General features: G+C 40.7%; 4 protein-coding genes and 2 long non-coding RNA genes across 20 annotated transcripts; 3 read left to right on the top strand and 3 right to left on the bottom strand.

Annotated features, from left to right (window-relative positions):
• Window positions 1-4512: 4512 nt before the first annotated feature.
• Window positions 4513-16263, bottom strand: LOC147360717 (uncharacterized). 2 transcript variants are annotated; one of them, XR_015139386.1, is made up of 3 exons: window positions 16058-16263; window positions 15679-15723; window positions 4513-4914 (listed from the first exon to the last, which is right to left on the bottom strand). It is a non-coding gene; the product is annotated as an uncharacterized LOC147360717 (long non-coding RNA). The 2 variants fall into 2 exon arrangements; XR_015139385.1 differs by lacking the exons at window positions 15679-15723; window positions 16058-16263 and adding an exon at window positions 5452-5625.
• LRRN4 (leucine rich repeat neuronal 4) lies at window positions 15712-33464 on the top strand. 4 transcript variants are annotated; one of them, XM_086333416.1, is made up of 5 exons: window positions 15712-15794; window positions 16889-17555; window positions 18624-18828; window positions 29415-29552; window positions 30900-33464. In XM_086333416.1, the coding sequence occupies exons 2-5, from the start codon at window positions 16898-16900 to the stop codon at window positions 32131-32133; spliced, it is 2235 nt and encodes a 744-aa protein (XP_086189542.1). In that variant the 5' UTR covers window positions 15712-15794; window positions 16889-16897; the 3' UTR covers window positions 32134-33464. The 4 variants fall into 4 exon arrangements, with proteins under 4 accessions (XP_086189542.1, XP_086189544.1, XP_086189541.1 ...); XM_086333418.1 differs by having other exon boundaries at window positions 29415-29503; XM_086333415.1 differs by lacking the exon at window positions 15712-15794 and having other exon boundaries at window positions 16552-17555.
• Window positions 33465-36058: 2594 nt separating this feature from the next.
• Window positions 36059-58184, bottom strand: CRLS1 (cardiolipin synthase 1). 5 transcript variants are annotated; one of them, XM_086333443.1, is made up of 8 exons: window positions 57706-58184; window positions 55577-55679; window positions 54984-55121; window positions 50374-50503; window positions 40999-41084; window positions 39939-40007; window positions 38273-38364; window positions 36059-36370 (listed from the first exon to the last, which is right to left on the bottom strand). In XM_086333443.1, exons 3-8 carry the CDS (start codon window positions 55092-55094, stop codon window positions 36283-36285), a joined length of 576 nt encoding a protein of 191 aa, XP_086189569.1. In that variant the 5' UTR covers window positions 55095-55121; window positions 55577-55679; window positions 57706-58184; the 3' UTR covers window positions 36059-36282. The 5 variants fall into 5 exon arrangements, 4 of the variants coding, with proteins under 4 accessions (XP_086189569.1, XP_086189567.1, XP_086189568.1 ...); XM_086333441.1 differs by lacking the exon at window positions 55577-55679; XM_086333442.1 differs by lacking the exon at window positions 55577-55679 and having other exon boundaries at window positions 57570-58184.
• Window positions 58185-77416: 19232 nt separating this feature from the next.
• Window positions 77417-124406, bottom strand: MCM8 (minichromosome maintenance 8 homologous recombination repair factor). 4 transcript variants are annotated; one of them, XM_086333411.1, is made up of 19 exons: window positions 124057-124391; window positions 121062-121208; window positions 120699-120782; window positions 118721-118803; window positions 118059-118208; window positions 116672-116775; window positions 115700-115898; window positions 110701-110786; window positions 104398-104549; window positions 103951-104146; window positions 99145-99175; window positions 98470-98610; window positions 95506-95647; window positions 89984-90179; window positions 88058-88277; window positions 87527-87736; window positions 82419-82495; window positions 79271-79460; window positions 77417-78571 (listed from the first exon to the last, which is right to left on the bottom strand). In XM_086333411.1, exons 2-19 carry the CDS (start codon window positions 121204-121206, stop codon window positions 78479-78481), a joined length of 2499 nt encoding a protein of 832 aa, XP_086189537.1. In that variant the 5' UTR covers window positions 121207-121208; window positions 124057-124391; the 3' UTR covers window positions 77417-78478. The 4 variants fall into 4 exon arrangements, with proteins under 4 accessions (XP_086189537.1, XP_086189538.1, XP_086189540.1 ...); XM_086333412.1 differs by having other exon boundaries at window positions 121062-121266; window positions 124057-124377; XM_086333414.1 differs by lacking the exon at window positions 118721-118803 and having other exon boundaries at window positions 124057-124406.
• Window positions 90007-91507, top strand: LOC147360721 (uncharacterized). Its single transcript, XR_015139388.1, has 2 exons — window positions 90007-90478; window positions 91194-91507. It is a non-coding gene; the product is annotated as an uncharacterized LOC147360721 (long non-coding RNA).
• An 82-nt stretch (window positions 124407-124488) lies between the features above and the next one.
• TRMT6 (tRNA methyltransferase 6 non-catalytic subunit) lies at window positions 124489-138018 on the top strand. Of its 4 annotated transcripts, none has more exons than XM_086333439.1 (11): window positions 124489-124782; window positions 127540-127667; window positions 129508-129617; window positions 130170-130261; window positions 130389-130593; window positions 130739-130863; window positions 131638-131996; window positions 132379-132464; window positions 133098-133200; window positions 133292-133378; window positions 134682-138018. In XM_086333439.1, exons 6-11 carry the CDS (start codon window positions 130743-130745, stop codon window positions 134871-134873), a joined length of 948 nt encoding a protein of 315 aa, XP_086189565.1. In that variant the 5' UTR covers window positions 124489-124782; window positions 127540-127667; window positions 129508-129617; window positions 130170-130261; window positions 130389-130593; window positions 130739-130742; the 3' UTR covers window positions 134874-138018. The 4 variants fall into 4 exon arrangements, with proteins under 4 accessions (XP_086189565.1, XP_086189562.1, XP_086189564.1 ...); XM_086333436.1 differs by having other exon boundaries at window positions 130389-130472; XM_086333438.1 differs by lacking the exon at window positions 127540-127667.
• The last annotated feature ends 6161 nt before the right edge of the window (window positions 138019-144179 follow it).

The following is a 144179-nucleotide window of genomic DNA, read 5'->3' on the forward strand; positions in this document are numbered from 1 at the left end:
CCAGTAGACATCAGGAGAACAAATGGGCAAACACTCTGCAAGAAGCTGTTGAATAATCAACTGTTTATAACCCAGCTGAGTCCACTCTAGGATGTTGTTGTTGTTATTTAGTCACCAAGTCATCTCTGACTTTGCGACTCCATGGACTGTAGCCCACCAGGCTCCTCTGTTCATGGGATTTCACAGGCAAAAATACTGGAGGGGATTGTCATTTCCTTCTCCAGGGGATCTTCCTGATCCAAGGATCAAACCTGTGTCTCCTACATTAGCAGGCAGATTATTTACCACTGAGTCACTGGGAAACAATACTCCAGGATAAAGGGCTGTAAATGCAAGTACGTTCAGGGGCAGACAATGTGCATGGTCACAGCCAGACATGTGAAACCACAGGGCTTCATGAAGCTCACCCATGCACATATCTTTAAAATACGTGAATATGTGTCCCATGTATCTGAGAACGTGATGCAGCCACTGGGCCGAGAGTTTTCAAGCCTTGCTAGGGTTCAGTCAATAATAATTCAACCAATGTAGTTAAATTACACACACACACAATTTTTACATATTTCAGTTAGAATTGTTAAGCTACAAGTGACAGAAAACCCAAAATAATAGTGACTCATAAACAAGCAAGAAGTTTTTTCTCTTCCACCTAAAACTCTCAAGGCAAGCCCAGACCAAAAAGGCATTATGTATGTACATGTCAGAGACCCACATCCTTTTAACCTTTTCCTCTGCCATCTCATGGTGTGACTTTGGTGTCATCTCTTTGGTGGCTGCTTTAGCTTCAGGCATTATGTCATACAGCTTCAATTAGCTACAAGGGAGATTGAAATATTTGGTCTTTATTCAAAGTAACCATGAACTCAATTCAAAATCAGCATTCTGGGACTTCCCTAATGGTCCAGTGGCCAAGAGTTTGCATTGCCAATACAGGGAGCCAGGGCATGATCCCTGGTCAGGAAACTAGATCCCACCTGCCACAACTGAGAGTTCACATGTGCAACTATAGAGTTCACATGTGCAACTAACAAGGCCTCGCATACCATAACTAAGACCCAGTGCAACCAAATAAAGAAAGAAATGTTTTTAAAATAGGGTTGTAAAACTAACTTTGCTAGTTGGGGGGATGGAAACCCAGTTGATTAATAAATATAAAGAATACTGGAGGGAGAGAAGGCATAGATAATAATCAGTGGACACAGACAACGAGTTTGGTTTGGGTGATCTAATATCTCAATCACTCCTGGTACGATGTAATTCTATGAAGTACGTGCGGATCTTTGCAATGGTGCATCGTCAAAACTCCCCTTTGGAAATTCTTAGCAAAGCCTCATTCACCTTATTTGGGATATCCTGACTGGATGAATCTTCATTGTTTTCATGGGAATTCAGCTTTTGGAAATATCTAAAACTAAATAAGGTGAGTTATGAGATTTTGATAAAATATTTTTGTGAATGCTCTAGTAAATAAAAGTAATTCTATTGATTGTTTTCTGTGCATATCATAGTCCTTCTAAAAGCAATTCCACAACAAGAAATACAAATGTTTTCAACTATGAAAGCATCATTTACAAAAGGACACCACCTACCAAGTAACCTCACTCCAGACAAACTCTTGCCAGATTTTTTTTTTTAATTACACTCAGGAGTTGGTGATCCAAACATCCTCTTAAATAAAACAGGCAGGTATTTTTCATTTTCTCCATACTCCTAAAAAAAGAAATGATCTCAGAGTTCTAATCTTGGGTTCTTCCTCAGGCTTAATTTATGAAATTAATCCTAATTCCCCCAAGCAATAAAACAGAAACAGCAAATGCCTCCCATCGAAAGGAATGTGGTGAACAAGAATTGGTCATCAACTTCCTAGAATTTAGTGTATCTCCCCTAGTTTACATAAGTACTTGACATAATTAATAATCACCAGTAAAATGGTTTTGTTATTAATATATTACTCAGGATTGATCATCAGATACTTAGGGCTTCCCAGATAGTGCAGTGGTAAGGAATCTGCCTGCCAAATGCAAGAGACACAAGTTCAATCCCTGGGTCAGGAAGAGCCCTGAGAGTAGGAAATGGCATAGTATTCTTGTCTGGAAGATTCTATCCTGTCTCAAGGCCGGCTGCCCCATTCTGACTACAGAAAAATCTGAGCAGCCAGCTAGTTCCCCTCTTGTTCGCCCTCCCTCAATTTTGTTTTCATGTAAAAGACAAATAAATGACTTGACTCCCCCCCTCCCCCCAAAAAAAAGAAGAGGCTGGTGGGCCACAGTCCGTGGGGTCACAAAGAGTATTATCTATATTCCTTTTGGCAATAATAGAAAGGCAGCACTGTTAAAATCTGCTTTTCAAACAAATACCTAATGTTCCCACTTTCTGAAATCACTGTGCTGTACAGCTTCTTTTTTCTCAATCCTCAGCACCTACCCTTAGCTCATGATTTGTAATGTAATGACCTATACATTACTGGGCACAGTGAAGTCATCAGAGGGGAGCAGTCTCATCTTTTCACTCCAGATCCTTCCTCACCACGTTCTTCTTCCCTCCTGTCCTGGTGAGAACAGTGCTCAGTCTCGAGCCTTTGAGTATTGTCCCCTTGTGACCTGCGAAGGACTTGATTCCTAAAGTTTGCTCTTCTCTCTTTCACATCATTCACCTCTCCCTATCTCATGGTGCACTCTCACCCAGCCTGCAAACATGTTCTGATCTGTGGGGATTTAAAACATAGCTGCAAATTCTCTGACTGTCCTTCCACCAAAGGGCAGGAACTATGTCCCAACCCTTAATCCGGTTGGGCTTCTGGCTAGATTGATCAACAGAGTACAGCCAAAGTGATAGTCTTTGACTCCTAAACATTAGTCATAAAAGTCCAGGTAGCTTCTATCTTGTCATGGGACACTCCCTCTTGGAGCTCTGAGGCCATTATACTAGAGAGGCCACAAGCAGGCACTCCAGATGACAGGCAAGTGAAGCCCATATCCACCAGATGCCAGACCTGTGAGTGAAGCCATCTTGAACCCTCAAAACCAACCTCTTCAACAGCTGAATACTAACAATGACTCCAGTTAATACAAACTGGAGCAAAAGAATCATCCAGCCAATCTCTGACCAAATTCCTGGCCCACAGTAATCATGGAATAGAATATAAGGATTATTGCTTAAAGCCACTATTTATAGGGTTCTTGCTAGGCAGCCATTGAAAACTACAACAATATTTCCAACTTTAAAAAGTTTTGAATTCCACCTTACCCCATTTTTCTGCTCCTTCTCACAGCAAAATTTCTTCCAAGCATTAAGAAGGCTAAAACCTTCTTTCTTGTACCTTAATTTTTTCCTCTCTGGCTTCTGCCCCTTGCTCCCCACCTCAAACTCTGCTCTCACCCAGGTCATGTCCTCCCTTTATTTGGTCTCTCCAAGCCTGATGGGTCATGCCCTCCTCACCAAAACTCTGATAATACAAAACTTTCTTGAGTTTTCTTCCCCTCCCTTGCTGATCCTTCTCAGCCGGCTAGGTTGCCTCCACCTTCACGTGCTGGTAACTGAGTCCCCTCCTTTCCTCTCTGCACACATTCCCTGGGAAGCCTCGACCAGGCTACTGGCTTTAAGCACCATCTCTATGTGGTGACACCTCCAGAGTGTAGCTCTCCCGTTCTGCCCTCCCCTCAGAATTCCATAGTCAGATGTCTGCTTATCTCCTTAACAGCTCTGGAAGTCCAGCAGATATCTCAAACAGTATGGCCCAAACAGAGCCTGTGATTTTCCTACCCTGAATCTGTTGTTCTCTGAGTCTTCTCTTTCCCAGTAAATGGCATCTCAATCCATTCAGTCCTCAAGCCAAAAGCCTGCATGGGTGCTAAATCGCTTCAGTCGTGTCTGACTCTGTGTGACCCTATGGACTGTAGCCCTCCAGGCTCCTCTGTCCAGGGGATTCTCTAGGCAAAAATACTGGAGTGGGTTGCCATGCCCTTCTCCAGGGGATCTTCCCAACCCAGGGATAGAACCCACATCTCTTACATTTGCAGACAGGTCCTTTACCACTAGCACCACCTGCGGGTCATCCTTAATACCTTCTTTTCTCTCCCTCTTGTATCAGTTTCCTACAGGTACTATAACAAATTGCCACAACCTCAGTGATTTAAGAAGGCAATAGCAACCCAATCCAGTACTCTTGCCTGGAGAATCCCATGGATGCAGGAGCCTGGAAGGCTGTAGTCCATGGGGTCGCTGAGGGTTGGACACGACTGAAGTGACTTAGCAGCACTGATTTGAAACAACACATGTAATATTCAGCTATAAAAAGGAATGAATTTTTTTAAAAAAGGAATGAAATTTTGATATATGTTACAACATGATGGACCTTGAAGACGTTATGCTTTAGTGAAATAAGCCAGAATAGAAGGACAAATATTGTATGATTCCACTTACCGGAAGTATCTAGAATAGACAAATACAGAGACAAAAAGTAGAATAGAGGTTACCAGGAGTAGGGGAGAGGGGGGGAATGAGGAGTTATTATTTAATGGGTTCAGAGTTTTTATTGAGATGATGAAGGTTTTTAAGCCAAAGATAGTGGTGATGTTATACAACACTGTGAATGTATTTAATGCTACTGGTTTGTAAACTTAATGAATAGTTAAATTGATAAATTTTAAATTATGTAAAATTTGCCACAATAAAAAAAATAACATACATGTATTCTCTCAGAATTCTTGAGGTGAGAATACTGAAGTCAGATTCACTGAGCCAAAATCAAAGTGTCAGCTGGACCATGCTCCTCCAGAGCAATTAGAAGAGGATCCATTCCCTTGCCTTTTCCAGCCTCTAAAGCTGCATTCCTCAAGCCAGCAGTGGAGCATCCTTCTTCAGTCTCCACTTTGCCTTCTTCTTCACAGCAAAATCTCTCTCTGCCTCCATCTTCTGAATAGATAAATAAAAACACCTGTGATTACATTCAGTGCCCATCCACATAACCCAGAATAATCTCATCTTCAAGATTCATTACCTTAACCACACTTGCAAAGTTCCTTTTGCTATGTAAAGTAACATCTATAGGTTCCAGGGATTAAGACTGGATATCTTTGAGGGCAATTATTCAGCCTACCATTCCTCATTTTCAATCCACTAACAAATTCTGTGGATTCTACTTCATACATATCAAATATCTACCCTTGCCTCCACTTTTATTATCAACATTCTCAAGCCAGTATCATCACCCTACTAATGTAACTCCTTAGCTTTGTTCCAGGAAGGGGGACCCCTTCTAGGGCTCAAGACTAGACTTTTATCCAAGGAGACATACATGCTGACAAAGCTAGAGACTTTATTGGAAAGGGGAGCCCAGGCGGAAAGCAGCAGAGTAATGGAACCCAAGAGAACTGCTCTGCCACCTGGCTCAGTCTCAGGTTTTATGGTGATAGGGTTAGTTTCCAGGTTGTCTCTGACCAATCATCTTACTTGGCCCATAGTCTGACTCGGGGTCCTTCCTAGTAGTGTGCACATCTCTCAGCAAAGATGGATTCTGGCAACAAGGATTCTGGGAGATTGGTCATCTTCTCCCTCCTTTTGGCCCCTCCTGAATTCTACTGGTTAGTCTTCCAGTGGCAGCACCAAGCTCCTTATTGGGACCTCCTGTTCTGAGACAATTCAAGCAAGCAGTTATCATTGTAACCCTAACCCTGGCCATAGACAGCATTTTGGTCAACAGTTCCCTAGCAACTTTGCCCTTGCCTACAACAAAGCAAAGACAGTGACCTTTCAACACACCAAGCAGGCCATGTGCAATTTATTTGCAACATACTGTCCCTGCCTTCCTCTCCCTCCCCTACATTCCTACCGACACAAAGATCTACTTTCTGTGACTCAGACCCAGCAGGCCCTTTCCTGAAGGCTTTTCCCTGGAACATTATTCCTGTGGCTCTTGGCATGACAGCTCCCTCTCATCCTTGGGTCTCAGTTCAAATGAAGCAACCCCTCTTGATGTCCATCTCCACTCCCCTCCATGATTCCTTTACATTGTAAAGGAATGTAACAGTCACTAGCCTGTTTATTTCCTTTACAGCTCTTATTGCAATCTGTAATTACCTTATCTATGAATTTGCATGTCTTCTATACTCCCCAATAGGATGAAAGTTTCCAAAAGAAGAGACTATATTTGTTCCAGCATTTTGTTTTTTGTTTTTTTTTCAAAGTGTGATAGGACATAGCCAGGAAGATGAGAAATTGAAGCCATCATCTAGGGGTTATATAGTTCTCCATTAAACCCATTAACATGCAGGATCCTCATTTGCTTCACAATGGTGCTTTTACCAGATTCTCCAGCACCTAACAGTGACTCCACACCATCATAAATGTGTCGGTCTACTGCTTGGGTTGACTCTTGTTTATAAAACCTCCTCTGCTTGCCCTCCAAGCACAGGTGATTCGTGGGAAACCGCCAGCTGGCTCGGAGAGGTCAGCTACGAGGCGCACAGGCAGGTGCGCACGCTCTTTGCAGCGGTCTCTGGCCCCGCGAGCACCCAGGGACGGGCTGTGGCGGCCAGGACTGGCGCACAGCCGTGAGGGGCACTGGCGCTGAGGTCCCGCGGCTCCAAATTGGCAGCAACGGGGTCTGTTCCAGCATTTTGAATAGTGGTTAGTGTAGAGCAGAAGCTCAGTGTGTTGAATGAATTAATGAACAAATACAATTGACATTGTAATCAAGGTCTGTATCAACCAAAATAGATAAAAACATGCTTCAGTAGTAACTAGCAACCTAAAACTACAAAGTTTATTTCTCACACTATATATGTCCAACCTCAAGAGATCTCTGGTCTTCCTAGGGGCCAGGCTAATGGAGCAGCCACCTCCCAAACAGTATCAACTGCAAGAGAGGAAGAGAGAACTCCTTCAAAGTTCTCACTATAGCAGTTAACGACAGAGGATGAGATGGTTGGATGGTATCACCAGCTCAACGGACATGGGTTTGGGTGGACTCCAGGAGTTGGTGATGGACAGGGAGGCCTGGCATGCTGCGGTTCATGGGGTCGCCAAGAGTTGGCCACAACTAAGAGACTGAACTGAATTGATAACAGTTAAATGCATTGCCTAGAAGTGACACACATTGCTTCCTGTTACAACCCACCGACTGGAACAAAACACGGAAACATGGTCCCACTCAACCACAAAGGGCCAGGAGTAAAATCTTACCAAGTGGCCAGAGGGAGAGAATCTGAAATATGTGGCTAATAACATTAACGGCTACCACAGTGCCTTTTACAAAATGGGCCAAGAAACCTTCCAATCTCTCTCCCTACAAGCCTCCTCCCTGGCTCTTGCAATCCTCCTGCCATACTAGGTTGCCCCCCCTCAAAACACCAAGCCTTGTCAAAACTCCATTTCTTTGTACATACTGGGCCCTCTGCCTGGGATGTTCTTCAGAGTCAACCGCTATAGCCCATCATATGACTATACCATGATTTATGTATCTATTCTCCAATTTTGTGTGTGTATATCATAACAAACTGTGGAAAATTCATCAAGAGATGGAAATACCAGACCACCTTACCTGCCTCCTGAGAAGTCTGTATGCAGGTCAAGAAGCAACAGTTAGAACTGAACATGGAACAACAGACTGATTCCAAATCAAGAAAGGAGTACATCAAGGCTGCATATTGTCACCCTGCTTATTTAACTGTTATGCAGAGTACAATCATGCAAAATATCAGGCTGGATGAAGCACAAGCTGGAATCAAGATTGCCGGGAGAAATATCAATAACCTCAGATATGCAGATGACACCATCCTTATGGCAGAAAGCAAAGAAGAACTGAAGAGCCTCTTGATGAAAGTGAGAGAGAGAGTGAAAAAGTTGGCTTAAAACTCAACATTCAGAAAACTAAGATCATGGGATCCGGTCCTATCACTTCATGGCAAATAGAAGGGGAAACAATGGAAACAGTGGTAGACTTTATTTTGGGGGGTTCCAAAATCACTGCAGATGGTGACTGCAGCCATGAAATTAAAAGAAGCTTGCTCCTTGGAAGAAAAGCTATGATCAACCTAAACAGCATATTAAAAAACAGAGACATTACTTTGCCAACAAAGGTCTGTCTAGTCAAAACTATGGTTTACCCAGTAGTTCTGTATGGATGTGAGAGTTGGACTATAAAGAAAGCTGAGCGCTAAAGAATCGATGCTTTTGAACTGTGGTGTTGGAGAAGACTCTTGAGAGTCCCTTGGACTGCAAGGAGATCCAACCAGTCCATCCTAGAGGAAATCAGTCCTGAATATTCATTGGAAGGACTGATGCTGAGGCTGAAACTCCAATACTTTGGCCACCTGATGTGAAGAACTGACTCATTGGAAAAGACTCTGTTGCTGGGAAAGAATGAAGGTGGGAGGAGAAGGGGACAACAGAGGATGAGATGGTTGGATGGCATCACCAATTCAATGGACATGAGTTTGAGCAAGCTCCGGGAGTTGGTAATGGACAGGGAAGGCTGGTGTGCGGCAGTCACAAACAGCTGGACCTGACTGAGCGACTGAAATGAACTGAACATTCTTATTTGTATCATTTGGTCTATTTTCAGTTCAGGGCTTTTGAATAAAGCTGTTATATACATTCTTTTGGTGGATATATACACTCATTTCTCTTTAATATTAACCCAAGATTAACTGCTGAGTCACCAGTAGATGTACACTTGACATTCACAGATCGATAGTGCCAGTTTTCCAAAATAGCTGTACCACCTTACACTCTCATCTGCAGGGTTCTAGCTGCTCCTTATCTTCCCCACAACTTGGTACCATCAATCTTTTTCGTTTTGGCCATCCTGGTGGGTGCCTACTAGTATCTCATTGTAGCTTAAATTTGTGTTTCCACGGTGACTAATGACATTGAGCACACACTCATATACTTATTGGATGACATGCATTACTTCAGTCCACAAAATGGTACTGAACATCCACATTGCATGTGTATGTGGCTATAGCAATGGGAATAAATAACACTCAGGCTCCATGAAATCCTATATCATTGCCTTGTTTGTGCAACTTGAACATTGTTGCTTCAGAAAGAATTTTATTCAACATATTAAAAATCTAAATAAATATACAGGCAAACCCTGACAGTCCTTCTATGGAAAATCCTAAATTAGGAAATATAACTGATCAGAAACAGAAGGAGATGCAGTTAATAAACCCTTATTCATTCAGGAAATATTTCTTAAGCATACATGTGTGCAGGTACTGCCAGACCCTGAAAACAGCAAGGAACAGGCTGGACACCTCCAGAGCTAGCAGAACTTTCAGTTCAGCCCTTTGTGACGGGAAGGTGCACTCACACTATGCAGGACTGTATTCTGTCCTCTGCCCTTTCTAGTCTGGGAACTGCGTGAGGACAGAGTCCCATGTCCTGTTCATCTCTGAGTCACCATTTTATATCCTGAGCACCTCAGGCAAATGCTGCCATCTTCTGAGGACTGTTTTTGTTGTAGTTCAGTCACTAAGTCATGTCTGACTCTTTGCGACCCCATGGACTGCAGTGCACCAGGCTTCCCTGTCCTTCACTATCTCAAACATGTGTTGAATTGCAAAGCCTGAACCAATTAATTTACTTAAAAATATGAGACAGGATCTTCCCTGGTGACCCTGGTAAAGAATCCTCCTGCCAATGCAAGGGACATGGGTTTGATCCCTGATCCCAGAAGATCCCACATGCCATAGAGCAACTAATCCTGTGTACACAACTATCGAGCACGTGCTCTAGAGCTTGGGAGCCACCACTGAGCCCATATGCCCTAGAACTTGTGCTCTGCAACAAGAGAAACCACTGCAATAAGAAGCCTGTGCACTGTAATAAAGAGTAGCCCCTGCGACTAGAGGAAGCCTGTGCAGCAACAAAGACCCAGCACAACCAAAAGTAAATAAATAAATAAAATTCAGCATTGGGAGTAGAAAGAAAATATATGAGACAAGTAGAAGCTTAAGGATGCAGACCTTGTACCCAATCAAAGATTAGCACTGTTATGATGCAAACCCAGTATCCTGTCCCACTTTAAAGAACTTTTTATTTGTGTACTGCCTCTGAAAAGTGAAAAAAGTGAAAATGTTAGTCACTCAGTCATGTCCAACTCTTTGCAATCTCATGGACTGTAGCCTGTCAGGCTCTTCTATCCATGGAATTCTCCAGGCAAGAATACTGGAGTGGGTAACCATTCCCTTCTCCAGGGGATCTTCCTGACCCAGGGATCGAACCCAGGTCTCCCGTATTGCAGGCAGATTCTTTACCACCTGAATTACCAGGGAAGCTCATGCCTCTGAGATGTGGTAAATTCCAGAATGTGTTTTATAAAAACAGCCTAGGGACTTCCCTGGTGGTCCAGTGGTTAAGAATTCACCTTGCAATGCAGAGGACACAGGTTCAATCCCTGATGGGGAACCTAACATCATACATGCCTTGGAGCAACCAAGCCCACACACCACAACTAGAGTCTATGCGCTGCAATGAACATCCCATGTGCTGCAACAAAGACCCTAGTGCAGACAAATAAATTAACTTAAAAAACAAACAGCCTATTTACTACCTTATCCCACTTACTACAGCCGCATACAAAATAAAGTGGCAGATTAGAGTCTCACTTTTTAATTTTTTCTCTTCCACTACAAATTTTAACAGGATCTCAAGTGGTAAATTTTTTTCTCATTCTAAGCATCCTACAAATCCTTATGTTAAAATTTCACTGTCACTGACTGATGTGTCAATAGAAAAATAAACACGAGTCTCAACCCATTACTATTTCATTCTGTCAAGTTCAGATCGGCTGCATGAGCGGAGCCCCCACCTCTGTTCTGCATACCATTCCGTGAGAGCTGCTGCCTGGAGACTTGACAACCTGGTACCATCTCCTCCCACAATCACCCTCCCATTCCTCCAGCTTATCTCTGATGTCAGAGAAGAATGAGCCTCAAACTTGTACATTCCAACTCCAGCCCTTGGGGGAAGAACCCTCGGCACAGACATTTGGCATCTGGAGGCAGGATGGGGCAGCTGGCTGCCCAGTCACCCATCACATAAGCCAGGCCCCCACACTCCACCCAGGCTGGCAGAACCATTCACAGAGCTAGACAGGGTCCCTTTGGAAAGCACCAAATCTGAGTCTCTGGGGCAGCCCCATATAGTCTCGGGGTATTTATCTCTGGGGTACTGGGAATGGTATCAGGACCACAGGGGTCAGCACCCCTAGAAACTCCGCCAGTCACCTGACGAGAGTGTTCCATCAGTCACGCCTATGGAGAAAGGCCCACCATGCTAATGCCAGGGCAGATGAGACCTGGCTGGCTATGCAAACAAGCCCAGAGCCCAAAACAGAACAGTGAGAATTAGGTCAACCCTTCCTTCTCACTGGACTATTGGGACTCAACTATGTGACCCCAGACAAGCCAGTGTTCCTCAAAGGGGCTCAGTTCTCTCCCTCTAAAACGGACAGAGATGGGTGGAACCAGACAAGTCACATCTAAGGCCAAAGATCCATGACTCTGATTTCAATCTAAAACCAGAAAAAACGTGTAGCCAGGTGTGTAATTACTAATGTACTGTTTTTCTTCTGAAGGCTCTGGGTTTACTAACATCTAACCTTGTGATCTTCTTCCAAGAGAACTTTCCCCCAAATATCCCTAGTTGTACTGGGGAAAGGATTGGAAACTTCTTTGGGACTCAGTTCTCTCCTTCCATTCCCAACTCCACCACCTCCACCTGTACCCACCATGCCCACTTCAACCTTCACCTGAGCTCTTCTCAAGGCTGGGATGCTGGCAGACCAGGGATGTAAATCTCAGGCACTTGCATTTTTTTAAATATTATTTATTTGGCTGTGCTGGGTCTTAGTTGCAGCATGTGGGATCTTTTATTTGTAGCATGTGAACTCTTAATTTCAGTGTTTGAGATACAATCCCATGACCAGGGATTGAACCCTGGGCCCCTGCATTGTGAGTGCAGAGTCTTAGCCACTAGACCACTAGGGAAGTCCCAAGCACTTGCATTTAACATTCGCTGTTTAGAGTCCTGCCCTATCCACTCCTGGGCCCCTTGGAGGGAATTCTAACTCATTTCTCATCCTGTGTGCCAGCCTATACCCTGGGCACCTGGGCTCAAAAGAAGAATGATGTGTCCCATACTCAGGGCGTTGACTCTTAAATTAGGGAGGCACCACATCAGTCCATGGGACAGCAGTTAACCCCAGGCCCACCTGGGAGAGAACACCAAGTGAAAGCCTGCCTGGGCAAAACCTTGAAGGTGCTAGGCAGATGCTGTCAATGCCCCCCCATCCCCATAGCCCTCCTTAGAATTCTCAGGACAAAGCAGACGTGCTGAGCAGTTAGAGCCATAGGAAGAACCCTTGAGCCAACAAGCAGCAGAGGCTGAGGGGGTAAACATCCCATCTCCCCGCCACGGGATGAAATAATCCCAAGGCAGCTGGACACAGGCTCCCAGGAGGGCTGAGTGAACTGCTTGTAGTTAACACAGCTGTAGTACCTGCCCTTCCGGGTCTCACTTCCTTACTCCCTCTCCATGCCTCTCAGGATGGTCTCTGGAGTAAACTACCTGCATGCAAGTCCTTACCTAAAGGCCAACTTCTGAGGGAAGCCACGGAGGTCTGGAAGAGTGAGCTGGATTGGAGAGTAAGGTGCTCCTAAGGAGGGCACCCAGACAGAAAGCCCACTTGGGAACACCCCCTGGGCGGGGGAGGGGGGGGGGGGTGGTGCAGCCTGACACACTTGTTGGCTCCAGGACTTTGTCATTGGACTTTAGCATCCTTGTCCAAAGAGGGCAAACACTTGAGTCATCTTTTCCAGAGGTGGTGCTGAGGGAGGAGAAGGGGCAGGAAAAGATGACCAGGGTCTTCCTGAGAGGTGCCCAGTGACTCTGCCCAGCCATCTGCCTCAGTCCTGAGACCACAAGGGCCCAGAAAGTCAGCTCTGTTTCTTTGGAGAATGATCTGCTCAACTATGAAAGGAAATACCCCATCTGTCCTGGCTTCTAGAGTGATATGGATCCAAGTATTTGGAAGAGTTTCTCTTGTGCTTACAAAGGATATTACAGTGTGAAATCCTGAAGCGTGTGGAAGGCAATATAAAGCAGTGGGTAAGCCAGACAGAAACTAATAGTGTGCTCCAAAGCCTAGAAAGCCTCTGAGAGCCTCAGTTTCCTTACCTGTAGCATGGGAAAAATCTTACCCAGTGAGGATTCAAAAAGATAACGCATATGGCATTGGGCTCTGAGTATAGTAAGTGCTCAATTTTAAAAGGCAGAGGGAGGGTCCAGGATGCTGGTAACAAGCAGAGTGCACCCACTGAGGCAAGGCCAACATACCACCCGGGTGAGACCCCTGAACAAATGCTGCCATGAAGGATCTGCCTCCAGACTCCCTGGTTTAAAGGCCCAACTGGACAGCCCACCAAGAGCATCTCTGCTTGAGTTGCTGCTGCTGCTGCTAAGTCACTTCAGTTGTGTCCGACTCTTAGCGATCCCATGGACTACAGCCTACCAGGCTCCTCCATCCATGGGATTTTCCAGGCAAGAGTACTGGAGAGGGTTGCCATTGCCTTCTCTGGTCTGCTTGGGTTGGGTATGACCAAAGCAACAGAGCAGTCAGAGGGCCGAGCTCAGACATCGGGCCCACCTCACTGGCCAGGCCCTTGCTGCCACTGGCGGGCCCCAGCAAGAGCAGGAATGAGAAGGTGGCTCAGAGGGCCTGGGGCTCCGGCAAGTGTCAGACAATGACCTCAGGGGGCTCCTCGAACAGGGCCTGTCCAGGCCTCTTGCCCCACTGGTGTCCAGAGGAGCAGGCCAGCATCACTCTCTGGAGTCCTCTTTATAGGCCTCCATGGACAGCCACTTCCTCCTCAGGGTCTCTGTTCCAATGGGCATGTTTCAGTGGATTCAGCTCCCTCTCATCTGGGCACCCCAGCCTGAACACCCCAAACCTCTGCTGCCCTCAAGTTGCTGGTCACCTTGAGAGCAGACCCAGCTGGTTATTCTCTGAAAGAAGATGAGGTTGTGGTTGACCTGCTGGGTGCTCTCTGGCACGAGAACCAAGCAAAGGCAGAGGTCAGGGCCTTACCTCAGGCTGCCCACTGACCCCCATGCCAGTCCTTTCACTCTTCCCATATTTCCCTGACCCCTCCTCCCTCTTGACCTCAGGTAATCTGTGACACAGCATTTCTACCTCTGGGGCCTGAGCCTCAGGCTCCTTGGATAGTGAATGCAATGCCCCAAACAGTGTTGCACAGAACAGGCATCTCCCTGCCCTCTCGTGTGGCTGATGGAGGTATATTTCTGAGCAGCAAGGCTCCGGGCTAGCATTTAACTGAAAGGATATTTTTGAGGCTTTAGGTAGAGAAGGCCTCAGAAGAGATGCCCAGGAATTTGCAATTATCTAATTAAACATGCCAATCCCCAGAGGTCCTGGAGTTCCTCAGGGCTGTTCAGATAAGGACTGACAGGAGGAAGAAGTTCTGGTCTCAGAAGTCTGTGTACACAATGCTGGGAATGATTAACCCCTGGCTGGGGGTGGGGGGGTGTGCAGATCAAAGACCCTAGATGAACAAACAGTCTTGGAATTCTGGAGAAGAAAGGCACTGACTGCTCTAAACAAATATGCTCGAAGGAACGCACACTTAACATCCCCACAGCTTCAGGAAGACCTGGGCTTGTGGTAACCAGGACTGATTACCCCAGCCATGAGGTGGGAATGATCTTTCTGTACTTCTGCCCTCTTTATTGTTTCCCACCCCTTATGAGAGACAAACATTCGTACTTTCATCAAACTGGGTCCCAGAGAAACGAAGCCATGGAGCTTCCCTGGTGGTTCAGTGGTAAAGAATCTGCCCGCCAATGCAGGAGACACAGGTTTGATCCCTGAGCCAGGAAGATCCCATATGCTGAGGAGCAACTAAGCCCCTGAGCCACAACTATTGAGCCTGTGGTCTAGAGCTCAGGAGTCGCAACTACGGAAGCCTGCGTGCCCTAGAGCCTGTGCTTAGTAACAAGAGAAGCCACCGCAATGAAGAGTAGCACCCACTTACCACAACTAGAGAAAAGCCCAACAACAAAGCCCCAGCACATCCAAAAATAAATTTAAAAAATTATTTTTTAAAAAAGGAAACAAAACCAGTCCTTCTCTATTTGCCCCATGCCTGCCCCTGCTCTCACATTCCTCTGAAGACGCCCCTCCTGCCGCTTTTTGTTTCCTGTGGACTGGGGTGCCTTCCTCTTCTGGAAAGGGGGCTTTCTCCTCATACCAGCTTACCATGCAGCCTCCAGGAAATGGGAACCACCTGGCAGGAGGATCAGATTCCTGGGAGGTGATGGGGCTGCCTCTGCCCCTCTGCAGCCATCAGCCCTCGGCGCTCATGTTGGCCCAGAAGAGCTGACTCCCTCCATCTCAGGCCCCAGAAAGGTGGTTGGCTTGGTGGCTAACTGGCTGGCATGGGGCCAGGTGAAGATGGGGGAGGCCTGAAAGGAGGTGCCATGCCTGGAAAGGGGCAGGGACTGGCCCAGGTCCAGAGTAGGAGGAGGAGACAGGCAGTGAGGGTGTTGGCTGAAGACCACAGTGTCTCAGTAGGGAAGGGGGGTTGTGGGAGCTGGGGTATCCGAGGCTCCCTGGTGGGTGGGGCCAGGGCCAGGGACATCTGGGAAACAGACCTCCTGAAATTCAAAGTTGAGCTGCTGGCCACTGGCTCCTGGAATCTACAAGACAAAATTGAAGACTGCAGACAGGGGCACCCAGGGCTGCCATACTCCGAAAGGACAGCTTCTGGGTGAGTATGACATACTGCTGGACACGTGGACTCCTAGACTCAGTTTCCAGGATTTTTCTCATTGCCTTGACCCGCAACTAGCAAGAGGAGGCCCTTTCCCTGGATCCAGGGTGGCTGCTCAGGGACTTAGCAGTCAACACACACAGCAGAGCAGAAACACACACCTGCAGAAATGCGGGGATGTCAAGCCAGGACCTCAAGGCCAGGACCTAGCTGGAAATAGCTTTGCCACTCCCACACCAGCCCACTGCTGCCTTACCTACCCCAATTTGATCTCCCAGCTGCCTGTGTAATCCTGATTACTCCAGAAACTCCACACTGAGCAGCTCTCGGCCATCCCTTGCTGGCAGGGCTGACTTCAGGAGTTTTTCTTGGGACCAACGTGGGATGAGAGAATGCTTGACTCCAGGTTCCCAAGCCCTACAACTGTCTGGAGGCTCCTTTCTTCCCTGAAGGCAACCCTGAGCCCTCCCATTAAAGAGATCCCAGAACTTCAAGTGTGACCTACAAACCAGATCAGAGGCAAACCAGACTCACCTGTGGCTGGGCAATTCTAAGGATAAAAAGTGGGATAACCAATGTCATTGAAACTAACAAAATCTCCCTCAAGTCCCATGTTTTTACCCCAGTGGAACTTCCTCCCTATGGAAGCCTCCCACTAAAGTGTTATTAATATATGTTTATGCAGCAACTTCTACGCACTTGGGGAGAGTTTACAAAAAAGCCACGTTCCCTTCTCTCCAGAAGCTCATGGGATGAAGACAAGCAAAGGGAGCTTACTGGGTTCAGAGACAGATGAGAGAGGCCTTCAGCAAAAGATTCCCTATGGGTGGTAATCCTTGAGTGAATTAGAGGGAAGGGAAAAGATTGGGGAAGGAAGGGCAGGTGCCCCGGTGTACATGCAGGAAATGATGGGGGAAGCAGGCAGGGGCAAAGTCACTCACTACACATCCCCGACGCAGGGATCAACCCCCGCCCTTCAGAGAACATCCAGGGCTAGGTTCTCCTGGGAAAGGGGCAGCGAGGTGGGGGCATTTGCCCCTTCTTGCGGGGGTTCCGCTGCATTTAATGGGCTGTCCCGCTGTTCTCTCCAGCCACTCGCCATGTGGTGGGCCCTGCTGCTGCTGCTGCCTTGCGCGATAGCGCCGCGACCCAGCCAGGCGGGGCCGCTCCAGAACAGCCTTGTTTTCCGGCTCACTCAGCAGGGCCCCTGGGGGAGCGGGGCCGGTAACTCCACGGTCTCGCCCTGCGAGTGGCTCCCAGTCGCGGGGGTCACGACCCTGACTTTCGTGAACCGTGGCCTAGAGCGCCTGCCCGGCTGCCTGCCGCGCGCGCTGCGCAGCCTCGACGGCAGCCACAACCTGCTGCGCGCCTTGAGCGCTCCGGAGTTGGGCCACCTGCCGCAGTTACAGGTGCTGACACTGCGCCACAACCGCATCACTGCGCTGGGTTGGGGCCCCGGAGCGCCCGCAGGGCTGCACTCCCTCGACCTCAGCTACAACCTGCTGGCCACCCTGCCGCCGTGCACCGGGCCCGCGCTGCCCGGTCTCCGCGCGCTGGCCCTGGCCGGGAACCCGCTGCGGGCGCTGCAGCCCGGGGCCTTCGCCTGTTTTCCCGAGCTGCGCCTGCTCAACCTGTCCTACACCAAGCTGGGCCGCGGTGACCACGAGGACATCGCCGACGCTACCTTCGCGGGGGTGGGCGGCGCGCCCCTGGCCGCCCTCCAGGTGCTGGATCTCAGTGGCACATTCCTCCCCCGCGGTGAGTGCCGGCGCGGAGTGTCTAAGCCTGCGGGGTGGACGATCCCGGGAGGGAGGGCTGTGAACTTCCTCGAGGGGCGCTGTCCGGGGCGTCTTCTTGCAGGAAGGCTCAAAGAGACCCCAGAGATTCCCTGAGCCTAGGGCACCCTGTTTGAAGCGCCTCACTGGTCTGCACTCCTTGAGTCCCAAGAGTTGGGGAGTATTACCTCCGCTCTGCTTGTGAGGAAACCAGGGCACAGAAAGGAGAATGGCTGGCCTGCAGCCTCCCAGCTCCTTAGCGGTGCCTCCACGTCTGAACTGTGGCGTTCTGGGTCCAGAGCCCACAGGTTTAACCCCTGTTCTGCTCCCCAGCAGAATGGAGAATGGGGAGTGGACGCAGTGCTTTGGGGCTGATGAATGGACAAACCTGGTATCAAACATTTTAACATGAAGCACTTGATGTTCAGAGGATGCTTTCATTGATTTCTATTAATACTTAGTTGGCTAAAATTCTTTCTGTGAATGTTAAATCCTTCAAACAAGACACAGAAGAGAGGTGGGAATACCTATTCTCCTGTACTTGGGTATTCTGACTCTGATTTACAAGGTTGGTTTTATTTAAAAACACTTCACATGTGATAATCACCTGCTCCACCACCAGAGAAGGGGCACGTTCTCCATTTACTAGGAGAGCGATGAAATGAGATTTCCGGCCTCCTCCTGCCCCCTCCTCCTCTGAGCCTCCTTCCTTATATTCCTCAAAGATTTCCCCTGCTCCTGGTAGCCATCACATTGAAGGCTGGGGCTTCTGTGTGGGGTTTAACAAGAGGGTGGGACAACAGCGTACTTGGAGGCAGCGTCCTAGAGTCAAGCCCAGCCTTGTTCCTTCCTTGTTGTGTGGCCGTTAGCCAGTCATCGTCCTTTGGGACCTCAGCTGTGCGTCTGAGATTCCTGAAGCTGCCTGCTGTCCCCATGCTCAGCAATGACCTTCACCACTCACCTTGTCACTCTCATTGTTTCCTTAATGCTGTGCCAGCCTCATGCGTTCATGCCTTCCAGGATAGTGGGCAGTGTCCCATCTGTATTTCAGTTCGGTCGGGATGGATCAGAAACCTGCCACGGCTCACGTCGCTCTACCTGAGGAAGATGCCAAGGCTGAGGAGCCTAGAGGGGGACATTTTCAAGATGACCCCTGACCTGCAGCATTTGGATTGTCAACATTCGCCAGCACTTAGCTCTGTCCATACATATATCTTTCAAGACACGCCTCACCTACGAGTCCTTCATTTCCAGAAGTAAGTGTTTCTAAAACACATGACTGAATTTTGCCCATTATACTAAATTTAATAGTCATAACTATTTTATAGAATAAACTAGACCTTCCTTTCCCTCCCATTGCTCTTTCCTCGTTGGGGTCTTGTTCCTCCTTATGCTTTGGATGATATGGTGAGCACATCCCAGAGAGTCCATCCGGCCTAAAACCCAACCAACTCAGCGCTGTCCACAGTAATGTTAAAACTTCAAACTCTCACACGTGTCAAGTTTCCTTCAAGTCCAGGATGAGAAATTTCCAGTGGGAAGAGGGCATCAGGGTCTTTATTTCTCCATCCACCTGCTTCTCCATGTGTTTATGCAAATCAGCAGCCCCTTCCAGGGCTTGAGCAGCTCCTACTTGCACTGGGACCCAGGGGTGGTTCCCTCTGGGCCAGGGGTTATCCCAAGTCTCACCATATCCACCCTCCTTCCCAAGAGCAACTACTATCCTGACTTTTAGCAGGAAGGGCAGCATACCTCTGAAGATGATCCCTGGCCACCTGCTTTCCTGGGAGCCCACAGCTAGGCCCTGGGAGGCAAGCACCATTGTGCTGCCATCACTCTTAATGTTGCCACTTCTCTTTTTTCTTGACTAGCTCCAGAGTACGCACTTTGGGGCTTTTCATGAGGGAAAAGGAGATAGAACACACAGAGCACTTAGCTCAGTGCCTGGCACATGTGTGTGCTCTCTAACATTAGTGAAGATCATGGTGGTTGTGATGGTGGTGAGATTATGTTGACAGTGATGGTGATAATGGTGTCTCATGGTGGTGGTGGTGGTGGTAATGAATGGTGACAGGATGGTCATGGTGATGATGATGATGGTGGTGATGACATGGATGAGAGGGATGTCATGTCTGGCTTAGACTCCTCTTTTGAGTTCCAGACTGATGAAGCATTGTTTGTCAGATGTGAAACCGAACTGCTTGGACTCAATCCTGACTCCACTTACCACTTCCTAGCTATGTGAGTTAGGGCAAGTTAACCTATGCTCTTGAGGCTCAGTTTCCTCATCTGTAAAATGGGAATAATATCCAATCCTCGCCTACTGCATTGCTGTGAGAGGAAATGCTTTGATATGTGTCTAGAACAGTGCCTGGCACAGAACAGGAGGTTTGTGTAATCACTACTGGGCATCTCCACTGGATGCTTCCCAGGTCTTTCAGGATCTAGGACATATCTAGATACATAAGCCTGGAGCTCATGGAAACTCTGGGCTGGAGATTCCTAAATGAGCATCCTCAGCACAGAGGTAGTTGAGAAAGCATGAGGAGATGACAGTGATGATGCTGATGAGGATAGTAGTGAAGACACCACTAACCGTGATGGTGTTGATGGCCACAAGATGGTGATGGTGAAAGCATGGCCTCTGCTTTCAGGGAGCACACAGTTCTGTAGGGAGAAACATCTGTCAATTGTCATGATATATTGGGATCAGTAACAGAGGCACATGCCAAGTACCATGTCATAAGGCAAGTAGGGTCAGTGATCAGCTTCAGCAGCCTGGAAGAAGAACATAATTGTTCCATATCTTCAAAGGTGAGTCTAAACTCCCCAGGTGGAGAGAGGCAACCTAGAGTCCAAGAAAAGCAGGCATCCCTGGATCAGACGTAGGGGCTGCTTCCTCTTATCCCTATACTTCTCAGTTTGCTGCAGTCTGACCACTGACTTCAGCTTCATGATTGAATGGAACCAGTGGCATTTCAGATGCTATGTCCAGTGGACACTTCTCTATCCTCTAAGCCCCTTCTTGAGTCCTTCCTCCCTCATGACACTCCCTCTTCTCATCCTTAGGATGCTGCTCTGGTGCTTCTCCAGATTTTCTGGATAGGCCTTCTTAAGGCCCTTGACTATTTCCTCATCTTCAAACTTTTCTGCATGTCATTACTCACCCTACATGCTTCCTCTAGCACTGTTTCCACTCACTTTTCCAATGCCATAGGATTTGGCAAAATGTGGGGTGTTGGCAATGTTCATTCTCAATAGAGCCAGAATGGAGCCCTGGTCACCAGGTCCAGCCTGGTCTCCATTCCCAACGGTTCTGTGCCAGCCCTTCCCACCCGCCCTGCAGGGCAGTTTGAGGTCAAGTTCTCATCATTCCCTACCCAGCTAACCAAAAGCCTTCTAACCCATGACCTTCAGGAGTGCACAGGTTAGTGCAGGGAATCTTAAACGCTTTTGTGCCGTGGACTTCTGTGGCAGTCTGTGAAGCCTGTGGGACTTTCTCAGAAGAAGGTTCTTATATACATAATATCCAGTTCCATCACTCGTGGCAAATAGATGGGGAAAATGTGGAAACAGTGAGAGATTTTACTTTTTGAGGCTCAAAAATCACTGCAGATGGTGACTGCAGTCATGAAATTAAAAGATGTTCCTTGGAAGAAAACCTGTGACAAGCCTAGACAGTGTATTAAAAACCAGAGGCATTTACTTTGCCAACAAAGGTCCGTATAGTCAAAGTTACGGTTTTTCCAGTAGTCAAGTATGGATGTGAGAGTTGGACTATAAAGAAGGCTGCATGCCAAAGAATTGATGCTTTTCAACTGTGGTGTTGGAGAAGACTCTTGAGAGTCCCTTGGATAGCAAGGAGATCAAACCAGTCAATCCTAGAGGAAATCAATCCTGAATAACCATCTAAAGGGCTGATGCTGAAGCTGATGCTTCAATGCTTTGGCCACCTGATGCAAAGAGCCAACTCATTAGAAAAGACCCTACTGGTGGGAAAGATTGAGGACAGGAGGAGAAGGGGACGACAGAGGATGAGATGGTTGAATGGCATCACTGACTCAGAGAGCTTCCCTGGCTCAGGCAGTAAACAATCTGCCTACAGTGCACGAGACTCGAGTTTGATCCCTGGATTAGGAAGATCCCCTGGAGAAGGAAATGACAACCCACTCCAGTATTGTTGCCTGGATAATCCCATAGACAGAGGAGCCTGATGGGCAATAGTCCATGGGGTCGCAAAGAGTTGGACTTGATTGACTGACTAACACTTTCACTGACTCCATGGACATGAGTTTGAGCAAGCTCTGGGAGATGGTGAAGGACAGGAAAGCCTGGTGTGCTGCAGTCCATGGGGTCCAAAACAGCTGGACACGAGTGAGTGAGCAACAAATGTAGGATTCCAAAGAAACCAATTATAGTTATCAAAATATTTCTAAGTGTGTGTTTCAGGAGTATGTATGTGTGGTGTGCTTCTTTATTTTGTTGTTGTTCAGTCGCTCAGTCATGTCCGACTCTTATAGACCCCATGGTTTCCCTGTCCTTTACTATCTCCCAGAGTTTGCTCAAACTTATGTCCATTGAGTCAGAGATGCTATCCAACCATCTCATCCTCTGTGGCCCCTTTCTCCTGCCTTCAATCTTTCCAAGCATCAGGGTCTTTTCCAATGAATTGACTCTTTGCATCAGGTGGCCAAAGGATTGGAGCTTAAGTTTCAGCAATTCAGGGTTGATTTCCTTCCTTTAGGATTGACTGGTTTTATCTTCTTGCTGTCCAAGGGCCTCTCAAGAGTCTTCTACAGCACCACAGTTCGAAAACATCAATTCTTGGGTGCTCAACCTTCTTTATGGTCCAACTCTCACATCCATACATGACTACTGAAAAAACCATAGCTGTGACTATGCTGACCTTTGTTGGCAAAGTGATGTCTCTGCTTTTTAATATGCTGTCTAGGTTGGTCATAGCTTTTCTTCCAAGGAGCAAGCATCTTTTAATTTCATGGCTGGAGTCACCATCTGCAGTGATTTTGGAGCCCAGTAAAATATAGTCTCTCTCTGTTTCCACACTTTCCCCATCTATTTGCCATCTATTTGAAGTGATAGGACCAGATGCTATGATATTCATTTTTTGAATGTTGAGTTTTAAGTCAGTTTTTCACTCTCCTCTTTCACCTTTATCAAGAGACTCTTCAGTTCCTCTACACTTTCTGCCATCTGAGGTTATTGATATTTCTCCTGGCAATCTTGATGCTGGCTTGAGCTTCATTTAGGCTGGCATTTCTCATGATGTACTCTGCATATAAATTAAATAAGCAAAGTGACAATATACAGCCTTGATGTACTCCTTTCCCAATTTGAACCAGTTCATTGTTCCAGTCGATTCTAACTATTGCTTCTTCATCTGCATACAAATTTCTTAGGAGACAGGTAAGGTGGTCTGGCATTTCCATATCTTTAAGAATTTTCCACAGTTTGTTGTGATCTACAGTCACAGGCTTTAGTGTAGTCAATGAAGAAGTACATCTTTTCCTGGAATTCACTTGGTTTTTCTATGATCCAATAGATGTTGGCAATTTGCTCTCTGATTCCTCTGCCTTTTCTAATACTGCTTGTATATCTTGAAGTTCTGGGTTCACGTACTGTTGAAGCCTAGCTTGAAGAATTTTGAGCTAAACCTCACTAGCATGCAACATGAGTGCAATTGTGAGGTAATTTGCACATTCTTTAGCATTGCCCTTCTTTGGGATTGGAATGAAAACTGACCTTTTCCAGTCCTGCAGCCACTCCTTAAATTTAAAAAATCCAGCAGGAGGTCCAATAACTTCAACAATTTTGATGATCATTAAGTTCAGTTCAGTTACTCAGTCATGACCGACTCTTTGTGACCCCATGGACTGTAGCACGCCAGGCTTCGCTGTCCATCACCAACTCCTGGGGCTTACTCAAACTCATGTCCATCGAGTCAGTGATGCTATCCAACCATCTCATCCTCTGTCGTCCCCTTCTCCTCCCACCTTCAATCTTTCCCAGCATCAAGGTTTATTCCAGTGAGTCAGGTCTTTGCATCAGGTGGTCAAAGTATTGGAGTTTCAGCCTCAGCATCAGTCCTTCCAATGAATATTCAGGACTGATTTCCTTTAGGATGGACTGGTTGGATCTCCTTGCAGTCCAAGGGACTCTCAAGAGTCTCCTCCAACACCAAAGTTCAAAATCATCAAATCTTCGGCACTCAGCTTTCTTTATAGTCCAACTCTCACATCCATACATGACTACTGGGAAAACCATAGCTTTGACTAGATGGACCTTTGTTGGCAAAGTAATGTCTCTGCTTTTTAATATGCTGTCTAGGTTGGTCATAGCTTTTCTTCCAAGGAGCAAGCTTCTTTTCATTTCATGGCTGCAGTCACCATCTGCAGTAATTTTGGAGCCCCCCAAAATAAAGTCTGTCACTTTTTCCATTGTTTCCCCATCTATTTGCCATGACATGATGGGACCAGATGCCATGATCTTAGTTTTATGAATGTTGAGTTTTAAGCCAATTTTTTCACTGTCCTCTTTCACTTTCATCAAGAGGCTCTTCATTTCTTCACTTTCTGCCATAAGGGTGGTGTCATCTGCATATCTGAGGTTACTGATATTTCTCCTGGCAATCTTGATTGCAGCTTGAGCTTCATCCAGCCCAGCATTTTGCATGATGTAATCTACATGTAAGTTAAATAAGCAGGGTGACAGTATACAGCCTTGATGTATTCCTCTCCCGATTTGGAACAAGTCTGTTGTTCCAATGTTCAGTTCTAACTGTTGCTTCTTGACCAGCATACAGATTTCTCAAGAAGTAGGTCAGGTAACCTGGTATTCTCATCTCTTAAAGAATTTTCCACAGTTTGTTGTGATCCATGCAATAACTTTGGTGTAGTCAATATAGCAGAAGTAGATGTTTTTCTGGAACTCTCTTGCTTTTTCTGTGATCCAATGGATGCTGGCAATTTGATCTCTGGTTCCTCTTCCTTTTCTGAATCTAGCTTTGAATATCTGGAATTTCATGGTTCATGTACTGTTGAAGCCTGGCTTGGAGAATTTTCAGCATTACTTTGCTAGTGTGTGAGATGAGGGCAATTGTGAGGTAGTTTGAACATTATTTGGCTTTGCCTTTCTTTGGGATTGGAATAAAAACTGACCTTTTCCAGTGCTATGGCCACTGCTGAGTTTTCCAAATTTGCTGACATATTGAGTGCTACACTTCACCAGCATCATCTTTTAGGATTTGAAATAGCTCAACTGGAGTTCCATAGCCTCCACTAGCTTTGTTTGTAGTGATGCTTCCTAAGGCCCACTTGACTTTACATTCCAGGAGGTCTGGCTCTAGGTGAGTAATCACACCATTGTGGTTATCTGGGTCATGAAGCTCTTTTTTGTACAGTTCTTCTGTGTGTTGTTGCCACCTCTTCTTAATATCTTCTGCTTCTGTTAGGTCCATACCATTTCTGTCCTTTATTGAGCCCATCTTTGCATGAAATATTCCCTTGGTATCTCTAATTTTCTTGAAAAGATCTCTAGTCTTTCCCATTCTATTGGTTTCCTCTATTTCTTCACATTGATCACTAAGGAAGGCTTTCTTATATTTCTTTGCTATTCTTTGAAACTCTGCATTCAAATGAGTATATCTTTCCTTTTCTCCTTTACCTTTAGCTTCTCTTCTCAGCTATTTGTAAGGCCTCCTCAGACAACCTTTTTGCCTTTTTGTATTTCTTTTTCTTGGGAGTAGTCTTGATCACTGCCTCCTGTACAATGTCATGAACCTCTGTCCATAGTTCTTCAGGCACTCTATCAAATCTAATCCCTTGAATCTGTCACTTCCACTGTATAATTGTACGGGATTTGATTTAGGTCATAACTGAATGGTCTAGTGTTTTTCCCTATTTTCTTCAATTTAAGTCTGTATTTGGCAATAAGGAGTTCATGCATTGTGATTAAAGTGAAAGTCGCTTAATTGTGTCCTACTGTTTGTGACCCCATGAACTATACAGTCCATGGAATTCTCCAAGCCAGAATACTGGAGTAGGCAGCCTTTCCCTTCTCCAGGGAATCTTCCCAACCCAGGGATTGAACCAGGATCTCCTGCATTGCAGGCAGATTCTTTACTAACTGAGCTATCAGGAAAGCCCTTTGATGATCATAAATGACAGAAAACTACTGAAAAGTGATTTCAAAATATCTGTTTTGTTGGTGATTCACCTGTGGTTTGTTGCCTTCATTCGTCACTGAAACAAATGGTGAATTTCAGTTAGAGATTTGTGAAAGAGACCTCTATCCAAGTTCATATACCCTGTCTCCAAGGACCTCTGGCTGAGAACCCCTGTAATCCAGTCACCATATTCAGCCAGGAGATCTGTCTAAATTATAATCTGATTGAGTTTTAAGACAAATGAAAACTCTTCCATGGTTGGAGGAGAAGGTTTACCTCTTTGGCTGGCTCATCCCTGGACTCTATTGCACCATCAACCCCACCCCAACCCCGTGCTCCAGCTGGGGAAGGAGCCACTTCCTCTCTGGGAGCTCTCAAGCCTCTGAAGCTCATTAGATGTCATCTCCCCTGTGGAACCCTCTTCCCTTTTTCTCAAGCCCTCCTTGCTCTTGACTCTCCTTACCTCACCCAATGTCTCCCCTGGGACATTATCTGTGATAGATGCTGGCAACATGTGGGTTCCTTGGCACAGCCAGCACTCTCTGGAGAGGGGGTAGCACCCTCCTGGCTTCTCTGCCAACCTGGCATGCCCAGTGTCCTCCACCATCCTCTCTGACAATGCTACATGCGGGAGGGAGAGGCCTTTGGCAATATTTCAGCAAAAATAGAAAACAGGGATTATTTGGAAGATAAGTAGAAACTTCTTCCACATTAAGGCTCTTTCAGTTCAGATGCAGAGAATACCCAGACACGGACACGCCTCAGGACATGAAGCAGGCTCTCCCATCCTTGGCATTTGATGGGAATGCAACTTGTCTTTATCATGTGCAAGTTGCAATGTGTGGCAGAAAGGGCCACCAGAGAAGGAAAAGGCTCCTTTTCCTTATATATAAAAATGAATGAAATATTGGAAATTCCAGTAGTTACTCGGCAGTTTCACTCCCAGGGGCCCAGGTTGAGTCCCTGGTCAGGAAACTAAAACCCCATAAGCTGCTGGTTTGGCCAAAAACAATAAATAAATAATAAGTGAGTGAAATATTACCTACCTCATGATTGACATAATGATATCGATGAGATAATGTTATTATCTGAATACTAAGCAATGTTGTGTATGTTCAGTCACTCAGTTGTGTCCAATTCTTTGTGACCCTGTGGACTGTAGCCCACCAGGCTCCCCCGTCCGTGGGATTCTCCAGGCAAGAATACTGGAGTGGGTTGCCATTTCCTTCTCCAGGGGATCTTCCCAACCCAGGGATCAAACCCAGGTCTCCCACATTGCAGGCAGATGCTTTAACCTCTGAGCCACTTACCCCAAAATACGGCAATCCTTTTCTTCTCCCACTTCAGGCAAAAAAAAAAAAAAAAAATTCCTTTGCAAAATTAAGTGCTAAGTAAACTCCTGTCTAAGATTTCCACTCTAGCTCTGTGAAACCTGCTAAAAGCAAGTATTTGCATATGTGTGTGTGTGTGTGTGTATGTGTGTGTATATATGCACATACATACATTCATTACCACACATATATGGGGCTTCCCAGGTGGCACTAGAAATAAAGAACCCACCTGTCAATGCAAGAGATGTAAAAGATGCGAGTTTAATCCCTGAGTCCAGAAGATACCCTGGAGAAGGGCCTGGCAACCCACTCCAGTGTTCTTGCCTAGAGAATCCAATGGACAGAGGAGACTGGTGGGGAGTCTATAGGTTTGCAAAGAGTCAGACATGACTGAAGTGACTTAGCATGCACTCATGCATATACAGGAGAAGGCAATGGCAACCCACTCCAGTACTCTTGCCTGGAAAATCCCATGGATGGAGGAGCCTGGTAGGCTGCAGTCCATGGATCACTGAGTCGGACATGACTGAGCAACTTCACTTTCACTTTTCACTTACATGCATTGGAGAAGGAAATGGCAACCCACTCCAGTGTTCTTGCCTGGAGAATCCCAGGGATGGCGGAGCCCGGTGGGCTGCCGTTTATGGGATCACACAGAGTCGGACACGACTGAGGCGACTTAGCAGCAGCAGCATGCATACACATATATGTGGGTTCCACTTAAGTTTCAATATAATGGCACTCACGTATGTTCAGTGCTCCACAGGGGACAACTGTCAGGTGCCCACCAGCCAGGAGTGTTAGAGAAGATCTGGGTGGTGAGTCCTTCATTGCCCAGAACATCTGCATCTCCCCCAGAGCAATAGTAGAAAGTTCCCAGGTAGATGAAGAAAAGCCAGTCTTCAGTTGGAAGAGGCCTGTGGATACAGTGCAGTTCCTGTTGCTCACGATTGTCAGATTGTAACTAGAATGTGTACAAGAGGCTGGGAGACTCTAGGAGTTGAGACAGTTGAGGCCAAATACTTTGGGCAGAAAGAGCAGAAAACCAGGAGGGAGCCTGCCATTGCTAGGTGTGGTACATTGTTGGCAAATATGGCCCCAGTAATTCCTCCCGTCATCCTTGTATACACAGCCCTTTGCAAATGTGACTTTGCAGCTCTTCCCACTAAGAAGTAGAGTCTATTCTCCACCTCTTAAAGCTGGGCATAGCCATGCGACATGTTTAGGCCAGAGGGACATTAGCAAATGTGATGTAAGCAAAGACTTGAAAGTAGTTAAGCAAATTGGGGCTCACCCTCTCTTGCTGGTAGAGACTGGCACACGACCATGTGCAGAAGCCTCCTGGGTGATGAAAGACACAGGCAGAGAGGCCCTGGCAAACCAGTGGAGACTCCATATAGGTGAGGCAATCCTAGATCTTTCCGGCCCAGGTGAGCCAGCCCAGACCATACGAACCACTGAGTCAACCCACAGAAACACGGAAAAGAATAAACATTTATTGTTTTAAGTTAAGCTGCTGCTGCTAAGTCGCTTCAGTCGTGTCCGACTCTGTGCAACCCCATAGACGGCAGCCCACCAGGCTCCCCCATCCCTGGGATTGTCCAGGCAAGAACACTGGAGTGGGTTGCCGTTTCCTTCTCCAATGCATGAAAGTGAAAAGTGAAAGTGAAGTCGCTCAGTCTTGACTTTTAGCGACCCCATGGACTGCAGCCTACCAGGCTCCTCCATCCATGGGATTTTCCAGGCAAGAGTACTGGAGTGGGGTGCCATTGCCTTCTCCATAAGTTAAGCTAGTAAGAGCTAACTGACACACTTCAGTGAGGCATCTTCCAAAGGACTGACTGGTGTGGAATGCCATCAGCTACAGTCCACCTGCAGTAGTATACAGAGTGTTCTCATTAAGAACATGTGTACACCTATGGCTGACTCATGTTGATACTTGACAGAAAACAACAAAATACTGTAAAGCAATTATCCTTCAATTAAAAAATAAATTTTAAAAAATTTCTGCCCTTTCTTCACTGGTCTATAATAACAATATCATACTTTTATGTAGAGATCTACATTTCCAAGTACTTTTATAATCACCAGCAGGTGATTTTTTATATATCCAGCAGGGAGAATGTCTCCATTTGTTATAAGAGGTGATACTGACTAGGTTAGGTTGGTATCTCCACAGATTAAAAAAAAAATCCAAGGTCATTAATAGTTTTCTCAAAGCAAACTAGCCCCTAACAGAATGGTTTTCCCATGACACTACTGTGGCTCTCTGGGTTTAGTGTTGACCTAATTGTACAAGCCTGAGTTAATTAATTTTTGTGTGTTTCAGCTGCAACTTGAGTTCCTTCCATCCTTGGAACTTGCATTCCTCCCAGGTCCTGTCCATCAACCTCTTCGGCAACCCTCTCACTTGCAGTTGTGAGTTGTCCTGGCTCCTCATGGATGCAAAGAGGATTGTCCTAAGCAGGTAGCACGTTTAAAAAGCAGATGACTGAGGGGTGAGGATCAAATCTCTGGGGCTGAAGTTCTCAGTTTGTATCCTGCTCAGGTAACAATGCTGGGCAGGTTGGCAGTGCTGGGTGGAACTGTTCCCCATGCAGTCACAGTCAGGGACCCAGGAGATGAAGGCTCTGCTTCTATCCCAGCAAGCCTGAGGAGCAAAGAGCTGGAGGAGCCCACTCAGGAGGCTTTAAAGGGTCAGGCCATCACTTTCACCCACATCCCATTGGTCAGATTAACTTAGCAGGTCATGCCTACTGCATTGGAGGCTGGGAAATGTAGTGTAGCTGTGTGCCCACTAGGAAAAGAAAATGGGCTAAGTAAACAGCTAACTCTTTCTCCTAAAGTGGAGTTATCATTGCTCATTTTACAAATAAGCAAACTGGGGCAAAAAGAGGAAGGTACTTGCTTAGATTCATGCAGCCACTGGGTGGAGGAGGTAGGATCTACTGTCTTCCAAAATTCTGCTCTTGGCACTTCCCTGGCTGTCTGGTCATTAAGACTCTGCTGCTTCCAATGCAGGGGACCCCGGTTCCATCCCTTGTTGGGGAACTAAGATCCCATGTGTGGCCAAAAAAAAAAAAAAGACACAAAAATGTGTTCCACTGAGTGCCCAGAACAGAGCCTGGCTTTATGTGGCTTTCAGTCCAGTGGCAGTGGGCTTATAGAGCTCTCATGGGACAGAAGCCTGAATATCAAGTGGGGCTCAGTCTGCCACCCCTCACCCCTTCATCTTGCCTATAGCACCAGGCTCTTTGCAGTGAGTGAAAATGTTGAGAGTTCAAGCTCTTCACACCACTTACTACTATTGATTTTGGCTGTTACTTAATCTCTTTGTGCCTCTACCTCCTCATCTGTAAAATGGGTATCTCATGAGGTAGTGGAGATTAAATTAGTTTCTACATAAAAGTGTTAGCAATAGTCCCTAGCATGTAGCAAAGTACTCAAAAAATGTTAGCTAGTATGAGTGTTGTTACTAGTACTCACCACCAGGAAGCAGAGAGGTGAGAATAGAATGACAGACCTCACTTAGAGCATCTGGACTGCCCTTCACTATGCTCATCCTGGGTTTAGGCTCTGCATTTGCTAGCCATGCTATCTTGGGCAGTTAGTTCCTCTTTCTGAATTCCCTTTTCCTTCTCTGTCCAATGGGACTTACAAGGGGAGCCTCCTTGAAGGTCACTGAGGTGACCCATGTTGACTGTGTACCATGTGGCAGATGTGTTACACAAGGCTTGGGAGAGGGATTATCTGCTCTAAGGACTCAAAGCCCAGCACAGAAGCAGCCCCTCTAACTGACTGACCTCTCCTCTAGGGCGGCAGACATTGTGTGCAAACCAGCTGCAGGATCCAGTGGCACCTTCTCAGCCCCTCTTTTGCTGTCCCAGCTACCAAGTGTGTGCCATTCGGATCAAAACACCACCCTCCTTGATTCCAACCCACCCTCCTCAGTCATCTCCACCCACACACCATCTGCTCAGGGTTCCTCCACCTTGCGGAGCACAACACCCTCCACCACACCTGCGGGAGGCCAACAGAGCGTCACCAAATTTCCCTCCCTCCCTGTGGATTCCCCTACACGAGCAGCCGGGCTGCGGCACAGCCTTGCCAAGGATGGGGCCACTCCCTCCACTACTGTCTCTCCAACAGGTTCAAGCAACTCTGGCGACCCACCTAAGTCTGTGAGCACAGCCTGGACAGAGCACCAAGAATATGCTACCGGGCTTATCCTGGAGTCTAGTATCTCAGCGGCCTCCATCCCATGGGCCAGCAGACACCCTGGTCTCTCCCCTGCCTCCCAGGACTCAGTGAGCCTGACCCAGCCCGCCTGGGAGACACGAGCCACTCTGCAGGCTCCCCACCCGCCTCCTTCCGAGCGCGGGATTCCTGTCCTGCTGCAGGACGACTACAGGGAGGAGGAGGAGGAGGAGAGCGGAAAAGAGGAGGTAGGGGCGCCAGCCTGGGATGTACCCTGCGATTACCACCCCTGCAGGCACCTCCAGACACCGTGCGCAGAGCTTCAGCGGCGCTGGCGGTGCCGGTGCCCCGGCCTCAGCGGAGAAGACACCCTGCCAGACCCTCCCAAGCTGCAGGCGGTGGCGGAGACCACCGACACGACGGCACTCGTGCGCTGGTGCGCCCCCAACTCAGTGGTGCGCGCCTACCAAATCCGCTACGCACCAGAGGGCTGGCCAGGGAACCAGTCGGTGGTGGGGGACGTATGTGCCACCGCGCGCCAGCACGCCCTGCATGGGCTGTTACCGGCCACCGCCTACCGGGTGTGCGTCCTGGCGGCCAATGGCGCGGGGCTGAGCCAGCGCGGGGCGTGCGCCGCCTTCACCACCGGGCGCAGCCCGGTGCTCATCACAGCGGGGCTGGGCTCCGCTGGCGGCCTGCTGCTAGTCAGTACAGCGCTGCTGGCCACCGGTCTCTGCCGCCGGGGCCGGACGCCACGCACCCCGCCCTGCCACACGCAGCTGCTGGCCTACCGCAACCCCGCCTTCGGCCCTGTGCCCGAAGCCCCGCTCTCACAGGAAGCGGTTCACTGAGCGTCCACCGCCAGTGTGGAGGAGGCGGTCCTGGGGTCTGGAAAGACCCGTCTGCCTATTGCTTCCTCGAGGCTTGCGCTCCTTGGGCACATGTGGCACTGGCCGAGCTGGGATCCTCAGCCCCGGGAACCTCTTGCCTTCCCTTCTTGCTGCTTCTCTGTTCCCAGAAAAGTTACGGGTCACCTTGCCGGGCACCCTGTGTTGGTTTTTCCGCAGCCGGTGTCCCTCAGCACCCGATAGAATAGAATTGTGTCAGCCGCTATTGTCCTGTTGGAAGCGACATCTTCAAGTCATTTCAGTAAAGTTCCCTCAAGGTCAAGCTCTGGCTAAGGTTCTCCAGCTAAGAGATCGACTCCAGCGGATTCTCTCCCCAACTCCCTGTTCCACACACCCTGACCGCCCCCCTCCCCCTGGACCCCTGCCAGTGGATTCTTAACCTGAGAACCAGTTATGGTCCCTGAAGCCTTCTGTTCATTTCAGGGTATGGCAGCAGGTGTACTTCTGGCTTTAAACTGCAGTCTTCACAGAACATCCGTGAAACACAGGCAGGGGGAAGGCTGTCTTTTCAAACTTGGTTAGTGCATTTCACTTAAGACCAGGTGGATAGAGAAACCATGAACTTTTTGAAGGAAGCATGTTCAAGAACTTTTCTGAGAGAAAAAATGAACAAAAGGAAACCCTCAAGGCTCTAGCTAAACGCCAAAGCACTTCTCTGCTCAAATTGCATCAAACTTTCTCTTATTTTACTTCTATACAAACTTAGGAAGGAAAGTGATTTTATTAAATTAAAATGGGGTCATAGTTCTAGATTTTAGTTTTCTACCTTATCATTTATGTAAGTTTCCTGTGGCAGCCGTAACAGACTACCACAAACTTGGTTGCTTCAAACAACTTAAGTTTATTCTCTTACAGGTTAGGCCAGAAGTCCATAGTCAAGGTATCAACAAGGTTGGTTTCTTCTGGAGACTAAGGGAAAACTGTTCCATTCCTCCCCTCCACCCTGGTGGGTGCGGGGAGGGGGGTCAAGTAGCCAGCAATACTTGGGTTCCTGAGCTTGCAGGTTCCTTATCCATGCGTCCTTGTCTTCTGACAGTGTCTAAATCCTGCCCCCCTCCTTTTTTTCCATTATCTTTTCTCCAGTCTTGAGATATAACTGATGTATAACATTAAGGTGTACCATGCAATGATTTGAGACTCCTATGTATTATTGAGAGATAATTATAATGAGGTTAGTGAATACATCTGCCACTTCATAGTTATCTTTGTGTACATGTGCAATAAGAACTTTTAAGATCTTAGCTACTTTCCAATATACAGTATGATTAACTGTAGTCATCATGAACTTTCTTATTCCATTTGACCACCTTCACCCATTCCCCATCCCACCTCCCACCACTAGGAACCAACAATCTAATTCTTGAATTGGTTTTGTTAGATTTTGCATGAGATCATGATGAATTTGTCTTTGTCTTATTTCAGTTAGTATAATGCCCTCAGGATCCATCCATTTTGTTCCAAATTGCAGGACTTCCCTCTTTTTATGGTTGAATAATATTCCATTATATATATATATATTTTCTTTATCCACTCATCCATTGACATTTAGGTTATTTCCATGTCTTGATTACTGTAAATAACACTACAATGAACATGGGGAGTGAAGGTATCTTGAGATAATGATCTTATTTCCTTTGGATATGTACCCAGAAGTCAAATTTCCCTCTTCTTGTAAGAACACTAGGCATTGGCTTAAGGCCCACCCAAATCCAGCACGACCATCCTAATTTTGATTACATATGCAAAGACCCTATACCCCAATAAAGTTACTTTCACAGGTACTCGGGGTTAGAACCTGAAAAATATCTTTCTGAGGCACAGTTCAACCCAAAACAGCATTTACTTCTAAGAAAAAAAAAATTAAATTTGATTCTCATGGTACCTTTTGTTTCTACAACATGCTGCAGCACAGAAACCATGCTGCAGAAATTAAGCATATCCAAGTTTATCGGGATAATGGAATTGTACTACATATTTCTAGATGTTTGAAGTTCTGAAAAAGCTTCCCAAAATTCTAAGGTGGGTCCCTAGTTTTATCACATATGTAGCCAAGAAAAATGGACTGATTTAAAAGATCTACCAGCTCCAAATTTAAAACTGCAAGGCAAAAGCCCAAAATGTGACTAATATAAAAGCCCTCAGGCATGTAATTAAATTATCTCAGTGCCTTTTTAAGTTTAATATCAAGATTAAATCTGTTATGTAGAGGCACCAAAATGAATGTCATGCTTGGAGTCTATATGCATGACTCAAATATACCTAATACAATTCCAGTGTTTTATAAGCCAGCAGAATTTATTTTATAGCAATTCAGTATCCAAAAACCTACAGGTTCGGGGTTGGGAGTATATTAAGAAGAATCAGATTAAGACTTGACTACTAAAGAGACTACGGATCCAACTATAAGTCACTCCAAATAGTACCAACGCTAGAGCACAAGTGAGCATAACAAAAAAACAAAATTCTAATTTCCCCCCTACTTTATTTCAAGTTCTCCCTTTTAAAAACATACTCATGTGCTCATACTTTGCTAGTACTGAGACATGTTCAATGTGCCTCTTGGGTAGTCCAGCAATCTGACTTCCACTTCTCACTGCCACCCAGGCCATTAGGAGACATTAAAGGAGGTTCCAGAAGGGGAGAATGACTAGCTTCACACAGCCCTTCTCTCACCCACTTCCACTGGAGTCCATAGCAGTGTCCGTGGCTGCAGGCTTCTGTACTTTTCAAGCCAGGGGTGACTCAGCAGCTAATCTGGGAACAAGGAAGCCAGGACCAGCAGACAACAAAGGACACACTGATCCAACGATGCCACAACTGAGAGTCATGGATTCTGCTTGTAACTCCTTATAATTTTTAACACAGCTTAACAGGCTACATTTAGATAACCTCAAGGTATGAGGCTATATTACACTTGGGTTAGAACCTAGGACAATGAGCAACAATGGGCCTCCACTCTGAAGGGGAAGCAGCCAGCACTAGCCACACGTCTTCCTCTCCTTGTACCTTCCATTCTCTTAAACATAACAGTGTAGTGAGAAAAGGACTTTGAAGTCAGATGATCCTAAATCAATTATTTTTATAACATAAGTGCAAGTGACACAGCTAAATGGACTTTAGGAATCATAAAACTTCCACAACAGCAGATGACCATAGGATGCTATACAAACAACCCAAGTTGAGGGTCATTTTTTTCCCAGCTCTTTTATTCCTTTAACATCTTAACAAAAAACATCTTAACATTCCTCAAGTTTAAAAAAAAAAAAACTTTGAAAAATATACAGTTTCATATTATTTACATAAGATACAAGTACAGGTCCCAGTATCATATAAACATATGTTAGAAATATAGTAGGAAGGTACGATATAACTCACTGTCTCCTGAATGGCTAGGGTAACAGACATGTTTGCATTTTCCAACTACCTTTGTCGCTTATCATCCTGATGCAAGGCACCTGAGAGGTTGGAAGACTTCTGAATGTGAACTTCAATAGCTTCTATTTTGATCTTATTGATTTCAAAACTGACTACATTTTAAATCTCTTTACAAGTTTACTTTACCCAAAACTAAGCTACCTTTATAGTCATTATCCTAAATAATCAAATATTAATCACACGTACTGTTAATACGTACACAGATCTAAGTCAAACATACAACTGTGCAGCTAAGTTATACATGATTTTATATTTAACCCCAGGACACTCCCTAGTGCTCTGTGAGCAATCCAAATTTATTAAAGTGCCAACTCTTCAGTTTCCATGCTCTCAACTGGCTTTTTGAATGTATTCTTTTAAATGGCTTAAAAAAAAAGACTGACAATAATCAGAATAATTGCTACTTATAAATTAAGAAACCTAAGATAAAAAATCCTAAATTATAGTTTTATTTGTATTTAAAAATATGTTGGAAATTCTGCATATGCCCATGATCAAGCTTATTGTCAATGCACATTACTTAAAATTTTGATGACATGGTTTGTTCTGACAAGTCCTCCTTCAAGCTGAACCAAAATAAGGGAACTCCTGTAGACTCCCACTGGCCCTGCCATTGTTGATGTGTGCTGCTTCCTTGTTGACAATAATGATGACTTTTCATCTGCCTTTTATCACCTGGACAGTTTTCCGGCCATAATGATAATAACTGTAAGCTGATGCAGCTGTGGTAAAAGCTGTAAAACACCTTTTATGGAAGAAAAGAAAATTTAGTTTAAATGGTAACTATAAATATACATAAAGAATATACATAATATATACTAAAGAATACATTTAAAAGAGTTGTTTAAAAGTAAAAAAGGCTGTTAGTATAATTTTTTTTAACAAGAATCTAAATATATCGCTTTTCCTTAAGACTTCATTTGAATCAATAATGTCAAACAATTAATCTAGTTAATGAATCTGAAAGAAATAATAATAGCAATTGTCATTTTTACCCAGACATTTTTGTATGATAGGTAGTTTTATTTTCACAGCCTTACCTTACAGAGGAAACACTGCCCCAGAGAGCTTACTCAGGGCCACAGAACTATGAGTCTGGCCTGGTTCCAACTCTAGAGCCCTCGTGCTCCTCCCACTGTTCCATGCTGCTTAGAGTATTAGTATTAGAAGCTATTTCTTGCAGATTTGGGGAATTCTAATAATCTGAGTCATTTTAAATACAATTCAGCTTTCTTTACTTAAAATTAATAGAAATTAATCAGATTCTCTTTGAAATGACACGTATGATGCTCATGGCTCGCTGACTGTATGCAGCTTTCTGCACACATGAGCTTCTGCTTCTGCCAGGTGAGGTGCAGGCTCATCAAGACCATTTTTGTTTGACCCCAAACCTGTTTATGCCAGTTTAATATCCTAAATTCACACATAAATTTAATGAAATATACATGTAGGACGAGTTGCTATTTCTGGGAATTAAGCTAGAAGCCTTGGAAAGGCAAGGCAATCTGCTAAACACTACTGCTGAAGTAAGTAGACAATATGGGCTTCCTTGGTGGCTCAGTGTAAAGAATCTGCCTACCAATGCAGGAGACACAGGTTTGATCCCTGGGTCAGGAAGATCCCCTGCAAAGGAAATGGCAACCCACTCTAGTACTCTTGCCTGGGAAATCCCATGGACAGAAGGACCCTAGCAGACTACTACAGTCCACGGGGTGGCAAAGGAGTTCAATGCAGCTTAGTGACTGAACAACAAGTAGACAATATAATTGCTAAAATACTGGAGAAAATAATAAAAATCTACAAAGTTTCTATACTCTGCTTCATAAATGTCTTACATTCTTATATCATTTTAAAAGAAAAGAAAATGAAAATCAGAGTTTATATTATGGATGCAGTTTTTTGCAAGAAAGAAAAAATATCCTACTGATAAGCCTATAATCAAAGAAAATGAGTTGGGCGTATACCAGAAGATATAGGACGAATGAGTGTACAATTTATATTTTAGCAAATAAAATGTTCAGCATGTGTATCATTTTTAAAGCTTCTTAGCTTAGCTGACTTTAGTTAACCATTTTCTGGCTCAGACTGCATCAAGCAATGCTTTAATTAAACTTTAGTATCGGTGTGATGTACGTGGACTCAAAGTATGAATCTGACACATTTTCAAGGCTACACATAATCTTAACAAAATAAAATTCAAACTCCTTTCTCCAAGTTTCTTCCCCACTCTGCCCCATTCATTAGGCTGGGTGCACTTCCTTTTACCCACTCTCCTATACATCTGAGTTTGCTCAGGGTCTGTCCTTCACCAGAAAGGTTTCCCCTCAGTCTCTTTTCATCTAGACTTCATGGCTCAAATGCCACTCCTCCCTGAAGTTTTTCCTCTTCTTCCTACTTGGAATGTATTTTTCTCCTCAAAAACCCCAACATAGTATCTCTCATCCCTTATAACTTGCATGAAAGCCCCTATAACTTCTACATCCTATAATTGATAGTAAGCTTCTTAAAAATGGTATCAATCAAAAAATATAGCCCCTATAGCTTTTCCCAGTGTTTAATAAACATGATTAAGGACAAAGTAATTCTAGGATTGTCACAATAAGCCATTAGTTGACGTCCTCAGAAAGTACTTCTAAGTTAAGCTTACCATAGGATCTGAAGGTAAATGCTGTCAGCATAATTGAAAACTGGAGCTGCCAAAGAAGCTGCCACCAAGATTAACTGGACTGCTGTGTTCACCTTTAAAAAAAGAAGTCACAAAAAACAGTGCCAACCCAGTCGTGTTTCAAGCTTACAAGAGAAAGGCATAACCCATCACAGTATAACACAACAGACTCTCAGCATGCCTGATATTGTAACATCTCTGCCAAAAAAGCTGGCATTCACACAAATGGCTGAACTTCACTAACTGGCTCATCTGTCTGCATAGCTACCCTTTGCAAAAGGTGGGGAAGGGCAACTATCAGAAAACACCATTATCTTGAATTTTCATAGCAATTCGTAATACTGTAAAGTTCTTTGCCTTTTTCTTAGTTACCCATTAAAACAGACCTGAGAATATGGAAATAGTGAGGCTACTCTTCACAAGTGAAAAGGTAAAGAGTTAAGTGACTTGCCTACAGTCTAGCAGGTTACAGATCAAAACTGAGAACCCAGATTTCCCGGCACTTCATTTAATGCTCCTCTCACTAACATTAGGTTAGATATGCAAGTTAGAAAGTTGAAATGCATTCATCTCCATGAGAGGCTCTCAGGAGGAAATGAGTAGGTTTCCCTACCCTAAAAGACAGTATGGTGGAGAAAAGACGACAAAACCACTGGAGATTTTCTCTACTCATCTAGATGAGCATTCTGGGAAAGTAGGTGATATGTTGAAGGAAGCACCAATGTTCTCTTATCCATTCTGCAGCTAGATTATAAGGATTCCACTCCGTTTTTAAAAAGAAGTAATAAAAATTGTCTGAAGAACTTCTTGCAAGACCAAGGAGTTGAGGCATTTGTTCCTAGCACCTCTTTAAGCCACTTTCCATATGGTGCTATACTCCAATTACAGTACTTGATACATATATAAGTCACAGAAATAAATAAATAGGTAAATAAACAAATAACCAACCAACCAATCCATACTTGTAGGTAAAAATTAACCCCAGGGAGTCTCTGGTTTAAGAGTAATCATCCTTTTGTCCCAAAGATGATTGGCATTATTAACCTGTTAAACCTCTGTCACAAGGGATGGAGCAAAATAATTAGAGCAAACTTATGTGCCTCAATAGGCATTAACAGTTTCCTCTCTGTGTGCAAAGACTAGCATGCAATTATTGTCCTGAAAAGGGCTCAGGACAACAGATGGATAACTAAGAGCAGGAGTTGTTTATTAGTGAATAAAACTCTCCCCTATCTTTTTCCATGTAACTGCATGGATATTGCACCTGAAAGAGACCTTATTATATGATGTTTCCACTACAGGGAGGGGTGGGTAATGAAAGCAGAAAGAAATCTTCATACTCTCTTTGTGTCTCAATCAATATGCAATTATGCTTCTACTTTCTCCACCTCCCCTAAGTGATGGCCCTAATACTTCATTCAGAGACTTAAATTCTTAGACCACCAGACCACTAACACAAAACACACATGTATACTAGAGCTCCAGAGAGCCTGGAGGACAAAAGAACAGGGTTGGTGACTCCACTCTATCCACTATGGTCAATGCATTAAAATCTATCTTATTTTCAGCCGCTCCAGACTGAGGTTTATAGTCATTATAATAATCCACAAGGGAATAATAACTTAAAAGGATGTTGTGTGTCTCTTACCTTACTGATGAAGGTTGGTTTTAACCTAGCAGTGGCATAACAAGGATTGAAATACTTAGAAAGTGTTCGCTGGCAGAGGACAAAAAAAAAAAGGATAAACTTTATTCAATTTATTAAGTTTAAAATAAATATTTTGCTATTATTAATATATGTAACAGTTACTGAGTGTACACCACATGCCTGGCTATATGCTAGATCTATCATAAAGTCAGGCTGATGACATCTTTTTACTAAACAAATTTCCCTCATCATTATTTTTCCTTTATAGGCTAAAAATCAAAATGAATAAAATGTTGACATTTTCACTGGACTGGGAATCAAAAGATGAGACTGTTATGCTCATGTAGTGATTATTAGCTAAGTTATACTTATCTGCTCAAATATTTGTAGAACCAATGAACAAAAGTGCAAACCAATTATCCTATGCTCATAAAACTATAATTTTTAAAAACCAATTCTAGAGAATCCGTAGTAGAAGCTAAGTTACATAGGAAAGGGTGCTTAGTCATACAAAACACTCTTAAGAAGGGGCTTCCCTGGTGGTCCAGTGGCTGAGACTCTGAGTTCCCAATGCAAGGGGCTGGGGTTCAACCCCTGGTCAGGGAACTAGATCCCACATGCCACAACTAACAGAGCCCACAAGCTGCAATGAAGATTGAAGATCCTGCATACCACACTAAGAGGCAGCACAACCAAATAAATATTAAAAAACAAAAAACCTTCCTAACAGAGTCTTCTGCAACTAGCCCTTCTAGGGACAGGGCTAGTTGGCCTGAGTTTTATGGGCTATCAAAACAATTTTAACTTAAAATAAAAACATGCTTTTAAAAAATGGATTATTCACATGTTCACTGAACAGTTACTATAATGGTGATTCAAAAGCAACATGGCAGTCTGTTTTCTTTAAATTCCTAGTAAATGGATTAAACACATAATTGTCATAAATTATTCCCATAAAATCCCATAAAACTCCCATGAAAATCAGTACACAATAGTGTTTTTTTCCTTTTGCCTTAAGTTACAAACACTACTAAAAAACATTTTTTTGAAACAAACTCACCGGTGTTGGAAGAGTTCGATATCTGACATAAAAAACAGCAGCAATCAACATTACATCTCTTGAAATTATCATATAAGTAAGTGGAACTGAAAATCAAATATAAGATAATTTTGATTGGAATTCTGAAAATTATTTAGACATTACACGTAACATAAAGCCTTACCATAAATTGGTGTCACCTAAGTAAAAATTTTATAATAAACATTTATTGATGCCTGTCTAGGGTCCTTACCATGAACCAGTAATTTTTATATTCTTCTTTTACCTGCCTTCAAAACAAGGCGACAGACAGACTATGTTTTTCAGTTGTAGTTATCAGTGTCAGCTCTACTCAGGCACCACTATTTCCTCTTTACTTCTCTGCTTTATAAGTTTGGGGGAAAGATAACCTCACTATAATTACATGGAATGAGATTGTAAAGAGGTTGGAAAAGATGTCAGGACTCAAGCCATTCTGACTTTCAAGAACTGACTGCTTGCTTCTGTAGTCTAGATTATTTTATGAACAGCAAATTTTGCTACATGTACCACTTGTGGAGAAACAATATCTTCAATTTTGCCTGGCCAGTTCCTAGTCAAGCAATTTCCATTTTTCTTTCTGCTTATTCAGTCAATGAATTCTAACTAAACATGAACTCAATTTGTTGATAGTTTTCTCACTATTCCTAAGATCCTACAGGATGGCCCCAGAGCCAGAAGGACATTTTAAGTGGACACCCAAGGAACTCCTGCTCCCTTGTTCAGTGAGAATGGGAGGGCAGAGGTCTTGTTTCACTGAACATCCTCCCACATCGAAGGAAGTTTTAACCATGACTATAAATCACATTTTATTAGAAATATTTTTTAAAGGAAAAAATCTTGAGGCTAACACTCAGTTCAAATTGTTTCAGTTACTAAAATAAAAGGATCATGCATAGCCCTTCCATAATACCTTCAAACAGCTTTTCTTGAATTACTTTTAAGGCTATCCTTATGGTCTGCTCCAATTTTGACATTCTATTGGTTCAGCAACTTAAGAACAATTTCACTAATTAATTACAGATTTAAAACTTAAATCTCTGCTGGTTGTGGCTGTTATATACATATAAGTGTTGATCTACGGTGTAGTACTTCATGACAAGATGATTCCAAAGGGAAATGCTTATCCACTCAAATCACGGCATTTAGAGCATAAAAAAGACTCCACTGTATGAGCCAAATAACAAAACAATCCAGTCATGATTTTTAGCAGGATTTCTGTGCCTATAAACCCAACTTTTCTATATAGCAATAATCAGCTGCAAAATCAAATAACAATCAGTTTAAAATGCAGCAAACTCATGCAAATTATATATAGTAAATACAACATTAGAGGAAAATAAACATCTGTTATTGCAGTTCATCACCACAGGTGGAAAAGAATATAAATAAGAGGTTTCTACCGAAGAACAGATGAGGTGATTCAATATACTGCAAAGCAGTGGGTTCTAGTTCTCTTAACTACCAAAATTACCATTTATTGAGCATCTGGCACAATTTAAGCATTATATACATATTATGTCATTTAATTTACATATCATCTCCATGAAATGTGAACCATCATTATCCCCATTTTACCAATAGGAAAACAAGCCTCAGGCAGATTATATATCCTGGCCAAGGTCACCAGTTAGTCAGTGGTACTGCAAAATGCATCTCTGGACTCAGTTCACCATCTGTCAATCTGTCTGATAGAGGAAAGGACTGTTTAAAAAATCAAGTGTTCCCCAAACTAACTATTCATCACAGAATCACCTCATAAAAGTTTTGTAAAAGCATAGATGAAAGCTCCCTGGGGGTTCACAGTGCAGCCAGACTAGGACCCGGGCTGCAAGGCCTCTGCCAACTGACAGCCTGTATACTGTACATACAGGCTCTTAACTTGCATTCGAGGGGCAGTTTTTGTCCAGTTCCCTGGTTTTTGAATCTCCTAACTGCTCCTGCCTTCTCTCTCAGTCTTCCCTTGCCTTTTCTTCTGGGGCTAAAGCAGCTTTCCTTTTGTCTATTAGAGTACGACAGTGTGTTGGTGGAGGTGTAAAATGTGTTAGGGAATGCTCCAAGGTTTTCTTCTCTATTTGCTAATTCTCTCTGAAATACAGTTTCTGCAACAAGGAAGGACATCATGGGCAAATTTTATTAGTGTTAAAGGGGAAATAAAATCAAGTCACTTTTACACATAAAGTGATCACTATCACTAGCATACACTGTTGCATTGAAAATTTAACACACAGTCACACTCATTTGTTTATGTATTTTCTATGGCTGTTCTCACACTACAATAGCAGACTTGAGTAGTTGCAACAAAGACCACATGACCCACAAAACTGGAAGTATTTATTTACTATCTGGCCTTGACTGAAAAAGTCTGCCAACATTTGTTCTACATGCTAACCTCTAAATCAGGACCTCCACAACCTCTAAGGAGCAGACAGAGAGCTCCTATCTACAGAACAGACTTACAAATACTGAAAATGCAGGGCCATGTCTGGTCCCTCCCTGTCTGTTCACCCCAGAGGGAACGATACCACTCCATGAATTCCACCAACGCTCAGAGAGCACCCAGTTAACATTGTACAGAGTGAGGAGCCAAGGATCACTAGGCATTTTAACAGTCTCCGTTACAAGAGAGAGACCAAAACAAACAGGAAAAAAGAAAGAGTGTACACACATACACACACACACATAAACAGAAGATATCCTGAAATGATGATATGCACCTATGATATAAGAAAAAGACTTTAAAAATGTCAATAAAGGGATAAATTACAAAGTTGAGGAAATCTCCCAGTAAGAGAATAAAAGAGAGTTTCCAATAAGAAGAGAATCTGGAGAGAAATGTGTAGAACTTAAGGATAAGCTTTCAGACTGAAGGGGCCTTCTCATTACCCAGCACAATGGAAGACAAACTCTAGAACATAAACTATTGTAAACTCTCAGGCCAACAAGGTTAAAAAAAGATTCTCAGGTTCAGCCTCTGTTAATACCTGAGTAGGTAATAATTCTCCTGCTAACACAATTAAAGACCATTTTTTAAAAAACTTGAAAGTGAAAAGCTTATAAGATGCTAAGAAAGTATCACAATGAGAACTTGGGAAAATAAGCCTAGGCACTCAGAGCCACTGTCCGTGACCCTAGAGAAGTAAGCAACAAAGCCGAATAAAACAAAGGGGTTTTGGCAGCCTTATGTGACGGCGGAACCGTAGTCAAAGCCCAGAGTCCTCAGGTTGGGCAGTGACAAACCACTTCCTAGCTTTAAGCTAGGATCTGAACAAATATTCCCACAGGGTTGAGAGAAGAGCTGGCCCTAAGTAAACTAAACCTTAAAAGAATGTTTTATCTGGCCATCTAGGTAGTCCCCAGAGAAGGCAATGGCACCCTACTCCAGTACTTTTGCCTGGAAAATCCCATGGACGGAGGAGCCTGGTGGGCTGCAGTCCATGGGGTTGCTAGAGTCGGACACGACTGAGCAACTTCACTTTCACTTTTCCCTTTCATGCATTGGAGAAGGAAATGGCAACCCACTCCAGTGTTCTTGCCTGGAGAATCCCAAGGACAGGGAAGCCTGGTGGGCCTCCGTCTATGGCGTCGCACAGAGACGGACACGACTGAAGCGACTTAGCAGCAGCAGCAGGTAGTCCCAGACTATCAGCATTCCTAGGCACCTGGCAGAACTGAACACAAAATCTCTTCCAAAGAGTGATGCCATCATCCTATACATCAAAATATTTCTCCAAATTCTTATAAAATATTAATACAGTGTTTAACAGTTTAAAAATACCAAAGACATAGATACCATGAGTAAAAATCAATAGAAACAGACACATGAAAGAGACCCTCAAAAGATATTATAAAACTAAAGCTTACTATGTTCAGAGGGGTATATATAAAAATTAAAGGAATATACATGAAAATTTCAGCAGGAAACTGAAAACTATAGAAGATGATTTGCTAAGTTTGAAGAAGAATAAAATAGAAATTCTATAACAAAAAAATACAATAGAAGATTTAAATGAATTTGGCTCAGCTGACGAGAGAAGCAGTGAAATGAGAGAGTGTGCTTCAGCTTCATTAGTAATCACCTAGAATGGAGTTCAGAAAGATAAAATGAGCAGGTAACATGCAGAAAAGAGGCTAAGACACAAAGGATACAGTGAGATCTAACACAGATATACTGCAGTCCCAAAAGGAGAAAAACAGGCAACAATACCTGAAGATTGTGGCTCAGAATTTTTTATAACTGATTAAAGATATCAATCTATATATTAAAAAGCCCAACAAATCACAAGCAGGATAAATAAAAAAGAAAAATCACACCAAATACTATGAAAAACCAAAGAGAAAGAAGAAATCTTAAAAACAGCCAGAGTAAAAAAATACCTTGGAAAATGAAATGAGTTAACAGTTGATTTCTTATTACCAATAATAGAAATGAGTAGACAATTGCATGGTATTCTTGTGGGGAAAGTAAGATCCCACATGCCATGGAGCAGCTAAGCCCACATGCCACAACTACTGAGCCCATACGCCAGAACTAGAGAGTCCATGTGCTGCAACATAAGACCCTGCATGACGCAACTAACATGACACAGCCAAATAAATAAATATTCAAACTTTACATAGACAAAAGTAGAACAGAACATGCGGCTCAAATAAAACACAAAGTAAAATGGAAGACTGCTACACAAATAGCAGTAATCATAGTAAATGGATTAAATGTTCCAGTTGAGAGAGAAAATATTTTTAGACTGGCTATATTAAAAACCTATTATATGTTATTTATAAGCAATACCTAAAATAGATGTAGACAAGTTGAAAGTGAAAGATTTATTTATCATGCAAACACTGGCCAGAGATAAGCTAGTGTAGCTAAAGTAATATTCAAAAAAAACAGACAAAAGCAAGAATCATTTCTAAAGATACAGAAGGTCACTTCAAAATAAAATGTTCAATTCACCAAGAAGACAACAATTTTACTTTATATGTACTTAACAGCATAACTTCAAGAGACACAAAGCAAAAATCAGAGCTAAAAAGTAATGGAAAACTAGACACAGCAGGAAACTTCACTCTCTCAGTAGTTGACAGAAAAGCAGACTAAATGTAAAAAATAAATCAGTAAAGAAATAAAAGTTTAAAAAAAAAAGAAATAAAAGTAATTTATTAGGACTAAAAATTTGACGAAATGGACACACATAGACCATCACACCCAATAATCACAGAATACAAATTCACTTGAAAAATGCCTAAAAATTTTGTTTATAAAATTTGACTGTATACTGGACTGAACGGCTGAAAAATCACAGAGCACGTTCTCTGAATACAGGTAATTATGCCCAAAATTAGTAACAAAAAAAAACTGTTAGAAAATCCCACAAATTGAGAAATAAATTTTTATTAACTCCACAGGCTAAAGAAAAATCATAATAGAAATAGATTACTCTGAATTCAGATAATGATAAGAACACAAATACCAACATATGAGAAATATTGAAAAGGAAAATGCAAAATGCCTTAAATGCAAACATTAAAAAAGTAAAGCTGAGAGAATTCCCTGGTAGTCCAGTGGTTAGCATTCCATGCTTCCACTTAGGGGGCACAGGTTCGATCCCTAATCAGAGAACAAAGATCCCACCAGCCACAAAAAAAGGAATGAGTTAAACATTCATCTACAGCTGTACTGTTCAATACAATAGCTACCAGCTACATATATAAACCACTTGAAATATGGCTAGTCTGAACTGAGATGCTGTAAGTGCAAACTGCACACTGGCTTTTGAAGATGGCTTTTGAAGACAGAGTATCAAAATAAACAAAAATCTCATTAATGATTTTTATTGATTATACAAAGAAATGACTATTTTTGATCTAGTGGATTTAATAAAATGTTATTAAGGGAGGTAGCACAGGCAGCAATGCATGCTCAGAACATGCTGTCTCCACTGCAGCAGGAGAACAATCTCACACACACACATTTCACCTGTTTCCCTTCACTATGAATATAACTACTAAAAAAATTTAAATTAAATCTATGGTTCCCATTACATCTCTACAAGACAGGACTGATCTAAAGGATTTAGAAAAGAACATCGGAGAAAAGCCAAAGGATGACACAGAAATAAAAGAACAAGATTTAATGAAATAGTAAACATATCAGAGAAGTTTGACAAAGCTCAAAGTTGGTTCTTTGTAAAGAGTCACAAAATTGACAAACCTCTGGCAAGACAAGTCAAAGAAAAAAAGGACGAATAACTAATAATTAGGATGAAAGGGGGGACACTACAGACCCTACAGACATCAAAAAGTTAATGTGGGTAACTTTAACTTACAAATAGCTTATGGTAATTTTTTTTAATGTGGCCAAAATCAATCAAGTTCCTAGAAAAACATTGTAACTCACAAAACAGACAAAAGATGAACCAGCAAAAACTGAACATATATATATTTTTTAAAGTGAATTATTTTAAAACGTTTTCCCAAAGAAAACTCCAGGAATCAATGGCTTCAACAAGTTCTACCAACATTCAAAGGAATAATTGAAATCTCACACAAAACATCTCCAAAGAATGGGGGGTCGGGGAGGAAGTATACTCCCTAAAATTCATTTTATGAGATTAGTATAAAACTTGATATTAAAACCTAACAAGGGCATTTTTAGAAAAGAATTTTAAGCCAATTTTGTGAATCTAGATGTGAACTGACAAAATATTAGTAGTAAACCAAATACAGCAATATCTTCAAAATATATCATGATCAAGTTGGATTTATAACAGGAATGTCATCAGGTTTAATTTAGAAAATCAATAATGTAATTCACCATACATTAAGCTTAAAGGGAAAAAATATAACTACCATAATACATGAAGAAAAAGAAATTTCATAAAATTAAATATCCAACATAAAAAAACTTCTGAACAAACTTCCTGTAGAAGTGAACTTTATCCTTACAAAGGGGTTCTACAAAACTCGACAGGAAATGTCATATTTAATACTGAAATATTGAAATCTTTCCTTCTGAGACGGAAAATAAGACACAGACACCACTCTTAGTCAACACTGCACTGTGTACTATAGTGAGGCAAAATTTTAAAAAGGTAAAAGTACTGATGAAGAACACACTGTCATCAATTACAGACAATACATAATTGAGGATGCAGAAACTCCAAGAGAATATACATTTATATTATTAGAATAAGAGTTCAGCAAGTTTTGCTAGACACAAAAATCAATATTAGAAATGGATCTTATAAACAATAAGCAGCTATGACAAAATGAAATATTAACAGAGCTACATTTACAAAAGAATCAAGAATTATCAGTTACCTAGGAATAAATCTAATAATTATTTATTACTTCTCTAGAAATAACTAGCATTTTGACATTTTAACAAATCTAAATAGAGTATATACAACAGGTTTGTGGACTGGAAGACGATATTATAAAAATGTCAATTCTCCCAAATAAATCTGTAAATTCAATGTATCCCAATAAAATCCCAACAAGTTTTTCTGGGAAACCTGAAAGTTGATTCTAAATCCACATACAAATGCCAAGAGGTAAGAATAACAAGACAGAAGAACTTGTTCTATCGTATATCAAGGCTTTTAGCAAAGTAGTAGTTATTAGGGACAGTCCTGATACAAAGATAGACAAATCAATGGGGAATAAACTAGACAACCCAGAAATAGACTCATGTATATATACACATGGTTTTTTAATAAAAGTGCTGGGATGGATAATTGAGTGTCCAAAGAAGCAGTTAGAAAATTAATCTCTAAGACAGAGAATTTTTTAAAACCATCAACTAAGAATAATGTTTTTTAAAAAAATCTTAAAAGCTTTCTAATACAAAACATAATCACATATAAAGGAAAAGGCATCAGAATGGCATGAGACTTCTCAACAGCAAGATGGAATGTGGAAACCTATAGAACAAGGTCTTCAAAATTCTGAGTGAAAACAATCTGCAACTGAAAATTATGCCCCTTTTGAATCTCAATCAAGTATGGAGGGTAGAATGAAGACATTTTAGACATCTGTAGAATAAAGACACAGTACACCTCTAAAACCTTGCTGCCATGCTGCATCCGAGCACAGGAAACAACTGGAGATTACACTCCACATGGAAGCCATGGGAAAAACAGACCCAACACAGAAGACAGAAAATGCAAGTGCCCAGAATGATAATGAGTGATAATGAAGGCTTGAAAAGCAAGCTACACCAATTATATCAACATTATCCATAATGCTAAAACCTAGAAACAATCTCTATGTTCAACAGGAAAATACCTGGCTAACCTCTGTGTAAAACAATACAACAAAATACAAAGTAACTCTGAAAAAGCTTTAGGGGAAGCATGAAAATACACACACCACACAATAATCTTAATTATGAATGTTAACAGAATGGTCCTTAGGATCTTTTTCCCGACAAATTATCTATATTATGTATAGCATACTCCTGCCCGTTCAATACCCCCAACCATATACACACCATAATCATGACTTTCAGAGAAGCACAAAAACAGTAGTTTAATTCATTTTTAAATTTGGTTATGCGGATTTAAAAGCCTAAAGATAGAGGAGAAAAAGAATCTCTAGATTGAGAAGAATGCCCTAGACTGAAACACCACTACACTTCTTCCTATCAAATGTCAGTAACAGCATGGTACTGAAGGAGCAAGTGGCAGTTTCTTTGTTTTCAATCCTATTTCTAACTCAGAAATAAACAGTTTAATCTGCACCAAAGGATAAAAACTGAGAAACACAGCTGAAGTAGAAAATGGACAACCCAAAAAACAGTACAAAATACAAGAGATCATAAACTTTTGTTACAAACAGTATTCAGACAGTATACAAACTACACGATAATTGAAATTGCATAATAGTGTCTAAGTAATAATAACAAAGTGAAATTTTATAGACATCTCTAGGCCTTCAGAGCTCTCATTTATTAAACTGTACTTAGTAAATAAGACGACTTAGGAAAACTTTAAATTGCTTTTAAAAAGCTACGCACTAAGAAAATATAATAGTTTCAAAAGATTCTAGGATAATGTAAATTAGCACTATGAAATGTGTTCAATTTTAATTTTAAACAATTTTACTAAGAAAACAGATTCTACTAGTGTATACAAAGTTATAAATTTGAAAGTAAAACAAACAGCTTGGCAAGAAAAACCATTCAATAGTTTAAAATTAGGGAAACAAAAAAATAAAATAAAATTAGGGAAACACTTTAAAGTTGAAAAACATATTTTTGGAACAAAAATTATTTGTCTCTCAATCAAGAGAAATCCTAAGCTGACTAATGTCACCCTTCCCTGTACTATTTAAAAGCACACACAACGGCGCTCTTACCTGGAATAAGATCTGCATAGGTCAAGCTAATATATAAGATACTGATAAGTATTTTATCAGCAAGTGGATCAAGAGCACTTCCCAAAGCTGATTTTTGACTGGCCCAGTTTCGAGCAATAAATCCATCCAACTGAAAATAGAAGTTTTTTTTAATAAATGTCATAATGGGTACAGAGTAGATATCTTGAAGATTAAAAAGGTACCAGAATAACTATACTTTCATAAAATGTAGATAAAACCTCTTCTGTTTCTTACTCCCAAACCTCCTGTTTTACTGGTATACATTTAACTTTTAAATTACCAATTGGTCAGAAAATAATTTTACTTTCCTACAGTACTTTTCTTTTTCAAGGCCTTCAGCTATTTCTCAATGTTTCCACAATGCCCCTCTGAGGGATGAACCCAGACACAAATTTAAAGATGTAAAGAACCCAAATAAAACTCAAAGAAAGCATGACGGACAGAGCACAGACTCGGTACCCCCTATTCTCAAATCCTCGGCTATTTCACCACCCCCAAATAGCTGCTTTTACTTGCAAGGGCTCCTCTTTAACGGCAAGATTTCCTAACTTCCATTCCTACCTACCTTTCTATAACAGTATCCAATTCTCTAAGTTTTAGCTGTTATTATTTTTATTTTAACTGTTATCATCAATATTTTTTGTCTAGTGCCGCTGTTAATTCCATGGCTGACTAGATTTGCATGACTTGTACCTGAATAAAATATTCAATCCTTTGCATTTGGCCTACTTAAAATTTGATTTTCACTACTCTTGGAAACAAATTTTATTTTACAGCAGAGGTCATACTTGGTTTCCTGGGAGCCAAGAGGCCTGCAGGCTGGTTTTGTTTGAACTGCCCAGAGGTTTTCAAAGTATAAATTACTTGCCAATATTTAAATATTCAAAGTCTTACCTCAAAAAATCCACATCTCCAAGCTCACTTGAGGAATGGGAAGAAAATTGACTGAAATCAAGTACTGCCTATTTTCATTAAACAACGTAGATATTTTCTGATTTTCCAAGTCCCTACCTGGCTTTTATTCATTTTATTTAACTTCAAGCTTCAACAAATGTTTGAATTTTCTAGTCCTATTTCCAAGGAAAAAGATCAAATTACTTTAGACACAATTTAACATGGTACATTTTAAAGGATAAGTCCTCCATATCTCAAGTATTCCAATAACTTAGAGACAGCTGTCATACAGGATAATGGTTAAGAACTTAGTCTTCACAGCAGAATGTAAGTGGTGGTTCAAGCACTCGCTCTCCTGCTCACTTAACTATGTAACTCTGGGCACAACATTTGGCCTAAGCCAAAACTGAGGCTTAGGCCTTTCCTTTCCTTTCCTTACTTCCTGTAAGAGAGAGATAATGCTACCCACTTCAAAGGATAGGTTGTTTCAGTACATAACATGATTAAAATCTGTTTAGCACTCAGCACTCAGTAAATCCTCAAAAACATCAGTTATCAGCTATTACTACCTCAACTGAAAAAAATCTATTTTCTTAAGTATACTAGAGGTAACACTAACAGAAAGTGCCTAGACCTGGGGGTTAGGGCCTCGGCAGATTCAGGTGCCAGTTCAGTTTCTGTTCTCAATCTCCCATTTTTTCACTGTCATCTTCTCACTCTCATTGCTCCTCTACCCACACTGGATTCCAAGGTCATCAACATCACTTTTTCTTTGTAAATCTCTATAACTCCCTATTCCACTCTCTCTCAATACTACTTAAATACATCTATCATGTACTCTAAGCCGACACCCAAACAGCTGAACACTGAAAAACACCTAAATGAGCTGATGAGTCTCACTTTTACATGCCCACAAATCTCCTGTGGGCACTCGATACAGCCTGGTAAACCTACACCTCCTTACTATGTTTACCTTCTCTTTTCAGCCTGCTCTTACCACAAACTGATTCTGTCCCTCCCAAAGCCTCTCTCTAGCTCATGATCATGTCCGTATTTCCTCGAAAAGTAAAAGCAGATTGCCAGCACTCCCTCATATTCCCACCTCTGAATCCCACCACCCACCACTATCTAGGCACATTTATCTCTATTATCCTGATCCCTGACCCCAGGTCCTCTTACCTTCTGTGAGTTTCCCCCACCTCCCAAGCATCAATCTCTCTCTTCCTACTCAGTCATTTAATTAATTAGTTAATTAACATCAAAAATTTCCCCAATATATATTTCTTTATAAACTACCCTTCCTTGACTTTATTCCCCTGTGAAGTAAAACTTCCTCAAAGTGACATCTATTGCCATCACTACCTCACATATGCTCACCAACTCACTCCGACTGTCCCATCCTCTAGAGATGGTACTCATAAAGGTCACAAATCTATCCTCAACACAACTGAAGCACCTTCTTAATATCCAGGACAACTTACTGCTCGATTTGCTTCCTTTCTAACTAGTTTTTCCTTTTCAGTGTCCTTTACCAGCTCCTTCTCCATTTCTCTACTTACTGCTCTTTTCTCTGACCCATTCTCTTCTTTTACCACAGCTTAGATGATTTTATCCAGACTTGACCATCTACATAATAACTCTTAAATCTGTCTCTAACCATGACTTCCTCCAACTTCAAACTACTGTATTCAAATACCCAATTGTTACCTCCACCTGAACAGGCATAACAACTCTTTTCCCACAAACTTTGTCCTACTCTGAATGTTAACCATCATAGAAAATGTAAACCTCCATGCATCTGCTTGTTGAAAAGAAAAAAGTAACTGCCTAGCACTCATATTTAATTCCTTTCTTTCATCCCACATATCCAATCCATTAACCTATCAATTCTATCTTCAAACCATACTCTCAACCCACTACCCTAGATTATTGTATGCCCTCTAACCAGCTTCTCTGTTTCTACTCTTGCATTCCTATAATTCCCTTCCCATACATAACAGAAATCAGGCTTTGTCATTCCCCTGCTTAAACCCTCCATGAGTCTAACCATCTGCCCAGTGGCCATTCTAGAGGCATCAAAACCTCCATGGAGTATAAGTGTAAAACCATGCCAGTTAACTTAGATTTCTACACACATTGTCTTCTATATTTAGAAAAATGTAAATGAGGCCTCTTCCACTTAATGAACATTTCAATCTCATGTGGCAACTAAAGAAAACGTACAAACCAAAAAAAAAAAAAGCAAATTCAGGAACCGAAAAAGATCTTGTCTATTACAAAAAAAAAAAAAAAAAAAATCCATTGTCAGTATAATGGTCTTTGACAGACCTGGAGACCATTTTAATAAGTAGAGGCCTTCACACTTCAGAGGTAAAAGTAGGGACAAACCAAGAGTTTGTGTGAATGGGGAGAAATTGTGACAAACAGGAGCTAAATTCTGGAAAAAGAGAGGAGGTAGCCATTTTGAGAGACTGTATTTGATGCACATTTGGAAATGTCATATAACAATGCAAACACCCTCCTTTGTTTATCCTGCAAAACCTTCAGCTAATTCCATACTGCTCAACAGGTGGAATTTTGTTTCTATGAATCTCAAAGGGAATAGCTGATGTTACAAAGGAAGATGTTATACAAACTGCATTAACAGAAAATAAGTTTCTCTTTATTCTCACTAAATACTGAGCATAACTTTTCAAACATACATCAGTTTAAAGAGGCACCAAATTACTATTGCTTGTCTGGGTGCTTACTTGGATCTCAGACCAGCCTTGTACAAGAATATATAATATATATATACAACATCTGTTTCTACATGCTTTTGTCCTGATTTAAAATTTTTCCTCTACCATTTCCCCACTTCCTTCAATTTTGTTTTTGCAGAACACATAGTTTTATAAGCTATTTCAATTTTTTACGCAACAGGTGGCTGATAAATACAAATAACGTCATACATGACAATGACTGGCCAGTCCACAAGAGCTTATATATAACACATAGAGCAGCTTTCTGTTATTAAAATTATTTTCCAAGCTCTAACTTGAAATAACCTGAATTAATCTTTCCCTCCCTCTAAGCTGACACAGTGGTGTCAAAGTATTCTCTTCTCCTCTGTCCATCTACCGGGAGAGTAGAAGGAAGGAAGGATGCCTAATGCCCACCTAGGGCAGGGTCTTCTGGAAGATAGTCGGAGGGGTATGGAACAGGAATCAAGGACCAAACCTGTGGGGTGCCTATGGCCTCCTGCCAGCATAAACCTGAGCAGAGATCTGGCCTCTACAAGCTCCCGGTCACAACAGCTGGCCCACTACTTCCCTCTCCATCAGTAAAACCAACTGTTGTTGCAGATTAGATACTTCTCTCTACTACATAAGCAGAAAAAAACAGTCTCAGCTTCTCTCCTTTATTTATATCCCTAAAGCAAGTAGTTGGCCCTTTGAGAATTTCTAAGGCTTCTTTCTTTCTTGAAGAAGTTCTCCAATGCCTCCCTACAACCTCTACTTCCTTCCTTAGATAATACGGAGAATAACAGAGTCCCACACAGATGCTAATGACAAGCCTTTATAAAAGTACTAGGTGAAATGCATCTTTGAGGATTTTCTTCCAAGGAAAAGCAAACTGAGGCTGCATTATTTCAGTGTAGTGGAGACTGGGATTTAGAAGGGGAGCAGAACAAGAGGAGTACCTTTACAACTTACCAAGTCAGTTAGCCCAGCTAAAGCAAAAACTCCTAATGCAATATTAAAATCTTCTTCAATAATCAAATAGCCCAAAACTGGGGCCAAGCCAATCCTCGTCATTGACAACATATTTGGGATTGTCCAGGGGTTTTCATACTGAAACATAAAGACAACAAAATTTAAATACTATAAATTCATACTTTAAATAACTATATACACTGGAAAATACACTCCAGCATGTCATGTACCCAAACACAGACTAAAGTACTGACTATATAGATTTTCTTACTAGAGAGGAATAAAAATATCATATAAGTCAAGATTGTAATGCACGACTTCACAATTAGAATTCAACACTAAAAACATACTGCTTTTAAAAATGAAACTTCAACACTGCAAATCAACTATATTCAATAAAATTGTTTTAAAAAGAATTACTTTCCCTTTATACAAAATAAAAAATTTTTAGAAGTGAAACTTCAGGAAAATCTTATACTTCAAGGAGATAAACAGTCTAGAAAGTGTCAGAAAAAAGCCAAATTATCGACCATGGGCATTCTGGCTAAAAAACATTTATTGCAAATAACCTCTCCTCACTCTTCTATACATACCCATCAAAAGAATGCTAAATGCCATACACAGCGTTTGGAGATACAAATGAAGAAGGGTTAAAACCATCTAACTCCATAACGTCATCACTAAACTGGAGAATTGCTGGAAGAAAATGGAACAAGGAATAGTGTCTGAAATCCTTGGGAAATCTGTTCAAAATAGCCACAGCAATGTTAAGATCCCCAACCAGAAGCTGAGGGCTTTCACAGCTTCCCTATGGGAGCTTTATGATTCCTTGAAACTTCATTGGGAGGCAAGGTGTCTGAAGTTGGCACCAACAAAAGGGCACCACGGCAGCTGCTCTGAAGAACATTCCTTCCTTGCCAAAACAAAATCTGTTTCACGAAAGGGTCCTTCAACTTTAAAGAACTAAGACACATGGCACAAAACTGGGTACAGAAATAATACAGAGAAAATGTCATTTTCTAAAGGTTAGTTTCGCCACTGAGTCAAGACTGCCAGTTCTATCTCATGGGACTATCTCCTCACAAGATAACCATATTTAACCTCATTTTCAACCAGTAAGCAATTTGTCTGAATCTTAATCTTTTAGAAAAGTAACAGCATCCACCTCTAAAGGCCTCTTTTAAAATACCTTGAACCATTCTGTAAGAAAAGGCAATCCTCTAAAGATACTAAGCTTGTGTTTATAAACAGAACCAGGCAAGAAATGTTCACCTCAGCCTGGAAGGATAATGGGGTTTGGGGAATCAGGGAGCAGAATACTGTCACTAAAGCTACAGAAAAATTCAAATTTTCTGGGAAACAATCAGCACTACAGACCTCTATTGGAGGACCTTTTATTGAAGGTAAACCACAATATTAATTAAATGGACTCATTCTTGGAACATTCCAAATTCAAGTTCAAAGGTCCAAGTGTTCAGAGTCCAGAAAAAAAAGATAAGTCTGTTGACCATACTGCAGTACAGATAAATCAAACACTGATCCAATATAACCGCAACTCACTGAGGAGGGAAGGGGAGGGTACAGTTCGTGACTGAGAAAAGGGAAACACAAAGCAAAAGGTCAGAATACAGATGGCCAAAATTCATAACAGAGATGCCCATGGGACAAAATTAAAGACAGGGGCAAACAACCACATCATTTCATTTGGTGAATTAATAAACCAGACTGAATGGTCCTGGACCAATGAAAAGGATTCTTTTTAGCTCCACACAAAATATTTCAGTTAAAATACCTCATTAATTTCTAATTATTAAATTTGTAAACGTTTCTAAACTAAAATTAAGAGAGCTAATCTCAGATTACCCAACCAGATAACCTGTGGCATACTCGACCAACTACTGCCGTTCTGGGAAGGACTTCAGCCAGGATATGGCAACCTCAAAGCATCCAGCATTCAAACCCCAACATGCTTTAGCTATTAATGGAGCTGAGACCCCTGCCAGGATGTGGCCAACCCAACCCATGCTGTACAACTGATGAAAGCGGCACAGGGGCCCACTGAAGACATAACAATTGAAGATGTAATAATTGCATGAGTCTTGCTACATGACATCAAAAGCTCTCCCACACTCATGCTCTGATGTCTTCTCTTTGGTCAGTATTTCAACAGGTGAGCAGACAAATATTTTCCTCCTTTACCTCAGAAAGTCTTAATCTTTTTCTATAATTAGAGGTTAAAAGATCTTTTAATTACGATCTAAATTAGTTACCCTTCATCCTATACAATGTTTAAAGTTACCAAAGGTCAAACGGTAGTTAACCAAACCTGCACAAGCAAACAGAAAGGCCTGTATATATTTCTGAAGACGCTCACAGACTTGCCTTAAACATAGGGGATTCGCTTCATAAAATTTAAAACGGGCTTTTAAAAAGATAAGTGAAGGCTATTTTTACCAATGCAACATCCAGAGGCGCGTCCAGCTACAGGTGAGGATAGAGGGGGAGGAGAGGATTCTAACTTCACCACCGAGACGCAAAGAGGATCAGGCTGGTACCGCTGATATTCGTCCCGACCGAATGACCTACCCGTAACTTCTCTTGAGGGAACGGTTTAAAAGTTCTGAAATGGAAGCATCGGACCTGACCAGCCAGGGCACGTTATTCGTGTCCGGGACCGAGCCCGCCGGAGCCGTCGCCTCTCCGTCTCCTCCTTGGTACGTACCAGGTTGGAGGCGCTCGTCGGGCCCCACTGGCCACGTCGGGCCTCAACAGCAGCGTCCTCTCCGGTCGCGGGCCCGGGGGTTGCCTTCTCCGCGCCCGAGCAGTGGGCTCGCGGGCTAGCCCCAGGCAGCCGCAAGCCGAGCGCAGCCGGGCGCAGCCACCAGCGCTCAGCCAGGAAACCCAGGCAGCCGGGCGCGGGCGGCAGCAGAGCCCCGCGGGCGCGCCCCTTTCCCGGCCGCGCTCCTGGTGCCCACGCGGCGACGCGCAGGGCCCCCCAAGAGGCGCGCGCCATCCGCGAAGCCAGCATGACCCTGCTGGCGCTCGAGGGGGACGCAGTCGGCGAGAGCTCAGCAATCCAGGGCACTGGCGAACCGCTTCCTCATCGACTCCCCGCAATATTGGAGAAGATCGACGGCCTCCATACTGGTTCTCAAACCCCAACACGCTATCTTATACAGGTGGCCTTAGATCGCCAAGGACGGAAGCCTTCGCGACGCTTTTGCGACAGCGTCGCCGCTGGGCTTACCAGCGCCCCTGGCGGCGGCTGCACTCGCGCGCCGTTAGGCCCGGCGGGCTGCAAAGGAGGTGTTTTGTGCAGCCGCTGTCTGCCCGCCCACCGGCTTCGGGGTCGGTGGGGAGGCGAGGGGAGGAGCGCGCAAGCCGGACGACGGCGCGGCAGCTGTGGCCGGGATAGGGCAGAAGTCGTCTCTGGTCCTGCCCCGAAACCAAAGGTGTCCGCGGCTCTGGAAGGAGGCGTTGGGAGTGGGGCGCTTCATGAGAAGTATAAATATTACTGAAATACCTAGTACGGAAAAAGTATTTAATACTAGCTCTCTGTTCTTTTCCCTCTTTTGAACTTTCCATATGCCAAAGATATGGGTATTAGAAACTGTCAATAATAGCAATCGTTTCCTGAAAAAAAGTATTGTAGCCAAGCTAGAGTGCATCATCCTGTTTAATTCAACAACTTTAAGATGGCATTACTAGTTAATATAGAAATTATACATTATACTGATTATTGATATATTATTATATTATTGGTATTTATTAATATTGCAGTGTTACGGGACTGTCTTGTTGAGTTCTATGTCAAAGTGAATTTGAATGGTGGTTGTGGCCTCTGAACCATTCCCTTCCGCTCTGTGATGACAGACCCACATTGGAGTTCATCTTAAACTTAGTTCAGAGTGGCTTAGGAATTTTAGGGGTTTCACTCATGGCTCAGTCGGTAAAGAATCTGCCTGCAGTGCAGGAGACCTGGGTTCGATTCCTGGGTGGGGAAGATCCCCTGGAGAAGGAAATGGCAACCCACTCCAGTATCCTGGGAAAATCCCATGGACAGAGGAGCCTGGTGGGCTGCAGTCCACGGGGTCCCAAAGAGTTGGGCACGACTGAGCGACTAACACTTCTAGGAATTTGAACGTCATTGTAGATCTGAGTATTTATCAAAAGAAATCTTTAGCTTCTTACACAGGTATTGAAATGCTGATACTGAGAGAAAAAATGAAAATGTATCTACTAGAAATGTAGAAAGGATCATTAAAAAACAATGGAATTAGAATTAAATACCATATATAGACTTTCTGGATAATCCTGTCAAGGGGGAGTGAGCAGTATTTCAGTCTCCTACCCGTTCCAATGGGTGAATTGCCTTTACGTTTTACGCCTTGTCCTTGTTTAGGAGACTTTCTACTTGTCTGGAGATTTTTTTCTTCTCTGTGCTCCATGAAGTTCAGTCCGACTGCTTCTGCCTCTAGTAGTTGCCATGAGAACATGATCTGTGTGTGTGTGTGTGTGTGTGTGTGTGTGTTGAGTCTTAATTATGGCATGTGTGATCTTCTTTGGTTTTGTGGAATCTTTCACTGCCACCCAGCGACTCCAGTTGTGTCCTGTGACAGACTCCAGAAGGCGAGGACTTAGTTGCTTAGAGCATGTGGGATCTTAGTTCCCCTACCAGGGTTCTAACCCATCCATAGCCCCTGCATTGCAAGGCAGATTCTTAACCACTGGACCATTGAGGAAGTCCCAAACATGATTTTACTTGCTTTTCTTTTTATATATATTTTTTCCCTTTCTTGCTCTGATAGGTTTTATTTCTACTCCTTTTGATGTTTATCTCATCTCACTTTTCTGAATTCTAGTTTAATGTTTAATTATTCAACCTCTTGGAGAAGGAAATGGCAACCCACTCCAGTACTCTTGCCTGGAAAAGCCCATGGATGGAGGAGCGTGGTAGGCTACAGTCTATGGGGTCGAAAAACGTCACTATTCAACCTCTATACAGTGAAGTGAAGTCACTCAGTCGTGTCTGACTCTTTGCGACGCTATGGACTGTAGCCTACCAGGCTCCTCCCTCCATGGGATTCTCCAGGCAAGAGTACTGGAGTGGGTTGCCATTTCCTTCTCCAGGGGATCTTCCTGATCCAGGGATCTAACCCCAGTCTCCCATATTCCAGGCAGACACTCTAACCTCTGAGCCACCAGGTAACCTCTGTACAGTACTATCAGTCTATCTGATCTTATCTAATCCTTTTCTTATCTAATCTTGTTTGTTGTTGTTTAGTCCCTAGTTCAGTTCAGTTCAGTCGCTCAGCCGCTCGGTCGTGTCCGACTCTTTGCGACCCTATGAATCGCAGCACGCCAGGCCTCCCTGTCTATCACCAACTCCCAGAGTTCACTCAGACTCACGTCCATCAGTGATGCCATCCAGCCATCTCATCCTCTGTCATCCCCTTCTCCTCCTGCCCCCAATCCCTCCCAGCATCAGAGTCTTTTCCAATGAGTCAACTCTTCGCATGAGGTGGCCAAAGTACTGGAGTTTCAGCTTTAGCATCATTTTTTCCAAAGAAATCCCAGGGCTGATTTCCTTCAGAATGAACTGGTTGGATCTCCTTGCAGTCCAAGGGACTCTCAAGAGTCTTCTCCAACACCACAGTTCAAAAGCATCAATTCTTCAGCACTCAGCTTTCTTCACAGTCCAACTCTCACATCCATACATGACCACAGGAAAAACCATAGCCTTGACTAGATGGACCTTTGTTGGCAAAGTAATGTCTCTGCTTTTGAATATGCTATCTAGGTTGGTCATAACTTTTCTTCCAAGGAGTAAGCATCTTTTAATTTCATGGTTGCAGTCACCATTTGCAGTGATTTTGGAGCCCCAAAAAATAAAGTCTGACACTGTTTCCACTGTTTCCCCATCTATTTCCCATGAAGTGATGGGACCAGATGGCATGATCTTCGTTTTCTGAATGTTGAGCTTTAAGCCAACTTTTTCACTCTCCTTTACATAGAAAAGTGCTAAATTGCTTAAACTGATATGCTGCCTCCCAGGTTTGAAGTCCTCAAAATTCCTGCCAAATAAAATATAACTCTTAAGTTGTAAATATTTTTTAATTCTGCAGGTGTAAATGAGACACTTCCATATACACATAAAACAAACAACATTTGCTTTTTTTTTTTGGCTGCACTGGGTCTTCATTGCAGTGCAAGGGCTTCTCATCATGGTGGTTTCTCTTGTTGGGGCACAAAGGCTCAGTAGTTGTGGCATACAGGCTTACTTGCTTCACAGCATGTGGAATCTTCCTAGACCAGGGATTGAACCCATGTCCCCTGTACTGGCAGACAGATTACTCTCCACTGCACCACCAGGGGAGTCCAAGAAGCAATATTTGTAACATTGGCACGGATGGCAGACATGCCCAGAGAGATCCATATGACAAGACACAACAGGAAACAATTAGAACAGTCATTGCTCCTTTCTCCACAAGATTGTGAAATGGTCATTGACAGTGGGAAATGGTTACAGAGAAGAACTGACTATGTTGGATCTGTTTTTTAACTTTAACCTTTCCTCCTCATTGCTTGTGTTTACTAAAAGGATACTCTCCGCACAAAATGGTCAACTTGGGGAACCCTGCCCTCTGCCTGAATGTTAAACCAAAATGCCTTATTCAGGACCTTGTTCTAATGTGAATGGCTATAGGAGAGAAGAAATTAATACATACCCTCCCCGAGGCTAGCCATTCCAGGAGATATTTGTAAGATTTGTTGTTGTTGTTTACTTGCTAAGTCATGTCCAACTCTTCAGTGACCCCATAGACTGTAGCCTGTCGGGCTCCTCTATCTGGGATTTTCCAGGCAACAATGCTGGAGTGGGTTTCCTTTTGCAGGGGATCTTCCTGACCCAGGGATGGAATCCGAGTATCCTCCATTGACAGGTGAATTCTTTACCACTGAGCCACCAGGGAGGCCTATTTGTAAAACTGTTGTTGCTGTGTAGTCACTAAGCTGTGTCTGACTCTCTGCAAACCCATGGACTGCATTACGCCAGGCTTCCCTTGTCCTTGACTATCTCTTAGAGTTTGCTCAAAATCATGTCCATTGTGATTTCATCCTCTGTTGCCCCCTTCTCCTTCTACCCTCAGTCTTTCCCAGAATCAGGGTCTTTTCCAATGAGTTGGCTCTTCCCATCAGTGGCCAAGTATTGCAGCTTCAGCATCCGTCCTCCCAGTGAATGTTCAGGGTTGATTTCCTTTAGGATTGACTGGTTTGATCTCTTTGCAGTCCAAGGGACTCTCAAGAATCTTTTCCAGCACCACAATTCAAAAGTATCAATTCTTGGGTGCTCAGCCTTCTTTATGGTCCAAATCTCACATCCATACATGACTAGTGGAAAAACCATAGCTTAGAGTATATGGACCTTTGTAGGCAAAGTGGTGTCTCTGCTTTTTAATATGCTGTCTAGGTTGGTCATAGCTTTCCTTCCAAGAAGCAAGCGTCTTTGAATTTCATGGCTGCAGTCACCATCTGCAATGATTTTGGAGCCCAAGGAAATAAAAATCTGTCTCTGCTTCTACTTTTTCCCCTTCTATTTGCCATGAAGTGATGGAACCAGTTGCCATGATCTTAGTTGTCTGAATGTTGAATTTTAAGCCAGCTTTTTCACTCTGCTATTTCATCCTCATTGAGAGGCTTTTTAGTTCCTCTTCGCTTTCTGCCATTAGAGTGGTATCATCTGGGCATATGTGAAGTTGTTGATATTTCTCCCAGCAATCTTGATTCCAGTGTGAGCTTCATCCAGCCCAGCATTTCACATGATGTATTCTGCATATAAGTTAAATAAGCAAGGTGACAAAGTATAGCCTTAACATACTCCTTTCCCAATTTTGAGCCAGTTTGTTGTTCCATGACTGGTTGTAACTGTTGCTTCTTGACCTGCATACAGGTTTCTCAGGAGACAGGTAAGGTGGTCTGGTATTCCATCTCTTTAAGAATGTTTAACAGTTTGTTGTGATCCACACAGTCAAAGGCTTTAGCACAGTCAACGAATGAAAAGTAGGTATTTTTCTGGAATTCCCTTGCTTTCTCCATGATCCTATGCATGTTGGCAATTTGATCTCTGGTTCCTCTGCCTCTTTGAAACCCAGCTTGTACACCTGTAAGTTCTTGGTCCACATACTGCTGAAGCCTAGGTTGAAGGATCTTGAGCATTACCTTGCTAACATGTGAAATGATTACAGATGTACACTAGTGTGAACATTCTTTGGTATTGCCCTTCTTTGGGATTGGAATGAAAACTGACCTTTTCCGGTCCTGTGGCCACTTCTGAGTTTTCCAAATTTGCTGACATATTGACTGCTACACTTTACCAGCATCATCTTTTAGGATTTGAAATAACTCAGCTAGAATTTCATCACCTCCACTAGCTTTGTTCATAGTAATGCTTCCTAAGGCCCACTTTGGAGAAGGAAATGGCAACCCACTCCAGTACTCTTGCCTGGAAAATCCCATGGACAGAGGAGCCTGGTAGGCTACAGTCCATGAGATCGCAAAGAGTTGGACACGGCTGAGCAACTTCACTTCACTCACTTCATACTTTATCACTGGAGGAGGAAATGGCAACCCACTCCAGTATTCTTGCCTGGAGAATCCCATGGACAGAGGAGCCTGGTGGGCCATAGTCCATGGGGTCGCAGGGAGTCAGACATGACTGAAGTGACTGACCACAAGGCCCACTTGCCTTCACACTCCAGGATCTCTGACTCTAGTTGAGTGACCAAACCATCGTGGTTATCCATGTCATTAAGACCTTTTTTATATAATTCTTCTGTGTCTCCTTCCCATGTGTTCTTAATCTCTTCTGCTTCTCTTAGATCCTTACCGTGCCTGTCCTTGACTGTGCACATCTTTACATGAAATATTCCCTTGGTGTCTCCAATTTTCTTGAAAAGATCTCCAGTCTTTCCCATTCTGTTTTTTGTTTTTTTTTTTTCTATTTCTTTTCATTGTTCATTTAAGAAGGCCTTCTTATGTCTCTGGAACTCTGCATTCAGTTGGCTATATTTTTGCCTTTCTCCTTTGCCTTTGGCCTCTCTTGTCAGCTATTTGTAAGGCCTCCTCAGACTACCACTTTGCCTTTTTGCCTTTCTCTTTGGATAGTTCTGGTCACCACCTCCTGTACAATGTTATGAACCTCTGTGCATAGTTCTTCAGACACTCTGTCTACCAGATCTAATCCCTTGAATTTGTCACCTCCACTCTAGAATCATAAGTGATTTGATTTAGGTCAGACCTGAATGGCCTAGTGGGTTTCCTTACCTTCTTCAATTTAAGTCTGAATTTTGCAAGGAGTTCATATCTGAGCCACAGTCAGCTCTCAATCTTGTTTTTGCTGACTGTATAGAGCTTCTCCATCTTTGGCTGCAAAGAATATAACCAATCTGAATTCAGTGTTAACCATCTAGTGATGTCCCCGTGTAGAGTCATCTCTTATGTTGTTGCAAGAGGGTGTTTGCTGTGACCAGTATGTTCTCTTGGCAAAACTCTGTTAGCCTTTGCCCTGCTTCATTTTGTACTCCAAGGCCAAACTTGCCTGTTACTACAGGCATCTCTTGACTTCCCACTTTTGCATTCCAGTCCCCTATGATGAAAAGGACATCCTTTTTTGGTGTTAGTTCCAGAAGTTCTTGTAGGTCTTCATAGAACCATTCAGGTTCTTTGGCATTAGTGGTTGGGGCAGAGACTTGAATTACTTTGATACTGAATGATTTGCCTTGGAAACTAACTGAGATCATTCTTAGTTTTTGAGATTGTACCCCATTATTGCTTTTCAGATTCTTTTGTTGACTATGAGGGCTACTCCATTTCTTCTAAGGGATTCTTGCCCACAGTAGTAGATATAATGGTCATCTGAATTGTTCACCCATTCCTGTCCATTTTAGTTCATTGATTCCTAAGATGTCAGTGTTCACTCTTGCCGTCTCCCACTTGACCACCTCCAATTTACCTTGATTTATGGACCTAACACTCCAAGTTCCTATGCAGTAATCTTTTTATCACTGGACTTTATTTTCACCATCAGACACATCCACAACTGAATATTGTTTCTGCTTTGGCCCAGCTCTCTGGAGCTATTTTTCCACTCTTCCCCAGTACCATATTGAACATCTACCTACCTGGGGAGTTCATCTTCCTAGATTAACTTTGGTTCCTAAATGCATGTATTCTGGATGTGGGAGAAACTGCACCATAAAGAAGCCACTGGCCTGGAGAAGATAATTTATCCTGTAGGACACTACCCAGACTTGCTAGATATGATCAACTAGCTGGCAGCATAGCAGATTTTCCATTTTTCATCCCAGTGTTTGCTAAGACCAGGTGCTCTTAGATGATGGGGTACATAGTAAAAACAGTACCTATGAACTTCAACCCATTGCCTTACTCTTTCAGTCGTAAAATGACTTCCTTCGTGAGAAATAATATGTGGGATATCCTGGTGGTAAATAAGTTCAGTAACGTCACATATGGCATTGCTGAAAGAAGTAAGGCAGCAAGAAGAGACCTATCCAAAATAAGCTCTCATCTTACTTCCAGATAGAACAAATTGCTACCCTTTTGGGGTCCAGTGTAACTGATCTGTCACCAAGTGGTAAGCTCATCCCCCTGAAGTTTGGTGCTGTGTTGTCTCAGATGAGCAGCTCTGCTGTCAAGTTAGACCCTCAGCAATGGTGAAGTCTAGGTCAGTTTTGTTAAAGGGATACTCATGTTGTTGACCAGATGCCTAACTGCAACCCCTGGTCACATATGGCTAGAGGAAGAGACTAGCTGACATCCGTTTAGCTGTGAAGCTCCGTTGGTGCACATTCATGAGGATACAGGTGTTCTCAAACTCAGGAGTATATTCTGAGAAGCTTTTTCACGAGCCTCTTCCCCAGACTGACTTTCATGCATTGAGCAAGTATTTACTGAGTGCCTGTCAATGCAGATACTGTTATAGGAACAGACAGCTTAAAAGTGAAGATAATAGTTTAAAGTCCCTGTCCCCATGGGACTTACATTCTAGTGAGATAAAGAAATAGACATAAACAAGATGAATAAACTATGTAGTATATTAGATTTTCAACACAGAATGAAGAAAGGATTGAGGGGAGTGCAATTCTAAACAGAATGTCCAGGGAAGATGTCACTAAGAAGGTAATGTTTGAATAATGACCCAAAGGAATTGAGGGGACAACCCATGTGGCCCTCTGGTTGAAAAGCATATCAGATTGAAGAAACAGCATATGCAAAGGCTCCTTGGTAAGAATGTGCCTGGTTTGTACAAGGACCAGCAAGGAGACCAGTGTGACTAAAGCAGAGAGCGTGAGGGAGATGAGAACAGTAGTTGAAATTAGAGTGTGAGTTAAGTGCAGGTGTGACCAGCTTATTTCTTATCTGTCCTGACTGGCTAATCCATATGACGTATGCTTGCAGTTGTACCCACTGGGAAAAAATTGTTTTCTCAGTGTCCTTCAGAGCACTGCATTCTCCTTAGATTCCCTAATATGCCAGCAGATCGCTTTTGGCTAGTGCCAGACTTAATGCAGAGCCATCTGTAAGCCAGGCTCAAATTGTTTCCCTCTCAGTCAGCTAACTCCTGCATAAGGCCCCAGATACAGAAGGAGAGGGCAGTATGACAGGATCAGACACACTGGGAGTGCAAGTCACATTTCTGAAAATACACTGGGCCTTTGGGACCAACTTGGTTCTGTTCTTCCATATCACTTTATGATGGGTGCAGCCACACCCACTCAATGTTATGACTTATGGATCAGAGAATACCTCTTAGCGTCCTGTGGCCAGTAGATGAAGGCTCAGTAGAAAGCCTGGAGCTGTTTCTGTAAAGGAGGTATAGTTATTTGCTGAAGAGTACCTGGCTTTATGCCAATCTAGGAAGCCTGTGTCGTGATTGGTGTATGAGGACCTGCCTGGACCAGCCTCTGTAGAGTAATCTGACACACAAACTTAGGGCAGCAACATCACAAAGATGTCTGCACTGCAGCCTGGACCAACTAGAGAGCGTTCTCTTGCTCTGAGCCTATTTGGGTCCTGGACCCAATTCCAGTGTGTGGGGTGGAATTTTTCCAAACCACCAAGCAAATCTCTGGACATGAGCTGGATGTCCTACAATTTGACTCAGTTCTGACACTATCAACTTGAAGATAGTATCAGATTCTACATGTGAAGGGCTCAGTCCTGTAAAACTGCCCTCCACTTCAAATGCAGATCCCAAACCCAGGTTATCTGTGCTTCTAATTGGCTGTACATCAGAGATTCCCACAAATCCCCTCAGTGGATTTCAGTAATTTGCTAGGGGACCTCACAGAACTTCAGAAACCCATTTACTCACTAGAATAGTTATTTATTGTAAAAGGATGTAACTCAGGGACAGCCAGGTGGATGAGATGCATAGGGCAAGTTACGGTGGAAGGATCTGGAGCTTCCACACTATTGCCCAAAAATCTCCCCATGTTCACCACCCCAGAAGCTCCCCAACCCTCTCCTTTTGGTCTTTAGTGGAGACTTCATTGTTGTTGTTCTTTAGTTGCTAAGTCGAGTATGACTCTTTGTAACCCCATGGACTGTAGCTTGCCAGGCTCCTCTGTCCATGGGATTTTCCAGCAAGAATACTGGAGTGAGATGCCATTTCCTCCTCCAGGATCTTCCCTACCCAGGGATCAAACCCATGTCACCTGTGTCTCCTGCATTGGCAGGTGGATTCTTTACCACTGAGCCACCTGGGAAGCCTATACCCCTGCCTGACTATATCACCTCTCTCTATTCACCAGGGAAACGGGGCACAGTTCCTGAGATGCCAGCCTACTGTTCCCACTTTGCCTGGCAAAGCAATAAAGCTGCTCTTTCTGTGTCTCCATATTTGTCTCCATATTTCTTTTTGGCATTGGTGCACAGAGAGGCAAGATTTTGGCAACACCAGTGTAAGACGGATTTAGGCCTAACTTCATTTGTTACGTGATTCCCATAGCTCCACCCCACCCTCCATCCAACTGTAATCTACAATGATGTTCTGAATTTCCCAGGACTAGTGTTAGCTCATCAGTAATATATCAAATTTTTTGTTTTGATTCTAGACATAAGAGCTATTTACATATTAATTTAAAATTTATGGCTTTATTGCTTTGTGATGAGAGATTATTGGCTAATATTTTTACTTTTTAGAATTTAAGGTTTATTTGCAACTTCTATGCATATTTGAAAAGAAGGTATACTCTGTCTCCAGGGTGCAGATTTTGATATTTATCAGTTGGATTCACCTCAATAATTATGTTACTCATTTCTTCCTTATTCTTTTTCATTAAAAAAAATGAAGTATACTTGACATACAATATTACATGAGTTACAGGTGTACACATAGTGATTCACAATTTTTAAAGGTTATATTCCATTTACAGGTACTACAAAATATTGGTTATATTCCCTATGTTGTACAATACATCCTTGGGGCTTATTTATTTTATGCATGAGAGTTTGTACCTCTTAGTTCCCTAACTCTATCTTCCCCCTCCTCACTGGTAACCATTAGTTTTTTTAATATCTTCCTTTTTTGTTGTGGCCACATTTCATTTTTTATATTCTACATATATGTAACATACACTATTTCACTTTCTCTGATTACTTATTCTTGAAATCCATCCATGTTGTTACAAATGGCAAATTTTCATTCTTTTTATGGCTAAGTAGTATTCCAGTGTGTGTGTATGTATTGGGGTATTTGAATTAGTGTGTACTTGAATTAGTGGGGCATTTATATATATATGTGTGTGTATGTATATATATATATAACTGAGTCTTCCCTGGTGGCTCGGAGGTTAAAGCGTCTGCCTGCAATGCAGGAGACCTGGGTTCAATCCCTGGGTCGGGAAGTTCCTCTGGAGAAGGAAATGGAAACCCACTCCAGTATTCTTGCCTGGAGAATCCCATGGACAGAGGAGCCTGGTGGGCTACAGTCCACAAGGTCGCAAAGAGTTGGGCACAACTGAGCGACCTTACTTTACTTTATATATAAATTCCCACACCCAGGATTGAAATTGCTGGGTTATGTGGTAGTTTTTTGAGACACTTCCATACTGTTTTCCGTGGTGGCTGCACCAATTTACGTTCCCCCTGAACAGAGTACGAGGGTTCTCTTTACTCCACATCCTTGCCAACATTTGTTGTGTTTTTTGATGGTAGCATTTCTGACAGGTGTGAGGTGATATATCACTGTGATTCTACAACTTGCATTTCTCTAATCATTAGCAATGTTGAACATTCTTTCGTGTCCCTGTTGGCCATCTGTGTGTCCTTTTTGGAAAACTGTCTAGTCATGTCTTATTCCCATTTTTAAATTGGATTGTGTTTGTGATGTTGGGTTGTATGTGTTGTTTCTATATGTTGGACACTAATCCCTATCAGTCATATCATTTGCAAATATTTTCTTCCATTCAGTACATTGTCTTTCTGTTTTGTCAATGGTTTCCTTTGCTGCACAGAAGTTTTTAAGTTTAATTAGGTCCCCTTTAGTATTGGGTTGGCCAAAAGGTTTGTTCATTTTTTTCCTGTAAGATGGCTCTAGTAGTGCTTAGTTCTCTTTAACTTCATTCAAAACAATTTTGTTAGACTGTATTGTGACAGCTGTCATATCAGGGTGCAGGTTTTTTTTAAAAAATGGTGGATTTTTGTGTAGACATTTTAATGTTGAAGAGGGAAGAAGAAAGCAACATTTTCAGCATATTATGTTTTATTATTTCAAGAAAGATAAAAATGCAACTGAAATACAAAAAAAGATCTTTGCAGTGTATGGAGAAAGTCTTGTGATTGACTGAACATGTCAAAAGTGGTTTGCAAAATTTCATGCTGGAGATTTGCTGGATTGTGTACCACAGTTAGGTAGACCAGTTGAAGTTGACAGCAATCAAATTGAGACATTAACATTGTTGAGAACAGTCAGCGTTGTACCATGTGAGAGACGGGTGACATACTCAAAATAACCAGATCAAGCAAGGAAAATCATTTGCACCAGCTTAGTTATTAAATTACTTTGATATTTGGATTCCACTGAAGTTAAGCAAAAAAAAAAAAAAACCTTTCTTGACCGTATTTCTGCATGTGATTGTCTACTTGAACATAATGAAAATGTTCCATTTTTAAAACAAATTGTGACAGGTGATGAAAAAGTGGTTCTGTACAATAATGTGGAATGGAAGAGATCAGGGGGCAAATGAAATGAACCACCACCAACCACATCAAAGGTTGGTCTTCATCCCAAGAAAGTGATGTGTATACAGTGCTATTGGGAAGGAGTCTTCTATGAAAAATGGCAGAAGGTAGTGGAACAAAACTGTGAATACACATAAAAGTAAAAATTTAAGTTGAAAAAATGAAGTATGGCTAAGTCCCTTCACTGTTCACCTGAAACTATCACATTGTTTGTTAATTGCCTATCAGTTCAGTTCAGTTGCTCAGTCGTGTCTGACTCTTTGCAACCCCATGAATCGCAGCACCCCAGGCCTCCCTGTCCATCACTAACTCCCGGAGTTCACTCAGATTCACGTCCATCGAGTCGGTGATGCCATGCAGCCATCTCATCCTCTGTCGTCCCCTTTTGCTCCTGCCCCCAATCCCTCCCAGCATCAGAGTGTTTTCCAATGAGTCAGCTCTTTGCATGAGGTGGCCAAAGTACTGAAGTTTCAGCTTTAGCATCCAAAGAAAACCCAGGGCTGATCTCCTTTAGGATGGACTGGTTGGATCTCCTTGCAGTCCAAGGGACTCTCAAGAGTCTTCTCCAACACCATAGTTCAAAAGCATCAATTCTTCAGTGCTCAGCTTTCTTCACAGTCCAACTCTCACATCCATCATGACCACTGGAAAAACCATAGCCTTGACTAGATGGACCTTTGTTGGCAAAGTAATGTCTCTGCTTTTCAATATGCTATCTAGATTGGTCATAACTTTTCTTCCAAGGAGTAAGCGTCTTTTAATTTCATGGCTGCAGTCACCATCTGCAGTGATTTTGGAGCCCAAAAAAATAAAGTCTGCCACTATTTTCACTGTTTCCCCATCTATTTCCCATGAAGTGATTGGACCGGATGCCATGATCTTCATTTTCTGAATGTTGAGCTTGAAGCCAACTTTTTCACTCTCCACTTTCATCAAGAGGCTTTTGAGTTCCTCTTCACTTTCTGCCATAAGGGTGGTGTCATCTGCATATCTGAGGTTATTGATATTTCTCCCAGCAGTCTTGATTCCAGCTTGTGCTTCTTCCAGCCCAGCGTTTCTCATGATGTACTCTGCATAGAAGTTAAATAAACAGGGTGACAATATACAGCCTTGACGTACTCCTTTTCCTATTTGGAACCAGTCTGTTGTTCCATGTCCAGTTCTAACTGTTGCTTCCTGACCTGCATATAGGTTTCTCAAGAGGCAGGTCAGGTGGTCTGGTATTCCCATCTCTTTCCGAATTTTCCACAGTTTATTGTGATCCACACAGTCAAAGGCTTTGGCATAGTCAATAAAGCAGTATACCCCAATAAGAAGTTTAAAATAGCAACAAGAAAAAAAGAAATTTAAGTTAAAAAAAGTGAATATTTTGTTGAATAAAGTTCTTGGTGAAAATGAAAAATGTGTCTTTTATTCTTTTAAAAAACCAAAGGAATTTTTTGGCTAACCTAATCATTTGAGTTTTTATCTCCTTTGCTTTAGGAAACATGTCAGAAAAATAATACTGCTATGATTTATGTCAAAATGAACTGCCTGTGTTTCCTTCTAGGAGGTTTCTGGTCTTATCTTTACATCTTTAATCCTTTTTGAGTTTATTTTTGTATGTGGTGTTATTAGAGTTTGTCTGCTTATTCTTAATATTTGTCCACTTGACTACCATGAACTGAGAGAAGCAAACCAGAATCTCTTACTAATGGGTTTCTTCATTTCCTAGTATCTCTTGTAGCTTCTGCTTCTTATTGCTATTTGGCACATATCCATAATTATTATTATTATGAATTGCTCTGCCTAGACTTATATTTTACTTTAATAAAGCTTTGCCTTTTCATCTCCTTTTATATTAAGATGACACCCTTGCTTTCTTTTTGTATTTTTCTGGTATATCTTTGTCCATACTTTTATTTTCAACTTTGTGTAAGTGACTTTGTTTTAGGTATAACTTGCATCCAAGTACTTGTTATCCCATTTGAAAGATTTTTGTTTCAATAGGTGAGTTTAGCCCATTTGCATTTATTGATTTGACATATTTGGGTTTAGGTTTACTTCTGTCATGAATATGATAGGCTTTTTTCTTAGTCCTAAAACCCACAACATGTTTTCTTGTTTTGCTTTGTATGTTTCTAAAATTTGTGCCTGGGATTTATTTTAAACAGGAATAAGTTGACAGACATGAGACAACTGCCTTTGAAAGAATTTATTACTTGTATTTCCCAAGAGAAAAGGGCAATACCATACCACAAAGGGCCACAGAGTGAATCATCAAGGCCGGTCAGGGAGTGGTAACAAAGGGAAATCCTAGGTGTTTATTGCTGTGGTGGTGGGAAGTGGTTAGGTGAGGACATCCTATATTGAGCAGGAAGTGAAACACAGTTATTAGGACTTGCGGTTGGAGGATTCATAATCAGAGAAAGCCAGATCCCAGGAGAGATGTAAACAGCTTTGGACATTAGTTTGGCCTTGTGAATAATTGATGTCAAATAGACAACAGAGGATCTAAGAAACACAGTAAGAGTTTTTTTCTGATAATTTAGATTTATATAATCTTTTTTTTCTATAATTTCATCTAATTATGAAAAATCAGAGAAGGCAATGGCACCCCACTCCAGTACTCTTGCCTGGAAAATCCTATGGATGGAGGAGCCTGGTAGGCTGCAGTCCATGGGGTCGCTAGGAGTCGGACATGACTAAGCAACTTCACTTTCCCTTTTCACTTTCATGCATTGGAGAAGGAAATGGCAACCCACTCCAGTGTTCTTGCCTGGAGAATCCCAGGAATGGGGGAGCCTGGTGGGCTGCCATCTCTAGGGTCGCACAGAGTCGGACACGACTGAAGTGACTTAGCATAGCATGAAAAATCAGATGAAAAATCATCTAAAATAATTTTATCATTTGACTTTTAAAACAACATCTATTGTTTTCCCCTTTGAACAATGTGTATTAACATGGTATATTTACACTACATCAGTTGATTTCAGTGCTGTCGTGTCCGACTCTTTGCGACCCCATGGACCGCAGCACACCAGGCCTCCCTGTCCATCACCAACTCCCGGAGTTTACCCAAACTCATATCCATTGAGTCAGTGATGCCATCTAATCATCTCATCCTCTGTTGTACCCTTCTCCTCCTGCCTTCAATCTTTCCCAGCATCAGGGTCTTTTCAAATGAGTCAGCTCTTCACATCCAGTGGCCAAAGTATTGGAGTTTCAGCTTCAACATTAGTCCTTCCAATGAACACTCAGGATTGATCTCCTTTAGGATGGACTGGTTGGATCTCCTTGCAGTCCAAGGGACTCTCAAGAGTCTTCTCCAATACCACAGTTCAAAAGCATCAATTCTTTGGTGCTCAGCTTTCTTTATAGTCCAACTCTCACATCCATACATGACCACTGGAAAAACAATAGCCTTCACTAGATGGACATTTGTTGGCAAAGTAATGCCAATGCTTTTTAATATGCTGTCTAGGTTGGTCATAACTTTCCTTCCAAGGAGTAAGTGTCTTTTAATTTCATGGTTGTAGTCATCATCTGCAGTGATTTTGGAGCCCCCCAAACTAAAGTCTGCCACTATTTTCAGTTTCCCCATCTATTTGCCATGAAGTGATGGGACCGGATGCCATGATCTTGATTTTTTGAATGTTGAGCTTTAAGCCAACTTTTTCACTGTCGTCTTTGAGTTTCATCAAGAGGCTCTTTAATTCTTCACTTTCTTCCATAAGGGTGGTGTCCTCTGCACAGCTGAGGTTGATATTTCTCCCAGCAATCTTGATTCCAGCTTGTGTTTCATCCAAGTATATATTATAGAAACATATAGTGTATGTAAGATTTATATAGTCTGAAGAGAACTCTTTCCAGTACTCTTGCCTGGAAGACCCCATGGACAGAGGAGCCTGGTAGGCTGCAGTTCATGGGGTCGCTAAGAGTTGGACACGACTGAGCGACTTCACTTTCACTTTTCACTTTCATGCATTGGAGAAGGAAATGGCAACCCACTCCAGTGTTCTTGCCTGGAGAATCCCAGGGACGGGGGAGCCTGGTGGGCTGCCGTCTGTTGGGTCACACAGAGTTGGACACGACTGAAGTGACTTAGCAGCAGCATAGTGTATGTGTGTACTATGTATGTAATATATTTCCTCTTCCCTCTCATATCTATCACTTTATTTCATTGATGTTATCTGTGCTAACTTTTGTAAAATGTGCTTTTATACTATTAATACCTTTTAACCCTCTATCCTACACATACATATTTACATCACTATCTACCTTCCTTTCTTAAAGTCAGAACTTAATAATTGCTTTTTTTGTTTGTTTTAAATTTCCATTCATTTAATCTATTGTAAGTTGTATTTTAAAGGATTCTCCAAGAATGGTTCACACTTTAAATTCTTAGTTAGGAAGTATCGGTTGGCTTTAGTTAGGAAGTTTTTTGAGGGGCAAATAACATCAGTGGTGGCTGACTTTGTGGCCCCATAGACTGTAGCCCACCAGGCTCCTCTGCCTATGCAATTTTCCAGGCAAGAATACTGCAGTGGGGTGCCATTTCCTACTTCAGGGGATCTTCCCAACCCAGAGATCAAACCCAAGTGTCTTGTGTCTCCTGCATTGGCAGGTGGATTATCATTAGCATTTATACATGAATGATAATTGTCTGGCAACCCAGTACCACTTGAACTCTCAACATATAGGAAAAAGGCTGGTTTTACTGGTGCTGCCTTCTCACCTAGAACCCAGAAAACTCCTCAGCATTCTAGGTAAGGGGCATATAACCTAGGCTTCTTCAGTCAGGCATTTCTGGATGAGATTTGTTTTTTGGGGTTTGGCCATTTAAGGAGGCCCCATGAAGAATCCTTTCTTGCTGTTTTGGTGTGAGTGGGGACATTCTTCCAACTTTCTGCAGAGGCAGTGAGTTCCTTTTGTTCCTGGTACAGAAGTGGCATCCATGGGACATGAAGGCAACAGCACCTTCCTCTCGTGCCTTGTGTGGCAGTGGAGTGGTAGCAGCTTCCTCTTCAGAACAGGCTTCAGTAGCTGTGGAACCCTGGCTCTAGAGCAGTTTCAATAATTGTGGCACTTGGACTTACCTGTCCTGCAGCATGTGGGATCTTCCCAGATCAGGGATTGAACCCACGTCTCTCACATTGGCAGGTGGATTCTTTACCACTGAGTGGTCAGGGAAACCCTTTTTCTATATTCTTAAGTCAAGTTGCTTAAGCACTCTGGTTATATAACACTCTGTGTCCTCATTTATAAATGGTATAATCACCCACTTTATATTCACTGGAAGGACTAAGGCTGAAACTGAATCTCCAATACTCTGGCCACCTGATGTGAAGAACTCACTCACTGGAAAAGACCGTGATGCTGGGAAAGATTGAAGGCAGGAGAAGGAGACAACAGAAGATGAGATGGTTGGATGGCATCACTGACTCAATGGACATGAGTTTGAGCAAGCTCTGGGAGTCGGTGATGGACAGGGAAACCTGGCGTGATGCAGTCCATGGGGTTGCAGAGTCAGGCACAAATGAGCGACTGAACTGAACTGAACCCACTTTATGTGTGTTTACCTCATAGGGGTATGTAGTCAAAATGTTTTACATGCTAGGGCCATAGTGGTGAATAAAACAGTCTTTGTCCTTGTGAAGCTGGATAAAAGATGATTAATTGAGCCAGAATATGGAACTGGAAGTAATGAAAAGTAATCAGGTTTCAGATGTTCTAAAGATAGTGCTAAGAGGATTTGTTGATGGACTGATTAGGGGATAAGAGAAAATTAAGATAACTCCAACATTTTTGGCATTAGAAACCAGCAGGATAGTTACTAAACACTATAAGAAACTTCAGAACACCATGGCAAAAGGGAAGATACAAATAGCTTGTCAAGAGGAAATAAAGGTCACATGCCAAAAATATAAATGGCTTTGGAATTCCAAACAGCAACACTGAAAAGTAAAAGCAGTAGAGCAATATCTAAAATTCTGAGTGAAGATAATTTCCAAACTAAAATTCTATGTCAGTCCAGGAATAAGGGTAGAATGTATCTCATAAACTCTTCCTCAGGAAGCTACTAGAAAATGGATTCCACCAAAATGAGGGAGTAAAATGAGAAAGAGGAGCCAGAAAATGGGAGAGAAAATGAGAAGTCTCAGATGGATGTGTAGTTCAGATTGGAAAGGGCCAGAGAATTCCAGGAGAGGTCTCCAGTTAAAATAGGTTTTTTGGCTTATCTGACTTGTATTGGAGCCTTGGGTTCAAATTAGTGGTCGGTACATAGAAAGCTAAGTAGTTGAAAAACAAAATTATTAATTTTAAGGGGAAAAAAGTATACAAGGAAGGAGATGAATAATATTCAATAGACACAGTGACATTAAGACTATGTTCAGTTCAGTCGTTCAGTTGTGTCAAACTCTTTGCGACCCCATGGACTGCAGCACGCCAGGCCTCCCTGTCCATCACCAACTCCTGGAGCTTGCTCAAACTCATGTCCATCGAGTCGGTGATGCCATCTAACCATCTCATCCTCTGTTGTCCCCTTCTCCTCCTGCTTTCAATCTTTCCCAGCATCAAGGTCTTTTCCAATGAGTCAGTTCTTCGCATCAAGTGGCCAAAGTATTGGAGCTTCAGCTTCAGCATCAGTCCCTCCAATGAATATTCAGGACTGATTTCCAAAATCACCAGTTTAATCTTCTTGTAGTCCAGGGATTCTCAAGAGTCTTCTCCAAAACCACAATTCAAAAGCATCAATTCTTCAGTACTCAGCTTTCTTTATAGTCCAACTCTCACATCCATATATGACTACAGGAAAAACCATAGCTTTGACTAGATGGACCTTTGTTGGCAAAGTAATGTCAATGCTTTTTAATATGCTGTCTAGGTTGGTCACAGCTTTTCTTTCAAGGAGCAAGCACCTTTTAATTTCATGGCTGCAGTCACCATCTGCAGTGATCTTGGAGCCCAAGAAAATAAAGTCTGTCACTGTTTCCATTGTTTCCCCATCTATTTGCCATGAAGTGACAGGACCAGATGCCATGATCTTAGTTTTTTGAATGTTGAGTTTTAAGCCAGCCTTTTCACTAGATTTAACTAAAAATTATGATATATAACTAAACTGGAAAGAAATGGGGAAGTGTATATGTATGTATATATATAGAAGGGTTTAAAAGAACTACACTCTTATATTCTGAGGTAGGTAAAAAGTATAATTTTTGAAACTGAAAATTCAAGAATGAGCATTACTATAGATAGCAAGAATTTACTGTATAGCATAGGGAACTATATTCAGTATGTTATAATACACTATAATGGAAAATAGAAAAAATAATATAATATACACATATATATGCATAACCAAATCATTTTGCTGTACACCTGGAACTAACACAGTATTATAAATCAAGTATACTTTAAGAAAAAAAAAGAATTAGCATTAGGAGCATGTCCTTTAGAAAAATGGAGGTAAATGGGAGAACAATTGAGACTGAACAGAAAATTGGGGCATGTGGAAGAGTGGAACAGAGGCTGCTATAGTCTTGCATAGCTATTTAAATCTTTTTCATTAGCTATGATGTTAAGCTTAATATGTCAATATATGGGTGGACACTAGACTTTAGGTGAGCAGGAAACAGTATATACAGAAGTCTAATTACACATGAAGCTTATATCATGTTATAAATCAAAGTCAGTAAATAAAGCTAAGGGAATTCCCTGGCAGTCCAAATAGTTAGGACTCCATGCTTTCACTGCCAAGGGTCCAGGTTCAATCCCTGGTCAGTGAACTAAGATCCTGTGAGCTGCACGACACAGCTAATAAAAAAGAATAAAGAAAAAAAATTAAAAATTTAAAAAGTCAATATAAAATATTTCCAAAATTTTGGGGAATTGAAAGTTGGCATCAATTTATTTCTATAAGATGCTCAATTTTGTGTGTCAGAACTATTTAAATATTTAAATGTAACCCTGTGACTGTTTACCCAGATGGACATTTGATATGCACAACCATGAAATATTTATAAGAAAAAGATCAAAAACAAAACTATAAATAACTTCTAATTACATCATTTAGATAAAATGTAAAATATTTTTAGTCTTCTGGAGAAGTAAAAAATTAACACATGATTTTATCACTTCTTAAATTAGTTCAACTCTCTTTTCCTATTACATTTGGGATGTCATTTTCAGAGAGCAGTTTTTTTTGCATATTCTTCACAACAAACCCAGGACAGCCTGGCTTGGTAGTCCTTTTACATAGTTTGAAGTTGGTAAACCTTTGGGCCTTTTTTCAAGAGATAACCTTGGTCATTTAGTGATCCAATAAAATTTTCAAAATCAGCAACCTAGTAGAAAATAATAAAAGAGCCTGTTAAATAATATGCAAAAAATATGATTTTTAAAATTAATCTCTCAAACAGTAATATACAGTTGTCAAGTTTTTGGGGCAAATTAAAATCATTTGTACTTCTTACAGAGAAAGCTGCCTACATATGAACCTTGGATTCTATAACACCTAGCTAATCAAAAATAACTCCAGTATGCATAGAATCTTTTATATTTGTTTTAGCTTAGCTTCAAAATAAAAATTAGACTAACTTTTGAAATTGAATGAGCAATTTTCCATATAAACTGTTTTACATGTTTAAAGTGCTATTATACCCATTTTCACCAAGACTTTTAAGTAGTTAGATCAAGTGGAATCATGTCCATTTAACAAATGAGAAAACTGAGGTTCAAAGATGTGTAAAATGACTTGCCCAGAGACTGTCAGAATAACATGGAAACTTGCTATGATGTTTCTCCCATCAAGATGTTGAAAACTCTTTTGAAAAGAAGTTTGAATTTTAGATAAAAACTTTTTTTAAAGCTCTGAGCAACTAGTTTTATATCTTAAATAAAACAAGCGTTTGTTTTAAATACAGCAAAACAGCCTATTCCATGATTTTAGTCTAAATCTTTTGACATTTAAAAGTTCTTCTATACTAATAAAGCCCTCCTGAAATTATTATAAAAAGATTTACTAATTATTTATTTTATCATACCTGAATGTTTAACTCTTTGGCAATCTGTTGAAGTTGATGAAACTGAAATAAATTATTGTAAGTTCTTTCAGCAATTTTGTTGAGAGCAGAAATAAATCTTTTTGCTGCTGACCTGTTGCTCATTCCAGAACCATGCTGGGATCGTTCAAAATCTAGGTTCCCAAATTCATCAGAGTAAGTTCCTAACATGCTTATGGAAGGAAAGAAAAACAGTTACCCAATGTGTTTCAGCTATAGACATTTTTGTCCAAGTTATAAAAAGAAAAATGTGGAAGTAGCCCTGAGGCTCGGGTAACAAAGATTTAAACATGTATTTACTGAGTGGTGATTGTGAATTAACTATGTATGGACTGATTGGGGATAAAAATATTTTGGACATAGCTACCACTTTTTAAGAAACTCCCTATATTTAGAAAGAGAAATACAAATGAATTTTTGCCTAAAAATACAAAGTTGACAGGCTACAATATAAATACTTGGAACATTCTCTTTGATTCATGAAAAAAAGAAATTCTAAACATACTAAATTTAGGTTTTCCTTGGTAAAGATGTCTTCCCAGCTCCTAGGGCAGCTCTGGGAATGAAGTAGAAAGGTTCTGCTGAGTTGCAGTAATGATGGTTAGATAGTAAAGGATACACCTATTTCTCCAGCTCTTGCTGCTTTCTTCTTATTTTCACAATATCATCAAGCAAAGAAATACATAATTCACAGTGAATTTTAGCCAGAAGTCTGAAAGTACCAGTTAGAGATTAGCCATCCTCTCTAGTCCAGCCCTGTTGCTGATTGCCTGCCTTAATTCTCGGCTTATATATAATCTCACAGCCAGGCTCAGAGGCAAAGATGTTATTTAATGAGTTAATTAATCAAATATAAATTGGTCACTAGACAGTAGGCTTCCCATGGCAGAACAAAACAGGTGCAATTCCTGCCCTTAAGGAGCTCATAGGAATGAGTTTAAAGGGTTATTAAAAACACAGCTTCATTTTGTTCCCTAAATAGATAAGAGCCCACATGAAACAGAATAAGCTGTACATACAGGAATGAGTCATCCAAATAAGATTGCAGTAACTAATAAAGCAATTAGATGAATATCTGTATGCCCTAGAAATATAGCATTTTTTAAAATAATTAACTGCTTTATTAGTTGTTGTTGTTGTTTAATCACTAAGTCATGTCCCACTCTTTTGCGACCCCATGGACGGCAGCCCGCCAAGGGAGCCTCATGTACAGGCTCCTCTGTACATGAGATTTCCCAGGAAAGAATACTGGAGTTGGCAGTTCCTTCTCCAGGAGATCTTCCCTTCATTAGCAGGTGGATTCTTTACCACTGAGCCACCAGGGAAGCCCATACCATATAATTTACCTTATTCTTATTTCTCATAGAACAGTTGTCACAAATGCTTTAGGCTACTATGTCAATAATAATAGCTAGTATTTACCTTAACTATATTTATTTACCATGCACTGGTTTGATCTCCTTGCATCAAATCAGTCAATCCTAAAAGAAATCAACCCTGAATATTCATTGGAAGGACTGATGCTGAAGCTGAAGCTCCAATACTTTGGCCACCTAATGAGAAGAGCCAACTCACTGTTAAAGACCCTGATGCTGGGAAAGACTGAAGGCAGGAGGAGAAGGGGACAACAGAGTTGCCACGGCAGCTCCAGTTCAGTTCAGTCGCTCAGTCATGTCTGACTCTCTGTGACCCCATGGACTGTGGCACGCCAGGCTTCCCTGTCCATCCATGGCATCCTTCCCTGTCCATCCATGGCATCCTTCCCTGTCCATCCCTGTCCACCGCAGCTCCAGGTCAGATTTTAAAGCCCAAACTCTGGCAGCAATGCTATACCACTTTTACTCAGAGCTAAAGAGAAACAATTGGTTCTGACTCCAAGCAAGCCCAGAACAGTAGCTCTTAGAGAAAAAAAATTACTTAACAAAATAATTTCGTCTTTAAATTAGTATTTTTGCAGCCTCAGATTCCTAACAGACTTATATTTTAAGTACTGTGAGAGCATATTAAGAAGAACTCATTTCTAAATTATGATAAATCCACACAATGAAACACTACAGTTGTGAAAAATAAACGGACACTCTTTAGGCATTGACACGGAATGATTTCAAGATCATTTTCTTAGTGAAAAAACTGAGGTATAGAATGTGTATGCTACCCTTTGTTTATAAAAGGGGAAAAAGAATATACAGATATGGAGTTATAATGTATATTTTATATCTGAAATCACAAAAATTGATTTGTTGTCACTAGGGAAGAGGAAGAACTAGGTAGCTAGTTAACAGTACATGAAGAAACTTTTACCATTAAATACTGTTTGAACTTTGGAATTTTGAGGTATATGAATATAAACCTATTAAAAATTTTTTTAACTGAAATGCCTATCTAAAATAATCAGAATAAGATGTTTTCTCATATGCCACTTCTTAAAAGTTAATATGTGCATAACAGGAAACCAAAAAGCACAAGAAGGAAAAAACAAAGGCATCCATGACCACAAGCAGTTTACCATTTGATGTGTTCTTCTAGGTTAATTGATTTTTTCAAAAACCACAAGTCTAAGGTAGTCATATATTATCAGTTAAAATACAAATTTTTTTCTTTTCTGTCTAAGAACTATGATCTACCAAATGATATAAAATGCAAAGGTCACAGATTAGCAATATTAGTCAAATCCTAATGCATTTACTGATCCCTGAAGCCAGAAATATCACTTCTTAGAATACACTTACCACACATGAAGTATCTCAGAGATTACTCATTGTGGCACTGTGGGACCTGAGATCCCACATGCCTCAGGGTAACCAAGCCTGGAGAGAGTCTATGGGCTGCAAGATCCCACATGCTGCAACTAAGACCCAAGGCAGCCAAATAAATATTAAAAAATGACCCAATTTTTAAATTACCCATTCAAAAAACATTTTTTTAACATGTAAAGATTATTTACATAGGAATATTTCAAGCCAGGAAAGTATAATTTGTTCTGAGGAAAATAAGTGATCAAATGTGTTAACTAAAAATAATTTTGTTTGGCCTAATTAAATATATAAATTGAGACAGAATGATGACCGTTTTATTTCATTTGATGAATGTTTTATTTCATTTAAAACAGCATTTAAAAATGTATTCTTACCTGTATTTCATAATTTCAACTATGTCCTCAGCATCTTCTTTAGTTGCTTCCTCTCTCAATTCCAACCTTGCTCGTGCCTTTAAAAGAAAACAACCATCTTTAGATAACAAAAGATAAATATATTTAACATTGAGCAGCTAGAGGATATCTAAGCTTATTTCATTAACTTTACACAAAAACTTCTGTATAGAGAGACTACAATATAAACAGTCAGAATTTTAAAATATTATCAATAGCTTGAATATGACAATTATCACTTTTTTTTTTTTTAAGTTGAGGGTTAGGTTTTATTTTTATTTTTTATTTTATTTTTTAACTTTACAATATTGTATTGGTTTTGCCATATATCAAAATGAATCCGCCACAGGTATACATGTGTTCCCCATCCTGAACCCTCCTCCCTCCCCATACCATCCCTCTGGGTCGTCCCAGTGCACCAGCCCCAAGCATCCAGTATCGTGCATCGAACCTGGACCGGCGACTCGTATACATGTTTCAATGCCATTCTCCCAAATCATCCCACAGAGGGATGGTTTGTCAGACACAACTGAGCGACGGAACTGAAATGAACTGAAGGATAATTGGTTTCTGGAATTTTGTTGTTTTCTGTCAAACCTCAACATGAAATTAGCCATAGATATACATATATCCCCTCCCTTTAGAAACTCCCTCCCATCTCTCTCCCCATCCCAACCCTCTAGGTTGATACAGAGCCCATGTTTGAGTTTCCTGAGCCATACAGCAAACTCCCGTTGGCTGTCTATTTTACACATGGTAAGTTTCCATGTTACTCTTTCTATTCATCTCACCCCCTCCACCCCTCTCCTCATGTCCATAAGTATATTTTCTATGTCTGTTTTTCCACTGCTGCCCTGTAAATAAACTCTTTAGTACCATTTTCCTAGATTCCGTATATATGTGTTCAGTCGTTCAGTTGTGTCCAACTCTTTGCAACCCCATGGACCACAGCATGCCAGGCCACCCTGTCCATCACCAACTCCCAGAGTTCACCCAAACTCATGTCTATTGAGTCGGAGATGCCATCAACCATCTCATCCTCTGTCATCCCCTTCTCCTGCCTTCAATCTTTCCCAGCATCAGGGTCTTTTCACATGACTCAGCTCTTCACATCAGGTGGCCAAAGTATTGGAGTTTCAGCTTTAACATCACTCCTTCCAATGAACACTCGGGATTGATCTCCTTTAGAATGGACTGGTTGGATCTCCTTGAATCCAAGGGACTCTCAAGAGTCTTCTCCAACACCACAGTTCAAAAGCATCAATTCTTCAGCGCCCAGCTTTCTTTTTGTCCAACTCACATCCATATATGATTAATGTAAAGACTATAGCCTTGATTAGACAGAACTTTGTTGGCAAAGTAATGTCTCTGCTTTTTAATATGCAGTCTCGGTTGGTCATAACTTTCCAAGGAGTAAGCATCTTTTAATTTCATGGTTGCAGTTACCATCTACAGTGATTTTGGAGCCCCAAAATATAAAGTCAGCCACTGTCTCTCCATCTATTTTGCCATGAAGTGATGGGACTGGATGCCATGATCTTAGTTTTCTGAATGTTGAGCTTTAAGACAACTTTTTCACTTTCCTTGTTCACTTTCATCAAGAGCCTCTTTAGTTCTTCTTCACTTTCTGCCACAAGGGTGGCATCATATACATTGATATTTCTACCAGCAATCTTGAATCCAGCTTGTGCTTCATCCAGCCCAGCATTTGTCATGATGTACTCTGCATATAAGTTAAATAAGCAGGATGACAATATACAGCCTTGACATACTCCTTTTCCTATTTGGAACCAGTCTGTTCCATGTCCAGTTCTAACTGTTGCTTCCTGACCTGCATACAGATTTCACAGAGGCAGGTCAAGTGGTCTGGTATTCCCATCTCTTTCAGAATTTTCCACAGTTTAAACTACAATATTTATCCTTCTCTTTCTGACTTACTTCGCTCTGTATAATAGGTTCTAGGTTCATCCACCTCATTAGAACTGACTCAGATGTGTTCCTTTTTATGGGTGAGTAATATTCCATTGTGTATATGTACCAAAACTTCTTTATCCATTCATCTGTTGATGGACATCTAGGTTGCTTCCATGATCTAGCTATTGTAAATAGTGCTGCAATGAATAATGGGATACATGTGTATTTTTCAATTTTGGTTTCCTTGGGGTATATGAGAGAAGGCGATGGTACCCCACTCCAGTACTCTTGCCTGGAAAATCCCATGGACAGAGGAGCCTGGTAGGCTGAAGTCCATGAGGTCTCAAAGAATTGGACATGACTGAGCGACTTCACTTTCATGCACTGGAGAAGGAAATGGCAACCCACTCCAGTGTTCTTGCCTGGAGAATCCCCAGGACAGGGGAGCCTGGTGGGCTGCCGTCTGTGGGGTCGCACAGGGTCGGACACGACTGAAGCGACTTAGCAGCAGTAGCAGCAGCAGGGTATATGCCTAGGCATGAGACTGCTGGGTCATATGGTGGTTTTATCCCTAGTTCTTTAAGGAATATCCATACCATCTTCCATAGTGGCTATATCAATTTATATTCCTACCAACAGTGCAAGAGAGTTCCTTTTTCTCCACACCTTCTCCAGCATTTATTGTTTGTAGACTTTTTGATGATGGTCATTCTAACCAGTGTGAGGTGATATCACATTGTAATTTTGATTTGCATTTCTCTAATAATGAGCGATGTTAAGCATCTTTTCATGTGTTTGTTAGCCATCTGTATGTCTTCTTTGGAGAAATGTCTGTTTAGGTCTTTTTTCCACTTTTTGATTGGGTTGTTTGTTTTTCTGGTATTAAGTTGTATGAGCTGCTTGTATATTTTGGAAATTAATCCTTTGTCAGTTGTTTCATTTGCCATGATTTTTCTCCCATTCTGGGGTCTGTCTTTTTACCCTGTTTATAGTTTCCTTTGCTGTGCAAAAGCTTTTAAGTTTAATTGGGTCCTACTTTGTTACTTTTGTTTTTATTTCCATTACTTTCAGAGGCGGCTCATGGAGGATCTTGCTTTGATTTGTGTCATCAAGTGTTCTATGTTTTCCTCTAAGAGTTTTATAGTTTCTGGTCTTATATTTAGGTCTTTAATCCATTTTGAGTTTATCTTCGTGTATGGTGTTAGGAAGTGTTTTAATTTCATTCTTTTACATGTAGCTGTCCAGTTTTCCCAGCATCATTTACTGAAGAGGCTGTCTTTGCCCCATTGTATATTCTTGCCTCCAATTTCTGGGCTTTCTATCTTGTTCCATTAGTCTATATTTCTGTTTTTGTGCCAGTACAATCCTGTCTTGACAACTGTAGGTTTGTAGTATAATCTGAAGTCAGGAAGGTTGATTCCTCTTGCTCCATTCTTGTTTCTCAAGACTGCCCTGGCTATTCGGGGTCTTTTGTGTTTCCATATGAATTGGGAAATTTTTTGTTCAAGTTCTGTGAAAAATGCCATTGGTAATTTGATAGGTATGGCACTGAATCTATAGATTGTGTTTGGTAGTATAGTCATTTTCACAATATTGATTCTTCCCACCCAGGAACATGGAATACCTCTCCACCTGTTTATGTCATCTTTGATTTCTTTCATTAGTGTCTTATAATTTTCTGTGTACAGTTCTTTGTCTCCTTAGTAAGTTTATTCCTAGATATTTAATTCTTTTTGTTGCTATGGTGAATGGGATTGATTCCTTAATTGCTTTCTGATTTTTCATTGTTAGTATATAGAAATGCAAGTGATTTCTGTGTACTGATTTAGTATCCTGCAACCTTTGCTAAATTCACTGATTAGCTCTAGTAATTTTCTGATACTATTTTTAGGGTTTTCTATGTAGTGTCATGTCATCTGCAAACAGTGAGAGCTTTATTTCTTCTTTTTTGATCTGGATTCCTTTTCTTTCTTTTTCTTCTCTGATTGCTATAGCCAGAACTTCCACAACTATGTTGAATAACAGTGGTGAAAGTGGACCTCCTATGCCCATTTTTTGAAGAGTTTTAATCATAAATGGGTGCTGAACTTTGTCAAAGGCTTTTTCTGCATCTACTGAGACAATCATATGGTTTATCACATTGATTGATTTGCATACATTGAAGAATCCTTGCAAACCTGCAATAAACCCAACTTGATTGTAGTGTATAAGTTTTGATGTGTTGCTGAATTCTGTTTGCTAAAATTTTGTTGAGGATTTTTACATCTGTTTTCATTAGTGATAGTGGCCTGTATGTTTCTTTTTTTGTGTTGTCTTTGTCTGGTTTTGGTATCAGGGTGATGGCGGCCTTGTAGAATGAGTTTGGAAGTGTTCCTTCCTCTGCAATTTTTTTGAAAGAATTTTAGAAGAATAGGTATTAGCTCTTCTCTAAATGTTTGATAGAATTCTCCTGTGAAGCCATCTCGTCCTTGGCTTTTGTTTTTTGGGAAATGTTTGATCACAGCTTCAATTTTCAGTGCCTGTAATTGGCTTATTCATAATTTCTATTTCTTCCTTGTTCAGTCTTGGAAGACTGAACTTTTCTAAGAATCCGTCCATTTCTTCCAGGTTATCCATTTTATTGCCATAATAGTTGTTCATAATAGTCTCTTATAATCCTTTGTATTTCTGCATTGTCTGTTCTAACCTCTCCTTTTTCATTTCTAATTTTGTTGACTTGACTCTTTGCTTTTTCTTGATGAGGCTCACTAAAGGCTTGTCAATTTTGTATATCTTCACAAAGAACTAGCTTTTAGTTTTATTAATCTTTAGAAAGAAACTATCGTTTCTTTCATTTCTTTTTCATTTATTTCTACTCTGATCTTTATGATTTCTTCTAATTTTGAGGGCTTTTTTGTTCTTCTTTTTCCAATTGTTTTAGGTATGAAGTTAGGTTGTCTATTTTTCTTATTTCTTGAGGGAGGATTGTATTGCTATAAACTTCCCTCTTAGAACTGCTTTTGCTGCATCCCGTAGGTTTTGAGTTCCATGACCTTTAAAATTTTTTTTTACCTACCTATTTCTAATGTTACCCAGTAGGAAGAAAAGCAAATAATTACACAGAAAATTTAAGAGAAATCTTATAACCCTCTACCCCCTTTCTAAGCCAAAAGAGCAAGAACTTAAAATAAATGAACCTCTGTTAGACGAATCAAAGATTCCAGCTGCCTAGTAGTGATTGGTGAGCTACTTAATCGCTGGCTCTGCTTCCGGAGCTCAAGGTAAAAATTCTGAAGAATTTGAGCAGCTTCTGTGGATAGCCTTGGATAGACATACTGCCTAGAGTAGCCAATGTACTTTCTCAATAACTGGTGGGGAATTGGATCTATTGTTTCTCCAGGAACCACCTAAAACATGATAAAAAAGGCCCAAGATTATAAGGATATGTAGCAAATAAAATCTTTCTGCTAAAATAAATTGTTTAGATAAATATAATATTCTAAAACTTAGATAAATATTATATTCTCCAAATAAACCAAACTCTGCAGTTCTAGCTCTTGGTCTAGCTGACTTAGATTATTTCAACTGAACTTTATACAAACTCTAGTATTATAATATAAAAGGTGTTTGCTAAGAAAGTTTACATACTACTGCTCTACAACAAGCAACACACTGAACTCTGACTTTCAAACAAAACTGAACCAAATTATTAAAGAGAAGAAACTTACCTTTAGTCTTTCTGATAGTGGCTTATCAGAAACCACTTCAAGTATAGACGTATTTGAATCCTGACTATTCATACGAGCTACTGTGGCACTGCTAACAGCTCTCTGCTTTCCAGCCCTTATTGCAATCACATGTTCAGACAGTAAATGATCATGATCTTCATTTGGAGTGTCTAACAGGATAAAGACCAGATCAAATCTGGATAGTAGGGCACTCCCCATTCTAAAGGTATGAAAGAAAGAAGAAACAGTGATTAGAATTAAACAGAAAACCTAGAAAGCTGTTTATTCACTTCTTTACTAATCAAGTTCCATGTAGAACTTAAATAATGAAGCTTTAGGTTAAGGAAACAAGCAATAGCTTCTGGATTCAATTTGCCCACCAACTCCAGAGACATACCAGGTCACATGTACACAGGCTTATATGTACCCATATGTTGAGGATGCTTTTTCTCACACCATCAAAACCACTAAATTCTTCTCTATGTTCTATATGACTTCTGATGATTTAGGATTATTGAAATTACAAGCTAGAATGCTTCATGATACATTGAAGATTATCTGGTTGAGAAATTCTTAATCTTTTACATCTTTTGTCTCACCAAAACGCTAAGTCTCTAAAAGCACCTACGCCCATTTAGAAGCAAAAATACCACTTTTTATTAAATATACATCTATATGCCTGTTAGTCATTTTAGTAAAAGTGCTGTGTTCTACTTAATTTTTGAATCTACCAATCACATAACTCCTTTATTTGAGACCAACAAACTGAAATGCAGAATGATTAAAGACTCTGACTAACATTCTAGTGGTACCACTAAAACCAGAATCAAAGTCTCCTGGATCCTTGTTCAAAAGGATGTTTCTGATCTTTCCAATTTAGGACTTTTGTCATTTTACTAAGAAACACTAGTAAGATGGCTTTTTTGGTGCTGGTAGTACAGAAATACCCAGAATCTCAAAGTAAAATTGTGTATTTTACTATGTACCATTTCTACAATTCCCAGGCAGTCCAGTGGTTAAGACTCCACCCTGCCAATGCAGGGGTGAGGGTTTGATCTCTGGTCAGGGACCTAGTAAGATCCAACAAGTAGCAAAAAGATTTTTTAAAAAAAGAAAAAAAGTAGCTATTATTAAATATTATGAAATTAGCATTTTGTTTCCCACTAGAATTTTTAAAGTTCTAAATTTTCATCTGAGGCATCTTTTTGTCTTTTTTTCACTCGTGCATCACTTGAGTCTATTTTCCCCTTCCCAAACATTTTGTTCAACCTGTACACAACAAATTAGAAGAGAAAGCATACTCACATAAAGATATAAACACTGGTTTTGGAAAAAAGTAGGATCACATCACATATACAAATAAGCAGGTAACGTGCTCCTGTCACTTAACAGTAAAGCACAGACATGTTAATTATCAGAGTATATGCAAAGCTACTTTCATTCTTCTAATTGCTGCTTTCCACAGTATAGTCTTACTGTATAGTTCAACCACTTCCCTATCAATGAGCATTTCGTTTCCAGTTTTTGATGGTGATAAACAATGCTGTAAAACCCACCCTGTCAACATATCTTTGTGTATTCTTGTGCCTGTTTCTGTGAATATAACTCCTAAAAGAAATGGCTGGAACAAACAGAAAATACATTTAAAAGTGATAAACATGCCAAGCTGTCCTTCAAAATCTCAACTATGTATGTGAGGCCCCATTTCCCCACTCCATTGAAAATAATGATTAATATTTAAAATGTTTGCCAATCTGGTAGATGTCAATAGCACTTCATCGCTTTAATGGAGTGTTCTAACACATTTTTGTACATTTATTGGAAACTTGCAACCTCTGTAAAATATCCATATGTATGTCCACAGTTATCTTTTTCATACCTATAGGGATTCAATATATTAAAGTATAAATATGTGAAGAGACTTACTTTAAATTCTCAGAAACTGTTTTGGCTTTATTGTAGTGTCCTCCAACTGGATTTGCAGCAGCAATGATGGAAGTTCTTGCAGGGAGGCTACAAACCATGCCAGCCTTAGCAAGACTAATACTTTGCTGTTCCATGGCTTCTAACAAGGCTTGATGTTGATTCCCCATTTTATCAAATTCATCTATTCCACAGATACCTGCAACCACAGTAAAGTAATTCAGACAAAAATTTTTCCTTTGGTCAAGTTTCAAACCTAACAGGAAAGAAATTATTCCACAATAAAGCATATTTCCAAAAGTTTCCAACAGTTAAAATTATGAAGTGTCATACAGTCCAAAATTTGTACTTGATTTACAGCAAATAAAATATTGGTCTTATTTAACTGTTATTTAATTAGCATTTTCCACAGGCAAAGCACTACATGTGAGGGTTACAACAATGAAGATATGAGAGTAACCCTCAAAAAGCTTAAAGAGTTATATCTGAATAGATGAGGTAAGTATATACACATTCAAGATAGTGTATTTTAACAACTATAATAGATATGCATCATCATATGAATTTTCTGGGGGTGGGGTGGGATTAAAAGAGGAAGGGGAATCTGGAAAGGTTTCAAGAAAAAGGTGCTATACGAGCTGGGTCTTTGGGAACAGTGGGCAGCATGATTTGGGAAGGAACACATGGGCTCTAAAGCCAGAAGACTGGAGTGCAGGTCTCAGCAATACCCGGTGTTGACTATAAAACCGTACAGTTAATTGTACACTCAAACTCTTTAAATATGAAGACCCACCACTGAATGAAGGCATTTTATGTGCCAGATGTATTTTACATCTAATCCACAGGTTATCGGAGGCCCTCTAACGTTATCTTGTAATATTTTTCCTCTCTTCCTCTTCATACCATGATAATTTGGTGGTCATGCCCCAAGGGCTTTGCTATGGTTAAACCTTTGTATACCTACTCTATGACTAGTCAGTGCACACCTCTCTGGAACTGATGGTATTATTGGAAATTCTCGAGATTAGTAGTATAGTTCCTCAGAGGTGGGGATAGGGTAGGAACAAAGTCAGGCTACCTCTTTCCCACTTTTCAAAGTATAAAGCAGGAGCTGGCAAACTTTTCCTATAAACGGGCAGATGAAATTTTGATGTTTTGTGGGCCACATACAGTCTTGTCACATACTCTTGGGTTTTTTGTTTGTTCTTTACAGTCCTTTAAAATGGCTTGTGCCCACACGCCACAACTACTGAAACCCACATACCCTGTGCTCTGCAACAAGAGAAACCACCGCAATGAGAAGCCCTCACACCGCAACTAAAATGTAGCCCCTGCTTGCTGCAACTAGAGAAAGCCCTCAGGAAGCAATGAAGACCCAATGCAGCCAAAAAAAAAAAAGTAAAAAAGGATTAAAAAAAAATAGCTTGTGGACTACACTAAAACAGGCTGAAGGGTGGGTTGATCTGTGGACTGAAGTTTGCCAGTCACTGGTTTTAAAGCATAAAGTTTAAATTATGAACATTTTAAGCTCTTTCTAGTCTGTCTACAATTGATATATCTTGTTACTTGTTTTCAAACAATTTTTTGGTCATTTCATCAGATATTGAAGAAGGGAAATATAAAACAGCTCTATTTCTCATTTTTTCCCCTGAAAGTCTTCAGTAAAAATTTTAGTAGGATCCTATTTATCATTTGGTAGGATTATATTTGTTTCTAGAATCTGGTCTCTGTTGACTAATATTCTTTGGCATTTTAACAGTTATATATATATATATAGTTAACGGTGATATTTTTACCATCATAATGCTTGGCTTATCTACATAGATTTGAAAGAGATGGGCATGGAATTTTAACACTCTGCATCTTAAATCCCATTAGCGATCTGCACAGCTAAACACTGTATCACCTTCAACTTCTTTTTTAATGGAAGATCTGACAGTTTAACAAAGTGTGAAAGTGTTAGTTCTTCAGTTGTCTGACTCTTTGCAACCCTGTGGACTGTAGCGCACTATGCTCTTCTGTCCATGGAATTTCCAGGAAAAATACTGGAGTGGGTTGCTATTTCCTTCTCCAGGAGGTTTTCCTGATCCAGGGATCAAACCTAGGTATCCTGTATTGTAGATACATTCTTTACCGTCTGAGTAACCTCTTCCTGTTTCTTATTTTCTTCACCTGCTAACTTAGTAAAAATAGTCACTTCTAATGAGCTATACAATAACCAGAGAAATGCTTTAGAATTTATGAATTCATCAAATACTTACTAAATGCTTTTTATAAGAAGAGGTGGCAAGAATACACAAAAGAATTATACAAAAAAGGTCTTAATAACCTGGATAACCATGATGGTATTATCACTCACCTACAGCCAGACATCCTGGAGTGTGAAGTCAAGCAGGCCTTAGAAAGAATTACTAAAACAAAGCTAGTGGAGTTGATGGAATTCCAGCTGAGCTGTTTCAAAGCCTAAAAGATGATGCTGTTACAGTGCTGCACTCAATATGTCAGCAAATTTGGAAATCTCAGCAGTGGCCACAGGACTGGAAAAGGTCAGTTTTCATTCCAACCCCAAAGAAGGTCAATGCCAAAGAATGTTCAAACTATCATACAATTGCCTTCATTTCACTTGCTAGCAAAGTTATGCTCAAACTCCTTCAAGCTAGGCTTCAGCAGTATGTAAACTGAGAACTTCCAGATGTACAAGCTGGATTTAGAAAAGGCAGAGGAGCCAGAGATCAAACTGTCAATATTCTTGGACCATGGAAACATTCTTGGACCATGGAAAAAGAGAGTTCCACAAAAACATTTATTTCTGCTTCATTGACTTAGCTAAAGCCTTTGATTGTGTGGATTACAACAAAATGTGGAAAATTCTTAAAGAGATGGGAATACCAGACCAACTTACCTGTCTCCTAAGAAACCAGTATGCATGTCAAGAAGCAACAGTTAGAACCAAACACAGAACAATGAACTGGTTCAAAATTGGGAAAGGAGTACAAGACAACTGTACACTATCACCCTGCTTATTTAACTTATGTGTAGAGTATATAATGTGAAATGCCAGGCTGGATGATTCACAAGCTGGAATCAAGATTCCTGGGAGAAATATCAACAACCTCAAGATATGTGGATGAAACCACTCCAATGACAGAAAGTGAAAAGGAACTAAAGAGCCTCCTGATGAGAGTGAAAGAGAGTGAAAAAGCCAGCTTAAAACTCAAGATTCAAAAAACTAAGATCATGGCATCTGGTCCCATCATTTCATGGCAAATAGAAGGGGAAAAAGTCGAAGCAGTGACAGATTTTAGGGCTTCCTTGGTGGCTCAGATAATAAAGAACCTGCTTGCCAATGCAGGAGACCTAAGAGACATGGGTTCAATCCCTGGGTCTGGAAGATCCCTGGAGAAGGAAATGGCAACCCACTCTAGTACTCTTGCATGGAGAATCCCATGGACAGAAGAGCCTGGCAGGCTACAGTCTGTGGGGTCACTAATAGTCAGACCCAAATGAGCAACTAACACACACACACACACACACACACAGTGACAGATTTTATTTCCTGGGGCTCCAAAGTCACTGCAGACTATAACTGCAGCCATGAAAGTAAAAGATGCTTGCTCCTTGGAAGGAAAGCTATGACAAACCTAGACAGTGTATTAAAAAGCAAAGACATCACTTTGCCAACAAAGGCTTGTATAGTCAAAGCTATTGTTTTTCCAGTAGTCATGTACAGATGTGAGAGCTGGAACATAAAGAAAGCTGAATGCCAAAGAATTGCTACTTTCAAACTGTGGTGCTATAGAAGACTCCTGAGGGTCCCTTGGACTGCAAGGAGATCAAACAGTCCTTCATTGGAAGGACTGTTGCTGAAGCTCCAAAACTCTGGCCACCTAATGCAAAGAGCTGATGCTGGGATTGAAGGCAGGAGAAGTGGGCGGCAGAGGATAAGGCGGTTAGATAGCATCACCAATTCAGTGGACATGAATTTAAGCAAACTCCTGGAGACAGTGGAAGACAGAGGAGCCCAGCATGCTGCAGTCCATGGGGTAGCAAATAATTGGACATGACTTATCGATTAAACAACAACACTGTATTCTAGGCATGTGGATATAACACTGCAAAGACAAAATTGTCAGTCCTTGTTGTGAAGGTTACATTCTGTTCAGTGTTGGAGGCAGACAATTAAAAAAGTGCTCTGGCAAGAGACGTAGAGTAGGATAAGGCGAACAGGGTCAGTGGGGGTGGGGATTACAGTGTAAAATGTGTTGTTAAGGGAAGGTCACACTGGGGTCTTTTGAACAAAAAATTGAAAGAGCCCTGCAGACTATCTGGAGTAAGAAGGTTCCGAAGTACAAAGGCTGCAATGTGGGAACATGACATGCCTGGAGTGCTGGTGCTATACTTCGAGGTATAGCAAGGAGGCCTATGTAGCTGGGGAAGAGGAATAAGAGTGAAGAAACGGGCAGATAATGAGGCAAAAGAGGTGATTAAAGGCCAGAATATGAAATGGTGATTAAAGGGCATCTGTGTCAATATCAAACCTGGCTTTCACCAAATAAGATGGGAAGGCACTGAAGGGTTTTGAACAGAAGAACAATGTGATCTAAGTTTTAATGGGATTGCTCTGCCTTGTTACAAACAATAGAGCAAGGGTGGTCACAGGCATGCCAACTAGATCACAGTAATAATCCATGTGAGAGATGATGGTGCAGCAGCAGTGGATAAGTGGTATCCAGAAGGTAGAGCAAACAAAGTCTGCTGACAGCCTGGATGTGAGGTATGAGAAAAAAATCAAGAATGTCTTCATGTTTCCTGATATAAGCAAATAGCAGGATGGAACTGTCATTTACTGAGAGGGGAAGATGAAGATTTTGGCTTTGGACATGCTAGGTTTGAGAAAGTTGCAGAGATACTGCATAGGCAAAGGGATATATATGCCTGGAGTTCAAGGGAGAAGAAACATAAATCTGGAAAACTTCAGCATATAGGTAGGTGAAGAGCCATGAAACTAGATAAAATAACCAAGCAGATAAGTACAGGCTGAGAAGAAAATACTACAAAAACTAAGTACTCTGAGGAGCCAACCAGTTAAGAGGCTGGGGAGATGAAGAACAAGTAAAGACAGACGCAACAGTGAGTAAAGTAAGAAGAAAATCAGAAGAGCACAGTGTCCTAGAAACCAAGGAGATAAAGTATTCCATTGATGCAGTGATCAGCTATGCCAAACATGGCTGACAGTTACTGGATTTAGAAATGTGACATTGCTGGCAAACTGGAAGGAATGATCTCAGCTGGACTAGAATCTGGGTACACACTGCCTGACACATACATAGGTATGTTTTCCCAATAGGGTTAAAACATCACAAAGAGAAACAGGCAGCAGAGCCCAACTGTCGATCTCTTCCTGCTGAGCCTTCCAACTAGATGTCTTATAAATGACTCTTGGAACAGAATGTAAAGAAAGTAATTGAAAAAGAAAAGACTTTAAAAAAGCCCCAGAATTATTATTATCTGCTTTGGCCTCTTACCTTGATCACCAAGTACTAGGGCACCAGCTTCCAAAGCAAAATCTCCAGAGGAACTATCTTTTGAAAGAGTTACAGTCAAACCAGAGGTGGTTGTGGTATTACCACAAACATACACGCCACGTGGAGCAACACTGCATACTGCCTAATGAAATGGAGAGTTTAAAAGAATCAAAGTAAAAGGGAAATAATACAGTAGTGGCTCACAAACATTAGCTATATGCCAGTCATTCTTCTAAAAGCTTTCCCATACAATCTTCACCACCACAGTAAGAGTATTATACAGTATTATACACAGTACTATACACCTGTTACTGATGTAGAACTAAGGTCTGAATAGAGTAACTCACACAGCTATGAAGGTGTGAGGTTAGGATTAAATCAAACCCATGCAGGCTGATTCTAGTCTGTGGTCATGTGAATACACAATTGCAATTTATGCTTCAAGTTAAAATAGCAAATATATAAGTATTAATTTTAGTTTCAGAAACCCCAGTGCTTCTTTAAACACCAGGTAATAAAATGGCTTAATAGTGTTCACCATGAAACAAGGTAACAGTACACAGAAAAGTAGTTAAGTAGTGCAAGAGCTAAAAGCATGGACCTCTGGAGGCAGGTAGATCTGTTTAAACAGGTCTTGGCTCTATCTTGTACCTACTGGTGGTGCTACTCTTGAACCTCTCTTGAAACCTCAGCTTCCTTCGGTTTTATTACACACTGCCTTGAGGGTTAAATGAGATCATATACGCAGACTTAACCTGGTACATGGCATATATGTGCCTCGTGCAAGGCCACTGTACACCTCTGTGCACCTCACAGCCCTAGTAGGCAGTGCTTACCCTCCTATGTCAATAGTGTGCTCTGGACTGATGTAGCACACACCTAAGGGAAGCTTTGGTGCCTAGCTAAATAAATGGAAGCTATCATTATTTTTGTTACTTGTAATTCCTTAGTTGTTAGTTTGAGAATATGTTGGCTTACTAAATGGTCAGAGGAAAATAGTTTAAAAATATAAATGACTCATAACTGTTCAGTTCAGTTCAGTCGCTCAGTCGTGTCTGACTCTGCGACCCCATGAACCACAGCACACCAGGCCTCCCTGTCCATCACCAACTCCCGGAGTTTACCCAAACTCATGTCCATTGAATCGGTGATGCCATCCAACCATCTCATCCTCTGTCGTCCCCTTCTCCTCCTGCCCTCAGTCTTTCCCAGCATCAGGGTCTTTCCCAATGAGTCAGCTCTTCGCATCAGGTGGCCAAAGTATTGGAGTCTCAGCTTCAACACCAGTCCTTCCAATGAACACCCAGGACTGATATCCTTTAGGATGGACTGGCTGGATCTCCTGGCAATCCAAGGGACTCTCAAGAGTCTTCTCCATCATAACTGTTAGTATTAGCCTAATTTTTAAAAACTTTGGCTTACTGGGGCTAGCAGACTTAAATGAAATTCAGATTCCCACACACACTTTTACCCGCATTCCTTACCTAAGTATACTGTTTTCATTTTTACCATCTACTCTGTTTCACCTATAACTGGATACTCTGTGTCTCAGTTATCAGGCTTGCAGCAAGGGTTCAGAATAGAATAAAAACAAGTTGGCCCAACTGGCCAAAACAAAATATGAAAACACAGGATTTAAAAAATATCAGATTAGAAATTAAAATAACTGATTTTTTGAAGTATACTTTTTATTTAAATATAATGTACATAATTATAGTACATATAACTGTACAGTTCAACAAATTTCCATGCAACTGACACCCATATCAAGAAACAACATAACTAGCATTCCCAAAGTCCCTTTCTAGGCACCACCCAGTTAGCTTGTAACACAATAAACTAGTTGTGATTTATATGAAACTTTAAATGAATAGAAAAAAAAAATAACTAATTTAACACTCAGCCATAGGGAATAATGACCCTGATGGACAGGTTATTAATACAATGAGGAGACCAGAGTTTTCAATTCTGGCTGCACTTCAGAATCACCTGTGGTTATAAACGTATAGATGCTAAGATCCTTAACCAAGAGATTCTTAATTCTTAATACTGGGGAAGGCCACAGTATTTTCAAAAAGCTCCAAAGCTGATAGTGATAGGGTTCCTAACCATTCTTACATTGGCTTTGCAGGTGTCACTCCAAGCACAAGCATTCCAAAGGCTGCACCTTCTAGGGCAGCACGGGGAGAACTACTAGGCTCTGATGGGCAGAGCTAGAATCTTGGGGACCAACAACATATTGGTCATGGGAATTTCCCTGTTTTAGACTCAGAGAGAAGCAGTGGAGATGGATGTGATTGACCTCTATCAGACTATTCTTAAAGCCGAATTCAGTGTTTATATAGTTGCATAAAGAAATATTGGGTGAGCCTGCTTTACTTTCTTGAACTATTCTATTCATAGGTAAGGTCACAACAATAAAGACTAGTATAGCAATGCTGCATACAAAAAATGGTTAGAGGGACTTCCCTGGTGGTCCAGTGGCTAAGACTTCATCCTCCCAATGCAGGGCAGGGGGGGCCCCAAGTTAAATTCTTGGTCAAGGAACTGGATCCTGCCTGCTGCATCTAAAGATCCCACATACCCCAGTGAAAACCGAAGACCCTGAATGTCACAACTAAGACCCAGTACAGCCAAATAAATAAATAAATATTTTTGAAAAGAAAGAAATTGTATTTTTTTTTTAAATAAAAAAAAATAGGGGTTAGGGAAATGGTTAATATTTTACAATAGTTGACATCTTAACAGAGCAGTATGCTTGTACAGCCTGTGTGACAGGAGACTGGCTCAATGTGAAAGGATGGTCAGATACAAGTTACTCACACAAACCCCCAACTCACTCACACTATTTGACAAATGATATCCTCTGGAATACAAATACCCCATGTTTTAGGAAAATTCATTTGTGAATTATTCATGCATTTTATAAGCAAAAGGTCAAATCCTAAATGTCTGATTTCTTACCTGTAGCATCTGACTTTTTCCCAAGCCTGGGTCTCCAACAACAAGGACATGGGGATCTCCTCGAACTGGAATTCTGTTTTTGTCATCTGCATATTTCTGGCTTCCTCCAAAGAGTGCTAATGCCAAACCTGCTTTAACAAGCTCAAATGTGAAAGAAGAGAGAGAAAAAACAAGAAAGAAAAACAAAGATGACTAGCAAAAGGGGTGCTCCTCCTATATTTAAAACATTTGTGTGGGGATTTTTTTTTTAAAAAAACATGACTGCATTTTGCTTTTCTCTTTTCCTAAGAAAAGTCTAAAAATACACTTCTTTAATGTAAATGATTAGAAAGCATATAAAATAAGGTATCGTAAAAGTCACCAAGTAAAGACCTACCTTGCCAGGCATTGAATCCATTCCACAAACCTGAGAAGTATTGGTTAGCTTCTGCTTTGCCATCTACTGTGTCCAGAGTCACTTTAAAAAAAGTCCATTCCTACTAACTCTAATTGGTAGGAAGTTCTATCTTATAAGGAACTGTGGTTTCTCTCTCACATCATTCATTTATGGAGAATAATGATTCATATTAAACTATGAATAACTAGCCAACAGAAATTACTATTTTTTGTAAAATCTTAATATTCTATTTTTGCTAAATTTATGTATTTTTGAGTAAAATGAAGTAAAATACTTACTTCATGACCAAAAATGACAGGGCAAAGCGAGCTGAAAAACAGAATACAATTCATAAATTCTAACTCACATTTTCAGGTGATAAAGAAGATCTACTTTACAATCTGCTTAATTTACTTTACTTAGTACCAAACAGCTCAAGAAACTTTATTCTAACAATAAATTTATCAAAATTCTTGATGAATCTATAAAGGGAAGAATACTTTAGAAATTGTGTCTATGTAAGGGAGACAGGGTACTTACAAAGCATTTACATTACTAGCCTTTAAAACGCATCATAGGGACTTCCCTGACAGTTCAGTGGTTAAGATACTGCATCAGGGGTTTGATCCCTGGTTAGGGAACTAAGATTCTGCATGCAGTGTAGCACGGCAAAAAAAAAAAAAAAAAATTATAATCATGTGTTATGATTATGGGTTATTTTGCACCCTAATACTTTAGGGTAAAGAATTATCTTTTATATGAATAGACATCTTTAGACCTGTGTAGCCAAGTCATTGAAAGAAGGAGACTAAAGGGTGAACTGAATACACAATATTTAAAGAAAGAATAAAATTTCATTTTTTCAGTTGAAAGAATCAGAATAAATAAGGTCATATATTAACATATCAAGTATTATATTTAATATAAAGAAGTATCTCACATCTGTCAATTGTATAAACAGGAACAAAAAGGACAGGGTGGGAGACATACAATCAGGAATAAACTCGGAATCATTTTCTCTCTGTTAATATATGTAAACACAAAGTTGGTATCCTGCCATATCCCCTTGGCAAATATTGTTCAGCATGCTCCTGCAGATCACTGCTCACCTCCTACCAAGCAACTGCATCTGTGTGCCAAAAGGCTTTCTACGGCTGCAGAAGCATTAGCAGCAGGCAGGCTGGGCAGAACACAAGTGCTGGCATGTCTAATATTCTCAGGAGCAGCTCCAAATCTAGACCCTTAAATGGAAAAATACTGAGGCTAGGTCTTTAGTCAAGTGTCCCAGAGGCCTCAGAAAAGATTAAGCCTTCATTAAGGCACCAGACACTGATTGCCTCCCTTCTCTGTCTCACTTTCTCATTCCCTTCTCAGTATATCTGGGGATTATCTCCCAGTAAACCACACTTATGCAAATCATTGTTTCTGAAGGAACCTAAACTAAAACAGCCTTCTATTTGTCTTCTCCATTCTCTTCTCAAAGGCTTCCATTTGTTAATCTAGCAAGGGTTGACAAGGAGATCCAACCAGTCCATCTTAAAGGAGATCAGTCGTGAATATTCATTGGAAGGACAGGTGTTGAAGTTGAAACTCCAATACTTTGGCCACCTGATGTGAAGAGCTGACTCATTGGAAAAGATCCTGATGCTGGGAAAGATGGAAGGCAGGAGGAGAAGGGGACAACAGAGGATGAGATGGTTGGATGGCATCACCAACTCAATAGACATGGGTTTGAGTGGACTCTGGGAGTTGGTGATGGACAGAGAGGCCTGGCGTGCTGTGGTTCAAGGAGTAGCAAAGAGTCGGACATGACTGAGCAACTGAACTGAACTGAACTGAAGGGGTGACAACATTTTTCATAAAGGGCCAGAAAATAAATAGTTTCACTTTTACTGTCTAGGTCCTAACTACCCAACTTTCATTAAAGCAACAATCAATAATTTGCAAATTAATGGGTAGGGCTGTGTTCTAATAAAACTTTATTTACCAAAATAGGCAGCTTTCCTAGTTTGCCAATCCCTGCAAGATTAACAAATGGAGAGCCATGAAAAATTCTAGATTTAGAACTAAAAGGTAAAAGCAAACTGTAGGAAGGAAACCCAAGTTTTTCATACTAACATACGTACTTCATTAAGTATGGCAGAAAAAAGGACCACCGCACATGTTCATTGTTATTTTAATTGGTAAGAGGTACCAAAGAGGTGTTTTGGTCCTCAACCAGGGAGTTCCGTGGCCACCTGCTACAGACCACTCACCACTCCACCACTTACCACCAGATCACCGGAGTCTCCCTAGGTCAGGGCACCCTATCTATCAGGATGGGTTTGGATGGCTATCTATTCAAAGGATATCTCTGAGGGTTTAAGAACAAAAAACCCTCAAGGAATCTATACTTTTCCCAACTTGCTAATTAACATATTAAAGGCAGAAAGAAAAAAGTGTCAAATTCTCCTAGAGCCCAAAGGCTAAATGACAAGATCTATTTTTCTAATACAATGCACTTCAAAATCTCAGTTCCTTACCTCTGTTTGGTACATCTACTATCTAGTCTCTCATTTTCTATTTCTTCAAAATTATCCAAAAAACTGCCAAAATAACAGCACATTGTGTTAACCATGTTAAGGATATAATGAAATCTCATTTAATCTTTAGAACAACATTCTGAGGCAGGTGTTATTATTTCTACTTTAGAAGATAAAAATGAAGGAGAAATTAAATGCCCCAGATTACAACCGGAAGTGGCTGAAGCAAGATTCTAACTTAGGTTTCAGATCAGATCAGTCACTCGGTCATGTCCGACTCTTTGTGACCCCATGAATCGCAGCACGCCAGGCCTCCCTGTCCATCACCAACTCCCGGAGTTCACTCAGACTCACGTCCATTGAGTCAGTGATGCCATTCAGCCATCTCATCCTCTGTCGTCCCCTTCTCCTCCTGCCCCCAATCCCTCCCAGCATCAGAGTGTTTTCCAATGAGTCAACTCTTCGCATGAAGTGGCCAAAGTACTAGAGTTTCAGCTTTAGCATCATTCCTTCCAAAGAAATCCCAGGGCTCATCTCCTTCAGAATGGACTGGTTGGATCTCCTTGCAGTCCAAGGGACTCTCAAGAGTCTTCTCCAACACCACAGTTCAAAAGCATCAATTCTTCGGTGCTCAGCCTTCTTTACAGTCCAACTCTCACATCCATACATGACCACAGGAAAAACCATAGCCTTGACTAGACAAACCTTTGTTGGCAAAGTAATGTCTCTGCTTTTGAATATGCTATCTAGGTTGGTCATAACTTTCCTTCCAAGGAGCAAGCGTCTTTTAATTTCATGGCTGCAGTCACCATCTGCAGTGATTTTGGAGCCCAGAAAAACAAAGTCTGACACTGTTTCCACTGTTTCCCATCTATTTCCCATGAAGTGATGGGACCGGATGCCATGATCTTTGTTTTCTGAATGTTGAGCTTTAAGCCAACTTTTTCACTCTCCACTTTCACTTTCATCAAGAGGCTTTTTAGTTCCTTTTCACTTTCTGCCATAAGGGTGGTATCATCTGCATATCTGAGGTTATTGATATTTCTCCCGGCAATCTTGATTCCAGCTTGTGTTTCTTCCAGTCCAGCGTTTCTCATGATGTACTCTGCACAGAAGTTAAATAAACAGGGTGACAATATACAGCCTTGATGAACTCCTTTCCTATTTGGAACCAGTCTGTTGTTCCATGTCCAGTTCTAACTGTTGCTTCCTGACCTGCATACAAATTTCTCAAGAGGCAGATCAGGTGTTCTGGTATTGCCATCTCTTTCAGAATTTTCCACAGTTGCTTGTGATCCACACAGTCAAAGGCTTTGGCATAGTCAATAAAGCAGAAATAGATGTTTTTCTGGAACTCTCTTGCTTTTTTCATGATCCAGGGGATGTTGGCAATTTGATTTCTGGTTCCTCTGCCTTTTCTAAAACCAGCTTGAACATCATGAAGTTCACGGTTCACATATTGCTGAAGCCTGGCTTGGAGAATTTTGAGCATTACTTTACTAGCGTGTGAGATGAGTGCAGTTGTGCGGTAGTTTGAGCATTCTTTGGCATTGCCTTTCTTTGGGGTTGGAATGAAAACTGACCTTTTCCAGTCCTGTGGCCACTGCTGAGTTTTCCAAATTAGGTTTATATCTCCCTAAAAAAGTCTGTAACCACTATAGCAAAAGTACCTCTACACTGTTTCTTCTCTATTGCAGGACAATAACAGAAATAAAAACTATTCTGAAATACTTCTCAATAGTAAGTGACTTCTATATGACTCTCTTTCTTGCTTTCTAAAAGTAAACAAGCAACCCTCTGCTCTACATACAACTAATTGAAATTACTTTGGAATTCACTGCCCCATGACTCTTCTGTTGAGTAACCAGTTAATGTGAGATAGTAAATTTTCCTTATTGTTTCAACTAGAGATGAGCAATCTTATTTGTAAAGGTACAAACAGTAAATATCTGTGACCCATCTCTATCACGTCTACTCAACTCTGTCACTGTAGCTCAAAAGCAGTCAGACGCTATGTAAATGAACGAGTGTGGCTGTGTTCCAAGAAAAGTCTGTTTTTGGACAGCAAAATCTGACTTTCACATAATTTTGTATGTCATGAAATATTCTTCTTCTGATTTTCTTCAGTCATGAAAAAACATAAAAACCAATATTAGCTCACAGGCTATACAAAAATGAGTAAATAGCTGAATTATATCTCTTCCACCCTGCCCTTTTTGTTTGTATGAATAGGATTATATAATTGATGAATGGAAAATACTTCTTTATATTCAACATAATACTTCATATATTCATATATGGCCTTATGTATTCTAATTCTTTGAACTGAATATGAAATTTCAGTTCAAATATGAATAGAAATAAAATATGAATAGAAATAAAATATGAAATTTTATCCCTTCTTTAAATATTATGTATACAGTTCACCCTTTAGTATCCTTTCAGTGACTTGGCTGCACAGGTCTAAAGATGTCTAATGAATTGTAATTTGCAACCATTTTGACTGGTTTTCAGTTACTGGTAGCCAAAAGCACCCCCAACATGCACATGATAAAATAAAACTTGAGATAATCTCATACATACTTGACAATGAGTTTAAACAGGTTTTCTTCAGACTGAATCTCCTGGATGGCATAAAGGTCTTTAAGTGAGAACTCCATCAATGCTCCATGCTTACATCCATCCTCGGAAGCCTTTGTTTTCTGTCCTTTGTTATTGCTAACAGAATTTGCTTCAATGTACAAAAGGAACATGCATTTGTCATTCTTATTTCGAGAACCTGTAAATTTCAAAGTACAAAAATACAGTAATTGGTATTTTCATTTTCCCTACAGAGATTCAAGTAGAATGTAAAAGAAAGGCATGGTGAGTTATAATACTAAATAAACCTTTATTTTAGAGTTAAAGTGTCACCTATATAAGAATCAAAGAGTTCTTTAAATTGCTGGAAATTCAGAAATATCTTTAAAAGGGAAAAGAATACTGACAAACTACTGAGAGACAGTCAGATTGAGGAAAGTCATACCACACCTTCCTCAGCATTGGAGACTTTGACAACTCCGGTAATAGTCACTGTGTCTCCTGGGACACAGCTATCCACGAGATCATGAACAAGCTCACATTCTATTGTTCGTGGAATCCGACCTGCTTCTCGCTGATCATCAGACATCAACTCCTGTATTCTAAAAAGTTAAACAGTTTTCAGTCAGGACTTATACTGACTCTAGGTTATTTCTTCAACATATTAACTAATCAGGGTCCACATGGTGCTAAGCTAGATAAAGGGCAGTTCTTTAGTTTAAAAAAGTTCAACAGTATATCTAAAACTACTTTGGCAATTTCCAATTAAAGATAGCAGAATAGGCACATGCATTAGCCTACCTTCCCATCAAAATGTGCACCAAGATGACAGTCACTCAAAGAGTGAAGGGAAATTTGGGGGTGTGCGGAGGTGCCATCAACAAGTAAGAGATATGAAATTTTAGAAAATAGAAAATGGAAAAGTATTGATGGATAAAATAAGGTGAATTCCAGAATACACACAGGAAAAATTTACACAGGTACAAGAGCAGTGGGAGCCAATGTTCTCAGCCCCAGAGAGCCTTCTAAGTTGGAGCTGGCAGGAATGAAAACTGGGAGTGGATGGCTGAAACAAAACAAGATAATCAACTGAAAGCAAGTCACTGAATAGCTATTCAGAAATTATTTGGAAGGTGGGTAGACAGGAAGGCACAAGAATGAGGGCACCCCACCAGAGCCATCAGGCCTCCCTACGCAGCAAAACCAGAGCACTGTTTCAAGGAAACAGACCATCTACTCTGTGAAGGTAGATAAAGTGTCCAGAGGGGAGTCAGAGCTCCAACATAAGGCTCCTCATTCTGGCACCTGAGGAGCCCAAATCAAATTAAAAAACACATTCATAAAGCAAAAGGTGATAGTCAAAACCGTACCTTCTATCCAGTGATGAGGCTTTTTGAAGAAAAACTCCTACCCAAGAAATAGCAAAGGAAACCTACCTACCTACTTCAAATTTCTCATTCCTCATCAGATATTTGAGGATGAAATGGCAACAATTCAAAAAGGAGAGGAGCATTAAAAACAAAACAAGCTAACAGTTTCTGAGAAAACATTACCTTCACAAAACAAGAATAAGCTGCTATAAAAAAGAAACTATTGGAAAACACAGGTGTGAAATCAGGAAAGTTCAGTTCAGAAGCTCAGTCGTGTCTGACTCTTTGCGACCCCATGAACTGCAGCACGCCAGGCCTCCCTGTCCATCACCAACTCCCGGAGTTTACTCAGACTCATGTCCATCAAGTCGGTGATACCATCCAGCCATCTCATCCTCTGTCATCCCCTTCTCCTCCTGCCCCCAATCCCTCCCAGCATCAGAGTCTTTTCAATGAGTCAACTCTTCGCATGAGGTGGCCAAAGTATTGGAAAGTTAAAGATGTATATAAAAAGCAAACATTTACAGAAGGGATACAAGCAAAAAAACCAAAGAAATCTAGAGAAGAACATAAAGAAAACAAAGGATGGGGGGATTCCCAGGTGGTCCAGTGGTTAAGAATGTGTCTTGCAATTCAGGGAACATGGGTTCGATCCCAGGCCATGGAGCAACTAAGCCCACATGCAAAACTAGAGAACTTACATGCTGCAACTACTGAGCCTCTGTGTTCTACAGCCCAAGAGCCACAACTAGAGGGAAGCCCTAGTGCCTGGAGAAACTTGGGCACCACAACAAACAGCGTATGTGCCACAAATAAGACCCAATGCAGTTAAATAAATAAATATTTTTTTTAAAAAAAGCAAGGGTGAAGGATAAGCAACTAAATGGATAAACCTGAAGGGAAGTACAAAGAGAGAAAACAGAAAGGAGATATTCTAGAGTGGAAAAGAGTGTCAAGCAGAATGAAGACATGATCAGATAGACTCAAACTTTTCCAGAACACCATAGATAAAAAGATTACAAAGAGTTGGAAAAGTGCTAAACAAGATTAAAGTCCAAATATGAAGCATGTTAAAATATGAAATAATTCAGTGAAGCATGAGAAAAGATAATCCATTTTTTAAAAACATTCTCTCTTTAAAAAAAAATTTATTTGGCTGTATCTTAGTTGTGGCACAGGGGCTCAGTAGTGGCAGCCCACGGGCTTAGCTGTCCCATAGCACATGGGATCTTAGTTCTCTGACCAGGGATCAAACCCACGCTCCCTGCATTGGAAGGCAGATTCTTAACCACTGGACCAGCAGGGAAGTGCCAAAGATAATCCATTTTGATTTTGATGCTTGGTCATTTACCTTTAAGGGGGGAAAAAGCCCAACAAAACAACCCAACCCAATTACACAAATTACATTTCCTTCTCTTGGCATCTGATCACCTGAGTTGATTCTTTGTTGAACAATATTTACATTATCATTAAAAATATAAGTGCTGTTTGTTGGTTTTTATCAGATATGACCTATGAATAAAATATAACAGATAATTCTGATTAGGAAACAGAAGGAAACCTGGACAATTTAAAAATAACATTTTAGCTGGAAAAAGTCCAAAGGTGGAAGGGGAAGAAGGGAAAGCAGGTACCATTGAAAGGTTGTTGTTGACCCACAAAAAGACGCCGGGATTCTTGGCCTCCGGAGGAGGAGAATTCAATCCGGGGCCAGAGACGAGGCTTGATCACTCAGAGCTTTTGTGTAATAAAGTTTTATTAAAGTATAAAGAAGATAGAGAAAGCTTCTGACATAGGCATCAGAAGGGGGCAGAAAGAGTACCCCCCTGCTAGTCTTCAGCTGGATGTTATATAGTCATTAGCAGTCTGTTAATAAAAGAATGTCTTAAAACTCAGAATGGCACCAGGTCCCTCATCCATAAGATGTATTTTGGGATAATCTTGGCACCGGACAATTCATCCTGGGCCATAAAACAATTGACTTGAATCTTGTAGAAGGGCAGATTACCATACAAATAGTTTTATTTACATAGATTAGGGGAACAATGAGTATAACATACTGCTTTGTCAAGTAGGTTCTGAGCCATTAGGCGGAACTTGAAGACAGAGTTTGGGGTAAATGCATAGTACATTAACATAGCTTACTGCTGCTGCTAAGTCACTTCAGTCGTGTCCGACTCTGTGTGACCCCATAGACGGCAGCCCACCAGGCTCCCCCATCCCTGGGATTCTCCAGGCAAGATCACTGAAGTGGGTTGCCATTTCCTTCTCCAATGCATGAAAGTGAGAAGTAAAAGTAAAGTTGCTCAGTCATGTCTGACCCTCAGGGACCCCACGGACTGCAGCCTTCTAGGCTCCTCCGTCCACGGGATTCTCCAGGCAGGAGTACGGGAGTGGGGTGCCATTGCCTTCTCTGAACGTAGCTTAAGGACAAACATTTCCGTAAGAAAAATGCATTGGTTAACTCAAGGTTTGAGAATAGTTAACTTCAGGTGAAACCAGGTGTCATTATGGCAACACAGTATTTTAAGAGAAACCTCCTTTTAAATTTGTATAGAGAAGGAAAAAAATATCGCTAGTTTGTTTCCTCCTGCGGTCAAGAGAGATAAAAATGTCGGACACGTGCAGCCTATTTCCTCGTTTGGAGACCCCTGGCCTTCCTGCCTGTTACTCTCTCACCATGTCTCTAATGTCCTCAGCTCACAGAGTGGATGAGTAAAGTGAAAAAAGAGACATGATAATGCTATCTAGAATTATGTATAGGACAAGAAGTTGTAGGAACTGTGACCTTCTATGTTGATTAAGTTTTTTAAAACATTTAATATGCATTATTTTAAAACCTTCTAATCACTTACATGATGAATGTAAGCACAAACCCGACTGCACAATTACCGACTACCTTCACTCTCAAAGCACATTTAAAAACTGCCAAACTGGGACTTCCCTGGTGGTCCAGTGGTTAAGAATTCGCCTGCCAATGTAGGGTACACGGGTTTAATCCCTGGTCCAGGAAGATCCCTCATGCCACAGGACAACTAAGCCCATGGACCACAACTACTGAGCCCACGCTCTAAAGCTCACGAGCCACAACTACTGAGCCCACGTGCCACAACTACTGAAGCCTGAATGCCTAGAGTCCATGCTCTGCAATAAGAGAAGCCACCAAAATGAAAAGCCCACGCACTACAACTAGAGAGTAGCCTCCACTCGTCACAACTAGAGTCAGCCTGAGCACAGCCAAAAGTAAATTAATCAATTAAAATCCTGGTGAACTGCAATGAGAAGCATCAGAATGACACAAACATGCTAAGATCACTTTGCTTTAAAAGAAGTATATTTTAGACTTTTCTTATTAAAAGAACACCTATTTCTATGGCACCTTTGGAAAAACTTAAAAACATAGATAAACAGAAAGAAGAAAATAACAATCACCCTCATCTCACTTCCCAAACAGTATACTCTCAACATGTCTTATTTAACAGTGTTGTTTTTTAAAAAAAGATAAATAAAGTCAGTATTATATATTAATAGTAGAAAACATTCTGTGACCTGCTTTATCACTAAACTTAGTGTAAACATTTCTGGATGTCATTTCGGAACACTCTCCTACATCATCATAATTAGTGGCTATACAGTAATTCACTGTACCATCCTTCTTATAATATTAACTTCAGATGTTTAGGCTATTCTCCATTTTTGGTCATCAACACTGTGAAAACGAACCTTCAGCAAGTAATTTCTGCAAGTGTTGTGACTGTCTTCATCAGATGAACTCCTAGAACTGGGACTGCTTCTGATTCTGATATGCACTATAAAACTGTCACCCTGATGCATCCAAACATTTCAGTGCTAGCTGAAAAACTATAATTTAATTCCTTATGGACATCCAAACTAAGGCTCAGAAAAAAATGAAACTGAATTTACCGTAAATGGCAAGAAGGTACCCTTTCTTCTAGGGCAAAAAATCATTTTATCAATAGACTAAAACAACTATCATGTAAGCTAACATTGCATTAACAAAGTTTTACTATAACTGACTCATTTAAAATGAACTTGAGTAATACCTTTTAAAAACCCACAAAAAGGATTTAAATGGTATGGGGAGGGAGGTGGGAGGGGGGTTCAGGATGGGGAACACCTGTACACCAGTGGCGGATTCATGTTGATGTACACAAAATCAATACAATATTGTAAAGTAATTAGCCTCCAATTAAAATAAATAAATTTATATTTAAAAAAAAAAAGGATTTAAATGTCCTCTTTTTCTCAATCATCTACTCCTAAGTTTGATTTCCTAATATTAGGAGATGATCATTCAAATTCAGTTAAAATACTTACGCCTATTTTTAGCCTGCTATTTTTCCCTAAAAACAAAGAGACTTTAAAATCACTTAAAAGCCATAATAATGTAATTAAATCACTGGATCTTCCATGGATCTATGTGGACCTCATAGCACCTTTGAGGCCCTCACTACCCTTTTCAGTGGTGAAAGTATTACAGACACAGGCTGGAAACCAGGCTTCCCCATTCACAAGGCACAAGATCACACTCAAGAGTTTTAAACATTTCGTCTTCTATAAAATGCTGTGTTTGTAAAGATCTCAGTATAGTGCACAGTTGATTACTGTATATATTGGTCTTGGTTTTTACAGGGCAGAAGGATGTCAAGCTAGGACAGGGCTTGGTAGCAATTTACTTCACTTTTCCCCCATGTTCTTAGAAGTTTCCTGGATAGCACTCTGACTTCAAAACTATCCATTACATTATATTTAGGAATGAGTTACAGGGCTATAGCCAGAAAAAAAATGGGATAAACTGTTAGACTAAAACTATACACACATAAACTATCTGACTTTCAAAAACAAAAAACAAGTTTTTTTAAATACCTATACAGTAAAACGTCTCATGAATAGTGTGAACATAAGATGAAATATCTATTTCTAAGGGAGTCTCTATTTTAAAACTTGAAAACAATATTATTTCTAGAATATCTTCATTATGGAATGAAACACTGTTGTTTAGTTGCTAAGTCATGTCTGACTTTTGTGACCCCACGGACCGTAGTCTGTCATTAGTCTGTCATACAGCTTTGCTTATATGTAAATCCAGTTCAATGAGTCACATAAATGAGATACAAAATAATTTCTCAGTAGCAAAATGACAAAACACTTGCCCATCAAATCCTTTCTGGAATCTGATAGAAAACAAATCTCAAATAAAGATAATTATCACTTCAACACATAACTCTTCACCAAATAAACCTTTTATACTTTATTACTCTCTACACATAAGAATCAAAGTATAATACAGGAATACTGTAAATTTACTTGGCAGTATGAGAGCTCTAAAACCTGCCTTTTATTTAATGGTCTGATTGCTTACTTGATTGACTGCCAGTCCATCGTAACTGTGAGAGGAGAGCTACGAAGAGCCGTAAATGACTTCCCTCGACATGCTGGCACAGGACACTGCAACAAGATTAATTCACACTTAAATTTTGCTAAATTATAATCATATCTCAGGAAAATTCAAGTTAAAATGCTTCATTTAGTACGTTTAAAAGTTGATCCCAGAACAGTATTAAAGTAAGATGAGCTAAAAGCTGCAATGATCTATTTCCTTCTATTACTGATTCTGTTTTTGAGGCACTTTTTCACCTGGTCTCTCTTGATTACTGCTCTTATTCTTTCTGCTGTGGGTATGCAAGGCTCCTTATATGCCTCTCACACCAAGCACTTATTCCTTCCTTTGTATTCAAGTACTGTCCCAATCCTTGAACATTCACTTATATCCAGTCCCACACATCCAGCCCCAATCTTCTCTTTTTCAAAAGCCTTTCTTGGTCTTCTTTAATCCCCAGTTCTCCTATCTAATCTCTTTCTGCCCTATCTGTATAGTATTAAATATAATATTTTTATTGTACCACACAGGCAGTCCTCAACATGTCAGTGTTCAAGTTTTCATGAATCATTTATTTTCATAAATCACTTAAGTACCTCAAGATGCATTTATAAATAAAGAGACTGTGGCAAACTGTGTTTTCCAAATATGGTTGCAATATCTCCCCTCAAACCTTTCCAGAACCTTGCCACTCCCCTATTAAGAGTTGGAGTCTAATTTCCCTCTCCTGGAATGTGGACAGGCTTGTGACTCACTTTGAAACCAACTGAATGTGACCGAAGTGATGCTGTTTGACTTCTGAGGCTGCCTCAAGAGGCAAAGCCATTCCTGCCGTCAGCTGGAACTCTGCCTCTTGAAGCTATCGGCAGTCATGTGAGCAGGAGGAGTGTCCTGAGCAACTATACTGTGTGTGAGAAGCCAAAACCAGCCCACAGAGAAAGATAATATAGAGAAGAGATGCTGGCCAGCGCCCAGCCACTCCAGTCCCTTGCTGTTCCATCCAGCTTCATAAGAGATCAAGACTTAGAAATACCAAGACAACCAGTTCTTCAAAACTCAACCTACAGAAACCATGTGAAATAATAAAATGATTGTTATTTTGAGTCACTATGGTGATTAGTTATGCAGCAATAGTGACTATAACAGAGACCACCTGGAACAATCATCCTTCTGACCATTTTGCTTCACTTAAGTTCAGACACATGAATAACAAGTTAGCATTTCTACCTACTATATTATAGGGCATGGAAATACCTTGGTCAAATAATATTTACAGAAAATATCTGATTTAAATTAGGATTTAAATTCTGGCCTTGCCAGGGAATTCTCTGGTGATCCAGAGGTTAAGACTCTGTACTTTCACTCCAAGGTCTTGGGTTCAATCCCTATTCGGGAAATTAAGATTCTGCAAGCTGTATGGCATGGCCCCAAAAATAAAATTAAAAAAAAAAAAATAAACACCTGACCTCTCTGACCTAAAGGCAGTCCTGAATCTTAAGCCCAAATAGTAGATGCCACACATTTATCAACACTATTGATTATTCAGAACCAACAGCTGAACACATTCTGTTCTTCCTACAAGAGAAGGAAGCCTTAGGAAGTTCAATCTGAGTAAAAATGTAATTAATGCTAAACTTATTAAAGTCTAAGGATGGTAACGGCAACTCTGGAAAAGAAGAATAGGTATGGCAAGTTTCTCTACCTTATTAAAAGTTTTAATAAGGTCAATGTAAGTAGGACCATGTAGATCTGGTATAGGAACAGTAATATAAAACAGATTCATGTGTCTACAGGAGTATAGTGTACGACAGATGACATATTACACATCAGCAGAAATAGAAGGATTAATGTAGAAATGGTGACAATTGGGTTTTCACCTAAAATAATAAAATTAGATCCTTAGCTTAATGCCATTCACAAAGTTAAATTTCAGATGGACGAAAGATCTAAATAGAAAATACAAGACTTAAAAGTACTGGAAGAAGAAAAACATGGCCTGAAAAGATACATGCACTTCAAGGTTCACTGCAGCACTGTTTACAATAGCTAAAACATGGAAGCAACCTAAATGTCCATTGACAGGGGAATGGATAAAAATGTGGTACATACATACAATGGAGTAGTACTCAGCCATTAAAAAGAATGAAATAAGGCCATTTGTAGCAAGATGGATGGACCTAAAGAGTGTCATACTGAGTGAAGTCAGTCAGACAGAAAAGGAGAACTATCATATGATACTCCTTATACATGGAATCTAAAAAGAAATGATACAAATGAATTTACTTACAAAACAGAAAAGAGACTCAGAAAACAAACTTATGGTTGCCAGGTGGAAGGGACAGTTAGGGACTTTGGGAAGGTCATGTACACACTGCTGTATTTAAAATGAATAACCAAGAAAGACCTATTGTATAGCACATGGAACTCTGCTCAATGTTATGTGGCAGCCTGGATGGGAGGAGGGTTTGAGGGAGAATGGAGACGCGTGCGTGCGTGCGTGTGTGTGTGTACATATATATATATATATATATATATATATGGATGTGTGTGTGTGTGTGTGTACATATATATATATATATGGATGAGTCCCTTTGCTGTTCACTTGAAACTATCACAACTGTGAATTGGCTGGATAGGAGGAGGGTTTGGGGGAGAATGGAGACGTGTGTGTGTGTATACACATATATATATGTATATGTGTGTGTGTGTATATATATATATGTATATATATGGATGAGTCCCTTTGCTGTTCACTTGAAACTATCACAACTGTGAATTGGCTATACGCCAATACAAAATGTCTTTGGGGTTAAAAAAAGAATAAAATTAAATTTTAAAAGTATTGGAAGAAAATGTTAAGAGCGATGCTTATAATGCTTGAGTGAGGGGCCCTTCTTAAGCTATGCATTTGTAACAGAGTCATAGGAAAAAGACTGATCAATCTAACCATGTCAAAATGTAAAACTCTAAAACAAAAAATGTACCACAAAGTTAAACTAAAGACTGGGAGAAAATATCTATAATGTAAGAAATCAAAGGGTATGCTCCCAACCCAGGAATCAAACCCAGGTCTCCCACATTGCAGGTGATTCTTTACCAGCTGAGCCACAAGGAAGCCTAAGAATACTGAAATGGGTAGCCTATCCGTTCTCCAGTGGATCTTCCTGACTCAGGAATCAAACCAGGGTCTCCTGCATTGCAGGCGGATTCATTACCAACTGAGCTATGAGGGAACCCTATTCAATATCTAAAATTCATAAAAACTTCTATCCATAGTATAAACAGAAAAATGAACAGAAATTAAAACAAAATTCAATAAAGTAACTGAATGACCAATAAAGATGTGAAAAGATGCTCAAACATAACAGAAATCATAGACATTCATATTAAAAATGAAATACGATTTTATACCCATCAGTCTGGCAAAAATTAAAAAACCCAACAATACTAAGTGTTAATGAAAATATGGGGAAATTATAACAGCCTAATACTACCAGAAGGGGTGTAAGTTGGGACCAACATTCTGGAAAGTACTTTGGCTACAGCCTAAAAAGTTAAAATTAAGCGTATCATATAACTCAGGAATTCCTCTGCTAAGGAGACGTGTATAAGAACGTTCTCAGCGGCATCATTCGTAATTGTGAAAAAGTGGAAACAGCACCATGTCTGCCAGGAGAATGGATAAACAGTGACTATTCCTTTACTCCAGTCAGTAAATGAAAAGATTTAGATATGTATCAAGACAGGTATGAGGAGTGGGAGGGATATATGTATACAAATAGCTGATGCATGATGTTGTACAGCAGAAACACAACCCTATAGAGCAATTGTACTCCAAAAATAATAATAAAAAAACAGGCAGAATTCCAAAATAACCAAGTGAAAAAAAGGTAGCAATTTGCTACCTTCAGAATATCACTTATGTAAACAAAACAAATCCTATACATATATATAATCAAACATGAAAATGTAGATTTGAAGAATACATGCTGATTTCATAATAGTGGCTCCAGGAGTAGAACAAGTTTAATGGAACTGTAGAGGGAAACAAAGAGACTTTATAATACACTTAACATTTTTTGTTAAAAAATTAGCTAAATATTTGCCAACTCATAATGGTGCTATCCCCACTCCAGTGTTCTTGCCTGGAGAATCCCAGGGATGGGGGAGCCTGGTGGGCTGCCATTTCTGGGGTCGCACAGAGTCGGACACGACTGAAGCGAATTAGCAGCAGCAATGGTGCTATACAGATATTAGTTACATTATTTATACATTTTCTGTAGTTTTAAAATCTATAGTTTAACAAAAAAGGAACACATCAGTTTCAAACAGCAAAACAAAGGGAAGAAAACAATAAGTGTACCTATTAAGTCAAAATATAAAAAAATGAACAGAAAGAATACATGTTAACTTCAAGATAGTGGCTGTCTCTGGGAATGGGACAAGCAAGGGGTAAAAAAAGAGACTAAAGTTACACCAGTAATGCTTTATGTATCTTTCAAGATATATCTGGTGCTGGCAAAATGTAAATTCCAAGTGATGGGTAGAGATGTTTCATTTCTTTATTTTCTGTACCCTGAAGTATTTTATAATTTAAAAACCAAAAATAATAAAAATAAGCTCTGTATTTAGAAACACTGGGAAACGGTTTCCGTACACTGATTTGTCTTCTTTATCAAGATAAAGAAGGATGTAGTCAGGACTCCCCTGGTGGTCAATGGTTAAGAATCCGCCTTGCAACGCACAGGATGTGGGTTCGATTCCTAGTTAGGGAACTAAGATCCCACATGCTGCAGGGCAACTAATAAGCCCGTGCTCCACATCTACTGAGCCTGCCGTGATCTGGAGCCTGCACGCCATGCAATTCATGACGCAATAAAGATCTCACATGCCACAACTACTGCAGCTAACTGATACAGCCAAATAAATGAATAAATAATATTTTTAAAAACAATGAAGTACTTAAAGAACATGATATCACCTTTGTGGGAAGATTATATTTTCCATCTGGAAGAGATAAACTCTGAATTTCTCCACATGCAGCACAAAGAAAAGCCATCTTGGTACAAAGAGGCTTTGTATTACTGACTCGAACCACTGTTCCTCTCAGAGCAATGTATTTTCCATAGTAATTTGCTCGGACGTTCTTCAACTGTGTCAGCGGCTCATAATTATACACCCTAAAAACAAAAATAGGAACGTATTTACTATGAACTCACAGTGAGCACAAAGTTGAGGTTGTCTGTATTTTCACAAGTTCCTTTTAGAAGCTATTATGGAATTCCCAAACCATATCACCCCATATATCAGGAATTTTACAACTATTAAGTCATCCTTAAAAATAAAAGAAGTTAAATCTTCCCTTTTACTCTTGTCCCATTGGCTGTTCTCTATGGGAAAAGGAAAAAATAACGCCAAAGGGAAAGTCTCAGATTCAGCAATTTTTGAGTTTCTAACTTCTTTTTCAAGCAGTATTAGGAAATGTCTTTTTTAAATTCTGGGGAAAAACAAAACAAAAATACCTGATGATCACCTTATTCATCTCTTCCAATGTGAATTTAAAATCTTGTAATACAATACAGATAAATTCAAGAAAAAAGTCCATTTGTTCTGTGTTTAATAGAAATCTAATAACTTGAACAAAATTTAATTACACCACTTAGTGTATTACAGGGATTATTAAATGTAATCAGCAGAGTCTAGATAGGCATACATCCAAAGTTAACACAAAAATTTGCAGGCTCATATATCAACCGATTTGGGCAGAAAAGGTTTATTTCTATCATGATCTCTTTAAATTCAGCATGTTCACTTGGGTATGATAACCACTGAGTTAGCAATAAAGTCATACCCTTTTTACTGATTTCTTTGACTTTATAAAATGAGGTTCTCATTCTTAAATAGGCTTCAGTGCCTGATTGTGATAATACTTTAATACCAGCAAATTCTTCACCTTGCGTGAATGTGTGGCACATTAACCACTGTTTCCCCACTTCGAGACAATCCTTCTTGGGCTTGTAACTCAGCTGCATGCCTTTCGAGGTCCTTAGTTAATACCTAGACAAGACAGACATTTACTTAAGAGTTACTTAACAAAATATCCTCTTGAAGCAGAACTCTTTTACAGAGACTATGAAGTTTAGAATATAAACAGTTCAGAGAGATTAACAGAACTCTAACTGCCCTTTAAAATTATGATATTTAATTAAGATCAATTATTTTATAGTGGATTATGTTTTACCTGGGGTTTTGCTGTCCCTGGACTGACAGAAAGTCTGCTACTTTCTGTCTCAACTAAACCTAGTATTAAAAGTCCTTACAGAAGCCCCCAAAGCTATACATTCTAGATGTATTCTGGTGAAAAAATATTTTCTACTTCTTCAAATTCAATGTTAAGATAAAGAAATAAAGATGACTTCTGAAATAACCAATACTTACTTTCTTGGCATTTGACATTAGGTAAAATAAATATTTACCATCTACGTGTGTACAAAGCAGCATGCTGCCATGAAAAAAATAATCATCTCTGAAAAAAATGGCTCATCTCTGAAAAAAATGAGATGTGAATACACAGCTGTAATTGTTACCATAAAGATATACAGACCAAAAAACCATATGAGTTTTGAAAAGGAGTCATGAAAAGGTTTCACAGAGTCATAACTGAGTTAGACCCAAGACATTTGGATATGTGAGGCAAGGGGCATTCTATGCCAAATGGACAGCACGTGTAAGAGGTACAGGACTCAGAGAATCCTAGAGGGACCTCAGTTTAGCTGGATAGTAGTAAATACAGAGTGGGAAGAGAAGTTGAACTACGTTATGGAAGGCTTTCAATGCCACATAAAGGGTTTGGGCGTCATTTGGCAGGAAACAGTCACCATGGTTTCCAAGGACAAACCATGTTTTACCATGTATGGCAACCGTTAAGGAAAGATGAAATAGACTGTAAAGATGGAAAAGAGGTGGATTTAAGAGACACTTTAGAAATAAAAGTGAAAGGATGTGGTAATTTAGATATGAACTAATGAACAAGAGGAGTCTGAAAACAGTCTGAAAACAGTTCCCAGTCTTAGGTCACGAGCAGTGTATAAATCCTGTGATGAATCTTTGTAATGAACCCTCATTCGGATACCCTGACCTCCTCTGCTCTACATCCAGTCCTCAGTAACACTTTAAGACCCATTATAAAGCCCCCCACACCTACGAAGTCTTCCTCTAACCAGACTGCAACCTTTCAGTTCTAGCAAAGGTCTGTTGATAAAAATTAGTCTATGAGAAGGTACTGTTACTGTGAAATCTTCCTTTTAAAGTTTGACAAAAGTCACAAAATAAACATTTACCTGATGTATTGCCAGACCCATGCAAGCCAGGGTTTTCTCAGGTGTATCCCTTAATTCATTTGCTATATTTGGTATCAGTTTAATTATTTCATCATCATTTATCAGTTCTTTAAAATCCACCAAAATACTTCCCTTTCTTTCTATTTCATCCTATAAAATATTAAGATATGAAAATAAGGATTGGTTTTTCAGAGTGAATTATCATGAGCATTCGATCACACACTATGAGAAAGCATATATGTTAATATGGTGATAATAAGTATTCTATGTTTTGTGTCGAGCACAGTTCTAGTATTTAAAATATATGAGTCTGAGTGAACTCGGAGTTGGTAATGGACAGGGAGGCCTGGCGTGCTGTGATTCACGGGGTTGCAAAGAGTCAGACACGACTGAGCGACTGAACTGAACGGAACTGACTTATGCCACTTAACAACCCTTTGAAGTAGGTATTAATACTATTATACTCTAATAATAGATAAGAAAACTAAGGCACAAAGAAAGTAAGTAATTCACCAATGTCCACACTGCTGGTAAGTGGGAAGCTGGTAGCTGGGCCAAGGCAGTCCACTGTCTATAGTCACAATTACTAGCACCTCAAATACACTGTTCAATAAGACGACACATAAAGGTGGACTAGTAGCTTTGTTGTACAAGAACCTTACCTTATCATATAACTCAATACGCTCTGTGAAAAAACTTTCAAATGCTTCAATCTTCTCAATAAAAGGAATGCTGTCACTGTAAACTAATCCAACAAATATGACATCAGACTAATAATAATCACAAATGTATAAGCACATTTTTCATGAGACAGAAGAAATACTATTTATATACATGGTAGATGGCTTATAATCACTGTGCCTTCTGATTACATTTAGATTAGAACTGGTATAAAATGTAAACTTAAGATTCTAAAACAAGTTCAGGTCTGCATAATCTGAAATGCAGACAGGAAGTAGCTCTAAAACCACCAATATCTGAAAATCTTTACAATGAAATGTGACACCTAGTAAGACCTACTAGTTCAAATAGCTTACATGATAGAGCCAAAGTTTAGCACACAGACTAAACTCTTATCTCTTTGCAAAGAAAATCCTACTAGTTCAAATAGCCACTTGTCAGATCCCTTCCTGAGATCAGGGTAGGTAGGTTACAACTTGACTCCAGTCCCAAAACTGTAAAGTTATCTTCCACTTGGTAAAGTTCTGTAACATTTTTGAGTTGGTCTCCCACAGACGATCAGTACAGTGAAGGAGACTGGAGTTTCAAAGTACAACTGGCCAAAGGCGCCTTGTTCTGCGCTAACCGCTAGGGAAATACTGCAGGTATTGGTGGCTAGTGCATCCTAAAGCAACACAAGACACATCAACTATGAAACATAACATTTCTCATATGACAGAAAAAAAGAACACAACTCTCAATAGGAAAAGCATTTGTAAATCACTTTCTTCATTCACAAAATGAATACTGAGTACGTGGTATGAAGCAAGCAATGCAGTCTAGAGGGAGATATAACAAGCCCACAATACTATAAGACCATAGAAAAGACAATTCTCCAAATCCATACACACAGATATATGAAGTTAACCGATAAAGGAGAAATCCTTAACTATGTTTCTACATAAACTTTGTTGGTTGTTGTCTCTTGGTTCTAAGCCTATCCTTCTATTTTCTGCTCTGTGATTCTATTTTCAAGATCTGCACAATACATTTCCCAGATTTCTGTAAAGTTCTGCCAATTAAAGGCAACTTTAGGTATTGGCAGGTGGAAGGATAGGAAGAAAGGAATTCATTGTTTACAATTCTTTTCAGCATTTCTCCAGATGTAGAGGATAGCTACAGTTCTAGCCCCCAACTCCAAGCACCAACCATTCTCCTGCCAGAATTACCAGCAGCAACCAGCTTAATTCACCTCAGAGTCTGAGCACAGCTCTGAAAGATATTTTGCAGAGGTCCAAATACAGGTTTGTAGGGTGTCCCTCTAAGGCTGAAACTGCAGCTACGCTGTGGCTCCTCCTTTGAATTCTTAGGTTCTGGAACCTCAGTGTGCACGTGTGCTCAGTTGCGTCCAACTTTTTGCAACCCCGTGGACTGTAGCCCATAAGGCTCCTCTGTCCATGGGATTATTCTGTCAAGAATACTGGAGTGGGTTGCCATTTCCTTCTCCAGGGGATCTTCACCACCCAGGGATCAAACCCACATCTCATCCATCAGCAGGTGGATTCTTTACTGCTAAGACAACCAGGAAGTCCAACTTCAGCACTATTTATCTTTTGTTTCCTCAGTCAAAAGGTTAGTTGCTGTTTTCCAGAGTTAATACTATCTAGGAGTTTACCTTAATGTTCCCTTTGTGTTCTTTTAATCCTCTGTCTGTATACCCAATTCCCTGTATTAAATCCTCTTTTTGAAATAACTAGTGTGGGTTTGTTTTTCTGATACAAAAATGAAAAATAATGCTCCTGAAACATAATTTGTTTGGGTGAATCAAGATTAAAGAAAAGGAGATGGAGGTATATATATAAATATATATACACACATATATATATATGTAAGCAGAATAAATTATAGTAATTTGAGATGTAGCATCTAAAGAAAGTTAAGAAAATAAGACTTATAGTACTTTAGCACTTAAAACTCTACCTTCAGAGAAATAAAGCTTCCAGCCTTTATATGGTATGAAGTGATCCAATGTTGACTGTAGTAGCAAAGACTGTGGGGTTTGTTCTGAAAAAGCAAAAAAACCCACAAAAACAGAATACTGGGTTAATAGAAACATTTTTTTCTAATTTGCTTCCCCTTTTAATGAGATACTGACATGTTATTAACAAATATCTAAATTACAGGTTTCACTAATTTTGGATATTAACATCCAAATGTTACCTTTAAGGGTAACATCAAATAAAAGACAGACAAATTTGAATTAAACTGCTTTTCACAACAGGCATGAACAGATTGCTTCATGGAAGAAAAAAAAAAAATTGAACTACTGTTGGCCTCTCCTACCAGGATGTTTTCCTGTGGCTTTATTCAGGTCAGGTCTGTGCTCTCTTTCTCTCCATTTTCCTGAGAAGCCCCTACCACCTCTTCCACTTTTCCAGCTTTGAAATCTTCCTTGTCCAAATCCTCTGCCTCTGTACTTTCCATTCATGTCTTTCAAAAGATAGAGAATAGGAAAGTCCTCATCAAAACTGTAGGGGAAACTGTATTCCTAAAAATGTATTAACACAGTAAATAAGCAAAAATTAATATATACTCTAGTTTGAGACCAGCAAACAGGCTTGTGATGTTGCACAGAATGGTACAAACTCCAAACACTCTGCAGTTACTCTTCTAATCCTCACCTCTTTTTAAGGCATACCACAGATGTTTAAACAAGTATATTGAATGATTAAAATGATTTTATCCCATGATAAAAATAAGAAAAGGTACCATAATTGCTTTCAAGGAATTCCCACAATAGAAGTGAAAACAAGAGGTAATTAACTCTAAAATAACTTTGTACTGTTGTGAGACTTACTACAGGGCAGCACTAGCTGAACATTATCTTGACCTGTGACTTTAGGAATACATCATCACAGCTCCTTACAGTCAGTCCAGCAGTGTTCTATCCACTTTTATTAGAGACACATGGATATTCTTTTTTTAGTTAATTAACTTTTATTTTGGTCATTTGTTGTTCACTCAGTCGTGTCCAACTCTTTGCGACCCCATGAACTGCAGCACACCAGGCTTCCTCATCTCCATATTCTGGAGCTTGCTCAAATTCATGTTCATTGAGTTGGTGATACCATTCAACCATCTAAATCTTTCTCAGCATTAGGGTCTTTTTCAGTGATTCAGTTCTTCGCATCAGGTAGCCAAAGTATTAGAGCTTCAGCTTTAGCATCAGTCCTTCCAATGAATATTCAGGACTGGTTTACTTTAGGATTAACTGATTTGATCTCCCTGCTGTTCAAGGGACTCTCAAGAGTCTTCTCCATCACCACAGTTCAAAAGCATCAACTCTTCAACTGCTAAGCCTTCTTTATGGTCCAACTCTCACATCCATCCACTGGGAAAAATCATAGCTTTGACTATAAGGACCTTTTTCAGCAAAGTAATGTCTCTGCTTTATAATACGCTGTCTAGGTTTGTCACAGCTTTGCCACGCCACAAATCAAAAACTACAATGAGCTGTCACTTAACACCTGTCAATGGCTATTGTCAAAAACACAACAAATTTATGTTGGGGAGGATGTGGAGAAAAGGGAACCTTACTACACTGTTGGTAGGAATGTAAATTGGTGTAGCAACTATAGAAAATAGTGTGGAGCTTCCTCAAGAAATTAAAAATAGAACCACCACATGATTCAGCAATTTCACTCCAGAGTACAGGAAGAAAACAAAACCACTAATTTAAAAAGGTATTCACCCAAACATTCACAGACACATTATTTACAACAGCTAAGATATGGAAGCAACCTAAATTGAATGGATAAAGATGTGGTATGTACACACATACACACACACCATGAAACATTACTCAACTATGAAAAACAAACTCTGCCATGTGCAACAAAATAGATAGAGCTGAAGAGTTTTATGCTTAATGAAGTCAGTCAGAGAAAGGTACTGTATATTTTCACTTATAAGTGGAATCTAAAAAATAAAACAAAGACTTCCCTGGTGATCCAGTGGTTAGGAATTTGCATCCACATGCCTTTGGGGCAACTAAGCCCCTTTGCCACAAATTACTGAGCTCCAGCTGGGAAAATACTGAGGCGCAGGAGCCCTGGAGCCTGTGCTTTGTAACAACAGAAGCCACTTTATTGAGAAGCCAGGGCACCACAAGGAAGACCCAACACAGCCATAAATAAAAACATTTTTAATGTTTAAAAACTAGTAGAGAGGGGTGTGGGTGCAATCGGTAAAGGAGATTAAGAGGTACAAACTACTAGGTATAAAGTAACTGAAAAAAATGCAATGCACACAACAGGGAATAGAGCCAATATTTCAATTTCATAATAACTTTATGATTGGGATTTTCTTTTCTTTACGGTTTTTTTTGTTTTTTTGTTTTTTGGCTGCACCGCATGCAGGATCTTAGTTTCCTGACCAAGGATGGAACCTGTGCCCCCTGCGGTGGAAGCACTTAGCCCAAGGTATTCCCTGAAGTTTAACTTTAAGTAAAGTATAATCTATAAAAATTTAAACATTATATTGTACACGTGAATCTAACATTATAAATCAACTACACTTCAATTTTAAAAAGTTTCTATCTTAAGGATAAAAATAAGAATTTATCATAACATAGACTGTAGGGCCGGAGAAGGCAATGGCACCCCACTCCAGTACTCTTGCCTGGAAAATCCCATGGGCGGAGGAGCCTGGTGGGCTGCAGTCCATGGGGTCTCAAAGAGTCCGACAAGACTGAGCGACTTCATTTTCACTTTTCGCTTTCATGCATTGGAGAAGGAAATGGCAACCCACTCCAGTGTTCTTGCCTGGAGAGTCCCAGGGACGGGGGAGCCTGGTGACCTGCCGTCTATGGGGTCGCACAGAGTCGGATATGACTGAAGCAACTTAGCAGCAGCAGCAGACTGTAGGGCAATTCATTCCAAAACAGCCTATCCGCATCTTTATTTAAAGCATTTAATTAATAAATAAGTTAATAAGTTCATGATGTTAAGGAACTAATAGGGCTTTGATAATATATAGACCACGTCATATATTTAAAAAATTTAGACCACAGGAAATAAGCGAATTGATTAAGATCAAAGTTGTCTGGTGACAGTACTGGGCTGAAACTTCATCTCTGCCATTCTTAAGCTGAAGCGCTGCTTCCAAACGCTACCTGCCGCGTCTTTTACAAATGAGGTAATATGGTGAGAATAACTAGTAAAAATTCCAACACAAATCCAAGAGGTAGGTCTGGAGAATGAGTAAAACCCACTGTCGGGCTGCTATGCTTGGTTATATATGCCACTTCACTTACGTCTCCTCAAGACTAAGCTCTTACTTGCAAAAGACAGAGGTCCCAAAACACTCAATTCACTGCTCGGCTGACTCTCGCTTCCTCTAGTGGGAAGGCAAGGCGAGGTGAGAAGAGACTTCGCGGTGCGAGCTCCTCAGGTGACTCTACCCAAGCCTCGCAGACTTTTCACGCTTAGCTCTCCTGACGTTCCGGCTCAGGACCGAGTCTTGTCTGTTGTAGCGGCTCGAGGACCTCAACTTCTCCACCTAGACCGCATAGGTTAGCCAGAAAACGTCTACAGTAGGCAGCCACAACAGCGATGCAAACCAAACTTTTCCTATTTCTTTTTTGGCGCTTCTGTGACGCAACTTCCACCCGAAGCCGCGCCGAGATGTGAGGGGCGGGATGGAGGACAGCCAATCAAGGAGATTAGCCAGACGGAAGCCGCGAGGCTACCGGAAGCCCTCCCGAGGTTCCGACCGGAAAGCGGAAGCGGCACGCAGCACGTGGGGGTGGTGCCGGTCGGAGGCTTTGCGTCCCCTTAGGTTTCTGGAGGTGAACCTGCGGGCGGCAACGGCCTAGCGCCAGGGTCGGAGCGCGAGGAACTGGAGGGACGCTGCGGAGCAGAGACCCTCTGAACATCATGGAGAGCTCTGAGGATCAATCAGGCCCACAGCCACAGTATCCCGGGAATCACTGCATCCGCGACGGCGACTTCGTGGTGCTGAAACGGGAAGATGTGTTTAAAGCAGTGCAAGTCCAGCGGAGAAAGTAAGTCAGGTCTCTGGCCTTAGGAGTTCTCCGCCGCCACCTTCTAGACATACTCTCTCACCGGGGTCCCTTTCTTGGTTCTCTGGATTCTCAATCTTCTCCCTCGTTATCTCCTCTCGGATCTTTCCACTGAGGACTTAGCCCCCAGGATCCCATCCTTGGCCCTCGGGATCACCCTCACGCCTCCTGTCTTCCAACAGAGCCGTGACCTTATTCCTGGTCCTCTATGTTAAGTATCTTAATCTTTCCAGAGCCCTTTCCCCATTCTTGGCCCTCGCTCGTGTGCCCCGCCCCTCTTCAGCAAGCCCCTCCTTTCCCCCTCCCCCCACCCCACTTCCCACATCCTGGGGTTCTTTCCTCAAATGTTGGGTTCTTCTCTCTTGTCTTCTCACAGAACCCACCCTTCACCCTCTGATCTCATCCTTGCCTCCCAGAACCCCCTCATCACTATTTTGTGTTCTTGAAACCAACACCTTTTACCCTCCCAGATTTTCTGATTAGAAATGTGTGCTTGCTTCCAAGTACATTATTTCTATAAAATGCTTATATTAATTAAGCTTTTAAATTTAAATATAGCAGTACAGCAAAGTCCTTAGGTTATAAGTTTGATGAATGATTCCACAGTTAACACAGCTGTATAACGACTATACAGGTGAACCTTTGGTTTTTCTTTCTCGTATTGTCCTTTTAAGTTGCTTTATCACAAGATGTGGTTGTTCGAATGTGGGTCTTAAAAACATACTCTTTTAGACTAGGCTTTTCATTCCCAAGGAGACAGACAGCAACATCTTTATTTCTAAAAAGTATTCTTAAGACACATACTTTGAAACACTTTTTATCAGTTTTCTTGGCAGAAGCATAGCATTAGTTTCCATTTTATTTAGAAAATGATTCTGAGCTCAACTGCATACCAGGGCAGACTGTCCCTTCACTTTTTCCACAGGGCTGCACTCATCTGGTTGGGCAGAAGCAATCCTGGCTCTGTGAGCAGACTCTGCGCATCTCACTCTTGCCCATGTCCTTCTGACTAGGTCCCACTTTCCTGACAGCGACCTCCTGTCAGGCCGGTCAGTTTGAGTGATGTACCCTTCTTTGCATATCAGATCAGCTGCCAGAGGGTAAACCCAACCCAGCTCAGAACCAGTGTTTCACAAGCACTGAACTACTCAAAGGATGAGGCAGGGGATGGTGCACAATCTAGTCTGAGCTGAGTTTCAGCTTCTCTGAGGGGATTCATGTCCACAAATATTTTGAGTGTTTATTATGTGTCAGTCACTGAGGACCCAGCAAAGAACATGAATTGGCCCTGTCTGATTCACTTAGGATCTTGGAGAAATTCACTCAGATGATTCTAGTGAGGAGACTTAATGAAGATGGACACATACACATACAGAGTTATGAAAAGGTCTAGAGCACCAGTAGAGACTTGTGATGCATCCAGGGGTCTAGAATGATGGGAAGCCTTTGGCTGGGGTGATGTGGTGCCATCTGATTCTGTTGTGGTCAGCCTCTCAGGGCACACAGAAAGAGAAGGTGTGGGATGGGGCACAAAAACTAGTCAGTACACGTCTTTCAGAATTCAGAGTTCTATCGGTGTGGGCAGTGTCCTGAAGCTAAACAGACTTCCTGAGATCCATTGGTTCTTTGTTGAGTAGACTGTGTTATGTAGTGGAAAGAACCAGGCTTTGGGTTCAGGCAGACTTGGATTTAAATCCCAGCTCCTACTATGTAACTGCATTTTGGGCAAGACACTTTTCCTGAGCTTCAAGATTGCTCATCTGGAAAGAGCTATGTCCAGGATGACTAAATTGAGAATTAAATCAAAAAGTGTGAACCATCTGATACATACTACCTAACCTTTGATCAACACTCAGCAGGTGTTATTTCTCTTCTTTTGAAAGGAAAGTTTTTTTTGGCTTTTGTGGGATTTCCTTTTTAAATTGTGCTGTGCTTCAGTCATGTCCGACTCTTTGCAACCCTATGGACTGTACCCTGCCAGGCTCCTCTGTCCGTGGGATTCTCCAGGCAAGAATACTGGAGTAGGGTGCCATTTCCTTCTCTAGGGGATCTTCCCCACCTAGGGATGAAACCGGTGTCTCTTAAGTCTCCTGCATTGGCAGGGTGGGTTTACTACTAGTGCCACCTGGAAAGCAAAATCTGGGTAGTGGGAAAAGCTAAAATTGCCAGGGCCTCAGTAGAGCGTTGTCAGTGTTAGGCATCACTTACAAATGTGTGAATTGTCAGTAATGTTTACAGGCAAATACAAATACAGGCAAATATTTGGTTTTACTGGATAATTTTCAAAGAAAATGGCCATTTAGGCCAGGGAATTTGTTAAATCCGTGTCATCTCAATGATTGTTCAGTTTTGAGGTTTTCTTGTGTTCAGGAGGTGTCACAGTATGTGTGTTAGTGGCACGGCAATCTTGGCAACACTTTATGCTACTCAGGAAATCTGAAATATGCAAATTTGGGCATCTTGTCAGTGCAAATTGGAGCCAGACCAGTGCCTCGGAAAAAATAATGTCTTCTGTCCCTGTTTCTCATTCCAAATTCTTTGTTTTTGTGCCTTGTTTATTAATTTTATCTATCTGCCCGTAGCCCGGTTCTCTTTCATTCATTTGTCAGTTCATGGTCAGAGATAATGCTGCCAATTATCCTTTAGGGAGAGTGATTATGAAGTAAACTAGGTCAAATATATCTTTCCTAAATTGAGTGCAGATGAGATTCAGCTTATTGATTGCATTTTTCCCCCCAGGAAAGTAACTTTTGAAAAACAGTGGTTCTATCTGGATAACATCATTGGCCATAGTTATGGAACCACATTTGAAGTGACCAATGGAGGAAGCCTTCAGCCTAAGAAGAAGAAGGAAGAGCCTACTTCAGGTGCACTATACTACTTAGGATGAATAAAATAGATGCTCTTGAGCTGTCCAGTCAGAAACCTGTCAACCTGAATTAATTCTGAAATGCTAGCCCAGGCTGTTCCCAAAGGAATCTGAACTCACAATCTGAGAACTGTAGCTCAGTAGAATGAATTAGGGTTTGGTTTTGGCTTTGAGATATCCTGGGTTCTAACTCCAGCCCATCATTAACCAGCCCTCTGACCGTGGGCCAGATATTTAATCCCATGAATCCTTGCAACTTCAGTGTAAGAACAGGTGTAGAGCCCTGTTGGTGTCTAGAAGTTACCGACTTTTGAGGTAGATAGCATATAGGGAAGAGGATAAGATGTCGGGTTTTTAATTCAACTGACTAGGTTTAAGTTCCAGCTTCATCACTTACCTGGTAACCTTGAGCCAGTTATTTGGTTTCTCTAAGGTTTATCTGTAAAATAGGACCATAACACATGCTTAATGACCAAGCTATAGTGAGTATTCAATCATATGACACATAGGAAGTTGTAACAGCCTCATGGGTTTAGTATTATCATTAAATTGAATCCTTAAATTTTTATTAAAATAAGTATACTTAAAATATTTTATGAATAAAATTATTAAATAATTAAAATACTAATGAAATTCTGATTCAAACTACTTTACTAAATATTTATTAAATATTAGATATAAATATTCATATTTTTATTAACCATCAAATACATTCCAGGCATGATTAAGCACTGCAGTTACAGCAGTTTGTTAGATAGACCATCCCATAAAATTTATTTAGCAGTGGAAGTGTTAGTCATTCAGTCGTGTCTGACTCTTTGCAACCCTATGGACTGTGGAATTCTCCAGGTAAGAATACTATAGTGAGTTGCCATTTCTTCCTGCAGAAGATCTTCCAACCCAGGGATTGAACCTGGATCTCCCACATTGAGGGCAGATTCCTTACCATCTGAGCCATCAGGGATGCCTACTTAGCAGTGGGAAATGCCAAAAATAATCAAATAGACAAGCAAACAGCATAATTTCAGGTGGTGATGTGTGCTACGCAGATGGTGGAGCCGGGAGGTGTACTGAAGGCTGATTGAATGAGATAAGACTTGGCTAAGATGGTAAGCTCAGCCCTGAGTGATGTAAAGAGGATCCACCCACTTGGAAACGTTGCAAGAGCATTCCAGGTGGAGGGAGCAGCAAATGCCAAATTCCCGCATTGTAACCACCCTGCTGTGTCTGAGGAACATGAGGAAGTGGAGTGGCTGAGTACAGGGCTTGAGAAATGAGACCTGAAAAGTAGCCGGGTACCAAATCATGTGTAACCTTGCGGGTCGCCTTTAAATTGCTACAGGAAGTCACTGTGTGGTTTTGTGCGTTGGAATAGATGAGCCAGTTTGCATTTTAAAAAGAACTCTGCTGTCCAGGTGGATTGTTAGGGGGCAAGAGTGGAAGCAAGAATATGAATGAGAGGCTTGGGCTAGTTGTGACAAGAAAGGATAGTGGATTGGGGTGGGGGCAGTGGAATTCATTGGAAAAGACCCCGATGCTGAGAAAGATTGAAGGCAAAAGAAGAGGGCAGCACAGGATGAGACGGTTAGCATCACTGACTCAATGGACATGGATTTGAGCAAACTCTGGGAGATAGTAGAGGACAGAGGAACCTGGTGAGTACAGTCCATGCGGTCACAAAGAGTCTGACATGACTTAGCAACTGAACAACAAAAGAAGTAGAACTGAAAGGCCAAATATAAGTGGCCGACGGGCTGGATATAGATATAAACTTAGAAGAAGAAAGATTTTTAAATAATTTCAGATCATATATGTCATAGAGCAATTTTCTTCCTTAGAAACCAAAGAAGCGGGCACTGATAATCGAAATATAATTGATGATGGAAAATCTCAGAAACTTACTCAAGATGACATAAAAGCTTTAAAGGACAAAGGCATTAAAGGCGAGGTAAAATTCAAAGAATTTTTTGTTTCGTTTTCATTTTTTATTTAGGAAATTGGTTGCTTTTTAAAGCAGACTTTTCCTAAGGTAAGATGTAAAAATACAGTACATTTCTATTAAAAATAGCTTGAAGTGTTTATGCAATTCAGTGTGTCAAAGATTTTGTTTCTTAAACACAAGAATGTAAGTGAATGACATTACTAATATTGTTAACAAAAGGGAATTTGATAACTTACTGCATCTTAGAGCTTGACTTTGTTCATTTTCAATAATGTTTTCAGCCAGTGTCTTCAGGACTGACAGTGTACATTACCTCTTTTCTCCCTAAATTGTATATGTCTGTTCTTTTACTTTGATTTAAATGGAGTTATAAGGTACTAATATTTTAATACAAATTCTGGATAGAGTATAAAAATACTAAGTTCATCCATTTGGACTTCTGTGGAAAAGGGCCTGGAGAATCAGACTTTTGGATACACTCTGTGGTAAGAAACCTTTGAAGTTATCTGTGCTATGAAAATAAAGTTTCAGGAAATCTGCTTGCTCCTTTTCTTATAGGAAATAGTTCAGCAATTAATTGAAAATAGTACAACATTCCGAGACAAGACAGAATTTGCTCAAGATAAATATATAAAAAAGAAGAAAAAGAAGTAAGTAATTATGCTTTTAAAAGGATGAAAATACAAAATATTTTTATAGATTTATAAAATGTATTATTTAAATAAAATATTTTTAAACTAGCTTTTTAAAATTAATGTTCTGTTTTTCTTCCTCCAGATATGAAGCCATGATTACTGTTGTGAAGCCGTCCACCCGCATTCTTTCAGTTATGTATTATGCAAGAGAACCTGGAAAAATTAAGTACGCTTTGTTTCCTTTCAAAAGTATAATTGGGGGAAAATATATCTTTAAGAAAGTCATGATTTTAAATAAAATGAAAATCTTGCTCATCTGCATAAAGTATCCTCCTACTTCATAAATTGTAAGTCCTTTTTTACTATTGCCTCCAAAGCAATCAATAATCTTATCAACATCATTTTTATGAAACAAACAAAACTTGAAAAATGATGGTTAAAATAGAAGACTTTGCTTAGCTAAAAATGAATACATTATTCTTTTTTCCTTAGCCACATGAGATACGATACACTCGCCCAGATGTTGACATTGGGAAATATCCGTGCTGGCAATAAAATGATTGTGATGGAGACGTGTGCAGGCTTGGTGCTGGGTGCGATGATGGAACGAATGGGAGGTAAGATTTAATGTTTTGATGTTCATTAAAAGCCTACCATGATTTGAGTAGAGGGGTCTAAAAAATTCAAACTCATGGAAAGTGAGGTTGAGTTACTGGAAGTTAATGAAATGACTTGGGTGTGCCTGCACAGCTCCAGTCTCTGGGAGCTTCCTCCACAGTCCACATCTCCCAGCCTGAGCTGTGTTGGCATCCCCAGTGGCAGTGTCCTTTCCAGCTTCCATGTCAGTGGGGGTGGTTCTGAAGCCTGTGACCGGCTAGGACTTCAGGACAGTGATTTCAATTTCAGTAAACTCTTGGGTAACTGGTGCTCATTTTATTGGCCTGAATTGAGGGGAGGGAATAGGGTGGGAAGAATACTAGGTATGTATCCTATCCTAGAAGAAAACAACACAGCCTGATTTGCCTACCCTTTCTCTGACCCTGTTGAAGATAAGAACTTTTAAACTGCCTGTTTAAAGATTGGCCCAGAGAGAAGCTGAGAGCCAGTCGCCAATCATGTTACATACAAATTCGCAGGCGCACAGGGTTTTACTGTAGTGTCAATGGGGGTATACTTCTTTAAGACTTCCTGTGTACCTGTTTGGAATTGTGTTGCCTCCATTGGGAAGATACATAGAGTCCAGATGGACCTCCCTGAGGAGCTGCATCATCTTCAACCTCTGAACAACATAAAGCAGAGAAACTTTCAGTCTCCATAACATGGCATACCCTGAGGGTAGCATAGTCAAGTTGTCTCCATTAAGCAGATGTCTGTTTCTTTTATCTTTTCAGGTTTTGGCTCCATTATTCAGCTTTATCCTGGAGGTGGACCTGTTCGGGCAGCAACAGCATGTTTTGGTTTTCCAAAATCTTTCCTCAGTGGTCTTTATGAATTCCCCCTCAACAAAGTGGACAGTCTCTTAAATGGTACATTTTCTGCCGAGATGTTGTCTTCAGAGCCAAAAGACATTGCTTCAGTTGAAGAAAGTAATGGCACACTGGAGGAAAAACAGACTTCTGAACAAGAGAATGAAGATAGCATAGCAGAGGCCCCAGAGAGCAATCACCCAGAAGAACAAGAAAGAATGGAAATTGTCTCTCAAGATCCAGACTATAAGGAGCCTAAAGAGAGTGGAAGTAAAAAGGATTATGTAAGAATGTTAAGAGTTCCCACTACCCTCATAATGCTTTCCCCAAGGCTTCAGTTAACTTCATGTAAGCCTTGAGATTTGATTTGACTTTAAGAGCATCAGCTCCCAAGATAATAAATATCAAAACAGAGAAAGAGTGTGTGTGAGTGTATACATGTGTGATTTCATCTTTGGGATGGAACTTTAGGATACAGAAGCATTATATAGGTAGCTCCATGATGGTTTTATAACAGCAGGGATCTTATGTGTTTTCAACTTCCCTATAAATGATCTCCCTCTGTTGCTTTAGTTCAAGTTGATAATTATTGTTAAAATGTTTGGATAGACCAGTATTTCCAAAAACCTGACTCAGCATGTTGGTTTCTTATTTTTCTTCTTGAAGATTCAGGAAAAGCAGAGGAGACAAGAAGAGCAGAAGAAAAGACATTTAGAGGCTGCTGCTCTGCTGAGTGAAAGAAACGCAGATGGGTGCGTTGATGAAAGATCACAGGCGATGTCTTGGTGTTCAAGGGCTCTGCTTCAGGCAGATTAGCACTCTCTGCTTATCTGCTTTGGTTGTAGCGGGGACAAGCATGATGATTCTGTCTTGGATTTGTAAAGAAAGGAGACTGCATCTGGCAGGGGTGGGAAATTGATTATGCTGATTTCAGAGTTTTAAAAGAAATTGAAATTTCTCCAATGATAGCACATGATCAGATGGGGCTTTGCAGTCCCACTAGCTGCAGTGGGTGGGGCATTCCAGTTGATGTGATACTGGCTAAGGGCAAGGGCTAAGGAAAACCTGACGGGAGAGGTAGATTTGGGTATCTACAAAGCCAATGTTACAATGTTGGATTTGTTTCCAGATTTTTTTTTTTTAATCAAGAATGTCATTAAATTCCACTTCGAGTTGCCAAGCACCATAAGAGTTTATAATCCAATTTGTGTTTCTTAGAAAGTAATAGTTCATGATTTTACTGTTTGGGATCTCTAGAATATTATATTTAAAAGTCTTCCTTGTGTGAGTCATGCAAATAAATATATGAATATTTTAGATGCATTTCAAAACCTGTGCTCCACCTTGGGACATAGAGAAATAATTTGTCTAACATTTTCTTGCAGGTTAATTGTAGCTAGTCGTTTCCATCCCACTCCACTGCTGCTGTCTTTGCTGGACTTTGTGGCTCCTTCAAGGCCATTCGTGGTCTACTGTCAGTATAAAGAGGTAATACTGACATGGAATGGACTAGAATTCTTACATCTAAACATTGCAGCCCTCAAAATAATTATTTATAGAACTCTGTTTATGCCTTTAGCCTCTGTTGGAGTGCTACACAAAACTTCGGGAAAGAGGAGGGGTCATCAACCTCAGGCTGTCTGAAACCTGGCTCAGAAATTACCAGGTACGTACGTGTTCTTACAGCCAGTCCCTGGGAGCTACTCTCCTGGGTTGCCAGCGCAGTAGTACCGAAAGCTGGGGCTCTCCCTGTTTCTATCTACAGAGATGAAAGAGTCTCATGTCTGTAACTCAAAGTGCCCTGACCTTTCCTGACCCTTTTTTCTTTTATCATGTCATAGTAACTCAAGTCCAGAGACACTTAAAATGCAGACAACTGTGCTTAATGTTTCCCCAAGGCTTCGAGAGCACTGTACAGTGAATAACTGATAATAGCAAAATTCCTCAGCTAACAAGAAGGTGACCCTTTCCTCTTTGCTGGGATGTCTTTGCAGCAAGTGTTCAGGATTTCCTGATGGAGTCTGTAAGTTCAGGTTCTCTGAAAGGTAGAAGTGTAAGAGATTGATTGGAGAAACACCTTTGAAAGATAAAGAGAGAGGGAGCAGGATTAGGCAGGGAGCGTTGCCAGACCATCGTGCCGGTCTGATGCCTATGACAGAGTTGGAGGACAAAGCGGGAGGAAGGGCTTGCGTGCTGCTCCGACAAAGTCTCAGGATGATGAGGAACCCCAGAGCAGAGATTGCCCACTAGAGGAGTGCAGTATTGGACAGTTGTGGTACCTGTGCTCAGCTATCAACTTGGAATAACCCATAGCCTCCATATGTGTGACTGTTAAATGCACACATCTTAAAGGAGCAGCAGCTAAAGGCTTTCTGTTGCTTCACCTCAACAGCCAGTTCCCTGTTAGAGATCTAAGACGTGGCGGGGGGCGCACCTCATGACTGTCACAGGCCCTGCTTTGCTTCCTGGATATCTTACTTAATCCAGGACATTCTGCAGACCTGGAAAACCTTGCACTTCACAGTAGTCAACTTATTCTAGAAACAGGAGAAAAGAATTTTTGACAAGAGTTAACAGGGTGTTGGAGAAGGAAGGCTCTGGCTATATGTCAATAGCTACTTCTCCATGGACCCAGCTCCGCTGTTGACCATGAAGCTTTCTGGAGCCAAGAGGGAGAAAGCCAGGCCTAGATCACTACACAAACCAGTTGCCCTTTTACCTCCAGGAACTTGCTTCAGGTTTAAGAGAAATTATTTCACTTATATTTTTCAAAGAAAATCACTCAAATCAATTTCTATACTTTTATCTGCACTATTATGTGAAAGAAGGACCTCCTTAGGAATTGGTCTGATTAATTTGTTCTCTCTTCAAGAGAATCTGTGTCATTTAAATTCTGATTTCTGGCATGTGTATTGTTAGCATGGCCTTATCTGCTTAGGGAAACATGAATGTCTTTCTGTCTTGATTAGGTTTTGCCAGATCGAAGTCATCCCAAACTACTGATGAGCGGAGGTGGAGGGTACCTTCTCTCAGGCTTCACTGTTGCCATGGACAACCTTAAAGCAGACCCCAGTCTCAAATCTAGCACCAGCACTTTAGAATCTCACAAGACTGAAGAGCCAGCAGCTAAAAAACGGAAATGCCCAGAATCTGACTCTTAACCTTTTAAAAATTGCTTTGATTTTTGTTCTCAGACACTATACAGTTAGTAAGTAAACCTTAAATGCCATTACTAATTGTGTTTTCATATCCTAAGAATAAGAACTTGTTTATACACCTGTTCCCAGGAAGGACAAGTAAGCCTTTTGTCCACCTCTGACATAGCTAGGTTTGGACTGTCGAAACCTTGAGCTGAAATACCTGAACCTGGGGTAAGCAGTGGTCTGGTTTATGGCCAATTCTGTTTATTTCACAAAAATCTTTAAGTCCTCTCAGTACTCTGTGCAAATTTCTTGAGAATTTAGAGATCAAAGAAATATATTTATACAAAGTTTTGTTTATATGTTAAGCTAAGTGGAATAACACACCATCAGTGAAACTTGGGTACTATAAAGAAGGAATTTGTGGAAGAAATTTCCTCTCTTCATTACGTTCTCTTCAACCTAAGCAATATGAATGAGTGTGAGATTTACAGTACCAAAAATGTCCATCCTTTTCCTTTCAATGGAATAAACTTTTAAAAAATATTTTACTATTTTAATAGTTGATGACCTGGAAAAACCCTTGAGTATTTATTTTATTGCTGTTTTTGTCAGTAGGTGTAGTAGGGTACTTCTTTGCATTGATTTGCCACACCTCTCATTCTTTTGTTCCAAATAAAGTGACTAGAATTTTTATGTACTATTAAAGGAAGCAAATGGTTTTTTCTCCCCCCAGAGACTTATGGAGATAGATACATGTATGTGAATATTAGTATATGCACATATATATATTTATATACACGCACATGCACATGGAGACAGAATGCACTGTCTGTATGAACTATAACAAAGTTTAGTGCAGGGCTTAGACCAGTCCTCATTGCATTAATGTCACTCCTTGTCAAATGTATTTTAAAGTGCCTTTTTTGGTGATTATTAATGCTGGTTTGTTGAGCTCTGGCATGACTGGGGGTTAGCCTTTCTAAGCTCTGAAAAAAAGTGTAATCAAATTATTTTGGTCATCTGCTGCAGCCAAGAAAAAATGTTTAGAGGAAGTCAAGGCTCTTGTCCATTGAGAATCTGAGTCTTGCTCATTAAACATGTTCATCATGTATGTTGTTAATGTCATTACAGAATAGATGTGGATCATCCAGCAAGGAGCATCTCAAAAAGAAAAAAAGATTGCTCTTTCCTAATAGCATGTACTGTTCTAAAAATGGCCAGTGGTGATTACCAACAGGTACAGTTCTGATTCCTCTTTCTTAAAACAATTGCTTTTAAGGAACAAAAGCATTTTGTTCTATGATCTGTCTGACTTATATTAATGATGCAGTTAGTGATGCCACCTTCATTCGCTTTCAGCTGATTGTGACACATGGTCTGTGTAAGAAAACATGCGTGGATTGGCATCTCCAATCCAGGCATGGATTCACTGAACATGTGATCTCACTGAACATGTCCATGAAAACAGTTGTCACCCTCATGCATCCAGTCAAGTCTGGTCAAAGAGAACACAATATATGCACAGACAGATTCAGTAGTGGTTGGTCTCCACTGGTCACTGTTGTTAGAACCATATCCTACTTGAAACTCAACCAGTTTTCAAGTCCGATCTCATTCAATTCAGTCTAGGGGTCTGCACTGCCAAGGCCCTGTGTGCCCATATAGCTACCCTGGAGTTGTGAACTTAATGCACCAGGTTTATCTATTACTTTTTCTCATTCATGTAATTTACTTAATCTTTGAGTCCTGATGATTTAATTCAGTGGTTTGAAGATTTAGTGTGCACCAGAATCTCCTCGTGGGCTTATTAAAACACAGATTGATGAGCTGCACTGAGTTTCTGAGTAAGTCTGTGATGGGGCAGAAGATTCACATTTCTAAGTTTCCAAGTGACACTGGTGCTGCTGGAGCATAACCAACTACTTGAGAAACATTTATGTGTGGACACCCAAATCACACGTGTCTTGTTTGTAAAATGGACATCACCTTTGGAGCAGATAAGTGGGTAATTCTATGGCTACTGGACATCCAGTCACCAGGAGAGTTATGCGAAATAGCACTTAAATGAGTGGCCATCAAAAAGTAAAGACAATCATTAATAATGTCCATCATACTCTTCATTTGATTAGGGTACTTGGAAATATAATGTGTTAATTAGATTTTTTAGCTTAAAGGTGTACTAATATTGTATGAAGCAATTTTTTTCAGCTTTATTGAGTTATAACTGACATAATATTTTGTAAGCTTAATGTGTTAGTGTGTTGATTTGATACACATATATTGCAGAATTATTATCACCATAGCATTAACTAACACCTCCACCTGTGACATAATTACCATTTTTGTGGGGGTGGGGGAAGGACATTAAAATTTTACTATCATAGAGCCTGTACAGGGCTGGCCAAAGCATGTCGGGAGCAGGCTCTGAGGCCGCTGGGCCCCAGCTGCCACCCTGGACATTAAATTTTTAGAAGTTATCAGACTTTTCTGTGCAGTTCTACCAGAAATTCAGAAACCTGAAAGGAAAATCCAGTTTAGAGAGAATGTTCGAAGGATTGCTGTAACTCTCTTCATATTCTTAGTATGTCGTCAGATACCACTCCTTGGAATCATGTCATCAGATTCTGTAGATCCTTTCTACTGTATGAGAGTTATTCTTGCATCCAAAGAGGAACTCTAATGGAATTGGGTATCTCCTCAATTGTTACATCTGTTTGATCATGCAGTTGTTAGCTGGAACCAAAATCATTGAAATTGGAGTACACGAGACAGAACCTTGTTCAGTGGAGCTCAGAGATTTGGTACAATCATTACCATTGGGTAAGCCATGGTTGTATGTATGTCATGATGGGCATGTATGGGGATCTGCTGAAGTGGATGCTGGAATCTGTCTCCTTATCATTCAGGATGTTTTCTCAGACTTGGTCTCTTACCTGTGCTGTCAGCCAGGTGGCTGTCATGATGGTAGTCACTGCCTGCATCTGTATGTCAGCTTGGTCACATTTATATTGTTCCTTATGTCACTGGGTTACGTACATTGTTGGTACAACATGCTGTTGAGTTTAATTGCTATTTAAAATGTCTCCCAACAGTCTGCTGTAATTTGTTATTGAAATAAAGTTACTGTGTATAAACAGGCACAGAGCAAGCCAGATGATAAAAATCTAAGTCTAAACTTTTTTTATAAGCAGACAGTAAAAATTCTTTGTAATGGGTTAAAAAAAGTTTACTCTCAACAACTTTTAGGTATATAACTATGATTAACTATAATCACCATTTTGTTGTTGTCCAGTCGCGAAGTCACGTCCAACTTTTTTCAACCCCGTCCATGTACTGCAGCATGCCAGGCTTCCCTGTCCCCCACTATCTCCCAGAGTTTGCATCCACATCTGCTGAGTCAGTGGATCCTGTCTAACCATCTCATCCTCTGCTGCCCTCTTTTCCTTTTGCCCTTGTTCTTTTCCAGCATCAGGGTCTTTTCCAGCATGTCAGCTGTTCACATCAGGTAGCCAAAGTATTGGAGCTTCAGCTTCAGCATCAGTCTTTCCAATGAATATTCAGGGTTGATTTCCTTTAGGATTGACTGGTTTGATCTTGCAGTCCAAGGGACTCTCAAGAATCTTCTCCAGCACCACAATTCTAAAGCATCAATTATGTAGTTTTCCTTATGGTCCACCTCTCACATCTGTACATGACTACTGGAAAAACCATAGCTTTGACTATACATATCTTTGTCAGCAAAGTGATGTCTTTTCTTTCTAATATGCTGTCTAGATTTATCAAGGCCTTCCTTCCAAGGAGCAAGTGTCTTAATTTTATGACTGCAGCCACTATGTGAAGTGATTTTGGACCCCAAGAAAATAAAATCTGTCACTGCTTCCACTTTTTCTCCTTCTATTTGCTATGAAGTGATGGGACCAGATGCCATGATCTTAGTTTTTTGAATCTTGAGTTTTAAGCCAGCTTTTTCACTCTCTTCTTTCACCCTCATCAAGAGGCTGTTTAATTCCTCTTCGCTTTCTCCCATTAGAGTGGTATCGTCTTCATATCTGAGGTTGTTGCTATTTCTCCCAGTGATCTTGACAGTCACCATGCTCTACATTAATTCCCCAGAATGTGTTCATCTTAGAACTAAAAGCTGGTGCCTCTTGACCAGTATCTCCCCATCTCCTGCACCCACCAGCTCCTGGCAACCACCTTGTTTTAAGGGAAGTTTATTGAATTTGTTACATTATTGCTTCTGTTGTTTTTATGTTCTGATTTTTGGGGGTTTTTTGGTTCTTTTTTTTTTTGGCCACTAGGCATAGGATCTTAGCTCCTCCACCAGAGTTTGAACCCACACCCTCTGCATTAGAAGGTGAAGACTTAACCACTGCACCATGAAGGTCCCCAGCAACCACCACTTTACTTTGTTTCTATGAGTTTTATATTTTTAGATTCCACATAAAAGTGACATAGTATTCACCTTTAGCTTATTTCAGTTAGCATAATGCCCTTGAGATCTATCCATGTTGTCACAAATGGCAGGATTTCTCTGCTCATTGCTGAATGACACACCATTGTAAATACATACCACATCTACCCATTCATCTGTTGACAGACATTTAGGTTGTTTCTGTTATCTTGTCTATTGCAAATAATGCTGCAATGAACATGGGAGTGCAAATACCTCTTCGAGATACTAATTTCATTTTCTTCAGAAACATATTCAAGGACAAAAAGTCTATACATTTTTACACTCCCCCTACATTTTGTATTTTTGATATTTTGTCTTTTTCATGTGCCATTTCCACTTTCACTTTCAAGTACTGAAAGTGAAGTGAAGTCACCCCATCGTGTCCGACTCTGCGACGCCATGGACTGTAGCCCACCAGGCTCCTCCGTCCATGGGATTCTCCAGGCAAGAATACTGGAGTGGGTTGCCATTTCCTTCTCCAGGGGATCTTCCCCACCCAGGGATCGAACCCAGGTTTCCCATATTGCAGGCAGACACTTTAACCTCTGAGCCACCAGGGAAGCCCACAGAGTACTGAAGCATGTCCTAAAAATCTGATTACTAAGACTCACTTTGTTCTATTCTTCCTGATTTTGGACTCTATAGAAGGGATCTGATTACATCTGATATTTTTTACTTCAAATAGAATGTTGCCTCTGGGCTAGTGATTGGGACATTTCATTTTCAAACTGCCAGAAACTTAACAAGGCACTAAAGAAACTTTGTTTCAAAATGTGGGTGGGCTCAATGTGTTGTTTGTTTGGTCTGCTTTGTGTCATCATTCTAAAGCAGCAGGCTTGGAAAAGTAGAGAAATTAATCCAGAGGGTGGAAGTGAGAGTGGAAAGTCTTTTACCTTCTGGGAGTGCTTTCCCCAAACAAATAAGTATAAGTAATGTATTCTTAGTTCTTTTTCATCACCTGTGAGTGACAGACTAAGGCAGAGAGGAGGCAAAAATAAGAAAGTATATGATTACTTTAACAAATCACACCCAGTCTGGTGCATGCCAATTTTTTTTTTTTTTTTACTAAAAAAGTTTTTTAAAGTTGGGTGGAGCAAAAAAAGAATAATTTTGTGATATGTGAAAATTCCATGAAATTCAAATTGTAGCACCCATAAATGAAGTTTACGACAGAGGATGAGATGGCTGGATGGCATCACTGACTCGATAGACATGAGTCTGAGTAAACTCCGGGAGTTGGTGATGGACAGGGAGGCCTGGCGCGCTGCAATTCATGGGGTCGCAAAGAGTCGGACATGACTGAGCAACTGAACTGAACTGAACTGAGGCTAATTTGCCCAAGTATTATCTATCCATGGCTGCTTCCATGCTATGGCCAAGTTGAATAGTTGTGACAGAGACCATGTGGCCCTTAAAGCCTAAAATATGTGCCATCTGTCCCTTTCAGGAAGAGTGTGCAGGACCACAGATTGAAGTGAAGTGATTAATACAACAGGAGTACAACATTTCCGAGTGTGGTGGGAACTGGTTTGGAGCAAGCAAAGTAGTGGTGCTAGGGCCCCAGCCATGGTCTGAGGGGGCAGTCCAGAGGGGATAGCTTTGCCCCAACAACTGGGGAATTGCAAACATTCCAAGAATATGGAGATACAGGGTTAATCTGGTTTGGAGAAGAGGGTATGACTCAACTAATGTAGATGCAAAAATAAGATTCCATTGGATGCTTCAGTGCTTTTTTAAAATTAATTTGTCTTAATTGGAGGCTAATTACAATATTGTGATGTTTTTGCCATACATTGACATGAATCAGTCACAGGTGTACTTGTGTCCTCCACCCTGAACCCCTCTTCACCTCCCTCCCCACTCCATCCCTCTGAGTTGTCCCAGACCGCCACAGCTTTGAGTGCCCTGCTTCATGCATCAAACTTGCACTAGTCATCTATTTTACATGGTAATATACATGTTTCAATGCTGTTCTCTCATATTGTCCCACCCTTACCTTCTCCCACATAGTCCAAAAGTCTGTTATTACATCTGTGTCTCTTTTGCTGTCTTGCATATAGGGTCATCAATACCATCTTTCTAAATTCCATATGTATGTGTTAATATACTGTATTGGTATTTCTCTTTCTGACTAATTTCACTCTGTATAATAGGCTCCAGTTTCATCCACCTCTTTAGAACTGACTCATGTATACCCATGGCTGATTTATGTCAATATATGGCAAAAACCACCACAATATTGTAAAGTAATTAGGCTCCAATTAAAATAAATTAATTTTAAAAAATAAAAAAAAGAACTGACTCAAATGCATTGTTTTTTTATAGCTGAGTAATATTCCATTGTGTATATGTACCACAATTTCCATATCGATTCATCTGCCGATGAACATCTAAGTTGCTTCCATGTCCTAGCTATTGTAAACAGTGCTGCAATGAACACTGGGGTACATGTGTCTCTTTCAGTTCTGGTTTCCTTAGTGTGTATGCCCAGCAGTGGGATTGCTGGATTGTATGGCAGTTCTATTTCTAGTTTTCTAAGGAATCTCCACACTGTTCTCCATAGTGGCTATACTAGTTTGCATTCACACCAACAGTAAAAGAGAGTTCGTTTTACTCCACACCCTCTCCAGAATTTGTTTGCAGACTTTTTGATGGCAGCCATTCTGACCGGCATGAAATGGTACATTTTGGTTTTGATTTGCATTTCTCTGATAATGAGTGGTGTTGAGCATCTTTTCATGTGTTTGTTAGCCATCTGCATGTCTTCTTTGGAGAAATGTATTTATTAGTTCTTTGCCCATTTTTTGATTGGGTCGTTTATTTTTCTGGTATTAGAAAAGGCAGAGGAACCAGAGATCAAATTGCCAACATCCGCTGGATCATAGAAAAAGCAAGAGAGTTCCAGAAAAACATTTATTTCTGCTTTATTGACTATGCCAAAGCCTTTGACTGTGTGGATCACAATAAACTGTGGAAAATTCTGAAAGAGGTGGGCATACCAGACCACCTGACCTGCCTCTTGAGAAATTTGTATGCAGGTCAGGAAGCAACAGTTAGAACTGGACATGGAACAACAGACTGGTTCCGAATAGGAAAAGGAGTTCGTCAAGGCTGTATATTGTCACCCTGTTTATTTAACTTATATGCAGAGTACATCATGAGAAACGCTGGACTGGAACACAAACTGGAATCAAGGTTGCCGGGACAAATATCAATAACCTCAGATATGCAGATGACACCACCCTTATGGCAGAAAGTGAAGAGGAACTAAAAAGCCTCTTGATGAAAGTGAAAGTGGAGAGTGAAAAAATTGGCTTAAAGCTCAACATTTAGAAAATGAAGATCATGGCATCCGGTCCCACCACTTCATGGGAAATAGATGGGGAAACAGTGGAAACAGTGTCAGACTTTATTTTGGGGGGCTCCAAAATCACTGCAGATGGTGACTGCAGCCATGAAATTAAAAGACGCTTACTCCTTGGAAGGAAAGTTATGACCAACCTAGATAGCATATTCAGAAGCAGAGACATTACTTTGCCAACAAAGGTTCGTCTAGTCCAGGCTATGGTTTTTCCTGTGGTCATGGATGGATGTGAGAGTTGGACTGTGAAGAAGGCTGAGTGCCAAAGAATTGATGCTTTTGAACTGTGGTGTTGGAGAAGACTGTTGAGAGTCCCTTGGACTGCAAGGAGATCCAACCAGTGCATTCTGAAGGAGATCAGCCCTGGGATTTCTTTGGAAAGAATGATGCTAAAGCTGAAACTCCAGTACTTTGGCCACCTCATGAGAAGAGTTGACTCATTGGAAAAGACTCTGACACTGGGAGGGATTGGGGGCAGGAGGAGAAGGGGACGACAGAGGATGAGATGGCTGGATGGCATCACTGACTCAATGGACGTGAGTCTGAGTGAACTCCGGGAGTTGGTGATGGACAGGGAGGCCTGGCGTGCTGCAGTTCATGGCGTTGCAAAGAGTCGGACACAACTGAGCGACTGATCTGATCTGATCTAATCTGAACTGCTTGTATATTTTGGAGATTAATTGTCAGTTGCTTTATTTGCTATTATTTTCTCCCATTCTGAAGGTTGCCTTTTCACCTTGCTTATAGTTTCCTTCGTCGTGCAAAAGCTTTGAAGTTTAATTAGGTATCATTTGGGTTTTTTTGTTTTTATTTCCGTTACTCTGGGAGGTGGGTCATAGAGGATCTTGCTGTGATTTATGTCAGAGAGTGTTCTGCCTATGTTTTCCTCTAAAGAGTTTTATAGTTTTTGATCTTACATTTAGATCTTTAATCCATTTTGAGTTTATTTTTGTGTATGGCGTTAGAAAGTGTTCTGGTTTCATTCTTTTACAAGTGGTTGACCAGTTTTCCCAGCACCACTTATTAAAGAGATTATCTTTTCTTCATTGTATATTTTTGCCTCCTTTGTCAAAGATAAGGTGCCCATAGGTGCCTGATTTATCTCCGGGCTTTCTATCTTGTTCCATTGATCTGTATTTCTGTCTTTGTGCCAGAACCATATTGTCTTGATGACTGCAGCTTTGTAGTATAGTCTGAAGTCAGGAAGGTTGATTCCTCCAGTTCCATTCTTATTTCTCAAGATAACTCTATTTGAGATTTTTTGTATTTCCATACAAATTGTGAAATTATTTTTTCCAGTTCTGTGAAAAATACCATTGGTAGCTTGATAGGAATTACACTGAATCTATAGATTACTTTAGGTAGTATACTCATTTTCACTATATTAATTTTTCCAACCCATGAACATGGTATATTTCTCCATCTATTTGTGTCCTCTTTGATTTCTTTCATCAGTGTTTTATAGTTTTCTATATATAGGTCTTTTGTTTCTTTAGGTAAATTTCTT

This window comes from Bos grunniens, chromosome 13 (genome assembly GCF_055505025.1).
Source record: "Bos grunniens cultivar Pamir isolate PY7600 chromosome 13, Bosgru_T2T1.0, whole genome shotgun sequence".
In the NCBI taxonomy this organism is placed as follows: domain Eukaryota; kingdom Metazoa; phylum Chordata; class Mammalia; order Artiodactyla; family Bovidae; genus Bos; species Bos grunniens.

What these genes read in the sequence shown, in the direction of transcription:
- CRLS1 (XM_086333441.1), bottom strand. Translation starts at nt 58,011, where the DNA reads ATGCTGGCTTCGCGGATGGCGCGCGCCTCTTGGGGGGCCCTGCGCGTC. An exon ending in ATCGAACTCTTCCAACACCG is followed by an intron (nt 40,008 to 40,998) that starts GTGAGTTTGTTT and finishes GTCCTCTGCCAG; the next exon opens with CGAACACTTTCTAAGTATTT. An exon ending in AACCAACCTTCATCAGTAAG is followed by an intron (nt 38,365 to 39,938) that starts GTAAGAGACACA and finishes CTTTTTTTAAAG; the next exon opens with GTGAACACAGCAGTCCAGTT.
- TRMT6 (XM_086333436.1), top strand. Translation starts at nt 124,655, where the DNA reads ATGGAGAGCTCTGAGGATCAATCAGGCCCACAGCCACAGTATCCCGGG. An exon ending in GAAGGAAGAGCCTACTTCAG is followed by an intron (nt 127,668 to 129,507) that starts GTGCACTATACT and finishes TTTCTTCCTTAG; the next exon opens with AAACCAAAGAAGCGGGCACT. An exon ending in GTGGAAGTAAAAAGGATTAT is followed by an intron (nt 131,997 to 132,378) that starts GTAAGAATGTTA and finishes TTCTTCTTGAAG; the next exon opens with ATTCAGGAAAAGCAGAGGAG.
- LRRN4 (XM_086333415.1), top strand. Translation starts at nt 16,694, where the DNA reads ATGCAGGAAATGATGGGGGAAGCAGGCAGGGGCAAAGTCACTCACTAC. An exon ending in TGGCACATTCCTCCCCCGCG is followed by an intron (nt 17,556 to 18,623) that starts GTGAGTGCCGGC and finishes TCTGTATTTCAG; the next exon opens with TTCGGTCGGGATGGATCAGA. An exon ending in CGAGTCCTTCATTTCCAGAA is followed by an intron (nt 18,829 to 29,414) that starts GTAAGTGTTTCT and finishes TGTGTGTTTCAG; the next exon opens with CTGCAACTTGAGTTCCTTCC.
- MCM8 (XM_086333411.1), bottom strand. Translation starts at nt 121,206, where the DNA reads ATGAATGGAAAGTACAGAGGCAGAGGATTTGGACAAGGAAGATTTCAA. An exon ending in AGTCTCCAATGCTGAGGAAG is followed by an intron (nt 104,147 to 104,397) that starts GTGTGGTATGAC and finishes TGAAATTTACAG; the next exon opens with GTTCTCGAAATAAGAATGAC. An exon ending in CTGTCATTTTTGGTCATGAA is followed by an intron (nt 98,611 to 99,144) that starts GTAAGTATTTTA and finishes TTCACATTTGAG; the next exon opens with CTTGTTAAAGCAGGTTTGGC.